At 35.8% G+C, this 144,179-nt stretch overlaps 5 protein-coding genes across 5 annotated transcripts; 4 read left to right on the top strand and 1 right to left on the bottom strand.

Annotated features, from left to right (window-relative positions):
- Positions 1-18,765: 18,765 nt before the first annotated feature.
- On the top strand, positions 18,766-19,460 carry LOC131147898 (histone H3.2). Its single transcript, XM_058097539.1, has one exon. It carries the CDS (start codon positions 18,878-18,880, stop codon positions 19,286-19,288), a length of 411 nt encoding a protein of 136 aa, XP_057953522.1. The 5' UTR covers positions 18,766-18,877; the 3' UTR covers positions 19,289-19,460.
- A 13,696-nt stretch (positions 19,461-33,156) lies between these two features.
- On the top strand, positions 33,157-33,875 carry LOC131147900 (histone H3.2). The gene has a single exon (XM_058097541.1). It carries the CDS (start codon positions 33,282-33,284, stop codon positions 33,690-33,692), a length of 411 nt encoding a protein of 136 aa, XP_057953524.1. The 5' UTR covers positions 33,157-33,281; the 3' UTR covers positions 33,693-33,875.
- Positions 33,876-42,863: 8,988 nt separating this feature from the next.
- LOC131147899 (histone H3.2) lies at positions 42,864-43,547 on the top strand. Its single transcript, XM_058097540.1, has one exon. It carries the CDS (start codon positions 42,968-42,970, stop codon positions 43,376-43,378), a length of 411 nt encoding a protein of 136 aa, XP_057953523.1. The 5' UTR covers positions 42,864-42,967; the 3' UTR covers positions 43,379-43,547.
- An 840-nt stretch (positions 43,548-44,387) lies between these two features.
- LOC131147897 (uncharacterized) lies at positions 44,388-122,093 on the top strand. The gene is made up of 18 exons (XM_058097538.1): positions 44,388-44,596; positions 44,691-44,787; positions 44,899-44,952; positions 45,042-45,094; positions 57,415-57,448; positions 58,468-58,558; positions 59,950-60,041; positions 63,287-63,361; positions 64,793-64,884; positions 69,824-69,953; positions 78,510-78,599; positions 101,958-102,023; positions 107,793-107,884; positions 109,786-109,851; positions 109,948-110,014; positions 120,006-120,094; positions 120,566-120,692; positions 121,604-122,093. The coding sequence occupies exons 1-18, from the start codon at positions 44,538-44,540 to the stop codon at positions 121,685-121,687; spliced, it is 1,458 nt and encodes a 485-aa protein (XP_057953521.1). The 5' UTR covers positions 44,388-44,537; the 3' UTR covers positions 121,688-122,093.
- A 14,811-nt stretch (positions 122,094-136,904) lies between these two features.
- LOC131147896 (histone H3.2) lies at positions 136,905-137,619 on the bottom strand. Its single transcript, XM_058097537.1, has one exon. It carries the CDS (start codon positions 137,475-137,477, stop codon positions 137,067-137,069), a length of 411 nt encoding a protein of 136 aa, XP_057953520.1. The 5' UTR covers positions 137,478-137,619; the 3' UTR covers positions 136,905-137,066.
- Positions 137,620-144,179: the final 6,560 nt, after the last annotated feature.

Raw genomic sequence — 144,179 nt, 5'->3', positions numbered from 1 at the left:
TGCCTACTAAGATCTCTAAATCAATGCTCACGGTGTTTGAAATTTAAAATCCTGAAATCATATTTTCCCAATTTAATCAGCTCAACCTCAAAATTACAATTATCTTATTATCTTAATATTCTTAAACTCACACGCTCCCATTAACCAGTTAAATTTTAAAAAAACATGGGTATGAACCACTTCTCATATTTAAATTTAATTTCTAATATTTTTAAAAACATCAATATGATCAAATCCCCGCAGTTTAATCTAATTTCAAAATATTCCAAAAAATTTGATTTAATTAAATCCCTGCAGTTTAACTTAATTTTAAAATATTCTCAAAAATTTAATTTAATCAAATACTACAATTTAATAAATAATCCATAATTTGTATACCCGTAAAATTACTCATAAAATCATATACAATATTTCAGTAATTATATACCATGATTTAACCTGGTGAATTCATAAAATAACTAACATAATTTGTACTCCTTACCTTAATCTTAGAGTGGTGTCTAATATCTCCAAATCAAAAAATTTGTTCTGATTAAAATGACGAGAATCGAAACTAAGATCCTGTGATGGTGTTCGTTTTTTGATTTGATCGGAAACGAGGGAGAAATCTAGAGAGAGGAAGAAGCGGAGGAGAGAGAAAGTTGAGAGAGTCACACTGAGAGAGAGCACAAGGAGGCGCTGGAGATTCTCCTAAATCAATTTGGTTTGGGAATGCTTACTAAGGAAGCATCCTAATACTTTAATAAATATATATATATTCTTTTATATAATATTATATTATTATATGCATATATATATATATATATATATATATAATCATAACTTAATTAACTCAATTTAATAATTAATTAATTAATTATTAAATATTTCTTTTTTAACTTTTCCATATCAGAGTCGTTATGATTCATAAAAAAATTAAAAGCCAATAATAGAAGGTTGTAGAAATTATGCAACTTGTCTTGTTTTTATTTTAATGTTTTAGTTTGAATATTTTGATTTAACTTTTTTTTATTTTTCTTACAAAACAGTGAAATAAAAACATGTACAATAATTTAAAAATATATATATTACTATAATAGAAAATACAGAGAAAATAACTTAAATATTATTATCAAAAGTTATGCTTTGTGTCATGAATCCATAATGACACGAGCAGGATCTCATTGAGTATAGCAGTGTAGGCCCCATACTGTTGTACTCAGTGAGGTCCTGCTATGTGGGCTTGTACTATCACAATCTCGTGACAATAAATATTTTCATATTATTAAAATGAATACGAACATGAAGATGTGATAAATCTTTAAAAATAAAAAGATATTAGTTACGATATTCCAATGTAAAATATGAGGATAAAACCTTTTGGATTTTATTTATTTTTACTTTGTCATGTTGGTAGGTTTGATGAATTTAATGGATCTTTTAGCCTATGTCCAACAACACATTTTATATAGCAACTGTTTGTACCCAAAATGAGTATGGGATTAAATGCTATGGGAAAAGATATACGATCATCTTTCAATTTAATTTCCTTATCTTAACGGTGCTAATTTTCATAGCTCACATTCGATTCAAATCACTTTACATCTTTTTTTACCCTTCAAAGACTTGAACTCTATTCATTTAATTTGAGTTTGTCTCCCGCACTAACAAAGAACTTTAGTAATTTTAATATGTGTTTGATTCAATAATTAGATTTGACTAGATTAGGTTAAGGACGATCAGTCCATATTTGGTGTAACCCACTAGTGGGATAAGAGGTTAATGAGAAGAGGAGATCTGAAAACCTAGCTAATTTGCTAGTTTTCCATCCTTCACACATAAATGAAGAGAGCATTTGGATCGTTCATATCATTTTCCTCCTATTATCCTTTTCTATGTAATAAATAACACATAGCTATATATAATCCAGTTACTGCAATACAATCCAATTGAATTCAATCTTATCTTATAAAAACTTTAGCCACTAAAACAAACACATACTTTCATCCAGTTATAATAGTGCCTCACAATAAAATTTCAAGATCTTCCATTTAAATTTGTAAGATCAAAATAAAACAATTATCTTTTTGAGAATTTGTATTTACACGCAGTTTAGGTCCGTGATCGTATAAATCGCTAGAAAAAAGTTAAGGTAGACAATCTCACCTAGTATAACGTAAGGCTTAGTTTATTGTTGTTTGTTATTTGATTTTGAATTTAGATCAAATACACAATAAATATAAATAAAAAATAAAAAATAAATCCAAGAAGTTCAAATTTGGGAGTGTAAGTGAGTTAACCTTATTCGCGAACTACTTGGGCTCGACTCGACTCGATCCTACTTGAGTTTGGCTACTCGAGTATTTTAATGAGTAGAGTTTGAGCCTAATCGATCTATTTAATTTTATTATTATTATATTATATATGTCACGTACATTATATATGTTTATATATATATATATATATATATATAATATTAATTTATTAACTAAGTCAAACTTAATCAAATCAAACTCGAGTTTTATGAACTTGTAGCCAAACCGAGTTCAAGTTTAACAATTATGAAATCGAATGACTTTGAGTCGAATTTCCAGCTTAACATTTTCGAGCCAAGTCGGGTGCGAATATTTTATTGTGTTGACTCCAATATATCAGAATACCCACAAATCCAAAATTTTCTGACCCTCATTTGTATGAAAAAAGTCATAAATCTTGGTAGTGACAATGGCTTAGGTGCTTATTAAACCGTCGGCATTGTATGATTGAATCTTAGATTCAAATTTATACTTTTTTTCTCTGTTTTTTCTTATTCTTTAAATACTGTCAACATTAAAAGTTTGTAAGCATGCGTATCTCTCTCGAATCCTTAAATATGGAAAACACATTAATTTAAACAACACACATGGTAAATATAAATTCATGTTTTGAAAAGCTCTTTTAATATTTTCAAACAAAACCTTATGCAAACTTTGGATTGATTCGTCTCCTTAAAACACTAGACAATATACATAAATAATTGGCATTATTGGAGCTAGCTTGGCGAGTAGGCCTCTGTTTTTTAGTAAAGTGATGTCCTTTTCATTTCAGCAGAGAATGAAAGAAACAAGAAATAAAGATAAGTTGCATTATTTGTCTTCTTCTTCTTTTCTTCTTTTGTATAGTGGATGGGAACAGAGCACCAAAGAGTATAAAGATACAAATACATCCAGCCTGCACCTATGCTCCCCTGTTCTTCCCAATAAAGCACATTGTGGTAAAATATATATATATTTAAAAAAAGAAAAATAAAGCACATTCCCATACCAAATAATTATACATGTAGTCTTGAAATCCTAAAATATAATATATAATTTAACTCATGCTTGTCCTGTTTTGATTGTTTGACACCACTAAAGCAGATTCTGATTATCTTCTTCTGTTGAATGAATACAAAATAAACTAGTGTAGCTAGGTCTAAAAGTTATAATTATAATTATAATTATAATAAAGTTTAGGTTTAATTGGGTTTGCACATTTCGAAGTTTAGGTTTAACTGGATTTGCTCATATAATAAGGGCAAAGTTGGACATTTACAATCCCAAGGTCTTAGGTTTGATTCCTCAATTGTGATTTACCTAGTGAATTACTAAGGATGCATTAATAAACGGGCAGCAATGTTTTCATCCTCTCGCTTTGGGGCTGTTTGGATGGGCCCGAGAGGTTTGTCCAAATTAAAATTCCAATCATCAAAAAATAATAAATAAAAAAGATCGATGTTTTAAGTCTAGTATTCCTCTTGTCATACAACCTTTTAAAAAAACATTGGTACCATTTCTTACTAAATTCTTAGTGAACCTTGAAATTAGTAAAATAATTTCACAATGGATTTGGTATGTGATCTGAACACTGGGACTTAGATTGGCCACCACGACTCCTGTCTCGATCATTTATACGACATTTGACTTGAATTATCTTTGAAATTTTTAAATGTATGAATGAAAGTTTGGAAACTTATAAGAATTCTATTTGATGAGTATTTAATTTTTTTTTGAAGATACAAGATATTCTCAAATTATAACTTAAATCATCTTGAGGTCTCATCGAAATCAAAGTGTAGGGCCCCCACGACATGGCGCAGTAGAAAGGCATCAACAAGTAAAAAGGAGTATCGAGGGTTCAATTTCAGGTAAATACACTCATGGAACCAGCGGTTCCTGTGGATGGTGAGAGTTTACTCTGTGAGCTAGCGGAGGCCGTGGATGGTGAAAGTTCGTTCTGTGAGCCAATGGAGACCGTGGATGGTGAGAGTTCTCTGTGAGCCAGCGGGGACCATGGATGGTAATGGAGATGTGTTCTGAGAGTTGGATTGGCCGAACGTCCAATTAATGCACATAAGCCGCGTTCACATCTGGACTTTACCCTAATCAGCGAGACCTGGGGGCGGATGACGTTGATTTGTAAGTTTGGTGCTGCACCAAGGGGTCCCAAGGGCTCGCTAGTGGCTGAAGTTCCTATGTAATAAAAAATAAATAAAAAAATCAAAGTGTAAGTGACAAAATATCTTCACCTTCTTTTGGAAGCTACCTCTCTTGTTCATTATTGTTGTTGTTTGTTAGCATACATATTATTAAAACCAAAACTATTATTATTCCTCTATTATATTTCTTACTATTAAAATGTATTATTAGACAAGTTTGCAATCATTAGCATATATACATATTTACATTTCAGTAAGGTTCAATAGATAATAGGGATGTTGTATTGATTTAATAAAGTAGCATTAGAATACATTGTTATTTAAATCATTTATATTCATGTGAAACCAAAGGAATGAAATAAACAAAAATATTAAAGTGAGATAGTGATAACTCATTTTAGGAAACAATATACCCAATAAGTGATTTTAGGAGGGAATTTAAGATAACTCGAAAGCATTCTCAAACTACTTAGGATAAAATAAAATAAATTTCTATTGTCTTATTTTTGTTAGTATTTTTCTTTTTAGTTGAATCACTACAAAAAAAAAAAAAAAAAACTTTTAGTGACGGTTTTAAACCACCACTGATAAAAACCGTTACTATTAATTTTTAGTGATGCTTAAAGATTGGTGATTATAATGACCGTCTCAACTTACTATTAGTGATAGTTTTTGAAACTGTTACTAATAATTAATTATTAGTTACAGAGACGAACCGTTACTAAATGTGTAATACCGTCACTATAACTGATACTATTTTGGGCTAAAAATTGTCACGAAAAACCTACTATTAGTGACGGTTTCCAAATCTTCACTATTGTTAACTTTAAGCAATGGTTCGCAATTATCACTATTGTCCTACTTTTAGTGACAATTAGCAATTGTCATTATTGACACACTTTTAGTGAAAATTATAGAGTGGTCACTACCACTTAACTTTTAGTGATGACTATACAATCATAACTAAAAGTTTATAATATATATATATATATATATATATATATATATATATATATTTTACAAAACCACACATTCTTATGAAAACCCTGTAATTAAATTTCATTACACATCATACTGAACCATAATTGTACATTAACTATTGTAATTGTTAACAAAATGAAAATATATATACATAAAAAAAATTTTGAATGTACATAAATATCATATATATATATATACATGGTCTGTCCACATAACAAAAAATATATAAAAAAAAAAAATTGCATCATTGTCATCGTGGTCGTTGTCGTCATCATCATCATTCAACAAATCACGGACCTTACAAAATTACAATTATATAAAAGTTAGTATAAAACTTTTGAATACTATAAGTACAAATGATTTGATAGCAAGAATGATTATACATATTTAAATAACAAATGATACAATTTTAAATATCTAACTTTTGATAAGTTGGGGAGGAGTTTTTGGGCACTGTCAGTTCCAGTACGTCCACCTCAATGTCACGAACGTGTCGAAACTGACCGCACTCAGTTTGGACCTCACTCAATTTGGACCTTATATGCTCAACTTGTACACCTGAGTGTAGTGATCAATTAAGTATAGATCGAAGACATGTATGCTAAGTTTGCTTTTAAGAGTCTAACTTTTAGTTGGGAGGAGTATTTGGGCACCATTAGTTCCAACACGACTACCTTAATGTTACGAATGTGTCGGAACTGACCCCACTTGATTTGAACATCATATGCCCAACTTTGACACTTTAGTGCTGAAATCAACTAAGTATAGCTATAAGTCGTGTATTTTAAGTTTACTTCTAAGTACCTATGTAACGCCCCAACCCTTAATACGACCCCAGAGTGCTACTATACATACATATCCTACACAAATCCTGAAAAAAACCATACATAACTACCCACCCTAAACATGGACATACAAGTATTTCATAATGATTTGTACTCACATATATTGCGAAAAACATAAACATTCATATGGATTCTAATAGACATATCAAAGTATTTAACTGTTCATTATCTACATTCATCCGTACGTAAAACATAAATTGTATTACATTCCCAAAAAGAAAAATCATCCTAGTTGAACAACCCATAACTCATACAAGACTTACGTCAACTAACTGAACGCTACTCTCCAAAGTCTTTCTAGAAAACTAGGACCGATTTCCGACTTGGCCATCACCACCCTGATCCCTTTTGATCAGTGACCCTTCTCACCAATCCTACTACTAGGTACCTATACTGAAAAATAATTGCGTGTAGTTGCACTGTACTTGTAACGACCTGCTCCTTTTTCACATATTTTTTTTTTAAATAAATTATCATCACATTATACATCCCAGCTCAGCAGGTCACAATCCACCTGGGCCCGTGGGCACCAGGGATATAACAAAACATACAGCAGAAGCCTACGCAGCAGAAAGTATAAAATCATATACATCTCATCATATTGTGCATAACACATACCAGAGTCACTACAATTACTATCTCACAGTATATACATCTCAAAAATGAAATTTAGGGACAATCTCCCACAAAACCTAACTGTCCCTACCAAAAACTTACCCTTCCAAAGAGGGCAAACAACTGATCTAGATCAGCGGGGCTTTTCCCGCTCTCCTATCAGGGGCTCCTGAAAAATGTATAAGATTTAGGGGTGAGACACCTCTCAGTAAGGGAAATAAACTAATACCAGTGTGTGGCAACATGAGTATTCTGTGTTCTACATATACCATACATAACATATTCAATACTGTTTATCAAATATGGGAAAACATATACATATCAACACATAGTAGAATATACTGCATTTTCATAAACATATCTCATCTCATACACTAATAATAACATAAAACAATCCTGGTAGGTTAGCTGGCTGTTGTCATGTATTACCCCCACATGACTGGGTTGTGTGGCCCGAAGGCGGGATCTGACAATGGTTGGCCGACCACTGCCAAGTCAAACAGTAGTCTGTAGGTCCGATGGGTCTACCCAGACTGGTCCGTACACCAGGGGCAATAACAGCACACTTCTTGAAAATAACCACATCGACCATCCAATCTCACACCACTCCGTACAGCGGCGTTAACACAGATATCATGATCACGAAGACCCTGGACACATAGCAACGGTACCGTGCAAGTGCTAGCCTAGACCAAGCCAACCAGGTTCTGATATCATATACATATACTAAAACCGTGATACATAAATATCTCATATCATTTATTTTCACATCAATCATATCATTTCACATATATACGTGTATCATGAAAATCATCGGCCCGTACGCCGGTATTACACATTTTAACATAGCACGGCCCGTACGCCGGCAAATCACATAGCACAGCCCGTACGCTGGCAAACCACATAGCACGGCCCGTACGCCGGCAAATCACATAGCACATCCCGTACGCTGGCAAATCACATAGCACAGCCCGTACGCTGGCAAATCACATAGCACGGCCCGTACGCTGCAAATCTCATCCACATAGCACGGCCCATACGCCGGCAAATCACATATACATATAAAAATATCTCGGCCCGTACGCCGGTTTTCCATCATAGAAATCCATATCGTCCCCATTCCAAAAAAAACAGTATTTCACAACATTTTTATACTCATGCCACACTAAACAAATTTTCTACGTATTCAACATATCATCATTTAAATAGTATTTTCCAAATATAAATCATATATATAAATATATTTATTTTTCCTGAAACCAGATGCTATATATATATACATTTTCTCAAAACAAAACTAGCTTAGTTTATCCCCTTACCTGATTCCTGAAAAGCCCCTAAGAAAATTTTTCCCGTACCCACAAGGTTCTCAACTCAATACCCTGAAAATGAAAACTCGCAGAATTAAAGTTTAGTATTTTCGTACGTACAATATTTTCTATAACTACCACTAAGTCAAATTCGACTTAAAAAGTCTTACCTCAACTTAGGGATGATTCCTAACGTTCCCAATCAATACCCTGGAACTGAAAATTTCCAGTATTAAAGTTCAGTATTTTTACGCGTATATTACTTTCTTCAACTGTCAAAAATCCAAATATTGAATATAAAGCCTTACCTTGGATTTGGGATGAAATCCAACTTCGTTTTCCTGACGATCCGTTCCGGCAGACTTGTAGAGAACTTCGCCAGGAGCGTCGTGGTGGCTTCGGTTTGTCGATCCAGCGTAAAACTAGCCCGGAATCGAAGAGAGAGAGAGTCGTAGGAGAGAGGGAGAAGAGAGAGAGAGAGAGAGAAAGCACTTCCAAAAAAAATATAAGCAAGCTTCTTGAAGAAACTTGTGTTATTTTATATATAATAGTAAACCTTAATTAAAGTATAGCTTCTTGAAGAAGCTTTCATACTTTATATATATATATATATATATATATATATATATATATATATACACACACACACACACATGCTTTAATATTTTTATATATATATATTTGTTCCTATTCATTTTACTTGTTAATTTAATTAATTAATTTTATTTTATTATTTTATTATTATTATTATTATTATTTTTAAATTAAAATTTATTATTATTATTATTTTTTTCCCGGTTACTACATTCCTCCCCCCTTAAAATAATTTCGTCCTCGAAATTTACTGTTTCCGTACTCGCCATCCTTTAATCAGGAAAAATGGTCTACTCATTTTATTACCTATCCTCACTTATGGCGGAGGAATACCGTGGTTACATCTCGAGTCTTGGAAGATTACATATACAAAAGAAAACCATTCTCCCAAAACTAAAGTACTACACTATTCAACCATTACATGTACCTGCAACAGAAAACTACTTAACTATTTACATTTATTCACTCAGACTTCTTAAAATAAATGCGGATACCTCTGCTTCATCTGCTCCTCAGACTCCCAAGAAGCCTCTTCTACTGCATGATTCCTCCACAAGACTTTTACTTGAGGAATCATCCTGTTACGTAGCTCTTGCACTTTCCTATCCAGAATCTGTATTGGTACCTCCTCATATCCCAGTGAATCACTAAGCTCTAACTCATCATAATTGATGACATGAGAAGGGTCTGGGACGTATTTCCTCAACATAGCAACATGAAATACGTTGTGAATCCTGGACAATACAGGTGGCAAAGCTAGCCTGTAGGCTACCGGTCCCACTTTATCTAGAATCTCAAATGGACCGATAAACCTAGGACTAAGTTTACCCTTCCTCCCAAATCGCATAATCCCTTTCATCGGAGCTATCTTCAAAAATACGTGATCACCTACATCAAACTCTAAATTCCTGAGGCGATGGTCGGCATAACTCTTCTGTCGGCTCTGAGCTGCACTGATCCTATCCCTGATAAGACGAACTCTATCACACGCCTGCTGAACCAGCTCTGGTCCCACTACTCGCCGCTCACCCACTTCATCCCAAAACAAAGGAGAACGACATCTCCTACCGTACAGAGCCTCAAATGGTGCCATGCCAATGCTAGACTGATAACTGTTATTATACGCAAATTCTACTAATGGCATGAACTGAGTCCAACTACCCCCAAAGTCTAGTACACACGCTCTGAGCATGTCCTCTAATATCTGTATCGTCCTCTCAGTCTGCCCGTCTGACTGAGGATGGAATGCCGTACTAAACGATAACTGAGACCCCAGAGCCTCCTGCAAACTCCTCCAAAATCGTGATGTGAATCGTGGGTCTCGATCCGACACAATAGATACAGGCACCCCATGAGAACGTACTATCTCCTGAATGTAAATCTCCGCTAAACGGTTGAGGGAGTAGCTGATCTTGATGGGAATAAAGTGGGCGGTCTTCGTCAATCGATCAACAATCACCCAGATGGCATTATGACCATGTAACGCCGTCTGCAGTCCTGACACGAAGTCCATCGATATGTGATCCCACTTCCACTCCAGGATGATTAACGGCTGCAACTGCCCTGCCGGTCTCTGGTGCTCAGCCTTTACCTGCTGGCACGTCAAACACTGCGCTACATACTCAGCAATCTCTCTCTTCATACCACTCCACCAGTATGACTCTCGCAGATCTCTGTACATCTTTGTACTACCGCGATGAACTGTATACAAAGATCTGTGAGCCTCCTCTAGAATAGTCTTCCTGATCTCAGTATCGGCGATCTCAGTATCGGCAGGAACACATAATCTGGAACGGAACTGCAAAGCTCCGTCATCTACGATACTGAACTCCTCCCCCTGCCCACTCTGTACTCTGTCTATCACCTTCACTAGCTCTGGATCTTCCTTCTGGGCAGCTTTAATTCTCTCCTGCAGGGTAGGCTGTACCACTAGGCTGGCAATACATACTGGGAGATCACTCTCCACCAACTCTATGCCGAGTCTCTCCAGATCCATTATGATCGGATGCTGGATCCCCATAGCCGCCAACACTGGCTCCCTGGATTTCCTGCTCAACGCATCAGCTACCACGTTTGCTTTCCCTGGGTGATAACTGATGGTACAATCAAAATCCTTAATCAGCTCCAACCACCTTCTCTGCCTCATATTCAGTTCTTTCTGCGTAAAGAAATACTTCAAACTTTTATGGTCGGAGAAGATCTCACACTGCTCACCATACAGGTAATGCCTCCAAATCTTCAGTGCGTGTACCACTGCAGCCAACTCAAGATCATGGGTATGGTAGTTCTTCTCATATTCTTTCAATTGCCTGGATGCATACACCACTACCCTGCCATGCTGCATTAATACACAGCCAAGTCCCTTCAAGGACGCATCACTGTAAATGGTATACCCTTCACCCCCACATGGGATGATCAACACTGGTGCTGTGACTAGTCTCTGCTTCAGCTCCTGAAAACTCTGCTCACAACTATCGTCCCACTCAAATCTAACATTCTTCCTCGTCAGTCGTGTCAAGGGCCCTAACAAAGCTGAGAATCCCTCAACAAAACGACGGTAATAGCCTGCTAGCCCCAAGAAACTCCTGATCTCCTGGACATTTCTCGGTCTAGCCCAATTCACTACAGCCTCAATCTTGCTAGGATCCACAGAAATACCGCCTCCAGATACAACATGCCCCAAGAACACGACCTTCTCCAGCCAAAATTCACATTTACTGAACTTGGCGTACAACTTCTTTTCCCGAAGTGTCTGCAAAACCTGCCTCAAGTGTGTCTCATGCTCCTCATAGTTCCTAGAATAGACCAGTACATCATCAATAAAAACAACAACAAACTGGTCTAGGTATTGGTGGAAGACTCTATTCATCAAGTCCATAAATACCGCAGGAGCATTCGTCAAACCAAACGGCATCACTAGAAACTCGTAATGCCCATACCTAGTCCTGAAGGCCGTCTTTGAGACGTCTTCTGCTTTCACCTTCACCTGATGGTAGCCAGATCTGAGGTCAATCTTCGAATACACCCGTGTACCCTGGAGCTGGTCAAACAAATCATCGATACGGGGTAGAGGATACCTATTCTTGATTGTCACTTTATTTATCTCCCTATAGTCTATACACATCCTCATAGTCCCGTCTTTCTTTTTCACAAATAAAACTGGAGCTCCCCACGGAGATACACTGGGCCGTATGAAGCCCTTATCTAGCAAATCTTGCAACTGATTCTTCAATTCTGCTAACTCCACTTGCGCCATTCGATAAGGTACTTTAGAAATCGGCGCTATACCGGGAGGTAGATCAATAGAGAAATCCACCTCACGGTCGGGTGGCAAGCCTGGTAACTCATCTGGAAAAACATCCACAAACTCCTTCACTACAAGCGTGCTAGCAAGTTTCGACTCATTCTCTGACATCTCTTTCACAACCGCCACAAACCCCTGACAACCACTCAGCAGTAGTCTCCTGGCCTGAATAGCTGAAACTAGCTGAGGCGGGGATTGTACATGTGACCCTACAAACTTGAATTCTGCTTCCCCCGGGGGTCTAAATATCACCTCTCGTGCACGACAATCTATGCTGGCAAAATTAGCCGCTAGCCAATCCATGCCAAATATAACGTCAAACCCATGCATGTTTAACACTATCAAATCAACAGACAATGTTTTCCCCTGAATCTCTACTGGGCAGTTGCGGAGTACCCTACCACACCTCACTATCGACCCAGTCGGTGTAGATACCAACAATTCAACATCTAATGATTGTGTTTCAGCCTCAAATAATTTAATACACCCCAAGGACACAAACGAGTGTGTAGCTCCTGAATCAAATAATGCAATAACTTTAAAAGAAAGCATAATGACCATACCTGTCACCACGTCACCTGATGCCTCAGCCTCACCCGGCGTCAGAGTAAACACCCTGGCTGGAGCCGTATTCCTCTGCTGGCCTCCCCGTGGTGCCTGATAACCTCCCCGGTATGGTCTAGGAGCTGGAACTGCATCTGGTGGAGTAGGGCAGTCTCGTACCATGTGCCCCGATCTACCGCAGCGATAGCACACCGGAACTGCATCTGGCGGGGTAGGACAATCTCGCACTATATGTCCCGATCTACCGCAGCGGTAGCACACTACACCACCAGCTCGACACTCTCCCCAGTGTCTCCTACCACAAGTCTGACAAATTGGAGGACCCTGCCCTGTCTGCACCTGGCGTCCTCCTGTCTCCTGTCTCCGCCCTCTGCCATGATTACCTCTCCTCCACTGACCCGACCTGTGACCCTGCTGGTAGCTCGTAGATGCAGATCTCTTCCTTTGTCCCTGCTCATCCGCATCAAGACGCTCACCAATCTCTGCCAAGGCCGCCCTGTCGACCAACTCAGCGAAGTCCTGGATTCGCGCACCACCACCTGCCTAAATATACTCCGCCTCAAGCCTCTCCCAAACTGCCTCGCCTTCTTCACCTCATCAGGAACAATGTATGGGGCAAATCGAGAGAGCTCGATAAAACGTGCTGCATACTACTGGACGGATAACTGTCCCTGCTTCAAACTTAGGAACTCTTCTACCTTAGCCTCCCTCACAGTAGCTGGAAAATATCTGTCAAAGAACAGATCTTTAAACCGTTCCCATGTCATAGCTATTGGAGTCACCCTCTGCTGCTCTAATAGTCTCACCGCAGTCCACCATCTCTCAGCCTCTCCTGTCAATTTATAGGTGGCAAAGAGGATCCTCTGTTCCTCAGTACATTGTAGCACAGCCAAGATTTTCTCAATCTCCTGCATCCAGTTCTCAGCGGCTACTGGATCAACTCCACCTGTGAACGCCGGAGGATTCATCTTTGTAAATTTCTCTATAGTGCACCCATGGCCTGTAGATGGACCACTCTGCTCCCTCGAGCTCCTAGCAATCTCAGCCATAACATGCTGAGCCACGCTACGTAATACCGCATCAGAGTCGGTCCTAGCTGTACCTGATGGTCCTGCTCCATCACTGCCACTCGCATGAGCACTATTTCCTTCTGAATCCATCTTGGAAAATAGCAGTTGCAATTCAGTAATCCTATCCTCATAATTTACCCACCTATCCTTACCACTCATCTCAACATTTCTAACTCATTGTTAATCCCCAGTCCTACATTCTAGGAACACAACCCGACAATAGCTTACTATGGTTTTCCTGAAATCGTCACCCCAGGAAAAACACAGAAATTACCACGGAAGTCCTGCTTCTAGACTGTAGAACAAAACCTCAAATCATTTCCTAAACTCTGGTATTGTTCCTGCTGCACTCTAAAGTCTACAGAACCTAGCAACCTAGGCTCTGATACCAACTGTAACGACCTGCTCCTTTTTCACATATTTTTTTTTTTTATAAATTATCATCACATTATACATCCCAGCTCAGCAGGTCACAATCCACTTGGGCCCGTGGGCACCAGGGATATAACAAAACATACAGCAGAAGCCTACGCAGCAGAAAGTATAAAATCATATACATCTCATCATATTGTGCATAACACATACCAGAGTCACTACAATTACTATCTCACAGTATATACATCTCAAAAATGAAATCTAGGGACAATCTCCCACAAAACCTAACTGTCCCTACCAAAAACTTACCCTTCCAAAGAGGGCAAACAACTGATCTAGATCAGCGGGGCTTTTCCCGCTCTCCTATCAGGGGCTCCTGAAAAATGTATAAGATTTAGGGGTGAGACACCTCTCAGTAAGGGAAATAAACTAATACCAGTGTGTGGCAACATGAGTATTCTGTGTTCTACATATACCATACATAACATATTCAATACTGTTTATCAAATATGGGAAAACATATACATATCAACACATAGTAGAATATACTGCATTTTCATAAACATATCTCATCTCATACACTAATAATAACATAAAACAATCCTGGTAGGTTAGCTGGCTGTTGTCATGTATTACCCCCACATGACTGGGTTGTGTGGCTCGAAGGCGGGACCTGACAATGGTTGGCCGACCACTGCCAAGTCAAACAGTAGTCTGTAGGTCCGATGGGTCTACCCAGACTGGTCCGTACACCAGGGGCGATAACAGCACACTTCTTGAAAATAACCACATCGACCATCCAATCTCACACCACTCCGTACAGCGGCGTTAACACAGATATCATGATCACGAAGACCCTGGACACATAGCAACGGTACCGTGCAAGTGCTAGCCTAGACCAAGCCAACCAGGTTCTGATATCATATACATATACTAAAACCGTGATACATAAATATCTCATATCATTTATTTTCACATCAATCATATCATTTCACATATATACGTGTATCATGAAAATCATCGGCCCGTACGCCGGTATTACACATTTTAACATAGCACGGCCCGTACGCCGAAAAATCACATAGCACAGCCCGTACGCTGGCAAACCACATAGCACGGCCCGTACGCCGGCAAATCACATAGCACATCCCGTACGCTGGCAAATCACATAGCACAGCCCGTACGCTGGCAAATCACATAGCACGGCCCGTACGCTGCAAATCTCATCCACATAGCACGGCCCATACGCCGGCAAATCACATATACATATAAAAATATCTCGGCCCGTACGCCGGTTTTCCATCATAGAAATCCATATCGTCCCCATTCCAAAAAAACAGTATTTCACAACATTTTTATACTCATGCCACACTAAACAAATTTTCTACGTATTCAACATATCATCATTTAAATAGTATTTTCCAAATATAAATCATATATATAAATATATTTATTTTTCCTGAAACCAGATGCTATATATATATACATTTTCTCAAAACAAAACTAGCTTAGTTTATCCCCTTACCTGATTCCTGAAAAGCCCCTAAGAAAATTTTTCCCGTACCCACAAGGTTCTCAACTCAATACCCTGAAAATGAAAACTCGCAGAATTAAAGTTTAGTATTTTCGTACGTACAATATTTTCTATAACTACCACTAAGTCAAATTCGACTTAAAAAGTCTTACCTCAACTTAGGGATGATTCCTAACGTTCCCAATCAATACCCTGGAACTGAAAATTTCCAGTATTAAAGTTCAGTATTTTTACGCGTATATTACTTTCTTCAACTGTCAAAAATCCAAATATTGAATATAAAGCCTTACCTTGGATTTGGGATGAAATCCAACTTCGTTTTCCTGACGATCCGTTCCGGCAGACTTGTAGAGAACTTCGCCAGGAGCGTCGTGGTGGCTTCGGTTTGTCGATCCAGCGTAAAACTAGCCCGGAATCGAAGAGAGAGAGAGTCGTAGGAGAGAGGGAGAAGAGAGAGAGAGAGAGAGAAAGCACTTCCAAAAAAAATATAAGCAAGCTTCTTGAAGAAGCTTGTGTTATTTTATATATAATAGTAAACCTTAATTAAAGTATAGCTTCTTGAAGAAGCTTTCATACTTTATATATATATATATATATATATATACACACACACACACACATGCTTTAATATTTTTATATATATATATATTTGTTCCTATTCATTTTACTTGTTAATTTAATTAATTAATTTTATTTTATTATTTTATTATTATTATTATTATTTTTTTTTTCCCGGTTACTACAGTACTTTTGTTTTGGCAACAGTACCGAGCCTACATAATATAAGCTTTTTAAGGCTTCATATACTATCGAGACAAGTTGCGGTCTCAATATCATATATATAATTTACATTAAAACATAATCACCTGTGCAATTCCAATATTTTTCACAATCTCATTCATGCATACTTTCATTCATATTGTGATAAAAACCGGCTTGTAACCTCTCGATTTTACCCTTTTCTTATACTTGGCACAGTATCTAACCGGCATCTGTTTTCTGCTATTTCTGATAACAACTAGGAACTTTAACCTCCATAGTTCATATACATGCATCTTAAATTAGTATAAAATCAATTCATATCATACATCACACTTATTTGGTCAAATATACATTTCATATAGACTAATTCGTAAAATATCATTTATGCTGCTATTAAGAGTTTCAAGCATCTCCTACTTTAGTATTTGTGCAAATAAAGTAGTTTAAGAAAATTGGAAATCATTTGCTAAAAACCCAATTTTTTTTTGCCAAAACCATAAAATTGTGAAAAACCGCAAGAATCGACATTCATACCCAATAAAACTTTGCAAATAAATAGTCCATAAGTACCTATAAACATAAGCTACATATCTTGTGATTTATTTTTCTAAAAATATTGATGTAAACAAATCCCCATACCTTTTTCCCGAGAACTGAAACACGGGCTGATTGATCCAAAACTACGACACAGGATCCTTAAAACCTAAAAACCGAAAAACAATACTTCAATATTATTCAATCTACTACAGATCTACCCAAACGAAAACGAATTCATATCCTTACCTTGATTTTAGGGAAAATTTCAAAAATCTTCAAAACAATGATCTGATCTGCTATAACTGTAGAGTTTCCTCCCGTGATCCACGTAGATACTTCCGATCGTAGAAACAAATGACGAACGGTGAAGGATCGTAGAGAGAGAGAGAGAGAGAGAGAGAGAGAGAGCTTTTGGGTTTTCTTACCCCTTAAACAACCAAAGATGATATTTATAGAACCTTTGACCGAGTCAAATTTATCGATGAAGCGACGCCTTCGTCGACAAACCACCTGGACTGTTCGTGGATGAAGCTCTTCCTTCGTCGACGAACCCCATCGAGATATTTTCTTTGATTCGCTTGGTATTTCTTTGTCGACGACGCTTTGAATTTCGGAACTGAAGGGACTTCGTTGACAAATATACTGACTTCATCAACGAACCCTGCTGAAATCCCCTTTTTACATTTTTCTTATTTATTTTCCTTATTTACGGATTCAGGTCTCTATAACCTAACTTTTAGTTACGGATAAGTTTTTGGGCACTGTCAGTTCAGATCTCATTTGTCTGGCTTGGACACTTGAGTATTGAAATCAACTAAGTATAGATCTAAGACATGCATTTTAAATTTGTTTCTAAGCGTCTAACTTTTAATTGAGGATGAGTTTTTGGGCATTGTCAGTTTGGACACATCTGCCTCATTGTCATGGACGTGTCGGAACCGACCCCACGTAGTTTGGACCTCATATGTCCGATTTGGACATTTAAGTTCTGAAATCAACTAAGTATAGATCTAAGACATATATTATAAGTTTGTTTATAAATGCTTAATTTTCAGCTGGGAAAGAGTTTTTAGGCATTGTCAGTTCCGACACATCCACTTCAATGTCACAAATGTGTTGGAACTGACCTCATTCGGTTTGGACCTTGTATGTTCGACTTGAACACCTGAATATAGTGATCAATTAAGTATAGATTTAAGATATTGTAAACTTCTTAACAATACTCAAAGATTAAAATCAAACTAAAAATGAGAAATTTTCGTAATTTAAAAAAACTTTGATGAGTCAAATTTTATTTAATAATAAAAATTAGTCTACCTGCCATTGTGATTTCACTTATACCATCTCATTTTAAAATTTAAACTCAACAAATTCAATATCCCAACTCTCAAAATAAAAATACAAATTTTTTTATTATACTTTTAGACTCAAATTGCCAAAACTTTAACACAACAGTCCTAAAATTGTGTCAAATGGCACGAATATTATTTAAATTTGAATACATGTAAATAAATATTAATATAATTTTCTTAATATATTTTATTGAAATTAGTTAGCACTAAGTTCTAGTGTTGAAATTCATAATGACATAATCCCGTAACCCATTGGCATTGCTCTATGCCCCCATATTTTGTGTGGGCTCCACGGCCCAATTGCGAAAATTAGACAGATAAGCTTTTTGATTGGTCGATTCACGGAGCACACGGATAGCGATCCGTATCACCGAATTCAAATAATCTGGACCGTTAAGTCTTTTAGCGATCGTGCGGTGCACACGCACTCCAACCAAAATTTTCGAACGCGCAGAAATGACGAAGTTCCCGCGCCTCGATTCTTTTCTTACAAATACCCCGTAAACCCTAACGAATTCCCATCGCAATCTGAATTCATATCTCAAATCTCAGTACTCTCAGTTTCAGGCTAGCATCAATCCTTCAATTTTCTTCCGGAGATGGCCAGAACAAAGCAGACGGCGAGGAAATCGACCGGAGGGAAGGCTCCACGGAAGCAGCTAGCCACTAAGGCCGCTCGGAAGTCGGCTCCGGCCACTGGCGGCGTGAAGAAGCCCCACAGGTTTAGGCCGGGAACTGTGGCGCTGAGGGAGATCAGGAGGTACCAGAAGAGTACTGAGCTTTTGATCCGAAAGCTTCCGTTCCAGAGGCTGGTGCGAGAGATCGCTCAGGACTTCAAGACTGATCTCCGGTTCCAGAGCGGCGCTGTCGCGGCCCTCCAGGAAGCGGCCGAGGCCTACCTTGTCGGAGTCTTTGAGGACACCAATCTCTGCGCCATTCACGCCAAGCGAGTCACCATCATGCCCAAGGACATCCAGCTTGCGCGTAGAATCCGCGGCGAGAGGGCTTAGGAAATGAAAATCTGATGCTTCATTAAGTAGCTATGAAGCATGAATCTGGTGGATCCTTTGTTTCTATATTCCTCTCTGTTTGGATCTCTGTTTCTGTATGTTAATTAATTGCGATGTAAATCTATTGAAAATTCCACCAGTTCAATTGCAACATCTAGTTTTGATTTGGCAACCTTTCCCAATCTCTCTCTACTTTCCCTGATTGGGGGTGATCAGTATAATTTCATAGTTCCATTTAACAAAATTTGACTCTTATCTTGCCTATTCTACCCATTGAGCATTTGAGAACCGAGTTGATATGAAAAATGTTAAAACTAAACCTAACCAAACTGATTAAATTTACTTTGTTAATTCTATTTTAACTAAATTATGTTCATCCCTAAAGTAGGTACAGGAATGGTGATATAAGATTCTAAGGACTATTTTTGAAAATAATTGCTTGCTATTGACCTGCTTGTGTTATATGTTGGTGAAAAAATGTGAATGTATTTTGATAAAGTTGGTGGGAAATGAATTGGGTTTTGATAAATTTTTTTTAAATAATTCATAATTTGTTAATCTTACAAATTTATGTAAAAATCATTATGAAGGGATATAAATTTTAATTGTAATAGTATGAGTTAGAGTTATAAGTAATGATGTTCGCCTCAACAAATCCTAAACTCAAAATCAGTTGTGGATCTTGGACTTCTTGTTTGTGCCTTTGAATGAGACAACTCTTTAAATTTTATTTTTATTTTATAAAAATTAAGTTTTTATAATTATTTAATTTATAATCATAAACTATTACATTATTGCTTTTGACTTGGCATCAAAGTATTAATAAATAAATAAAAAGTCAATTTTACTACCTACAATTTAAAAAAAGATACACTTAACAATTGTCATCTATAAATTTGTATGTTTACAAATTACTCTTAACAAATATACTTGTAATGTTATGGAAAATCTTACTTAGTATAAGTGCAAAACAATTATTTATCTAAGAATTTTGAACTCTATAAGCATAAAATAGCAATTTTGGATTCATGTCGAATTAAAACTCATGATAAAATAACTTAAATAGTGTTTGGAAGCATGAATTTTGAATCTTAAATTTGGATTTAAGTGGATTTGGACAAATTTTAAAACAATTTTATACTACATTTTATCCAAATTTAATATAATTCCAAATTTCAAGTCCTCTCCAAACATAAGGTTAGGATTCTATTTTTCTTGCTTTTCTAATCTTCCCCTCTAATGTGGGCTGATCGGGCGCAGGAGGAGGAAACCTAAGAGAAGACACTCTTCTCTTAGGTTTTTTTATTCTTCTAATCCGGTTGCTTGAAGCTCTCTTCCCATGTTGATGAAGGGCTATGTGTCACGGACCCCCAAAATGGAACTCAAGTAAGGACTGTGTGGCACTCGTAAAGAGCTCTCCCTCGACAAGTCAGCCAACTCTCACATGTTCAAGCCTGCAAGCACAAGCACTAGGTGAGTCTCAATACTCAAGGAAAACAAGGAACAATAGGATTTCACATGAGCAATATATTCGTATACACCGAATAAGACTATAACAATCAAAGACATCACAATTCAAGGCAACAAAACACCACAATGAAAAGAACTACTTGTATTATTCATCTACAAAAGAATCACCATACAAGCGATAACACAAATATTCATATATTCATTCTAAATCTCTGAAGAATACAATTATAGCAGTATCTCACTCCCCCTTTTCCCCATTACATTGTCACACCCTAACATCCTCCCCCACTCATTTTATCAACGTCCTCGTCGATGTGTTGTAGAAGGCCTTCTCACTCTTCTGATGTTGAAGTAGATGTTGTTGACTACGAATTTCTGAAATCTTCAATCTTCTGTATGACATGCTGAAGGTTGTCTGTTGTTTCCCAACTATTCTTTTCTTCCCCCAGTCCTAACCACTGAACCAGAAATTGTTGTTGTTGACGACCTTCTAGATTGACAACTTTGTCTGCAATGATCTCCTTGATTTCTTTGGTGACAGGCTGCCTTCGGGAAATTGTTGATCTCCTTAATTTTTGTCGGTGCGGATCTGCTTCATTTGTGTGGAACGACTTTAAATTGCTTACATGAAACACGGGATGGACTAGATGTTTGTGGCTTTTCATCCACTCGGGTTGCTCAAGCCGATAAGATGCATGTCCCACCTTTTCGATTACTCTGATTGGACCTTCGTAACGGCATAACAGCCTTTTATCCTTGCCACGAAGAAAGCGAAATGTCTCCGGCGACACTTTTACAAGAACCAGATCTCCAGCTTCAAATTGTTGTGGTTGTCTCCCTTTGTCAGCCCATTTCTTCATGCGCTTTGATGCTTTTTCTAACTGAGCTCGGGTGACTTGGATGTTTTGCAACCACTTTTTTGTGAATTGGTATGCTTTTGGGCAATTTCCTTTGTATGGACAATCCAGAGTGTGTGAGAGAGTCGGTTATTGACCTGTCACAATCTCAAAAGGGCTTTTATTAGTCACAGAAGATTTCATAGATTTAAAATAGAATTGTGCCATGTCCAGTAAAGTAACCCAATTCTTTTGATTGGAGTGAACAAAATGTCGCAAGTATTCTTCCAGCATCCCATTAAAATGTTCGGTTTGACTGTCTGTCTGTGGGTGATAGCTCGTGGAAAGATTAAGGTTTGAACCCATCAAGCGAAAAAGTTCACCCCAAAATCCCCCCGTGAATCTAACATCCCTATCACTAATTAAACTTTCTGGAACACCCCAATATTTCACCACATGCTTGAAGAATAACTGAGCTGTCTTCTTTGCTGAACACGGCTTTGAGACTGGTACGAAAGTTGCATACTTTGAGAACCGGTCAATTACCACCAAAATTGTGCCAAACTCCTCTACTTTTGGCAACGAGGAAATGAAATCCAAAGAGACACTCTTCCATGGCCTGGCATGTGATGACCCAAAAATATATATATATATATATATATATATATATGATTAAAGTACAATAATAATAAAATAATAAAAATGGTCATTAAGTTAATATCAATACAGAAGTGTTTTTCTGTAGGATCCTTGATTCCATGTTTGATGTCTAAGAAAGATCTTGTCTAAGCGAGTGCTCAGAGACCATTGCGGCTCAGTCGCTCCCTCGAGGTCGGCCTAGTCAAAATGGAATTTCATAGGATAAACAGGATAGACACTGTTTGTACACGTAAATAAGTATATATACATAAAATAGTATTTTGACAGACATAATTTGTAGAAATACATAATAAGATAATAATAATATAGGTATCCTATGCGGGGCCCACAAGACTGTGTGGGGTCCACATGAGTCCCGAAGCCGTATGGAGGTTTACACGAGTCTCGAAACTGTGTAGGGCTCATAAAATTGTATGAGGATTATTGGAGTTACGTACGATCCATTTGGGTCTCGAAGTTGTGTGGAGCCCACAAGACTACGTGGGGCCCACAAGACCATGTGGGGCCCACATGAGTTTTTAAAATTTAAATTTAATTCTTGTTCAAAAATAAAATAAAATAAAATAAATACTAAAAGTAGTTTAAAATTAATAACAATGATAATAATAATGATAATAATGATTAATAAAAATAATAAAATAATAAAATAATTAGTTAGGTAATGGATTAATTAATTAGGTAAGTAATTAATTAAAATTTTATTTAGTGGGAATGGTGGCAAGCACTCCCAAATGGCCTCCACTCAAGTTTAAAATTAATAACAATGATAATAATGATTAAGAAAAATAATAAAATAATAAAATAATTAGTTAGGTAATGGATTAATTAATTAGGTAAGTAATTAATTAAAAATTTATTTAGTGGGAATGGTGGCAAGCACTCCCAAATAGCCTCCACTCAACCCATACCTTGCCCATTCTTTAATTTTTTTTTTTTTTTTAATTATAATTTCACCCATCTCCCCATACTTTCATAAATTTCATTTCTTCCCCAAAATTTTTCTATAAATAGGGAGCTCTCAACCTTCATTTTTCACAACAATTTTCCAAGGAAGAGAATAAGTAGTGAGTGAAAGAATTTGTGGTGGAGAGAGAATTTTTGAATAAGCTCTCACTCACCCACTCTTTCCGATCTCTTTTTTTTAAAGATAGTTATTGTGTTCGTAGCACACGGTAAAAGAAGAAGGTAAGTAAATTTTGATTATGTTAGTTTTTTTTTATTTAAAATTCATACCCGAGTTTATTTTATAAGTAAATTTCAATTATGTTAATTAATTCCACAAAATTTCCATGAGTTTATTTTTACACGTATTTAATTATACCAGTTCTATCTTTAATATACTTGTATCTATTTTTTTTGGTTAAGAAATGTTCTAATCCCCTCGGGTAAATTTTTAGCATTTATTTCTATTCAAAAATAAAATTATATATATTTTTAACACAAAAATTGTGTGGCATGAGTTTATTTTTACGTTACATTTTTTATGAAAATATGAGTAAAGATGAGATTTTCACGATATTATTTTAAATTACATAAATTATAATAAGATGATTTTAAAACCCCTTATGGCAACGAAAGTTCAAAGTTACAGATGCTCGGTACCGCAGCTTAAAGTTTATACGGATCAGAGTGCACCCACACTGTTTACAGAGTGGTTATTTATGTTAGTGGATTTCTCCTGAGTGCACACCTGGGTCCGGACCAAGACTTAATAAGGAAAATCTCACTTAAAGTTTACGTACGTTGATTTAGTTTGGTCGGCCAGCCGGCTAAGTCCAGTCTTCGGATCGCACAACCCAGTCATGGGGGTAAACATGACTTACGGCAAACAGGCCTAAGGGTGGTTTTTATAATATATGTTTATACATATTTAATTACGTGTACAAAGTTACTGATGATTTGAAGGAAAAATGTAAGTTTACGTGAAAAGGATCATTTTGGTGCTTGAATGACAATCTAAGGAAAACGTATAAGGAAAAGTATATGTATGTTTATCATTAAATATTTTTACAGTTTTAAAGTTAAAATTTTAATTTAGCAATTATAGTATATGATTGTAAAAATTTACTGTTGGAATTGATGACAAAAGTTTTATGCATAAATTTTTAAATCTATATTTATTCTAAAAGCAGTCTTGAAGTTATAGTATTAAATATTATTTTACGAAATTCTTTAAAAGCTCATTTTGGTCACACACTAATAATAATCTTATTTACTTACTGAGCGTCGTCTCACCCTAATCATATTTTTATTTCAGATAACTCTGAAGAGCATGTCGGAAATCAGGCTTAGCAAACATGCGGGTGGGGATTAGAAAAATAAAGATTAATTAGAAATATAGTATGATTTCAGATATTTACGTTTGTGTAATTTTCCTTCTTTTGAAATAAATGATTGTAATATGGAATATTAGTGCTCTGGTTTAATAAAAATTGAGTTTATTTGCTTCCGCTGTAAATTAGTAGTAAATAGTTAATATCCCAGGCCCCTCGGGGTCGGGGGGTGTTACATGGCAGGAACTAGCAATGGCTCCAATAAACCTGAGGTCTTCTTTCTTTCTACCTTGTCTTGTTGACAGATCAAACACGTTTTGGTATAACTCATCACATCATCTTGCATATTCGGCCAATAGTACCCCTGTGTAATCAAAGCATGAGTTATTCGCCATCCCGGATGACCAGCCCACAACATATCATGACACTCTGTCAGTAAGGTTTTCCTCAAGTTTCCAGCTTTGGGCACATAGACTCTCCTACCTTTAGTCATTATCAGTCCATCTTCTACACAGAATTGTCGTGTCTTCCCTTCTTCTATTAGTTTGCTTAGTGACTACACCTGCTGGTCTGTACTTAAATGTTCCTTGATAAGATTCTTCAAAGGTAGCACCACCCTACTTGTTGATAGATGACTGATGATTTTCAATGCTGCCAACTCAGTTTTTATACTTAAAGCATCGACCACTTCATTCGTCTTCCCCACTTTATATTCAAAAGCAAAATCGAATTCAGCTAGCTTCTCCTGCCAACGGGCTTGTTTTGACGTTAGTCCAGGTTGTGGCAAAAAATGAGTAACTGCTACATTATCGGTTTTTACCACAAATTTGAACCCCAAGAGATAGTGCCTCCACACCCGAAAACAGTGTACCACTGCAAGAAGCTCCGTTTCCTGTGCTGTATAGTTCCGTTCGGCACCCGATAATTTCCTACTTTCAAAAGCAACTGGATGCCCTTCCTACAAGAGAACCCCCCCTAATGCAAAGTCTGAGGCATCTACTTGCACTTCAAATGGCTTTGTCACATTAGGAAGGATTAGCACAGGATCTCTTACAATCTTTTCCTTTAATTCCACGAATGCAGATTGGCACTCTTCTGACCACCCCCATGGTACCCCCTTCCTCAGTAAATTTGTTAACAATATAACTCTTCTAGAGTACCCCTCTACAAACTTTCGATAGTAGTTGGCTAGGCCCAAGAAAGACCGCAATTCTCTAACGGATGTAGGTGCTCGCCACTCCTTGATGGTTTTTACTTTAGCGGAATCCATCCGTATCTGGCCCTCCTCAATGATATGCCCCAAGAATTTAATACATTTTTGAGCGAAAGCACACTTCTCCCCTTTTACATATAACTGATTTTCTTTAAGTTTTTGAAAAACCTTCCGAAGATGATCTTTATGTTCTTCTAAGGATGCGCTGAAAACCATTATGTCATCAAGGTAACAACCACAAACTGATCAAGGTAGTCTCGGAAAACCTGATTCATTAGAGAACAAAAGGTAGCGGGAGCATTTGTTAGCCCAAAAGGCATGACAAGGAATTCAAATGCTCCATACCGGTGACACAAGTTGTCTTTGGTTCATCTCTCTCTACAATGCGCACTTGATGATATCCCTATCACAAGTCCAGTTTAGTGAAATATCTAGCTGTACTTAACTGGTAAAAAATATCAGCAATCAGTGGAATGAGATACTTGTTATGAATCGTCACCTTATTAAGAGCACGATAATCTACACACAAGCACAAACTACCATCTTGTTTCTTCTAGAATAACACTGGGGCCCCAAAAGTTGCTTTTGAAGGACGGATGAACCCTGCTGCAATTAGATCATTCAGTTGCCTTCTAAGTTCAGCTAATTCCGGCGACGCCATTTGACAGGGGGCACGTGCTGGTGGCTTTACCCCTGGCAAAAGCTCAATTTCGTGGTTAATCTGTCGTCGAGGTGGTAAAACCCTAGGTAGCTGTTCCGGGATCACCTCCTTGAACTCTTATAAAACTTCCTTAATCTTAACTGGATATTTCCCTATCTCTGCATCTTCTGAGACTATTGGTAGAACCACAAAGGAAGATTCTCCCCTTTTTACTCCCTTTTTGAATTGGAGGGCTGAAAGCAACTGTCTCTCATCAAAATTGTTGTAGGCTGCGGGGATCGCACAAGGTGTACTTCCCATTATCACAAAACAATCCGCAGCTGGAATCAGCATTGAGCGTGTCACTTTAAGAAAATTTATACCCAATACCACATCAAAGTCGTCAAGGGGTACCACTATGAAATCAATTGTTCTAGACCATGACCCCCTTTGGTATGCCACTTTTGGTGCCACCCCCACCATGGTTAACGCTTGAGAATTCACCGCTTTTAACTTGCCCACCTCCTTATCTACTTGCACTTCTAATCGTTTAGCTTCAAAATCAGCAATGAAATTATGGGTGGCCCCTGTATCAATCATGGCCTTGATTTTTTTTCCATTCAAGAGTATATCAACATACATTAAACTCTTCTCCTGAGACTTATTGTTAACTACTTGGCGCTCTAATGCCCCCAAAAATCTCAATGCTCCCACCATATTCTGTTGTTCTTCTGGGGCTGTTTTCGGGGCTTCGGTTTCCCCTCGAAGGGCCTTTATAGCATTCAAAGCCTTACGTTTAGGGCACTCTGCCACTCGATGCCGACCCATGCAAAGAAAACATGAGATCGGCACTCGACGCTCTCCACCCCCCGTTCGTCCACCCCTCCACTCCCTATTCATGGGCGCTCTGTTATCTTTCCAAGAACTATTTGTCTCCCTATCCCTTCCCACCATTTGTGGGCTTATACACTTTGCTGGGACGGGAATCATTATTGGCGAATGTAGGGAAATTTTGCTTCCCAGAATTATCTGAAAAGTCATCCAATCGTTCAGCAGTAGCAAGGGCAGAAGAGAGATCACCAGCACCTTGCTGACGTATTTCATTTCTTAGCCATGTCTTCAAACCCCAAAGAAAATGAATCAGTTTATCCGATTCACTAATGTCTACAATGTCCAACATCAAGGCTTGGTATTCCCTTACATAACTCCCTAATGAGCCCGTCTGTTGCAATTCCATTACTTTGCACTTTGCTAAATACTCCACATTTTCTGGATAGAATTAGGCCTTCAACGCCTATTTCAACCCGTCCCATGTGTTAATGACACATCTATTGTGCTGAATATCATTCCATTTAGTTATCCACCACAATTTTGCATCCCCAACTAGGTATACCGTTGCCATATTGACCTGATCCACTTCTAAATCCACTTGGGAGCACGTGAAGTAGTGTTCCATATCAAAGAAGAAATTGTCCAGCTCCTTCGCATCTCGTGTACCCCCAAAACTTTTAGGTTTCGGTACCTTCCATCGAGAACTCTCATTTGGATCTACAACTGGCCATCGGGCTAACTGTGCCACTGCATTCACTTTCGCAGTGATCTCTTGTAAATCCCTCTGGACTTGGACCACCGCACTGTGGACATTGCCCATCTCCTTCAAATCTTCCTTCAAAGCAGTAATGAACACTTTCACATCTTCTGCAAGGAAATCAAGATTATCCGTTAGCTCCCGTAAGGAGGCCTTAAGCTCTGTTGGCTCTCCCTGTTGGGACGAAAGAGATGGCAATATGCCCTCAATATGTTCTAGCGTGCTCTCAAAGGCTTCCAACTGCTCGATACTCTTCTGGAAGGCCTCAAGCTCTCTTGGCCTTTTCTCCAGGGATTTCACACTTGGAATGAATTTTTCAAGTTCCTCAAGTCTCTCCACGACTTTTGATACCCCATAGAGATTTTCTCTAGGGTTTTCTTCGGCGACCTCAAGCTCTGTTGGCACACCTTTCTCTTTTATCAATGTTGCCACCAACCCTTGGAGGTCACTGCACGTTGTCTCCAGGGTTACAAGTTTTGTCTCAAGCGCCTCAATGCGCTTCACTCTTCTTGACTTATTTCTCATAATCCCACGCATGGTGCTCGCACACACTGTGCTCTGATACCAACTGTCACGGACCCCCAAAATGGGACTCAAGTAAGGGCCGTGTGGCACTCATTGAGAGCTCTCCCTCGACAAGTCAGCCAACTCTCACACGTTCAAGCCTGCAAGCACAAGCACCAAGTGAGTCTCAATACTCAAGGAAAACAAGGAACAATAGGATCTCACATGAGCAATATATTCTTATACACCGAATAAGACTATAACAATCAGAGACATCACAATCCAAGGCAACAAAACACCACAATGAAAAGAACTACTTGTATTATTCATCTACAAGAGAATCACCATACAAGCGATAACACAAATATTCATATATTCATTCTAAATCCCTAAAGAATACAATTATAGCAGTATATCACTCCCCCTTTTCCCCATTACATTGTCACACCCTAACACTATGCAAAATGGGCAAAGGTGTGCTTAAAGTGGAGGCGCCGTCTTAGCCTTCCTTGACCAGGATCGCTCCCACATATGCGCAGCTAATGTAGCGGCTTGTCGAGCATTTGACAAACTCACTTCATTAATTTCAAATGGGATATGTCCCACGGACACGAGCAATCCAACTCGTAGAATTTCCTTTTCGTTTTCCCATTCTTATCCTAGTTGGAGAGTCAACCTTTTCATACTACATACTTCATCTAATCCAATTCTCTCTAATGAGTCTCATTTTGTTTATGCCCTTTCTTTTTACTTGGAAATGAGATTCTACAATGTCATGCATTGTCACATTGATTAACCATTTTTTCTTTGGTAGTTTAAGGAATGTCGCCCCTCTAACAAGAAAAGGTATAAATAGTCCTTGTTAATAAGTAAGGCTATTTAAAGACCTAGAGTAAATAAAGCTATTAAGAGGTTGGGCTTGGCAGTTGGACTTTCTGTCCTAACTAACAAGTGAAAGGGACTCTTGCATATTGACCACAAATATCTTTTACTATATATAGTAAAGGTTCGCTACCATAGTACGTATCGTTGATATCACACCCTTCCAGTTTATTGATTGTTTTTTCACTTTTATTTTAATTCGTTGTGTAGTGATTCCAAAAAAATAAATAAATAATAAAAAATAAATAAATGAATTAATAAATAATTAAATTAATTTAATTTAATTTAATTTTAAAAAAATAAATATATTAAAATAATTAAATATTTTATTATTAATTAAATTATATAATATAATATATTAAGTTATATATATAATTTAACAATCCTTCCTACTCTTTAGGAAAGATTGAAAGTTTTAAATTTACAAAACACTCACACCCCCTGCAAATTTCCTGCAGCCAATAGTTCCCTCCGTCTCCGTCTCCGTCTCCGTCTCCTCTCAATTTCTCGATGGATTTGCGGTGGATCGGGAAATAGAAGGTACCATTGGATTTCTGGTTCTGCCACCTACGTTTTTACTGGAGCAAATTTGTCGTGAGAGTGGCGTAAACACCATTCTTGGGGTAAGACAATTTTTCCTTAATTTCTCAATTTCTTGTTAAATCTGCTGTTAAATTGATGATTTGGCACCACCATGTGGTCCTAATCATGATCATCGTCATTTTGACTTAAGTAAAGTTCCAATTGAGGTTTTTTAGGTCTCACTCCAAAGCGAGAGTGAGATTTGAGAAATTTGACAATTTGGTTATATTTGCGGGTATAACTATTAATTTGGAAATTATGACCCTAAGAAATATTTAAATAGTATTTTCTTTATGAATAATTTAATGGAATTAAGATTTTTGAACCAAGGTCCGGGTGAGTGCCGCAGGTATTTTTCGGGGTCCCTATTGACGTAGTTCAAGAAATCAGTTAAGGGAAAAAATATATATTAAATCATAATTTTTATGAATTAATGAAAAATAAATTGTACTATATGTACGTGTATATGTTTCGATATGGGTAAAATGTCAGTCATTTAAATTATATTTTTTTCGAGTTTAAAGTTGTTTATTAGATACGTATATGCGAAAATGAACTGATGAAAGTGAGAAATATTTTTAGGATAATTATGTAAGAAATGAAAGGTATTTTCAGTATATAAAGATTAAATGTTGGTTGACTTATTTTACAGGCATTGTATAAATTTTATTACTAAATTGTGTAGCATGAGTAAATATAAATTTTGTGCAAATATACGTTAAATATACTAGATGCAAGTTTAGTAAATAATGCATTATGAATGAAACATGATATCAACTATGTTGCTTGTGTATATTAATGCAACCATGCAAACAACTGAAAAAATATTGGATAAACAGCTGAAAAATGTTGGGTAAAATAGCTGAAAGATGTTGGGTAATGTATGACAGCTGAAAAATGTTAGGTAAAACAGCTGAAAGATGTTAGGTAAAACAGTTGAAAGATGTTGGATATGAAATGATAAGGGAAATAAATGAAATGGAAATGAAATGTGAACAAATGGGAAAGAATCACTTAAAATAAAATGAAATGCAATGTTTAAGCTATAAACATGAAGGAATATGTATGATTGAATAATGACAAAAAATAATTATGTATTATGATATTAGAAGTATTTATGTATGTAGAACATGTTACGTTTGGGTGGGCTGCACTCTTCGCCCGAAGGTTTGCTGAGTAAGGCGAGTGCACTAGTAGTTTCAGATGTGGTAATAGATGCATAACGTACTAGGGCAGAGGGAACCTATTTGTATGGATGAGTAATGTGAGTGCCCTGGTATGCTTTATTAGTGACCTTAGGGCTACCTAAATATCAGAGCAGAGGGGTGCTACTTGTATGAGCGGGTAATCACCCTTATCCTCGAGTAATCTCGTGAGTTAAATTTTTTGCATGTAATTGATTAGGTTTTGAAAATGATTTCAGAAATTATGTTAACGATTTTCAAATGTTAAATATTATGTTGTTATAAACTTATGTTGGCCACACACTATTTTAATATATTGTTTATTCCCTTACTGAGATGTGTTTCACCCGAATATGAACTAATCTTTTTGAGGACCTCCACGAGATCGAGCTTAGAGAGCTCGAGCTGTTATAACACTTTTGAGGAAAATGGTATAATTTTGATGTTTTTGGGAATGTAAATATTTTATGTATTATGTTTAAGTCTTTTGAGTGATAGATGGTTGTGAAACATACCGAAATCTGGGGATTATGTTTTGGAGACATGTATTTATGTGAATACAGGTGGATGTATGATGTATGTTAGAACGTAGATGGATGTAGAAAACTCTGGTGTTGTATTTGTTGAAAAATTTTAGTTATGTTTTCCGCTGCATAAATGATATTATAATATTGATTATTAGGTAAATGAATTGATTAGTAGCACTCCGGGCCCACTTAGGGGTTCGGGGCGTTAATGAGATTGGGTTTATGTTTAGTGCACTAAAGTACAAGATCTTAAATCAAATCATCTCGTTCACTTTTTATTCAAGTAAGATAGTTGATCAAGAAACCTCCACCCAAAGGTGTTTTTTAAAATCCGAGCCAAAAGAATGGGAAGTAAGGAGTCATAATTCAGTTGGCATTCTGTGAGAGAGGGAGCAGAGGTAGGCTCGACATCTGGCTCATTTGCAAAAATGAATTGAAAAGGGCTCTTCCCACACAGGGTAGGCTAGTTAAGCCAGAAATAGTTAAAAGAGAATCCTATTTAGAATCATTTACTACTCGAAACTCAACTTATATCAGAGCATGAAAAGAGGGATCAATGGAAAGAGTACAGGATAGAAAGCCTATGGTATGAAATGGTTTAACGGGATTCAGTCAATTGTCTTGATCGTGGGATATCATTGAGAAACAAGAATGTGTGTTATCAAAAGATTTCTCGCAATTATTTCTAACATGGAATGAATCAATCATCCACTTTGGTATCTTATTAAATAAAAATAAAATATTTTATGAAAATTTTAAAAGGATATTCATAGGAATCTATGAATCCAACATTGTTTATTTAAATTATCTCCAAATAAAAAAATCTAAAAAAATTAAAATAATCTTTCAAACCTTGTTTACTTGGTCTTAGATCTTTTATTGAATTGGTACAATTTTGTAAAATATGTTGTTTTAATCCTATAACATATGTATTATTAATATTTTTTTTTATGAATTGAGTCGAGGCTATAGTCCTTACGTTGTAGATTCTGGCCTACCAAATCAAAAGACACCTTGAAAAACTATAAAGGATTAATATCAAATTTTTCTTTAGAAAAATGCAAATGCAACAATGCAACTTTGACACAATTGCATCACTCGACGTTTGGATTCAAGATTTTAGATTTAAATTTATATAGATTTGAATAAAATATAATATATAATTATAGTAAATTTTTTCTAAATATTAAAGTATATCCTCCCAAACACTATCCTAAACTCTATTGAGCCAAATGGGTGCGAACAGTGGGCTTCCGTTCCATTCAAGCCCAACCCACGAAATTGTTAACGAGGTTGCGAGGGTATTAATCAGCACGGCTCGCTCACGTGCATTCACGTGACAGTACAAGGATGAACACATTGTGGCAATCCGTGTCACTCTCCGCGAACGAATCGCATCCGTCAATGTTTACGAAATCCAGCGGCTACAGTCCTCCAGACCAAATTCCAACCCCGCCCCCTCCCAAAGTTCAAAACTAACTGTTCCCGCCTCTAAACCTCTTTGACTATAAAACCCCCCCACAAAAGCCCTCCAACAAAACGCACTTCAAAAGCTTCGACATCAATCCATTTTCTAGTTTCATCTCATCTTGGTGTGTAATTACCCCTTCAACCAAGCAGTTTCGGGTTTCGAAATGGCTCGCACGAAGCAGACGGCAAGGAAATCCACCGGAGGGAAGGCCCCACGCAAGCAGCTGGCTACCAAGGCCGCAAGGAAGTCCGCTCCGGCGACCGGCGGAGTGAAGAAGCCCCACCGCTTCAGGCCGGGGACCGTGGCTCTTAGGGAGATCAGAAGGTACCAGAAGAGCACGGAGCTGTTGATCCGCAAACTCCCTTTCCAGAGGTTGGTTCGAGAGATCGCTCAGGACTTCAAGACGGATCTTCGGTTCCAAAGCGGGGCTGTTGCGGCGCTCCAGGAGGCCGCGGAGGCTTACCTTGTTGGAGTCTTCGAGGACACCAATCTCTGCGCGATTCACGCGAAGCGAGTCACTATCATGCCTAAGGACATCCAGCTAGCGCGTAGAATCCGCGGCGAGAGGGCCTAGAAACGGACCATGCCGCATATCTATCTTTGCTTTATATCTGTTTTTGGATCTGATTGTAGTTAGGGCTCTGTTTATCTCTGTATGTCGCACTCTTTGGATTTGGTATTACTGGAGATGTAAATCTGGAAATTTAGCGATGTTTAAGTTTGGATGGATTTTGAAATTTGACATACTTTTGGAGAATGCACTACTTCTCGTTGGTTTCAGATTGATTCAATCCTGTCTTCATTTGGATTGGTGAACGAATCATTGTCATATCCAATTTGCTAAGCAGCGTCCTGTAAATTGTTTGCCCCTAAACAATGGGAAAAGAACAATGAGATATTGAAAAACAGCTTTTTAAAAATCAGGGTCATGTCACTGTCAAATTTCAGAATGGATTGACTACAAAAAAATGTTTGAAATATGTTATTTATTAAGATTTTCAAGGGATCGGTATCCGAATGACTGTTAATATCATCATAAAAATAGTTTCATCATTAGAAACCATCAAAATAAAGATATTCAAAATTCAAATATAAAATTTGAAGTTTATGCTATCAAATACAGAGTTTGAGTAATACAATAATTTGGTCAGTTTGATTTTTATTGTAGTAAAAAAATTGGTTTTTTGTATGATAGGGATTGTTTAAGTTGGTTAATCAAATCAAATGATTATTTATACATATTAGTAGTTTTTATATATACATATATATAATATTTATATATTAATAATAAATATAAATTGATTGTTTGATTTAATTGTTAATTGGTTTGGGTAAGAGAATAATTTGGTTTGGTTTGCTTAATTTCTTAATTGGAACTTTTTAATTAATTTGTTTAATTGATTGGATTAACTATATCATATCAATTGAATGTTCTTGTCATTTAAATTAATGAGGTGAAATGGTCACTCTTATGTATTTGGCATTAGTAAAATTGTTGGATTATTACACATTGGTTGTTGAAACGGCTGGTGGTTAGTTACTAAGTGTGAGAGAAAGTCTTATTCCATGAATTAACTTTTGGGATTGAGAAAACCCTAAACCACCTACTATTGGTATCAAAGTTTTGGTTCAACATTCTTCCTAAGATGTTGGGTACGTGGGGCTATTGATTTAAAACCCGATGTGATAGAGGGGGATTGTTGGGGTTATATTCCACATCGGTTATGGAAGAGGCATATGGTCAATTATTAAATGTAAGAGAAAGTCTCATCCCACGAACTAACTTTTGGAGTTGAGAAAACTTTATAATCTGTACCAGCTAACAAAAATCAAACATGTTTTTTCCTAACTTATGTTTGAGTGCCACATATTTGGTGGGCATTAGTTTGAAAGTATATAGTTTTTTAGGCTTTTTCCATTCAATTTCTCAATTACTTAATGGAGACTCTTAAGAACACAAGGGAAACTCGTGGCCTACTTCATTGTTATCCTTAACTAACCTATGTATTAAGACTAAGGAAAAAAAAGTTTTTAAGTGATGCTTGTTCACTTTATTTTCTTATCTTCACCTTTTCATAACTTGAGTATGAAAGAGATTCTCAAAAGCTTTCCAAAATTCTCTTTAATAATGCAAGTGACAAATTATAGGCATAAATTGAGCTAGTCATAAGTAGCATTGAAATGATGCAATGTTGTATTTTGATGGCACTGTTTTGGTCTCTACACATTGTAAGGTATATATATATATATATATATGAGAAAGTATACTCTTGAAATTCCACGGTTGGTTAGGTGAAGGGTGGACTATTGACTTTCTTATTAGCTTTTAAAAATTTAAGAATGTAAAAGCCTAGTGGTTCATAATAATGATTTTAATACTTAAATTAGTTACTAACTTAGGGATAGTTTGGTATTACTAAACATGGTAAAATGGATACAAATCCGTTAATTCAAACATAATCCAACTTGTTTTAACCGACTTATAATCGATCTGCCTGTTAAATGAGTTGAATATAGTTATCCATTTTATATTTATCCCTTTAGCTAATCGGGTTAGGTTTATCCCGCGGATATCCTCCAATAGCTTAAAAGTCTATTAATTAATTAACCATAAAAGCCCAACACCCCTCCCCCCAAAGCCCCAACCCACCCAATCCACTACCTAGTGCCCACACCCCACGACGAGGCGCATGCATGCTGTCACACAAGATAGTGGGATACAACTCACAGTTTCATAGTGTTCACTGTTCAGTAATCAATGCCACATTGCTACTACCTACACTCATAGTGTTAACAATAAGTATTTATTTATATTTATATTGATATTGATAAAAAAATTTTGTATTGATTAAATATTGAAGCTACTGCTCAGAGCCTCACAATCTTAACAATAAGTATTTATTTTAATTGATATTGATATTGATAAAAAAAAAACTTGAATTGAATAAATATTGAAGCAATTTTTTTGTTGCGTCAATATATATATATATAAAATATAAATATTAGGAGTGATTGAGGGAGAGAATTTAAAAATAGAGATGTTGAAGATTATTGTACTGAACATGGAATATCACACAACTTCTTAGCTCCCCACACACCTCAACAAACTGGAGTTGTTGTGAGGAAAAAAGGGTCACTTTAGGAGATGGTCAGGACCATGCTAAACGAACATAACCTGCCTAAATATTTTTAGGCTGAAGCGGTAAACACCGCGTGTTATGTAATGAATAGAGTCTCACTTAGAACCAACTTAGAAAAGACTCCATATGAACTATAGAAAGGAAGAAAACCAAATATATCTTACTTCCATGTGTTTGGATGCAAGTGCTTTATTCTGAATGACAAAGATGTCCTAGGAAAATTTGATGCTAGATCAGATGAAGGTATCTTCCTAGGATATGCTGAAAATAGCAAAGCCTTTAGAGTTGATAATAAAAGATCTCTTTCAATTATAGAATCCATTCATGTTACACAAAATTATTTTTTCTGTGTCTCTACACAAAATTTTACCTAAAATGGGTTCGGTGGATCAAAGATGTTTCCGATAGATTTGTTTTGCTTGAGGAGCCACTAACCATTTTTCAATGTCATTTGCATCCTCTTTTCCAGAAGAAGAACCTTTGTTAGCCACATGTTGGTTTCTTGGCATTTTTCTAAAGAACTAACCGAAAAAATCCTTGAGAATGAGATGGAAATGAAAGATTGAAGGAGATCTTGAAGTTTAATTAGTTGAATCTTTGTGAAATCTGACTTAAAGACTAACAACAGAGAGTTCGGATGAGTGGAGGTATGTGGTCAGTTGACTGGAATGTGAAAATTTAGGGTTTTTATGCACAGTAAGTATATATACTGTAATGACCTCAAAAATCTTAATATAAAATGAAACATAATAAATAGAAAAGTCAACTTGAACCCATGGGTAATGGGGACACCTGTTAATCAAAGCGGAAACCTCAGCAGCAGTAAATATAAATCACATTTTCAAAATCATTGAATAAATAATACCAGAATTTACTACACCACCAAAATACTGTATTTATATACAACTTCCAAAACATCAAAATGACCCTAGGATCATACAACAAAAATCTCCTGATCCTATATCAATGTTTATCCTTCTAGTAGGAAAGTTCAACTCACTCAACGGTGGCCTTGACCCGCCGATCTCTCTGGGTTTCCTGAAAATCATTTAATGTTTGGGGGTGAGACACTTCCCAGTAAGAAAAAATAAACTAAATAAAATTGTGTGCCAACATGAATATTTATTGCAGTTATACATACTCAGTACATTTCATATATCTAAAAACATACATCATAACATGATGGAATAATCATATACTTTCATATTTTCTAATAATTCATTCTGATCATGAAATGTCTGTTATAGCTAATAATAGTGAAAACATACTTAGGATGAATAGTTAGATGATGTCATGTATTACCCCCCATGACGGGTTGTGCAGTCCGAAAGCGGGATCTGACAATGGTTGACCGACCATTGCCGAGTCAAAAATATTTGTAAGTACGATGGACCCGCCACACCCTCGTCTGGACTACTAGGTGGACTTCCACACTCTACTGAAAGCCACATCGACTATCCATCTCCCACCCCCTTGTGGGGTGGATCATAGATATCTGATCTATAAGCTACGGTACCGTGCTCCTGAACTGAACTAAACTAATATGCGGGTTCTAATAACATATAATACATGATATTATAGCATTTTTCATCATTCCATAATTATGACCTCGCGCCGAATATCATTTCATACGTACTGCCTTGCGCCGAACATTTCATAAATAGGGCCTCGGGCTGAAAATCATTTCATATATATACGGCCTTGCGCCGAAATCATTTCATATATTTATACGGCCTTGCACTGAAATCATTTCATATATATCATTCTGACAATAAATCAATTATCATGTATTTTCAACATCGTTTGTACTGTAACATTTCATATTCCTGAAACATGCTTCATTCGTAACAAAGTCATATCGTAATACATTTCACGTAAAGTAATATTCATGTCACACATTTGCTGTATAAAGTCATACATTGTATTCTAAAAATCATAATTTCTGACATCTCATACATATATATACATTTCAACATAATAGCAGTATTTTCCCAAACGTGCATTTCCTTTGTAATATACGTATATAATACATGCTTTCCTGAAAATAAATTTACTCATATATAATAATAATTTGCATGGAAAATAACTGTTTTAGTTTATTCCCTTACCTGGCTACTGAGAAAAGCCCTTATAAATTCTGGTCTCACACCCATATGATTTCCTAATCAATACCCTAAAAATGAAAACTCCTAGTACTAAACTTCAGTATTTTCATGTGTATATCATTTCGTATAACTACTGTAAGATCAAATTTGGCTTAAAAAGCTTTACCTCAACTCAGTGATGATTTTCAACAGAGTTCCACCGACGATTCGCTTCAGCAGATATGCAGAGAATTTCTCCAGGAGTGTCGTGGTGGTTTCAGATCCTTGAACCAGCGGAAATCCAACCTGAAATCGAAGGGAGAAGGGGAGGGAGCAGAATGGAGAGAGAGAGAGAGAGTGAGAGATTTCTTAATTATGAAGTTTAAATTCAGGTTTTTGATATTTATAGGACTAGATTCATCGATGAGACACGTCACCTCGTCGACGAGTCCTGTAGAAATTTCTTTGACAAACCTGCACCTTCGTTAATGAATTTCAGGCTTCCCCAAAACCCTTTTTCGGTATTTTCTTGTCGACGAGGTCCTCTTATACTCTCGTCGACGAATCCCTTGTGTTCGTCGACAAGACCCTGATAATTTCCCTCAGTTATTCCTTCCAAAGTGCAACATCGCGTTCGTCGATGAAGTCGACTTCCTCCTTCTGTTACCGTTTCCATTTCCCTTCCTCTTTATTATTTAAATCTCATTATTATTCGGATTGTCACATATATCGCCGCAAGTGAGTCGATTGTGCTCGAAGAGTTAGTCGCCTGACATGTGTGTTCCTTCAAATTTCACAAGTTAGTATCGAGTCAGTCAACTACGCTTCACTGAGTCACTCACCTGCCCTTCAGGCAAGTGACATATATATATTCTTTTAGCTCACCCACTTTAGTGTATCCTTCTTAATTCATCTCTCTACAATGTAATAGACCTAATTCTCATCATATTGAGATAAATCTATCCTCTAAAAAAGGTTTTGTGATAATGTCAGCCCATTGTTTATTTGTATTTATGAATTCAAGAATTATGTCTCCTTTTTGTATATGATCTCTAAAGAAATGATGACGAATATCAATATGCTTAGTCCTGGAGTGAGAGATAGGGTTCTTTAGGATATTTATGGCACTTGTGTTATCACATTTGATTGGTACCATTGAATATTCAAAATTGAAATCCTAAAGCTGTTGTTTCATGTATGGAGTTTGTGCACAACAACTGTCTGCTGCAACTTATTCAGCCTCAGTAATAGATAATGCCACAAAGTTTTGTATTTTGGAAAAACAAGATACTAGAGAACGTCCTAAAAGGTGGCAAGTACCACTTGTACTTTTTCTATTTATCTTACACCCGATATAATTTGCATCCAGATAGTTGATCATTTCAAATGTTGTGTATTTAGGATACCAAAGACCTAAGTCAATAGTACCTATCAAATATCTCAATATCCTCTTTATAGCTATTTGGTGAGATTCTTTAGGATCTGCTTGAAAACGAGCACAAATGCAGACACTGAACATAATGTGAGGTCTACTAGCCGTCAAATTGAGCAAACTTCTTATCATGCCTCAGTAGTATTTCACATCTACCAACTTTCCTTTCTCATATCTATTAAGACTCATAGAAGTGCTTATAGGGGTTTCCAATGGCTTTCTACCTTCTATGTCAAATTTCTTAAGCAAGTCTTTAATATATTTTGATTGGTTTATGAATGTGTCATTCTTAACTTGCTTGATCTGAAGACCAAAGAAGTATGTTAACTCACCCACCATGCTCATCTCAAACTCTTTTTACATGCATTTGGTGAATTCTTTGCATAAATCCTCATTCATAGTACCAAAGATAATGTCATCAACATAAATTTGTATGATAAGCATATCATTATCTTTAGAATTAATGAATAAGGTGCTATCCATTTTCCCTCTAGAAAAACCATTTTCTAATAGGAAGCCACTTAGTTATTCGTATCAAGCTCTAGGAGGTTGTTCTAATCCATATAATACTCTTGTTAGTCTAAATACATGATCTGGGAAATGAAAGTTTTCAAACCCTGGGGGTTGTGCAACATAAACTTTTTCATTTATGAAACCGTTTAGAAATGCACTCTTTATATCCATTTAATAAAGTTTGAAATTTTTGTGGGATGCATAGGCTAACAACATTCTTATTGCTTCCATTCTAGCTACTGGAGCAAAAGTCTCACCATAATCTATTCCTTTTTCCTGATTGTAACCTTGAGGTACTAGTCTAGTTTTGTTACGTACTACAATTCCGTTCTCATCCTTTTTATTTTTGAATACCCATTTAGTGCCAATTATAGAGTGATTTTTAGGTTTAGGGACTAGCTCCCTAACCTTATTCATTTCAAATTGATTTAACTCTTCTTGCATGGCAACTATCCATGATTCATCATTTTTTTTGGTTTCTCTTGAGATAGAAATGCACAATGATTGTAAAGATTCTTTAATGATGATCTGGTGGATACCCCTCGTGAAGGCTCACCAATAATTTGATCTTTGGGGTGATTCCTTATGAACTTCCACTTTTTAGGCAATTTAGCTTGACTTTGAGAGTTGTCGTTTATAGGTGTACTTATTTTATAACTCACATATTTTACTTCCTAAATTGCTAGATCTTCAAAACTCCTTCTTAATTCAACTTCATCAACTTCAGTGGGTTTAGAAGAAAATGGATTAGCCTAATCAAATGTAACATGAATGAATTCTATAATTGAAAGAGATCTTTTATTGTAGACTCTAAAGGCTTTGCTATTTTCAACATATTCTAGGAAGATACCTTCATCTGATTTAACATCAAACTTTCTTAGGACATCTTTGTCATTCAGAATAAAGCACTTGCATCAAAACACATGGAAGTAAGATATATTTGGTTTTCTTCCTTTTCAGAGTTCATATGGAGTCTTTTCTAAGTTGGTTATAAGTGAGACTTTATTCATTACATAACATGCGGTGTTTATCGTTTTAGCCCAAAAGTATTTAGGCAAGTTATGTTCGTTTAGTATGGTACTGGCCATCTCCTGAAGTGACCTATTTTTTCTCACAACAACTCCATTTTGTTGAGGTGTACGGGGAGCTGAGAAGTTGTGTGATATTCCTTCATGCTTTCCCTTAGTATGTGAGACATAATTCACAACAGTTATACAAAAAAATGAGAAAAAAAAAAACAAAAAATATACCAAATTTATAAACAAAATTTTGATTTTACATATAATTAACATTTAGTTTTTCTTAATTTTTAGTCATATTAAAATATTTTTTATTTTTAATTTTTATAGTATTTAATAGAGAAAAAAAATATAAGGGAAAATAAGTTTTTTCCTTATTTTCCTTTTTTTTTTTTTCAAGTAAAATTCTTGATCCAAACACATTCTTAATGTTTGGTTGCTAATGACTCACTTGTGTTACGTGTTGATGAAAAAAATGAAATGTATAATTTAGTAATGAAAGTGATAAGTAATTTGGCTTCAAAATTTAGAATAACTCTAATTTGTTTATGTTACAAATTAGAATATATACTTGGCCACGATTGTAAAAATAATTACAAAGATACAAAATTTTTACACATAACCGTATGAGTTAGGAATTGTAAATAGTTATAAACACCACAAGAAACTTTAACCCCAATCATAAGTCACTTCGGAAAAATATAGAAGAACAATATCAAGGGGTTATTTGGCTTCTTAGTTGTGGATAATAATTTTTATTTTTTATAAGTCATAAAAAAATAATTAATTTTTAATTTTTGCAACATTCGTATAGAATGAGTAAATAATAATAGACAGCGTTTGATACTATTTGCTTGTGAAAATATATATTTTATATTTTTAATTTTTTAAACAATTATAAAAATAATATCTTATTTTTTTAATTTATATTGAAAATTTAGAAAACATATATATTTTTTTCTAAATCTTTAACTTTCACTTTGCGCGTGGAAGTGTGTAATTTGGATCTTACACTTTAATTAGTGCAATAGGTTTCTTATAAATTTACACAAATTTACATTCAAACTCCAAAATTTATAATCCTAGATAATACCTTATATATATATATATATTTTAGAAAGCAAATTTTTTTTTTTTTGTGATTATTTTGATATTTAAAAATATAATATAAAAATTATTTCACACATTTAAACAAAATCTTTATTTATTAATTTTTCAATATGAATTTTTTAAAATTAAAAAAAGCTAATTTTTTAAATTTAAACTAAAGAATTGATTTCAACTAAATCAAACCTTTAAATATTCTCGAGAAAAATACTGCCGCAACAAGGAAACTGTCAGTGCGGCTCGCTCACGTGCATTCACGTGATACTACGAACAAATTTGAACACACCGTGGCAATCCGTGTGACTGTCCGTGAACAAATCGCATCCGTCAATGTTTTCGAAATCCAACGGCTACAGTCCTCTAAACCAAATTCCGATCCGCCCCTCCCAAAGTTCAAAACCAACTACTCCCGCCTCTAAACCTCTCCTACTATAAAACCCGCACAAAACCCTCCTCAAAGACTCACCTCAGAAGCTTCAATTTCAATCCATTTTCTAGTTTCATCTCATCTAGTTCGTAACTTTCCCTGTAACAAAGCAGTTTCGAGTTTTGAAATGGCTCGCACGAAGCAGACGGCGAGGAAATCCACCGGAGGGAAGGCCCCGCGCAAGCAACTGGCCACCAAGGCCGCCCGGAAGTCTGCTCCGGCCACCGGCGGCGTGAAGAAACCCCACCGCTTCAGGCCCGGGACGGTGGCGCTGAGGGAGATCAGGAGGTACCAGAAGAGTACGGAGTTGTTGATCCGCAAACTCCCGTTCCAGAGGCTAGTGCGAGAGATTGCTCAGGACTTCAAGACGGATCTCCGGTTCCAGAGCGGCGCCGTCGCGGCTCTCCAGGAGGCCGCAGAGGCCTACCTCGTCGGAGTATTCGAGGATACCAATCTCTGCGCAATTCACGCCAAGCGAGTCACTATCATGCCCAAGGACATCCAGCTCGCTCGTAGAATCCGCGGCGAGAGGGCTTAGAAACGAATTGTACCACATTGCCGTCATTGCTTTGTCTGTTTTTGGATCTGATTATATTTAGGACTCTGTTTTTCTCTGTATGACTCTCGGCCTGGATCTGATATTACTGGAGATGTAAATCTGGAAATTTAGAAATGCTCTGAGCTTGAATGGATTTTGAAATTTGACATGTTCTGGAGAACGCATTAGTTCTGATATGTTTAATTGATTCAGCCCCGTCCCCATTTGGATTGATGAACGATGCATTGGCATGACAAATCTTGTTAGCAGTGTGCTGTTGATTGTTTCGCTCTAAACAATGGAAAAAGCAATTTAACATTTGCGGAAAAAAAGCCTTCTAAAAATCAGATTCGACAGATGTTAAAATTCTATTAATGCTTTTTTATATGAATTAAAGTATTACTTATCTTGGTGGTTAATCTAATCTTATTGTGTTAGTGAATTTTTCTTCATAAAAATGATAATTATATACATAAATATTTGGGTGAGCTGTTAAATTTAGTACGAAAGATATTGAGATTTGAGATTTAGGGAAGAATGTAGATTTATCTAAAAATTTATTAGTTTATGTTATTGTTTATGTTTTGGTAAGAACATGAAAATTTTCTTTTAATTTCTAAAAATTTAATGGATTGCTTTTGAATCTTGATGAAAAAATAAATGTTGAAGTAAATGTATTATTACTATATAAATAAGAAGTTTACAAATATTATGTTTGGAGAATTCTTAAATATGGAGTTGTATTGTAATATAGAATTTTATTAAAAATTATTTATAATTATTCAAACTCTTAAATGTAGTATAAAAAAGTTAACCCTTTTTTGGATTTATGAGTTGGATGTTGAATACATAATTCAGTTTTGAATAAAATAAAATAAAAATTCAATGAAGTTTTATTTAATTTGTGCAAATTTAAGTCCAACACAAATAATTTTATTATTTTCTTATTTTTGGGGTACAAAAAAACATTGATTCTCGAAAAAAAAATGTAATTTCCGCGGGAGACCAATTTTATGTCACGCGAGGGCTCGGGGAGAGAAGGCGGGAAACGCATCAAGCCAAAACAAACTCCTGCCTTTCGATTCTCTACACTTCCCACTCTCTCTCTCTCTCTCTCTCTCTCTCTCTCTCTCTCTCTCTCTCTCTCTCTCTCTCCTTCATGGACAAGTACTTGGTTCCTCTTTCTCCGACATCTGAAGCTCCCAAGCCAAATCTAAGGTAAAACTCTCAATTCTCACTCGATTTGCTTTTCACCTCCTCTCGTCTTCTTCGATTTGTTCGACCGAACTCATCTCGTCTTGATCGATTCAAGGCCTCGATGGAAGAGGAGCCTCGTTGAACTGCACGGCAGGTTCCAATCCAAGTACCGCCACGAATTCTCCGGTTTATTGATGCAATCCTATTCCCAGGTGCATACATATCCCTCCATTTTCGTTAATTTCGAAGCTTGTAAATTAATTTTGCTTCTGTTGCGATTTGTAATCTCGTGAGTCGTGATGCGCTTATTTCTTTTTTGTAAGGTCGGATCGTATGCTCATTCGTATCATATTGGCGGAGTACCGTGCCAGACGCATGTATGACAATTCAATTCCCTGCTTATATTTTTATTTTTCGTACCTTTTGTCATTTAGATGAACTAAAATATTTGAAATTCTTCGGACAGGTAAATGGCATTGCTGATTTTGCTGATGTGCATCCCCGGCAGGCAATAAAAAAGTTAGTGTTTATATGTATATCCTTAGAAATGTCTTTTTTTTCTCATCTTTCTTATTGTGTGTGATCTAGAGACAATTTTGTTAGCAGATATCAATTGTGATTTGATGTTAATGAGAATATTGATTGACAATACTTGTTTGGGCAGAATTTCATGCCTAGAACATTAAAATGACAACTTGTTGAACATTATGATTTGGCGAGTCCAATTTGTTTGTGTCTGGACATGGTACAATTTTCCTCTTCTGCATGTATGTGATTCATGTATGTGTACTTGTAAAGTTATATTTGTCGAGTAAAACAGTTCAATTTCCTTTTTATGCAAGGAAGTCTATATGGTACCAACAAGCCATATCCAGTGGGAATGAAATTTATCTATAAGGGGAAGAGGTTATGGACTGTCACATGAAAAATTTTCTGGTTTAGTTGTTAGAAATAGGAGGAGAAGAAAGCTTTTCTACTATCTTATTCAATTAACCAATAGCCCTTTAAATAAGGAATACTTCAAGGAAAAAAAACTGAGAAATAGCAACTACTTTTGACCACTAACCCATGATCGGCAACACTAGAAACAAACTAATAACATGCCTAAAGACTAGGTCTACTCATCCTACATCTAAGGACCCACGTGAAAGACAAGTTTGACAAATACAAAACAAAACAAATTCATAACAAACCCTCCTTTAAAATGATGTCTTCAAACATTCAGTTTAATACACAATTCAGAAAAAAGAACAGCTTCAAAGTTCCTAAAAAATCCAGCATACAAACAACCAACAATTCTCTTAACTTCAGAAACGAAGGCAATTTGAGAGGCTTTGTGAATATATCTGCGAGTTGATCTTCACCCCTACAGTAGATGAGCTCAATTGTTTCAGCCTTTGTGAGATCTCTTAGGAAATGAAACTTCACATCTATGTGCTTACTTCTCCCTTGTAGAACAGGATTTTTGGAGAGTTTGATGGCTGAATTGTTGTCACAAAAAATTGCAGTAGGCTCTTGTCTCTTGAAATAAAGTTCTTCAAGAATACTCTTCAACCATATGGCTTGACATGTACGTGAAGTTGCAGCAACACACTCTCCAAAAACCCTGTTCTACATGGGAGAAGTGAGCACATAGATGTGAAGTTTCATTTCCTAAGAGATCTCACAAAGGCTGGAACAATTGAGCTCATCTACTGTAGGGGTGAAGATCAACTTGCAGATATATTCACAAGGCCTCTCAAATTGCCTTTGTTTATGAAGTTAAGATAATTGTTGGGTGTTTGTATGCTGGATTTTTGAGGGACTTCGAAGCTGTTCTTTTTCTGAATTGTGTATTAAACTGAATGTTTGAAGACATTAGTTTATGGGAGGGTTTGTTATGAATTTGTTTTGTTTTGAATTTGTCAAACTTGTCTTTCATGTGGGTCCTTAGATGTAGGATGAGTAGACCTAGTCTTTAGGCATGTTATTAGTTTGTTTTTAGTGTTGCAGATCATGGGTTAGTGATCAAAAGTTGTTGCTATTCTGCCCTTGCTGATCCTTGATACTTCTTCTTCATTGAATCCCAAATCTGCTTGGAGGTCTCTTTGCAAAGAATTGTCTCCAAGATAGAACGATCAATTGCCTGATAAAGGTAGTTTTTCGCCTTCAAATCTTTCAGTTTCAGCGCTTCTAATTCTGTCCTCTGCGCATCCGTCAACACTGTACCGGTTACTGGTTCTGTTACCTAAGAAACAATCACCTGCCAATACTCTTTAGAGCGCATGAAATTCTCCATTAGCATGCTCCAATGGTCATAGTGACCATCAAAGCGTGGAATAGATGGTTGCACAAAGTTTTCAGAGGCCATGACTAAATTGCTATGGCAATATATGGAGTTGCTTCTGCTGCACGCTCAAACTCTCCTGTTTTTTTTACTCTAGGTAGCTCTGATACCACTGTTAGAAATAGGAGGAAAAGAAAGCTTTTCTGTTATCTTATTCAATTAACCAATAGCCCTTGAAATAGGCAATATGTCAACGAAAAAAAAAATCTGAGAAATAGCAACAACTTTTGACCACTGACCCATGATCTGCAACACTAAAAGCAAACTAATAACATGCCTAAAGACTAGGTCTACTCATCCTACATCTGAGGACCCGCATGAAAGACAATTGACAAATTCAAAATAAAACAAATTCATAACAAACCCTTCCATAAACTGATGTCTTCACACGTTCAGTTTAATACACAATTCAGAATAAAGAACAGCTTTGAAGTTTATCAAAAATCCAGCATACAAACACCCAACAATTCTCTTAACTTCAGAAATGAAGGCAATTTGAGAGGCTTTGTGAATATATCTGCAAGTTGATCTTCATTCCTACAGTAGATGAGCTCAATTGTTCCAGCCTTTGCCAGATCTCTTAGGAAATGAAACTTCACATCTATGTGGTTACTTCTCTCTGTTGGGGTGGATCTAGGAGCAACAATCACATATGAGCAAAAATAAACAACAGAAATGGAACACCAGATTTACGTGGTTCAGCCGAATCGACCTACGTTCATAGAGCACACACCATTCACTATAATCGGGAGAATTACAAGGAGGAGGAGGAGGCTACTGCTTTCAACTCAACTCTCTCTCTCTCTCTCTCTCTCACAACACACTCTCTGCTTTGCGAGATGGAGTGAAAATTCCATTGAATTTACAAGCGAAAGATTTATCATATCTATATCATCTCTATGGGATTAAATCCTGGGTTATTTATTGCAAAGTAAAAAAAAAAACGATGAGATTATGGAAGTAAATATTCTCGCCTTTATTGCTACTGCACTGTTCATTCTAGTTCCTACTGCAAACTCGGTGTTGATTCTTCAGCAAATTCACTGATTAAGGTCAAGAAATGACCAATTGCTGTTGATACATGATCAGTTTTATAAAAGTGTAAGAAATCACAAAGTATCTTGGCTTTTTTTTTCATAACCCAATCAAAAAGTGGATTGATTTGAAATATTTTGATAAATCATTGATCCGTTTAGTGTTTAAATATATGATTCATATATTATTAGACTAGATAGAAAATTTATTTATGACTTTATAATCCAATGTCACATTCAGTAAAAATTTATGATACATGTATAGGATGCCGTCAAATCCCAGGGCTCAACCCTGGACAGGTGGTGGAAACTACCAAGCTGGAGTACGGTAGGGGCAGAGGGAATTTCCGGTGGAGCAGTGAAATGCGTAGAGATTGGAAAGAACACCAACAGCGAAAGCACTCTGTTGGGCCAACACTGACACTGAGAGACGAAAGCTAGGGGAGCAAATGGGATTAGATACCCTAGTAGTCCTAGCCGTAAATGATGGATACTAGGCGCTGTGCCTAATGACCCGGGTAGTGCTGTAGCTAACGTGTTAAGTATCCCGCCTGGGGAGTACGTTCGCAAGAATGAAACTCAAAGGAATTGATACGGGCCCGCACAAGCGGTGGAGCACACAACTCTACACAACACTGCAACTCATTCTGAATATATATATATATATATACACATACAGATGGGGGGTAAAATTCAAAGGAGGTGGCTGCAATTTCAGCATGGTCGGCAGGGTTGGTGGCCGCCGGTCTCCAACGTCAACGAACGCGGCTGGGTTGGTGCAGCTGCCGACGACTCCACACCTGCAATCTCAACAATCTCCCACTTAAAGATGGAGGCAGCATCTCAACCAGTGTATAGGCAAATGATGTGCTCATGTTTGTCTTCAAGCATAAAGACCAACTGAAGTTGAGCACAACTTCAGCTTCTCTGTAGTCACAACCTTCGTCAACATGTCTACTGGATTCTTGCTACCTTGAATCTTTTCAAGTGCCAGCACTCCATCTTTTAATAGAGATCTGATGAAGTAATAATGCAGTCCAATATGTTTGGTTTTGGAATGAAATGCAGAGTTCTTTGCCAGATGTATCGCATTCTGACTGTCACTGTACAAAACATTCCTCTCCGACTTTAATCCAAGCTTTGTCAACAAACCCTGAAGTCAAATCATCTCTTTGCTAGCTTTTGTCACTGCTACGTACTCAGCTTCTGTAGTGGATAGGCCAACAATCTTTTATATCTGCGATATCCAACTAACAACTGTTGTGCTAACAGTGAGTACATATCTGGTGGTGCTTCTGCGGTGATCAACTTCACCAGCAAAATCGACATCTACATACACTTTGATTTTCAAGTCTCCTTTGCTGAAACATAAGCACTTATCAACAGTACCTCTAAGGTACTTGAAGATCCACTTCATTCCTTCCAAGTGAGTCTTCCCTAGATTTGACATGAACCTGCTGATAGCTCCCACTGCTTGGCCAATGTCCGATCTGTTACAAACCATGGCGTACATGAGACTTTCAATGGCTGAGGTGTAAGGTACCTTAGCCATGAAGTCCTTTTCATCTGTTTGGGGAGCTTGATCCTTGGAGAGAAGAAAGTGTCCTGCCAATAGTGTATTTATTGCTTTGGCGTTGCTCATGTTAAAACTCTGCAAAACACGACTAATCTACTCCGACTGAGATAACTGTAACGTTCCTTGTCGCTTATTTCTGGAGATCCGCATTCTAAGTATTTGCTTCGCTGAGTCTAATCCTTCATGTCAAACTCCTTTATCAATTGCTGCTTCAATTTCTTGATCTCTTCTATATCTGGTCCTGCGATTAGCATATCATCCACATATAACAACAAAATGATATAGGTATATTGATACCTTTTGAAGTAGCAACAGTGGTCGGTGTTGCACTTTAGAAAATCAGTCCTGTGCATAAAGCCATCAAATTTCCAGTACCATTGTTTGGGAGCTTGTTTGAGACCGTACAAGCTCTTCTTCAACTTGCACACCAGATTCTATTACTTTTCTCTGAGAATCCTTTTGGCCGGTGCATGTTAATTTCCTCATCAAGATCATTGTGAAAAAATGCTGTCTTCACATTCAACTGCTCGAGATGTAGGCCCTTAAAGGCAACAATGCTCAAGATTGATCTGATGGTTGTCAGCTTTACAACTGGTGTAAAGATGTTGGTATAGTCAATTCCTTCCTTCTACTCGAAGCCTTTGACTACCAACCGAGCCTTGTACCTCCTAGAGCCATCATCCTCTTCTTTAATCCTGTACACTCGTTGTGAAGAGCCTTCTTACCTTTGGGCAACTCAGTTAGTTCCCACGTTTTGTTGGAGGTGAGGGACTTCATCTCATCTTTTATCGCAAGCTCCCACTTGCCCGTATCTGCCACCTGATATGCTTCATCATAGTATTCGGGCTCTCCTCCATCTGTAAGAAGTAAGTAATCTATATAACTTCTATTTGGTACAATGGGCCGAGTAGTTCTCCTAAACTCTGGAGTTGGAGTAGGAGGCGGTGGTGCGACGACTTGCTCCATTGGTTCCTCCGCCTGAGGATTCTCGACATTCTATTGTTGCGTCCCGACACCATCTAGGACATCATCCATATCTACATAGGTTGACTCTCTTTGAACTGGTTCGGTGGATTCTGCTGTGTGTCTATCTTTGTACATCACCTTTTCGTTGAAAATCACGTCTCTGCTTCTGATCAACTTCTTGTTTTCATCATCTCAAATGCGATACCCATATTCATCTTCACCAGAACCGACAAAGGTGCATTTTCTGGACTTAGGATCAAACTTGTTTCTGACATGATCACTGATATGTACATATGCAATACAACCAAAAACTTTCAAATATGAAAAGTCTCACCTTTTTTCCGCTCCATACCTCTTCTGGTATATGGTGGCCCAATGTTACTGATGAACCCCTGTTAATCAAGTATGCTGCTGTGCCGATTGCTTCTACCCAGAGTTGCAATGGTAAGCCTGATTGTATGCGCATGCTTCTGGCTTTTTCAGTCAACGTTCGGTTCATCTGCTTGGCTACGCCATTGTGCTGAGGCGTACCTCGCACAGTTCTTTTCATCTTGATACCGTGCTCATAGCAGAATTTCTTGAACCCGGTGTCTTCATACTCACCACCATTGTCCGTTATTAGCTTCTTGATTCTCAAACTGGTTTCATTTTCAACCATAGCTTTCCATACCCTGAAAGCATCAAAGACTTCCGCTTATACTTCAGAAGGTAAACTCATACCTTCTAAGAATGTTTGTCAATGAATGTGACAAAGTAATTCTGCCTATGGATGAGACGAGCGTCGGTCCCCATACACTTGAGTGGACTAGTTCTAGTCTCTCCTTCTTTGGGGCATAGGTGTTTGTCTGAAAACTGACTCTCTTCTGCTTCCTGAATATGCAATCCTTGCACATGTCAATCTCTATTGACCATAGACCATTCAATTTTCTCTATGAGTGCATCATCCTGAGTCCTTTCTTGCTCATGTGATCGAGTCGTTAGTGCCAGATGTTGCTGTTGTCATTTCCTGTAGCAACTGAAATAGACATGGAGACATTGGAGGTTAGATAAAGTGTTCCACTTTTCTTACCTTGCGCAATTGTTAGTACGCCCTTTGAAACCTTCCATTCATCGCCAGTGAATGTCATCATGTATCCCTCATTTGTCAGTTGGTCAACTGAGATCAAATTCTTTCTTATGTCTGGAATATATCTGACATCCTTTAGCTTCCATATTGACCCGTTTATCTTAATCTTTACAACTCCCTTGCTATCTATGTCGCAAGGTTGATCGTTGCCATGGTACACCTTACCGAAATTACCTGGTGTGTACTCCTCGAGGCAATCTCTGCTGCAAGTGGCATGAAATGAGGCTCCGGAGTCTAAGACCCAAGACTTCTTCTTGCTTTCCAAAGAGCATATCAATGCATCTTTCTCTCCTGAGACAGAGGCGAGATTTGTTTCTGTCTTCGCCTCAGATTTCTTTCTCGGACCTTTGCATTGATTTCTAAAATGCCCGGCTTTTCCATAGTTCTAGCACTCAACGTTCTTTGTGCCCTGGGAACCTCTGAGATTTCTAGATCTAGACCGCTTGATCCTAGATCTGCTGCGATTGTTTGATCGTCCATGCCAGCTTCCTTTCCTTTGGCTTTCCACGTTCAAGGTTGAACTTGAAGTGGCAGCATTGTTCGATTGCATTCTGATCTCTTCCGTCATGATCATGCTGATGACCTCGTTGTACTTTAGCTTCAATTTTCCTGCGGAGCTTCTGATCGCAGTAGCAATACCTTTCCAACTCTCAGGTAGTTGACTAAGAATCAGTAGGATACAGATCTCACTGTCAAATGTAATTCCAACCGAGGCGAGTTGATCCGATAGCTCGTTGAAATTATTCAGGTGTTTGCTAAAACTTTCACCTGCAGACATATTCATGGTAAACAACCTTTTCATTAGATGTACCTTATTTGCAGCTGATGACTGCTCATACATATTGGATAGCACATCCATAAGGGACTTGGTGATTGTCAAGTGCTTGATATTGAAGGCAACAGACTTTGCCAACGTCATTTTGATAGCTCCGAGAGCTTTTCGGTTAAGCAATTCCCACTCGCTCTCCTTTATGGATTCTGGCTTCTTCTTCAATGGTAAGTGCAACTCCTTACCAAACAAGTAGTCCTCAATCTGCATTTTCCAGAAATCGAAGTTGGTGCCGTCAAACATTTCGATCTGTGAGCTCTTTTCGTTTGACATCTCGATTCACCAATCTAGAGACGGAATTAGCTCAAACGGACAACACGGTTGGATTTGAAATGGCCGAAAACCTTAGAAATGGTTTGAGTCGTTCGGAAAACGGACCCGAAATGGCTTTGAAAAGCCCAGTCAAACTTCTGGTCAAACTTGGCCAAACTTCAGTAAACTTTAACAGAATATTCCCTCCGTTAACAGAATATACCTGACGCCGTTAATGGTCAATGACGTGGCACTGTGGGGCCCACATGTTGACGTGTCCTATGGGGCCCATTTGTGGGTCCAACTATTGACGTGGCAGCTAACGTGGTGTGGGTCCCTACTGACGTGGCTTGCTGACTTGGCACAAACGTGGCCGTGGACCTGAGGCTGACGTTGTAACGACCTCAAATTCCTTAACATAAAATGTAACACAATAAATAAGATGGTCAATCCAAACCCGTGGGTAACGGGGACACCTGTCAATCACAGTGGAAACCTAAGTAGTAGTAAACATAAAATCTAAATCATCCATCCATAGAGCATAATACCAGAGTTTACTACAACATCATAAAACTGTATTTATATACATTCTCATAAACATCAAAATAACTCTAGGATCAAACACAAAATAATTTTGACCCTAGTACAAAATCTTACCCTCCTAACGGGGTAATATCACTGACTCAATGGCGGCCACGACCCACCGGTCACTCAGGGTCTCCTGAAAAATATATTTAGTTCGGGGGTGAGACACTTCTCAGTAAGGGAAAATAAATTAAATACAGTTGTGTGGCAACATGAACATTTAAGGCAATTATACATATACAGTACATTTCATATATCGGTAAACATTCATCATAACATACTAAATTCTCATATACTTTCATATTTATTAATAAATCATCGTACATAAAACATCTATTATAATTGATAATACTGAAAACATACCTAGGATGAATAGTTAGCTAATGTCATGTATTACCCCCCATGACGGGTTGTGCAGCCCAAAGGCGGGACCCGACAATGGCTGGCCGACCACTGCCGAGTCAAATATGTCTGTAAGTGCAATGGACCCGCCACACCCTGGTCCGGACTGCCAGGTGGGCGTCCACAGTCTACTGAAAGCCACATCGACTATCCATCTCCCACCCCTTTGTGGAGTGGTTAGCACTAATCTGAACATAAATATCTGATCTATATATCTACGGTACTGAGCTCCTGAAACTGAACTAAACTAACATCCGGGTTCTGTTAACATATAATATGTGATATTATAGCATCTTTCATAATTACGGCCTTGTGCTGAACATTTCATAATTATAGCCTTGCGCCGAACATTTCATAAATACGACCTTGTGCCGAACATTTCATAAATATGGCCTTGCGCTGAAATCATACATAAATACGGCCTTGCGCCAAAATCATACATAAATACGGCCTCGCGCCGAAATCATACATAAATACGTCATTTTGAAAATAATCATTTTATCATGCATTTATCGGAATCATAATGTACTGTATACTTCCATAACTTCTCAAATCATACTGCATTCATATCATCATCATATCATAATATTTCTCCACGTAAAATAATATTCATGCCACACATTTGCTGTATAAAACTATACATTGTATTCTGAAAATCATGTTTTCTGGCATTTCATACATATATACACGTTTCTATATAATAATACTATTTTTCCCAAACGTGCATTAATTCCATAATATTCAAATATCGTACATATTTTCAGGAAATCAGTTTGCTCATAAATAATAGTAATATGCGTGAAAAATAATTGCTTTAGTTTATTTCCTTACCTGGCTACTGAGAAAGCCCCTAAAATATCCTGGTCTAACACTCGTAGAATTTCCTGATCAATACCCTGAAAATGAAAGCTCCCAGTACTAAACTTTAGTATTTCTACGTGTACATCATTTCATATAACTACCGTAAGATCAAATTTGGCTTAAGAAGCCTTACCTCAACTCAGGGATGATTTCCAACTTGCTTTCACCAACAATTTGCTCCGGCAGATTTGGAGAGAACTTTCCCAGGAGCGTCGTGGTGACTTCGGATTGTCGATCCGATGTAAATCCGACCCAAAATCGATGAGAGAGAGAGAGAGAGAGGGCCGAATGGCGGAGAGAGAGGATGAGTTTGCTTAACTATGAAGTTAAAGTACGGATTTCGATATTTATAGAATAGGGGATTCGTCGATGAGCCATGTCATTCGTCGACGAATCCTTTAATAATTTCGTCGATGAAAATCAGTCCTCGTCGACGAAATTCAGTCGGCTCAAAATCTCTCTTGGTATTTCCTCGTCGACGAAATTCAGTCTTCGTCGACGAATCCTGTCTTCGTCGACGAATCCTCTGATAATTTCCTTTCCTCTTAATTATTTAAATTCCATTTTATTCGGGTTGTCACAGATGTGGCGCTAACGGACCTGACGTGGATGCTGACGGGGCGCTGACTCAACGCTGACATGAACAGGTGACGTGGCACTGACGTCACGTTGTCTTCTTCCTTCAGCTCGCCGAGATTCGCCGGCGCGTGCGTGTACTCGCCAAACTCTGGGGGGTGCGTGGCAGCGTCGTTCAACTGTCGGTGGCGCGTGCGGGCGCGTGCATTGTCATGTAAGCTCCGTTTGAGCTTCGGTTACCACGGTTGGCTTCGTCTCAACGAGAGGAACGCGATGGTGACCTCAAAACTGAGTTTTGAACTACTGGACAAAGGCTCCAATCTGGAAATTTTGCTCCAATTTGGCAATTTTGCTCCAACCTCGCTAGGTGGATCTAGGAGCAACAATCACACACGAGCAAAAATAAACAATAGAAATGGCACACCAGATATACGTGGTTCGGCTGAATCGACCTACATCCATGGAGCACACATCAATTCACTGTAACCAGGAGAATTACAAGGAGGAGGAGGAGGCTATTGCTCTCAACTCAACTCTCTCTCTCTCTCTCACAACACTCTCTCTGCTCTGCACACACAGCTCTACACAACACTGAAACTCACTCCGCACATATATATATATATATATACACACACAGAGAAGGGGGGTAAAATTCAAAGGAGGTGGCTGCAATTTCAGCATGGTCGGCAGGGTTGGTGGCCGCCGGTCGTTAACATCAACAAACGCGGCTGGGTTGGTGTGGCTGCCGACGACTCCACACCTGCAATCTCAACACTCCCATGTAGAACAAGATTTTGGAGAGTTTGATTGCTGAATTGTTGTCACAAAAAATTGCAGTAGGCTCTTGTCTCTTGAAATGAAGTTCTTCAAGAATTCTCTTCAACCATATGGCTTGACATGTACATGAAGTTGCAGCAACAAACTCTCCAAAATTATACATAGGAGAAGTGAGCACATAGATGTGAAGTTTCATTTCCTAAGAGATCTCACACAGGCTCGAACAATTGAGCTCATCTACTATAGGAGTGAAGATCAACTTGCAGATATATTACGAAGCCTCTCAAATTGCCTTCATTTCTGAAGTTAAGAGAATTTTTGGGTGTTTGTATGCTGGAGTTTTGATTTTTGAGTGACTTCGAAGCTGTTCTTTTTATGAATTGTGTATTAAACTGAATGTTTGAAGACATCAGTTTATGGGAGGGTTTGTTGTGAATTTGTTTTGTTTTGAATTTGTCAAACTTGTCTTTCACGTGGGTCCTTAGATGCATGATGAGTAGACCTAGTCTTTAGGCATGTTATTAGTTTGCTTTTAGTGTTGCAGATCATGGGTTAGTGATCAAAAGCTGTTGCTATTTTGCCCTTGCTGATCCTTGATACTTCTTTCTTCATAGAATCCCAAATCTGCTTGGAGGTTCTTTGCAAAGAATTGTCTCCAAGATAGAACGATCAATTGCCTGAAAAAGGTAGTTTTTTGCCTTCAAATCTTTCAGCTTCAGCGCTTCTAACTCTGTCCTCTGTGCATCCGTCAACACTGTACCGGCTGCTGGTTCTGTTACCTCCAAAACAATCACCTGCCAATACTCTTTAGAGTGCGTGAAATTCTCCATTAGCATGCTCCAATGGACATAGTGACCATCAAAGCGTGAATAGATGGTTGCACAAAGTTTTCAGAGGCCATTACCAAATTGCTACGGAAATATATGGAGTTGCTGCTGCTGCACACTCAAACTCTGTTTTTTTTAACTCTAGGTGGCTCTGATACCATTGTTAGAAATAGGAGAAGAAAGGGTTTCTACTATCTTATTCAATTAACCAATAGCCCTTTAAATAGGTAATACATCAACGAAAAAAAACTGAAAAATAGCAACAACTTTTGACCACTAACCCATGATCTGCAACACTAAAAACAAACAAATAACATGCCTTAAGACTACGTCTACTCATCCTACATCTAAGGACCCACGTGAAAGACAAGTTTGACAAATTCAAAACAAAACAAATTCATAACATTAGTAACTGCAATAAATCTACAAATCTGGAGTGTGTGATGGCACAAGCATAGCTTTACCCCCTGGCCCATGCTGTCATCTTAATGCTTTGTGATGTATAGCATTTTTTTTTTCTGCTGTGTCTTCTATGTTTTCTTTCCATGATATGGCACTGTCACTTGCTTCCATTTTGAACTTTATTTTAACTTGCATTTTATTTGGTGACATGTTAGTTCTCTATATAGTTTGGTCTATTTTGTTTATCAGCCTTACTTCTATTTATCTTACAAAAGATTGCTCATCATAATTATCTTTCAGGCAGGGCATCTCTTCACTGGATTTTGACACCAAGGTGAGTTTCTGATCACTGTATCAGAAATAGATTTCTTCTTGGTGGGAAAACTATGTTTTCTCCCTATCATTGTTATTGAACATCTGTTTAGCCTTTCTGCTGGTACAAAGAAAATTTTTGAATCAATGTGCTTTCTTACTTTGTTGTTTAAATTTATGCAATTTCTTAGTTGTTTAAAATTATGTATCAACCACCCAGAATAGAATTTAAGAAAGTCCATCCATCAAATTATTTTTTTGCCTCAAGAGGCACCTCAACACAGATACAATGCAAAAATGGATCAAAATGGAATTCCATTAACTACTTGTTGGTTTGAAATTTGAATGATTTCCTCCCTCAAATAGCTTTGTATTTTCCATTTTTGTAATTTCTTTTGCTTTTAGGCTCCATTGGAAACTTGAAAATCATGAAAGAAAGAAAAAAATATGGAAAAAATTTAAAGATTTACTTTTTTTGTTTCATTAAAAATGATAATGAAAACAAAATATATAGCAAATGGGCAAGCAAAATTTTATTTTACGTGTCATTAACCTTTGATTTTTCCTAATTTTTGAATAAATTTTCATGCTTCATCACATTCGAGAGTTGAGATAGAGAGAAAACACAAAGGACAATTAATTTCTGTCTTATTTTCTTTTCCTTTCCTTTTTTCTTACAAAATCCTTGATCCCCTTAGAGAGTCCAATATTTTGTGCATGTGCTGTGTTTGATATGGTTGAATTGTTGTACAAGAGATCTAATACCAAGTTTACCTAATTGAGACATATTCACTTAAGCGACAGAGTTTTATTTACATTTTCAAAAGAATGCTGGTTTCTTTGCATCCATAAACTCATTTATGCACTTGTGACCTCAGGCAACTTGCTGATGGTTAAATATTTTTATACTGCAGTTTTATCTGCACTTTTCTCATTTTTCATGGTCCAGCAATAAGTTGATACTTTTGATATTTTCGCTTAGTTTCCTGTTCTTATATTCTGGATTATCTTGTCTTTTCATTTTTCATTTTTTTTTTCCAGGGAATTTACTTAGCATCAGTAACAAAATTGGGGTGCTTAACAGTGCATGACTTTGAAACTCTTCATTGCAATGGCTATGAACTCTCTCCATGTAAGCTTCTGTATTGGGTTTGTTCGCATATAGTAGTTTTGATAATTTCACATTCCGATCTACTTAGGCAATGGACAAATTTATAAAATAAGCGGGATGGTGCACATGTGTTTTCATCGGAATTTCTAATTTATCTAATAATGTGTCAATGCTAATGGATATAGAGAAATGCATAACAAAGATTTGCATGCATATGAGGGGCTTTCTTCGGTGAAAAGAGCAAAGAATGGTGCACGGTGGCACAGGCCCACTATTTTACATTGGTTACCTGGGATCATGGTTTTAAAAAGCGGTTAATGAAGCCATTTTGTAACGTCTGTTATTGAATGGTATTGGTGGCTTCCGAGACTGTTACAGGGCGATATCTTGGAAGTCCTCCGATGCACGACTGTAATGGGCGTTATGGCTATTAAGGACTGTTACCAGCTGTGCAGTGTCAGGATGGCTGTGAATGACTAAAATAGGTTTTTGAGCCCCTTTTTTATCACATTTTTTCTTCTAATTTCATTTTATTGAAGCTTAGAAACTCAATTTTAAGTTGGCTTATTTTAGTTAGGAATTTTTTTTTATAAAAAAATTCATTTTGGGTTTATTTTTCTTGAAATTTGATATGCATTTTTTAATAACTAGCATTCAAATAAACACAAATATTTCTCTCATTAAATTGTATGTGCATATATTCCAAGTTTTTTGAGTTTTATTTTATTTTATTTTTTGTGTTTTTCTTACATCCAATTTGGAGACAAAAATATGTTCCATTGCTCTGCATATTAGCTCTTGTTTGACATATGAACATTCTATATTCTATTCTTTAGATATCAAAAATTCCATTGAAGACGAAAGGCACAAAATATTGCATTCTATATTTTATATATCTTTATATTTATGATTTCGTAGTTTAAACTTCACTTATAATGAATAAAGTAGTGAAAAGTAGCAAATGCATGCTTCTCGCCAATAGCAACTAAAGCAATGAAGATGACATCCAATACTTGTATTATATCTTATTTATAAATTAATTAAAATTTAGTAAAAATCATTTAAAGCATTAAAATATAGGACTTTGGAATCAAAACATGTTAATCTATATGTTTCTAACAAGTTTGCTGATGCAAAAATGAATTCATGGATGTGGTTTCGGTTACTTTTTAAGTAATGTTTGCGATGGCTGCAACTGTTAGACTGCCGACCATTACTGTTATTTAAAACCATGCCTGTGATTGGAGCGAAAGATGTTATGTTTAATATGTTTTTTTTGTCTTGTTTTCAGATTCGGTGTAGTTGTTAACCTCTAAGCTTTACAGGAATTTAAGACTAGTTATAACTTTTTTCCACTTCGCCATCTACCAATATTGTCTATTCTTAGCTTGATGTGGTTCACATTTTTGTAGGCTTGAAGGAAGATGAAACTACACATTTGCTGCACCTTTCTACACATCAGCAACTTGACATTGTTCGGTGGAATATTGCTAACCAAGATGAGGTTTGAGTTTTTCATTTCACTTCCAATTTTGTTATGCATTTCAATTTGTCTATATGACTTTGAATGAGGGCTCTAGATGTGTTGCTGTCAATTGTGAATGATCTTAAAATTGAGTGTTAAAAAGATCTCTCTTTAATGTTCTGTTTCCTTGGAAGCCTGGACCCCAATGCCTCTAAAACTAAATTGTCTTCATGTTGCTCAATCACTCACACGCTGGTTGACTAAGGAAGTTCTAGAATCATCTAATGCAAGCAATTACATGTAAATAGATGCAAAAATGTTAGTTGCAGTGGCTGGAATGGTAGCTTCAAATAACCATAATTTTATCTTGGAATTCCTTCTTCTATCATTGGTATCAATGAAACCATGTCTCATTGAAATACGCTTCTTTCTAACACATTGTATCTTTCATTGGACACACTATAGCTTTGACTGCAATCATTATCTTGGTTGAGTAAATAAAGGTAGTGTTATGAATGAAATGTACAAACAGAGAGTTATAGAACAAAGGGATAAAAGATAACGAACATGCTAAAAACTTACACTGTTCACCCAATTATCCAAACAGGGCTACATCCACGGATAATAGAGATGTTGAGAAATGCTTGATCTGTCTCAAAGTCACACACCCACAAAAGATGTTATCCAAATTTCCTCCTCAATTCTACCACATTTCTGTATGCAGCTTCCTCTCATACTTTTAACTAATGGGTCATCCATACATTTATTTAGAATCTTAAGTATTTGGTGCTTAGTAGGACAAGGAAGGGAAACTAATGAGAAAACTTCCTACAATTCCTCAAGGAGTTTTCAAACAATATAGTTACTTAATGCAAATATACAACTGTGTAAATGTGACTGAACCATACAAGTAATTGACACAGTTCCTAACAGAGCATAGAAATCTTTTCTCTTCTTATCCTTAGCAAACTTCTTATTCACTTGTCTTATTAAGATGAGAAATTAGTAGTAGACCTCTTCATACTTAAATTACAGTTGTTGATGCAGATAAGGAAGCACACTTTCGTGTTTATTTTGGGATTTTTGATGGGATAGTTGTAAGGGGTATTGTTGTATTTTTATGTACTAGAATGGTTTGGTATTGAGGTTAATAGTCATGGTTATAAGATGTATCTTAATCGGATTTAGTTTGATCATGCTTCGAGTTCAAAAGATCATATTTGTTGGAAATTTCTTAATTTTAGATATATCTAATTTTGGTGGACTTTCTAATGAGAGCTTCATTTTTTAAAATTAAAAACTGTAGTTCTACTTCTGAGTTCAATTATTGGTCTTTTTTTTGGTTTGTAAGTCAGCCCATTTGAAGTTATTTTTTTTTAAAAATAATTTAATTCCTAATTGGTTTCTGTGATACTAATGTTTGTTTTCAGACGCTTTCGACTTGTTTGTTAGTTTTAAAGAATTCATAAATAATGTTCCTTGTACCAAAATGAAATTAGAGTTTGATTAATAAAACTTGTGTTTTTAGGTTGATTATTGAACTTATATTTGCCTATTTTTCTTATTCTTTCTCTCTTGCCTCAATTTAACTTCGTTTACTACTTTGTATGATAAAATAAGAAGGATGGTGGTAAGAGTATGAGTTAGCTAAATAAAGTGTTTGATTAATTATGATGCTAAGGTGTTGTCAAGGGATTTTTTGTTTTAGTAGTGGTAGATTTTTGGATTTAATTATTTTGCTTTGGTTTTAGAGATTTTTTTGAAGGGCTGCTTGTTTTCTTCTTGACTGTATTTCTTTCTTCTCTTTTGTAGTAATTTTATTTTTCTATTTTTAACAAATAAAGCTGTTTGATTTATGATTTCCCCTGTTCCCTTTATATCTCCATACCTAAAGCCCTATTTTTTATTTTTAGAATCACCTTTTATTTTCTTCATGACTGTGGCAAATTAAAAGGAAATTTTATAACACCTATGTTGTACGGATCAGAAAGTTGTGCAACTAGAAAATTGGTGGAGGACCATCTACATCCAGTAGGCTGGTCCATTTAGCGCACATATTTCATGCATAAGTTTAAGAAGGTTTAGGAAATAGTGTTTGTATGAGGATCTCTTTGTATTATTTAGTGACTTTAGTATTTTGAAATTATGTGTTTACCTGGGTTATTTTTGTAAATATGTGTTAGTAGTTGACTAGTTGTGGTTTAAGTGCTGGTCAAGCAAGTTGATGTACAGTTATTGATTTGAGTCAGATTGCTGCAGTTTCCCTCTCTCTGTTCTCTCTTCCCTTCTTCCTCTTTCTTCTTCTTCTCTCTCTCATCTCTGTTCTGTTCTGCCTCCATCTCTGTTCTTCTATTCTTCTGTCCTGCTGCTGCTTCTCTTCTTCTTCTTGTCCATTTCTTTTCTTCTAATTCTCTCCCCTAATTTTGTCAGTTCTCTCTCTATTTCTGAGTACCATTACTTTTCCTGCATCACTTGGGCTACCAACAAACAACATATCCAAAATGTAGCAGTTGTTGAAATGAGAATGCTAACGTAGATTAGTGAGAATGATAACACCCATGGCAGAGCACCTGTAGAATATAAGGTAAGGGAAGGGCATTTAACATGGTTTGGGCTTGTGCAATGTAATAATGTACAAGGAGTGAGCTTGTTAATGTTAGTGGTTGCAGGAGGGGATAGGATAGACCTTGAATCACTCGGACTGAGATAGTGGAATTTGACAACAGTCTCAACTTTTGGAGGATATTGCCTTGGATAATGTGGAATGTCTGAAGAGAATTCAGCTAGCTGATCCCACTCATTGGGACTAAAGGCTTGTTTTTGTTTTATTTTTATTTCCTTCGTGTTTCTAAATCTAAAATGCCTATTTCATAACCCTAAACAACACTTTTCCTTCATACTATCATCAGCCACTGAAAACTAATTAATTGCTCTCTAGAAAATTAACTTCTTTTCTGAAATTCCAACAGCCAACTATGTTAGAAACCTGCATTGAACTGAACGGTCAGATTTCTTTCACAAGCCTAAAATACTCTCCTTCGTCATTTGCACTATCTATGATTATTTTGGTTTACAAGTTTGTATTCATTTGGGCTATTATTGATGTTTTGGCATGCATGTCCTCAACGTTCTTTCTGTTCAAAGGCAAAGGAAATTATGGATGTTTTGGCATGCATGTTCTAAGTGTTTACAGTTTGGTGTGCTGGTTGCATTCACTAATTATGGCACTTGATTTCAAATTATTATATCTTGGGTTTAATGCTTTGACTTGTTTTCTTCTACAGATAGCATGTGCGTCTATGAAAAGCAATGAAGTGCTAATTTTTGATGTTGGTTATATCTCCTCAAGACCAGTTGAGGTCTGTGTATCTTTTTTCCATTTTTTGTATTTTACATGTTTTTAAGATAAGACACTCTTTAAAGTAATAGGTATTATTTGACTTCATTGAATGCTCAATTTTTTGTTGGCTTTATAATGTTGATTCAACATTTTTGAAGAACATGTGTGACAGTCACTCTAGAAGGATTAGATTCTAGTTTAATATATTTTTCAAATATTGGGTGTTTGTTGTTTGAGAAGCCTTAATGCAAACATGAAAGGCTTTTTGGCCTAATATTATTCTCATTGAGGCTTAGAAGAATAAGCGTGATGCCAGTGCTTTTGTTCTACCTAGTTGTTGTTAGGATTCTAACATCTGAGGATGTATTTAGTTGATTTGAGGAAATTAAATGTATTTGCTGCAATTCCTGTAGCATTGAATTCAATTTGATCATCTTGATTCGGACTATCATGAAAAATTTGGACCAATCAATGTAAGGTTTCCTATTAAAGTTCTGGTGGCCATTTGGGATGGTGAGAGATATGAACTCAAATTTTATTGCTCTTATTCATAAGAAAGAGAGGTTGAGGAGGGTGAAGGACTTAAGGTCTATTAGCTTGGTGGCCAGTGTTTAGAAGGTTTTAACCATGGTCTTGTCCAAAAGGCTTAGGGAGATTTTGGGGATACGGTCAAAGGTAGACAAATTTTTAGATGCAGTGATGGTGGTAAATGAGGTGGTTGAGGATGTGAGAGTGAGGGGTAAGAAGGGTCTTATCCTCCATATTTTGTACTTTTTTAGTCTTTAGTGGAATCTTTGTTATATTGGCGGAAAAGGATTCATATAGCCGACCCCACTTAGTGGGACTAGGGCTTGGTTTTGTTGTTGTTGTTGTAGTGGAATCTTTGTTATCTAAAACGATTAAGGAAGCACCTTAAGAATCATACACTGATGGATCCATTGTTTTGCTTGCAGTGTCTGCATTGTTTTGAATAACATATTTCATTTCAAAGATATTACTTCCAAAATTTAAATGTTTCCAATAGCCAAAACTTTGTTGTGAGTATTATGGAACTTTTTCTCTTAGGGATTTCAAGCTTTGCTGTATCAGCTATGGGCCATTACTCTATCAAATTATGAAATGTTTGTACATCAGAATGGAATGGAATTTGTCACTATATTTCTACATGTTCATTCCAATTCTTTGTTCCATCTCATTTGCACCCTATTTCATTCTGTGAATGAATTATAATGTGTATTTTACATATCTATCTACAATATTAGAAATCTTTTAGTATGATATTGTCACTTGTTTGGTGAATTTGGATTATAGGTATTTCCTTATTCCTATTCTCCACACATTAGTAATGAACACTTCCTTCGGCCTATGCTGCTCTTATAATGATTGGTTTGTTCAAAATTTCTGAGGTTTTGAGATGTATTATGAAAATTTTTGTGCATCATTAATGCAGGTGTTAAGAAAAAGGCATGCTATCACTGTACATGGGTGTGACATTCAAAAAGGTTTATCTGATATAGCGTTTATCTCAAATGATGAATCGAGGTTAGTAGAAACTACCTCATTCTATTAAGAAAAACAAATTTATTTAAAAAAATTCACTAAGGAATGGACTTGTTTAGGTCTATATGTGTAGCTCATTGCATGAATACTATCTTTGCGTCTCAAAATTGAAGCAAATTTGAACTTCAATATAGAAGTGAGAACAGCTGAGTGAAAATTGGGCTTGATTAGTTGGTCTGTGTATCTAATTGCATACTATTTATCCTAGAACATAAAACAAATGAAATTTACTGTTTGAGTTTCTTTTTAAGGTATGATAAATATTATTCATTATGCTATAGAATGTACATGCCCCATAGTTTCATAGTGTTGGCCCAATTATGACACTAGGGAGGGGGGTTTAGTTGGGTGTGAACATGATTATACTTGCACTTCTTACTGTAGCAATGAAGCGCAGTAGTAATCACACAAAGCAAGTAAACAAAATAACAGAGACAATCAAACACATAAGATTTACAGCATTCCAATCCCATGCAACCTACGTCCACTGCCAAAGAAATTCACTTGGGTATTCAACTAGTAAAACCTACTCGTACACGTGCACTTGGTGCAGGATCCTCAACCCAATACACCAAAACTGATGAACAACCCAAAGGATAATTAATCTTACCAAACAGATGAAATAATCTATCCAATCAAAGCAGTGAAACTAGTAACAATTATGATAAAACAATAAATCTCATTAGCAAAAATATACTATTATGAAGCTTGGGAGATTAGGTGTTAATCTTATACAGTATGGTTGATCAGAACTCTGAAGCAGAGGCTTAATGTCTGATCCGTTGCTGCATAAATCGAGTTATTAAGTTGTTGATGCACAGGATGAGCCAATTGATGAGGCTGCTTATGTCCCAGACTTAACCTGTTCAGGCTCTTGGAAACTAATTCTCAGCAACTCACTTGCAAAGTAACTCAAGGACTATTCTTTTATATGAATAATGCACAAAGTAAATTGGGCTCAATGATTTAAAAATCCATTTTTTTTTTCCCAAACCAAAGTGTGAGTCAAAATAACCCTTCACATAAGCTTTTGATTTGTACAACAACATTTCTTTGTCATGTCTCATAGGCTGCACTAAAAGCACAATATATAGGGGCTAGGTTATAGCCATTTGGGAGATTAGGGTTACCCACTATGGATGTACCTTTTCTGTGGGCAGCTTTATTCTCCCTATTCTGTAATTCTTCTTTCATTTTCCTAAAAGCTGCATTGTTTTATCTTGTATTACCAAAATAATGAGTGAAGATTCTTTTTTGTAAATTTATTTTCTAAAATCACTCAATTACCTAAATCATTTTTGATCCTAGGGTTGCAGATGTTGTAGCTGAGGAACAATTCAATTGAAGATTTTAACACTTATTGTTCTAGATGCTCAACTAGGATGACTAAAGATTTATGTGTTAGGAATTTTTGTTGGTGGACCACAACAAAAAATTAAATCTTATTAATTGATGGGGACAAAGGAGGCGGCCAACACCTTACACTTGGAGTCACAATGAAACATGCACACCCAAACTGAAAATACTCACATATACCCAAGTATATTCCACAATTACAATGTATCCTACACTTACACTAATCTTGCACTGTGCGCAACACCCATCACTCACTTTCTCTCAGAACTTGGCACACACCCACACTTCTTTCTTGCTCACTACCACAATGTAGCCTTGAGCTCCTTAGATAGGAACTCAAAAAATTCTAAAGAGTTCCCATATCAAGATGCCTTGAATTTTTTAGAGAGGAACAGAGGGACAATTCTAGAGAAAGTGAATTTCTAGTGAGAGAAAGAACTTTCTAAAGAGTGGGAGAGGGAGAAATTTTTAGAGAGAGAAATTTCATGGAAGAGAGAGGGAAGGACCATTCTAGAGAGAGAGAGAGAGTCAGTGTTCTCTCTTCACACCCACTCAATGACTACTCTCTCCCAATATCATTCTAGAAGTCCTACTAGCTTGCTTTTTGTATCCTCTAAACTTAGCACCACTTAGTACTTTAGTAAGTAGGTCTGCAACAGGGTTTTCAGTCTTGTGTGCTCTTGTACTCCATTTTTTTCAGTTATAGCTACATTAGCACATTTGAGATTTTCCTTTCGTTGTCTAATTGACTACAAAGTTGAGGCTGAGGAGCTTCTTTTTCTTCCAACTCGTCTAATTGACTTGGTCTATCTTCTTTTGTAGCCTTGTGGTAAATTCTTGATTGGACTTCTTGCGTTTTATGGTGACTTAGCTCCAGTTTCTTCTCTAGCTTGACTTTCCAAGGGTTCAGCTTCCTAAACTTGCTCTTGCCTTGGCTGGTCATTGAATCTAAGTCTGGTCCTGTATTTTGTCTTGCAACTTTTCCCTAATTTCCTTTATATCTGGAAGTAGTTTTGCCTGTGATGACCACCATGATGTCTCATCAAACACTACAATCCTGGACAAGTGGATATATAGCATTTACTTAGGGGATCAAAATATCTCTGTCCCTTTTCTAGTTGTCATAGCCCAGGACTTTGCAAAAAAATGCCTTTTTGTCAAACTTGCTGTGTAAATGATCATATAAGAATGACCAAATACTCGAAAATTGATCACTATAGGTTTGATGTTCCAGAGTTTCTTAAAGGGTGAAATTAATCCCACCTTTGCTTGAGGTAGCCTATTAATCATGCATGTAATCATGCATGCTGCTATTTTCATGCACTTGGACCAAAACAAGCTGGCATAGTCTTGGCATGTAGCATACTTCTACATTTTTTTGCAAGATGTCAATTCTTTCTTTTAGCTACTCCATTTTGTTGCGGTGTCTGGACAAGTTAATTGTCGACATACTTTACATTCCTACATATAGTTTGAGAAATATTTCAATGTATACTCTCCCCCACTATTTGCGCGTAGACATCGTATCTTCCGCCCTATTTCTTTTTTCACTATCTTCTTGAATTCCTTTCTTAAATTTGTTTAATGCCTCTGATTTTTGTTTCATAGAGTCAACCCATACCTAGTGAAGTCATCTATGAATGTTATCATGGAGCGAAATCTGGTAATGGACGGTTGTTTTACCCTCCTAAATACATCCAAGTGAATTAGTTCAAGAAGCTTCTTAGCTTTACACCTTCAATCTTGGCGTGGTAACTAGTTTGCTTTTCTATACTGGGTCTAATAGCAAAATATAGATTGTTATGAATACCACATTAATATTACTGGCTTCTTTATTATTAATGATTGGTAAAATTCATATATGTCAAAAATAAAGAAAAAAAGGGAAAAAAGAATTCTTGTTGTGGTAAAGAACTCATTTATTTAAGCCATTTTGAAAGAAGAAAAAGAAGAAAACAGGGGATCCATCGAATTTCAAGTATTCAGTTTTTCGAATAAGATACAAAGACTGACTTTGTATTTGGAATTACATAGAGATGACTATTTATCTCAAAGAGGTCTACTGAATCACAATGTCTTCTTGAGCATCTATTTGGGGGAGGCTTTTGTGCTTGTGATAACTTATATGTCCAAGTCTTGCATGCCACATATCTGTTGTCTCATTATTTCTTGTCTTATCTTGATCTGACATTACGTAGATAGACTTCAATCTCTGTCCCTTCATGATTGGTGTACCCACAAGTTGGCGTTCAGGTCGAACCATGTAATTCCTTGAAACATTGAGCTTTGATACTGATAGAAAATTTTTCTTCATTCTAGAAACATGCAAAACATTTTGCAATTGCACTCATTGTGGGCTAAACCTTGGTACAATCATTATTTTGCCAATATGAGTCATTGGCAGTTTAGAGCTGTTTGCGGCTACTGCTACTCAACCCCCTCTATATTTGGACCTACTTTCTAATTTATTTTTGTCTCTAGTCATGTGATTCGAGCATTTGGACTCTACTATCCAATCACTACATAGTTAGTTTCTCATTCACCATAATGAGTGCCGATTCTTTTTCCGGTTCAGAGACGTTGAGAGTAGCTGCATACTCTTCGTTAGACTTGTCTTTTGTTACTGCAAAGGATTCTTCGAGGTCTCATATTTCTTCACTATCATTTTGATTATGGATGGATGTTGCAACACACTCTTATGCTTGTTTGTGCTCCCCAAATTTGAGCGAAGTGTCTTCTTTTGCCACAGTTTTAACATTGGCTATTTTGCCTCTGATATTTCTTATCTTCATTTTGTTCTTTGTCACATTTTGTTGAGCTCCCCCTCATTGAAATTTCCTCCTATTTGGTCTCTTTCACATGTCTTGTTGCATCCTTCTTGATTGTGTTCTAATAGCTAAGTTGCCCTTTTTTAAAAGCTCTGCTCATTAAAGAGAGCCTTTTCCTCTTTATTGAGACTTGAGACTTTTGTTTGTACCAAGCCTTTTGATTGGTTAATATATTTTACAACTTTATTAGAGTTGGTTCTTTGGCCCATCCACAAGTGGCATTGATGATATCATTTTATTCTAGCTTAAGACTGTGAGTAGTAATTTTTCTAATTCTTGTCTTTGAAAATTAATTTTCTAGGCCTAATTTTGAAAATTTTCTCGACATATATTTGGGTTTTGTTAGATATTGATCTACCGTTGCATTTTGTTGTGAGATCGATAAAAGCTCATTTTCAAACCATTGGAGCTTTGCGTCATTTGGCGAATAGAGTTGCTAGGGTGTCCCATGTGTCCTTGGGTGTTTTTGCGTCCTTGATATGTTGTAATAGCTTATCTTTAAGGACTGTTTTTAACTGCATATAAGTGAATCACATCTAGTGCAATTTACTAGACCCTAATTACTTGTTCAAATCAGTCAATGACTAAGAAAAATTAGTGGACAAATATGGCTACCCAAAGTAAATAGTCAATTGTTTTTTTGTGTATGGTGTGAACTTTGCATATTTTCACATGCCAAAATTGCTTATGGCATTTATTTTGTAATTTCATTATTATTTTCTATTTCATTTTAACAGGTTACTTGCTTCTGATATCTATGGGGCAATCAATCTTTGGGATAGAAGGATGAGCGATCTTCCATGTCTTGAGCTAAGAACTAATTCCGGTGGCACTCTTAACAGCATTCAATTAGATGTAGAAAATCAGGTTGGTAATCAGGGTACAACCTTATATATTTGAACTGAAAAATGTTCACTTACTTGAATTTTCCATGGATGGTTTTTTGTTTTGTTTTTTTTTTTTTTTTCTGCATCATTTCTTTGATGTGATGAACATCCAAATTTTATTCTGTTCCATACTTCTTTTCACATTCTTTATTTGTGCCTATTGTTGAATTTAATTGAAACATTCATCTATAAAATAATATTTTCTATGCTTATGCCAAGGATTGTTCTATTAAGACTTGCATCATAAATGACTTAAATTGATTTCCTAGTCAAGATTTTATTGTGGAAAGAGTGCAATTTTGAGGATTTAGATGTTATTATGGGGACGGATGCCTTGGAAATTAAATAAACTAGTTTTTTCATTATGTTTGGTGCTAGTGGTTGTAAATTCTTTTTTGGATTGGGTGATATATCTAAATGAATAATGTGTCTAGGTAATAGGCCACATTAAATACATTAATTGTAACTAATAGCTACATCTATACGGCTCTATGTAAAGCCTACTAATAGCTATGTAAATCCATTTTCATCAAGCGGAATCGAAGTTTCAAAGTGTTCCATACTTTCTCCATTCCTCTCCACCTATCTTGAATTCTCTATTTTCCAACAAAGTGGTATTAGAGCTAAGTGCGTGTATAGTATTTCAGATGATGGCAAGTCCATTTCAAATTTGATAATTGGAGTATTTGAATGAGTGCCTTGCTTGGATCTCAAGATGTTTGGGAGATTGTTGAAAAATGCTATACAAAATTGCAAGATGAGGGTACCTTGAATCAAGCATACAAGGATGCCTTAAAATATTTTAGAAGGAAGCATCAGGAGGCTCTCACACTCATATATCAAACATGGGACAGGTAGAAATCATAAAAAGGAATCAATAAATTAGTGGAAGTTCGTCTCCAAACACTTAGGGGTGAGTTTGAAACACTACAAATGAAAGGTTTTGAGTTAGCTTCTAATTATTTTTTTAGAGTTTTGGATATTGTTAACTAATTGAAAAGATGTAGTGAAGATTTATAAAAATGTTCCTAAGATAGGGAAATACATCCAGACATTGAACCCAAAATTCAATTATGTTGTTGTAGCAATTAAAAAATCTAATGATTTGGAGTCTATGATGATTGATCAACTTATGGGTCTTTGCAAGCCTTTGAAGTTAAAAAAGCAAGAACTATTGGAGCAGGCTCTTCAAACCAAACTATCTTTTGAGGACAAAGGAGAAAGTTATGAAAGAAGGGGTTGTGGATATAGTCGTGGTCAAGGTCATGGAAGAGGAAGAAGAATTGATTCCAACTCATCCAATAATGATGAGAGGAACCAAAATTTTCAATTCACTAGAGGACATGGAATAGATTGAATTCAAAAAGGCAAACGTATGACAAATCTCAAATTGGATGTTACAATTGCAATAATTATAGTCATTATTCATATGAGTGTTGAATTCCAAAAAATGTTAAAGAAATGAGCAATTGTGTTGAAGAAGAAAAAGAAGAGGTGGAACATACATTGTTGCTAGCATACAAGGGAGATGGAGGAAAGAAAAGAACACGTGGTATCTTGTCATTGAGTAAGCAACCATATGTGTGGAAACCAAAATTTATTTGTGTAGCTTGATGAATTGTGTTCGACAATTTACATTTGGAAACTTGTCCAATATTCCACCAAGGGGGAAAGATAAAATCTTGTTCGTATACAAAATGAAACGCATCAATTCATTTCTAATGTATATTGTGTGCCAAATATGAAGAATAACATTTGAAGATTGGGACAACTCTTAGAAAAAGATATAATATCCACATGAAAAATCATAACCTTTTGACTAGAGATTCTAAAATTTGTTTGGTGGCAAAATTGATGATGACAAAAAATTGGATGTTTAAATTAGACATTCAAATAGGTGTTGCCAAAATGTTTAGAGGCTTGCCTAAAAGATTTCTCTAAGCTTTAGCATCTAAGGTATGGCCATTTTAATTTTTAATAGTTTGAAATTGATGAAGAAGAAAAAGATAGTGAAAGATTTGCATTTGATTGAGCATCTCCGCCATATTATGTGAAGGATGTGTATTTGGTAATTTGTCAAGTTCTCCAAAAAAAGCAAATCCAAGGGGGAAGAAGCTACTTGAGTTTTTCAATTGCTGATGTATGTGGGTCAATATATCCCCCATCATTTGGTACTTTAGTAGGAAAAATTGGGTCTATTTTCTAAAACAAATATTAGAGGTGTTTGACACTTTCAAAAACCTTTAAGATCCTTGTTGAAAAAGAAATAGGTTGTGTAGTTAAAGCTATGTGGACAGTGGGGGAGAATTCACATCAAATGAATTCAAACAATATTATGAAAAACAATGGTATTCGCCATCCTTTGATGGTTCTCAGATCCCCTCAACAAATGAAATTGTGGAGTGAAAAAATCAAACACTCCTTATTATGGCAAGAAGTACGTTGAAGAGCAAGAAAATTCCTAAAGAATTTTGAGCCGAAGCAGTTGATTAAGTTGTATACTTGTTTAACTAGTGTGCTACTAGGGGTGTGTGAAATCAAACCCTACTAGAATCTTGGAGTGGAAAGAAGCCAAGTTTCTCTTGTTTGGAAGTATTCAGGAGCATAACATATGCACATGTAGCAGATCAAAAGTATTCCAAGTTGGATGACAATAGTGTAAAGTGTCTCTTTCATAAGATATGATTTAAATTCTAAGGGGAACAAATTGTACAGTCTAAGTAGTGTAAAAGTGATCATAAATTGAGATGTCAAATTTGATTGGACATGCACATGAGATAAGAACATTCAAGAGGAGAAGTACAACATCTTTCCTCTGTTTCAAGAAAATGAGGAACAGGAAGATAAATTTATTGAAGTACCTACTACTTTATCACCATCATCGCCATCACTTACTAGTGGAAATTCATCATCAACATGATTTGAAAGAAGACCACCTCGGATAAGAAGCCTTGAAGAAAACTATGAGGTAATTAAAATATGAACAACCTACCCATTTTTTCTGTCTTTTTGATGATTTTGAACGCTAGATTTGATTAGGAGGTGCAAAACAAGAAGTGGAGAATTGCAATGGATGAAGAAATTGCAAGAATTGAGAAGAATGTTATAATGGAAGTTAACCACTCTACCAAAGGGACGTAAACAATTGGATTCAAATGGTTCTACATAGTGATGAAAATGCTAACGGAGAAGTTAAAAGTATAAGGCGATATTGGTGGTGAAAGGATACAATCGAAGATCGAGAATCAATTTTGGGGAGGTATTTGCACCCGTTTAAAAACAATTGAATTCGCGATGCAGGGGCAGCATCAAGGATCTATAACCATGGGAGAGATTAGGAGAAATTAAGGAGAGGAAGGGGAAGGGAGGGGAGAGGGGATACAAGGGGAACTTATGTTCACTTCAATTCAAATTCAACAATAATTGCTTACAACATGGCTTCCAAAAATTATTTATAAGAAAACTTTTAAACACATGAAATTACACGTACCCCTAAAATTACATTACATTATGAACATGCCCCTAAAATACACAAGTACTACAAACAAGCCCCCTAGCATACATAATCTTAATACAAGCAAACTATAGACACACTTAAAAAACTAAGTAACTAAACACATTTGGGTTTTGGACCCAATAAACTATTGACCCTATTCTTCGCCATATACCTCCAAATTGGGTTGAAGTGATCCATCCAAATACCTTCTTATCATCCTACATCAATTCCCTCCTTCTGAAAAGAACTTGACTCCGTCAAGATGGGGAAAGTACCAAGGAGCCCATCACCATGAATAGAATTATATTGTTTCATAAGAAAGGAACTAGCGATACAATTTAGCTTGATGAGTGGTTGAATTCGTGATGGCATCAACTTATACTTCTTGTTGTCAATGAAGAGGGAATAAGAATCCTCATATCCATCATGCTTCACTTTCCTATCAAATAACCATAGTCAGCCCAAAAGGATACGACAAATTTTGAGAGGAAGGATATCACTTTGCACTTTCTCCACAATGGAACCAATCTTGGAAGTAAGCAATGGTCATTGTCCTTCAAGTTGGTATTATTCACCCAAGCAATTTTGTATGGTTCGGGATGAGGCTCAACTTTCAAATTTAACTTCTGCATAGCTTCTTTATAAACTACATTTGTGCAACTACTAGGATCAATAACCAAAGTACAAAGCTGCTTTTGGCATATCACCTGTGACCTGAGTTTGAAAGATGTTGGTTCACCTCTGATCTTCTTTTTCTTTAACCTTGTGGGAAGAGAGCATGTGTCAAAACACTAAACAGGTTTTCTCATTGCCATCATCATCTAAGTCACTTAAGATTTTTGTTTCAGCTTCAACTACTTGAATGCCATCATCATCATCATCTCCTTTTTCCGCAACAGCCATGACTTGGTTAGGACATTGTGCAGCTCAATGCCCTAAACCTTGACATTTAAAGCATTTAAGTGACGGTTGGGCCTTAGAAGTTGTTTTGGAAAGCTCAAGAGTCTTCCAAGGGATATTAGTCTGAATTCCTTTACCAATTACTCCACTATCTTCTCTCATAAAAATACACTAGTATTCTTCTCAATTCGAAGGCTTGATGCAGCTCTAGGAGGATTACGTTGCATATCCTCTCAATATGAGTGGCAACTTGTACTGCATCCCTAACTACAATGAGACGACATGCAATAAGTTTGGAGGCAATAGATGGCATCAACCCTTTTTTGTACAAAGTTATCATCATATCCTCTTTCCATTCTATGTCAGCACGAATAGCCAAATGATAGAATCTGCTAGTGTACTCCGTAACAGTCTTTTCTTCTTGCTTCAAATCAAAGAGTTGGAGATGAACTCGCTGCTGATAGTTGGGAGGCAGAAATTGCTCCTGCATGGCTCACTTCGTCTCTTCTATGTTGTAATCTCACGAAATCTCCTTCTTCTAAAGATCTCCAGTTATTTAATCCACCAAATTGGAGCAGTTCCCTTCAAGTTTGATTCAACCAAGTACACAACTCAATAGTATGAGGGAAGGCAGCTATTCCACCATCTTGTTTGGTAGGAAATTCCATGGGCCTTTTACCTAAGGCTGCAACTTCGGTTGTTAGCTTATTCAAAGCATTGGTAATAGTCTCCAAGGCATTTTACATGTTTTGTACCCTACCAAATAACAATTCCACCTTTGCAGACAATTCAACATTGGTCATCATGGTGCAATTATATAAAGCAAATCACAAACTTCACTCTCAATTATTTAAGAGCAATCTTCAAGTCACCTTTAATCTTGAGTATCATGTACAAATGAAACAAATCCAGTCAGAAAACTCACATATGCAGCAAAAAAAACCTGATTTCTAATGCTGACAGCAGCAATTACTAGGGTTTCGGGTCAATTTATTGCGCTCTCTTGCAATATATTGTATCCATAATCAAAATATCTCCTTGCAGGTCAAAATATCGTGGAGAAAACCCAAAATATCATGGTTGGGCAATTTCTCATGAGACTAGAAACAGGAGGGCAGTCTGGTAGATACTCTCACTTGCAGTTGTCGGGGCATTGGACGTGTGTGCTTCCGGCTAGGCCCCTCTGGCAATAAACTCCAGCTACTGGTTGATCAGGGGCTTGTGAGTCTAGTGGTGGTGGTGGCGTGTTTCAAAAATCATTAGAGGTTAGGGATTTAAGAGGGCTGCTGACTGGAATTCTTCTGGCCAGCATGTGGAGGCCCCCCAGTGGTTGGACAGCAAAGAACATTCAGGGGCTAGGGTTTTGAGGTGGTCTGATTTCAATGGGGTGGGTGTTGTTGCACAATGGTGTCCGAAAAGTGGTGTTCAAACAAATGGGGATATGGATGGAATTTCAGAAAGTTCAGAACTGTTTTTGTTTTTTTGTTTTTACTGAAATTTCAGGGTGGAGAAGAATTTGGAGAGAGAATGAAGGAAGAGAAAAAGAGTGAGAAGAAGACAAGAATGAAGAATAGGGGACAATAAAAAGAAGAAGAAGGAAGACGAAGCAGCAGAGAGGGAAGGGATGTCACGAAATTGTGGGGAGAATGAAGAAGAGGGGAGAGATACGGGGGTGAACTCACGTTCACTTCAATTCAAATTCAACAATAACTGCACACAACACGGATTTCACACACTATTTATAGGAAAGCCTCTAAACACATGAAATTGCACATATACCCTTAAGACTACATTACATTATAAACATATCCCCATAATACACAAGTACAACAAACAAGTCCCCAACATACATAATCCTAATACAAGCAAACTACATACACATACTTAAACAACTAACTAAGCACACTTGGGTTTTGGACCCAATAAACTATTGACTCTATTCTACGACATAGGTCTCCAAATTGGCTCGAAATAATCCATCCAAATACCCTCTTCTTGCCCTAAATCAATTCATTATCTCCTTAGTAGCTCAAAATAGATGAAAGATTTGTCAAATGGACGTCAAATCATGAATTTTTTATGGATTACTTGAGGAGGTGTATGTGGAACAACTTTTGGGATACCAAGTGAAAGGGCATGAAAAGAAATTGCTAAGAGCAAAAGAAGCACTTCACCTTGTGCTTGGTAATTGGTATAGTAGAGTCGACAAATATTTCAAGAAAATAATTTTGAAAAGTGACCTGCGAACATGCTCTTTAATTAATTCAAAGAAATGGAGATATTTTACTTGTATGTTTGTATGTTGATGTTGATGACTTAATATTCATAAGAAATAATCCACGTATGTTTTGTAAATTTCAGAATGGTAATAGAGTAAGAGTTTGAAATGTCCGTTATTGTTCTCATGTCATATTATCTTGGGATAGAAGTAATGCAAAAGGAAGAAAGAATCTTCATCTCTCAAGAAAGGTATGCAAAAGAAGTTCTCAAAAAATTTTAGATGAATGACTGTAAGCTGATTAGCATCCCCATGGGGTATGGAGTTAGTTATTGAAGAATGATGAAAATAAGGTTGATCCGATCTATTTTCCATGTCTTGTTTCAGTATTTGAGCACAAGACCAGATATTCTTTTTGGAGTAGCAGTGGTGTGTTGATACATGGAAGCATAAACTACAACTCACTTGACGGCGGCCAAAAGGATTCTCTGTTATATCCAAGATACACTTGATTTTGGGATGTTATTCATTTTGTAATTTTTCATATGTGTAGAATATAGTGATAATGAAGGGCCGTAGAATTGGATGATTGGAATAATGCACAAGATTTGAATTTTTCGTTGGATAGGCAATGTTTACATGAGACTCAAAGAAACAATCCATAGTTACTCTCTCAATCTATGGAGTGGAGTATGTTGCAAACGCATCATGCCTATTTCATGCAATTTGGCTCAGAAATTTGTTGAAGAAGTTGAAGATGGTGTAAGAATTAAGAAGACTATATAGAAATATATGTGGATAACGAATCAGTGATTGTGCAAAAAATCTGGCAATTCGTAAGTGCAACTCAAGTTTGTTAAGTCTCAGACCAGGTTGTAGATATCTTCAGGGTCTCCCAAGTTTAATAACTTCAAAAAATTTAAAAGTCTTCTTATGATGAAGAAAAAATCAAGTTTGGGGGGGTGGGGGAGAGGGGGTTTTGTTAATTAAATTAAACTTGTTTGTTCCTTGTGTTTGGTACAAGTAGTTGGAAATTCTTTTCATATTGGATGATATGTCTAATGAATTCATGTATCTAGGTAAATTAGCCACAATAAATACATTAATTGTAACTAATATTGGTACATGTGTAAGACTCCATGTAAAGCCTATAAATAGCTATATATTCAAGCCAATAATCAAAGTTTCAAAGTGTTCCGTACTTTCTCCACTCCTCTCCATTTATCCTGAATTCCCTAATTTCCAACACTATGTTTTCTACCATGTATATCCTTTGCTCAATAAACTTGTCAAATAAAATAAGATAGGAAAATGTTCCCTAGTTTGCTACTTTTTTTTCCCCCCTATAATGCAATTTCAGTTTGTTCCTTTGCTGCATTGGAAATATCAAAACAAGTGAGGTACCCAGGCTGTGCATTGGACAATTCACTTGCATCCAATCTGCTCATATCGAGGATTGGACAAATATTTCATCTTGATGAACCACCTAAACTTGAACTCATAGTTAAATGTACAGCAAAGTCCATGATGTGGTTCTGAAATGCTCCAAGGGACATGTTTACTATTGGAGATCTCTCGTGAGCTTGAGCACGAGTGAGCAAAGTCACTGAGAATATATATATTGCACACCCGAATATCCTTGAGCTATATTTCCAATTCAACCCTTTTTCTGAGAACTTGTCACCATTTTAGTTAGGCATGGGAATTTTTTTACAAAAAAGTATTGATTTTATGATTATATCTTTCTTGTCACGATCCTAAATACGTTGAATACACTTTTGTCAGCTAGTTGGAACTTTTATGATTTAAAAGGAAATCTTTAGTTGTATTTGCAGACTGTTGTAAGATGATAAGCATAAACTATTATTTGTAAATTTCAGTGTTTTAAGAAGCCATAATTTATATTTTTTCATTTGTTGTAGATCATTTTTGGGGCTGGTAAACATGGGAATATATATATGTGGGATCTTCGGGGAGGAAGAACATCAGCTGCTTTTCAAAGCCATAAAGAGGTGAAGTGTCTGCGCTCTCAGATTCTTTCCATTTTTCTTATTCTGCACTTGAATTTGTAAGATAGTAATTGTAATTGGTTCATGTTAAAGTAGCTCCAATGCTGCCAGATTTTCAGCCACATCTGCTTTTGTCTCTGTATGTTTAACAGCATGAACATCCATTTCTCCATAAATTTTTGAGGTTGCATTGCCAGAAACCTGTGCTCCTATTAGCATCCTAGTTACTTTGTGAACAGACTAATTTTCATTTATATTAGAAGTTATTTAATGAGGGCGAGCCTTGAATCGATGGCAAGGGTGTTACTTTCCAAATTTGAAGCTCACAAGTTCAAATCAGGGAAACCATCTGTATATGCTAGGAGGTAAGACTGCATAGATCTTGCCCTACCCAACTCACCCATCACCCTCCTTCCCCTCCTCCCCCCCCCCCCCCACCCTGCGGGGGACCCTTGATGGCATGGGAGTGTTGTGCATATATTTTGATTTCAACTAAAATTTTGAGGCACACTAATAAGGGTGCGCTAGTTTTGGTGGATAAGGTTTGTGGGACTGGATTGGATTGAATGGTACTGGACTAGACTCGCTATGAATATGATATGTATCCTCTTCCATGTTTGGAATCCCATGTATAAAGGACATGCTAATTATTTAAAAGACTAGAATACCTTTAATGAAGGGAATATGACAAGGAAAAAAAGAAGAAGAAAAATGCAAAGGTCATTCTAGTTCTTTTATTGCTTAGCCACTCCTAGCCCATGGGGAGGGGCTGGCCAGCCTAATAATATGTAAATGGGTGAAGATCTTTTCTTTTGGCCTGTCCTATCCCACACCTTTGTTGCACCAAACATAGGCTAAGCTATCCTAGCGAAGCCACTAAAATAAACTCACCCCAAGAAGTATGAAAATTTCAATGGAAATTAATAATTTTGATTTTAAAATTATGGAAATTAGTAGCAAAGCATGGAATTTTTTTTATGGAACTTTAGAAATTGTAGTTACCATAATAATGCAAGATTTAGATTTTTAGAGCTAAAATATTATAAATAAAATATGTCAATGACATGTGTGTGGTGTAAAGGTGTAATAATTATTTTTAAAGATTAAAAAAAAATCCAATAAAGTGCAATAATTGTTATATACTAATCATATTAAACATATTCAAATATTCAATTAATATAAATGAAATCCATAAATTAGTTATATATTATTGATTACAAAAATATAGATAATTTAGACATAGATGGTCAAATAAAATGTTGTTTCATACAATTTTGAAAATCTGAAATATATCCTCCTTGTAATACTCTTTAATTTGAGTAAAAAGGAAGATTTATTAAAAGAGAAATTTCAATTCAGTTCTTTGAATTTCAAGGAAATTTTATCGTTGAAAATTTGATGATTTTGTTGAAATTTCAATATTTTGATAAATTTGGGATGATTTGTGGAAATTTCAAAGGAAATTAACTGCCATTTCGATTTTGAGGGTGGTGAAAAATAGAAATTTTGATGGAAATTTTGACAATTTGGTGATATGTGTGTGTGTGTATTATAAGATCAATAATTTATTGAATTGGTATGCATGTACTATTTACATTTAGTGAGAGAAATTCTTTACTAAATATTTTAGAATATCCATTACATTGAATTGTGATGTTTCAATTTGGGATTTGAATTCAATTTGTAATTTCAAGGAAATTATATTTTATAGTTACAATTTTGACAAAATTTTAGATTTCAATAAAATTGTATGATTTGTGGATATTTCAACATAAATTGACTACCATTTTGATTTTTTGGGTGTTGACAAACAAAAATTTCAACGGAAACTTTGACAAATTTTGTGGAAATTTAAGGAATAAGACCCTGCATGAATATACACACACATTTTCACACACACGCACTAGAAGTTATTTATTGAACCTTTTAAAATGGATTTTGAAAAGGTTTTTTATAGGGTTTGTGGAACTTTTTGGGTAAGATCTTTGTTAGGAAGGGCGGTTTGGTGAGATGTGGTAGTCTTCGATGAGGGTGGTAGAAATATAGAAATTTTGATGGAAATTTTGACAAAATTGTGGAAATTTAAGACCATGCATGCATGCGTGTGTGTGTGTTTGAAGTTATTTACTGAATCTTTTAGGATATCCATTATATTAAATTTTAATGTTTTATAGCATAGTTGTCAAATTGCAAATCGTGAATCGAATTTCCACTTTTGGGAATCAAGAATCTTGAATCAAATTGAATCATAAGATTCGGTACAAATTTCCAAAATCAATTCTAAATGACATGCATATATTGATACACAAACAACAAGCAAAATAGTAAAATGCATTTAAATTTTGACAATTAAACTATCATATTTCATGTGTATGCTTTCCCTAAACAAATGAAAAGTACGAGAATGAGTTAGGAAATATTAAAAAATGAACTTTATGTTGTTTAAGGGAAGGAATCAAGAAAAAAGTAATAAAAAGTTGCACTTTTGGTGTTCATCAACAATTAAAAACATAACAATATTTCGTGCATATTCTTTTTTGAATAAAAAGAAAAAAAACAATTAACCTAAAAAATGATAATAATTGAACAAACTACTAAAAAAACCAACTTTTGGATCTTAACAATGCAAAGAAACAAGAGTACCACCATAGTTAGTGTTTTGCCACTTCTTCTCACTGGAAGAACACTATACTCCTAGAGTGAAGAATGATTTTGTGAAGACAACATAAGACCTAAAATTCTATTTTCTCCTCTTTTTTAATAAAAACTGAGATAGACAAGGAATGGAAGGTAATTTTGTAAAACTAAAAACCAATAAAAATAAGAAAGAAATGTTATTTTGGGTGTTTCAAACTACTTGGGCTTGTCAGGATATGAAAGGTCCAAAATTGTGCGAATTGATAGATTTAGATTAAATGGATAGATTCACCAGGTGAACTGATAGACTTGGAAATGATTCAATTGTTTTTAGGTTCGCTAGTAAGATTCGAATTGATTTGGTGTTGAAGTGATTCAAATCGTATGAATCAAATCGTGAATAGTAAGATTCTACATGTTATAGAGTTTTTCCACTGGGTAGGCAAATTGTAGATGCTATTTTGTAGGTAATGAGGTCGTGCTGGGTGTTTGTCGGAGGAAAGAAAAGGGGGTCATTTTTAAATTGGATTTTGAAAAGGTTTATGATAGGGTTTGTTGGAGTCCCTTGGGTAAGATCTTCTTTAGGATGGGGTTTGGTGAGATATCGTGGTGTGGATGAGGGGTTGCTTGTGTAGTGTGTGTGTGTTTTTTTTTGTTCATGCAACTATTTATTGAGAACTAAGTTGTTTAGGTCTTTGAGGGGTTTTAGACAAGGGATCCGCAATTATTGTTTGTTCTTAATGTTGATGTCTTGAGTAGATTGTTAGATAGGTTTGGGGGTATGGGGTTTGTGAGAATGGCCATGGTGGGTAGTAAGGGATAATTTGTGTCTCACCTTCAATATTATTCTTTTCTCAGGTGATTATCAAAAGTGTTGGCCCTAGAGTCGTGTCTGGAGAGGGGGGGGGGGGGAGGGTGAATAGACTCTTTTGCAGATTAGATACAAGCAATCAAATCACAATATAAGAAAAATGAATGACACAATAAATATAAGAAGTATAAGGGAGAAAAGCTGAACACTGAAGTTTAACGTGGTTCGGCATCTTGCCTACGTCCACGCCTTGAGACACACTGAAGGATTCCAAAATCCACTAATTAATCTCCTTCAAGGACGGAGAAGCCTTTACAATCAAGGAACCAATCCCCTTACGCTCACCAAGAGCCTATCGACAAGGTTCACCAAGAACCCCTTTAATCCGGTTCACTGAGAACCCTAGGTTCACCAAGAACCCTTTTACAATCAAACAAAAGAGGAGAAAATGTAGTAGATACAAGAGATGCTCCTTTTTGAGTTGATTACAATACAAAGCTTCACACTAATCTCTTTAGTAATGAATCTTCACAAGAATAAAGATCAAGAGAGATTTGAGCAATGAATAATGAACTAAATGCTTGCAATAAATATTCAATAACTATCAAAGGTGTTTATTAAATGCTAGTGGCTTGTTTTTATAGGCAAATGGACGAACTAGCCATTATATGACTGTTGGGCATTTAAAAACAATTAAATACTTTGAAAACTAGCCGTTTTATGGCCGTTGGGGTCTGAATTCGGACGCAAATCGTCGACGGTTTTCCCCAAACCGTCGACGGTTTACTCCAGGCCAAAATCCATTTAGCTTATTGTCTGAAACCGTCGAAGCACGTGGCCAAACCGTCAATGGTTTGCCCTGTTTCTTTCCTTTGGGTGCTTAATCTTGGTTTAAACTAATTTGAGACTAAGTATATGAAAGATTATAATACTAACATAGTTTAAAACTTGTCCTTCATGAAAATGCATTTGATTATAGGATATTCTGCATTTGAAAACTCATTAAGTTTTGTTCTAATGAATTTGTTGATATCCTATATACTAGTATGCATATGCAATTGCTCAACTCTTGCTAAAAAAACTTGCTCGAATTAGAACTACAAGAGTTACAAATCATTCCTACCTCAAACACTTCTCATTTACTTATGTGACTTTACATTTGCTTTAGTTTGTTGTGCTTGGGTTCTTCTGAGTGAGCTTTTGATCTTTGCTTCTTGAATGTTCACTTGATCTTGCGTTTGATCCAGTATCTTCATGTTGTTCCTGTACTAACTTGATCTGCAAAGATTAGGTACACTTCGAATCACTAATGGGTTGTTATCATCAAAATATGACAATTAGAATTATGTAGCAACTAAGGCTAACAAAAAGACTTTCTTAAATGTTCCTACAATCCTTGAAGTTTTTGAGTGACCTTCCTAGGATAACTACTATTAACCTCCGTTGTTTTAGATCTTTAGAGTTGACTTCTATAGCTGGGTGTTGTAATTTCAAGGGCCCACTTATTTAGAGGTTCCTTCTTGTGGTAATCTGTTGGGATCCATTGGTGGAGAGGGAGTCCGAGCACCTCGATTGTTGCAAGGGTGCTTTATTTTCTCTACATGGTTGCATCACCCTTGTAAAGGCTTGTCTTTCTAATAGTCCGCTTTATTTTTTGTCTTCCTTTAGAAGTCTTGACTTCTAAGTTCGCTTTAGAAGTCTTGCATCCCACATATTCACCTCCTAATAACCCCAGCTCTGATACCATGTTAGATTATCACATTACCTAGAAGCTTAAGCTATTAGGTTGTGGACCAATAATTTATATCAAGCTTTAACAACTTTGCATGCAAAATTCATTTTAAATAACTTCATGCCAAAGTACTCCATGGGAATAATCATAAACATTTACCCATTCACGTGCAGCCCGACAGCACGTGGAGAGAAACAAATGATAAATAATACCACAAAATAAAAGCAGGCGAGTGTTAAAGCTTCCACACCCTGGTGAACATGGTATCAGAGCTGGGGTAATCTAACCTCAGTTGGTCCATCACCCTGGTATTATTTATCATTTGTTTGTCTCTCCACGTGCTGTCCGGCTGCATGTGCGGGGGAGTGTTAAAGCTTGATATACATTGTTAGCCCACAACCTAACAGCTTAAGCTTTAAGGTAATGTGGTAATCTAACAAAAGTGAATGTGTGGGATGCAAATTTGGGAACAAGACATTCTTTTGAGTCATTGGATGTTTATTTCACAGATCTACTCTCGTCATTCCTTATATCAAATTTGTTTTGGGAAGTGGTTCTTGAATTTGCTTTTGGGAAGATATTTTGCTTGGGTAGTGCTGCCTTGTTCATCTCTTTCCCTTGTATTTATTACCTGTCCTCGGTGCATAATGATGTCATTTCTTCCATCTTTAACTCCGATGGTTATAGTACCTTTTTTTTTGTGGGGATTTTTCATTTTGTAGATCTCTTAATAATTGGGTGGGTGGGGGGGGGGGGGGGTGGCGGGGGCGGAGGAACTCTTTTCTTTATTGATGTTTTTGGGAGATTGTCATCCTTCCAATAACAAGGATGGATGATTGTGGGTTTTGGATTCTTTTGGCACTTGTTCTTGTGAATCTTTTTTGATAGTTAATGTCTTTTTTGCTCAATCATAGTTGGAAGACAAAATTTTGCTAGGTCCAACGCAATTTTTTTTAAAAAGGGCCAAAGTTTTATTTTTATTTTTATTATTTTTTTAAGCTCATTTCTGGAAGCCCATTAAGGTTGACCATTTATAAGAATGATGCACGACTAGAGAGAATTTGAGGTGAGGCAGATTAATGCGCCAGTTTTGAAATAGAGAGGGGCTGCATAACTTCAGTTAGAGCAGTTTTGATCAAGTGGTCGATTGGAGAGTCATTTGTGGTCCAATTTTTCTGAAATTTTGACAATGTGTTAAGGACTTGTTGACCTTCAATCTTAGTGGTGGAGAACTGTTTTGGATCTCTAGAGACCTAGGTTTTGTGCAAACCCTGCATTTACCTATTTTTGCTATTGAAAAACTCGAATCCAAGACTGATGAGGAATGGGATTTTTAGCATAAGAAAGTTTGCGGTTTTACTTGGCATTTTGGAGCGTGTTTATAATCATATTCAACATGACACATGCGCACGAAATTTGTGGGAGAAACTTGAAAATTCGTATGCTTCAAAGACTGACAATAATATATTGTTTTTGCTTAAAAAGATGATGCAATTGAAATATAAAGAAGGAAGTTCTGTGGCTGATCATTTAAATGAATTTCAAGGAGTTATTGATCAATAGTCGGGTATGGGCATATAATGAGATTATTGAACTTTGAATACTTACTACTTTACCTGATTCTTGGGAAACTTTTCGGGTTTCACTTGTTAATTTTGCTCCTAATGGTACCGTGACTCTGGAACTTGTCAAGAGTAGTGTTTTGAATGAAGAAATGAGAAGAAGATCTCAGGGTTCATCCCAATCTGAGGTGCTTGTTACAGAAAGTAGGGGGAGAAGTAACACAAAAATAAAAATGGTAGAGATAAGCAAGTCAAGGTCAAGATTTAAAAATTTTGAGTGTCATTATTGTGGTAATGACACTCAATAATGATAATGTGATCCTTCTTCTCTTGGTTATCACCGCCACTCTTATTTTCTCTCTTCCATTTATAGCAATAACTTGTTCTTCTCTATGATGATAATGTGATTAATATTGCTTGTCATGAGACAAGTTGGGTGGTTGATAGCGGTGCTTTTTTTCATGTAATTTCAAGGAAGGATTTCTGCACATCTTATACTCCTGATGATTTTGGGGTCCTGAAGATGGGAAATGATTCAATGGTGCCGGCAGTAGGCTTTAGGGCTGTTTGCTTAGAGACCAACATTGGAACAAGGTTGGTACTTAATGATGCCAAGCATACACCTAGTGTTCGTCTGCATTTTATCTTTACTGGAAGACTTTATGATGATGGCTATTGTAATTTCTTTGGCAATCATGGTTTTAAATAACGGCCGTTACGTAACGGAAAATGAGGGGGCCGAAATTGATACGGACCGATATTGCAAGGAGAAAAAAAATTCACGGTCGTAATGGCCATTACACCACTGTAACGGTCTGTAACGGATGTTACGCCTCGTTACACCTTGTAACATTGGCCAACAGCCTGACATTCTGATTCTCGGCCATTGTGCTTGTCTTCTTTGAATCCACCCACGATTCGTTGCTTTCCCCCTCTCCCAACCACTTATCCTTGGTAGATTTACCATTCCAAAGACTGAAATAAAAAAATCATACCTTTGATTTATTGTTGGAACTTGGAAGCTAAAGAATAAGAAGGATTGTTCTTTGCAGTCGGCCTTCACCTCCTCTATTTCTCCGATTTCGATCTCCAAAGCCTAACATGTGATGACCTGATTTTTCAACCATTTTTTTTTTTTTTAACAATGAACAATAATAATCAATCATCATCTATCAACTAACTCTGATACCATATATTACACATAACCTGACCCTAAGGGGGGTACCGAGTATTTAGTCCATCCAAACATACTATCCACGCAGCGGAATACATACTGTGTCTGGGTCCAAAATACAATACAATACTAGAGTGCTAAGAACTCTACACACATATATACACCCCCAGAAATCCATAAAATAGTCTAGGGGTTACACAAAACACATCCCATACTCAACCACTTTCCCTGAATACTAGGGTACTACGGTCTCCTCTACCTCAGAGCTCTCTCTGCTCGTTTGTTCTTATTTCCTGAAATGTTTAGATTCTGGGTGAGACACCTCTCTGTAAGACGAAATAAATTATTGACAGTGTGCGACACATGAGTTTAAATATATTAACACGTCCACTTAAATAATTATAACAACTGAGAAAATATACCGATATGTACTCATAATCATATATAAAACATAGTGTCATAAACTTTCATACCATTTTCATAATCATATACATACTTATTCATTTCTTATATCATATACGTACTCTGTCATTTCTCATATTCATAATCATATTCTAGCCCATGGGTATCCACCAGCATATAGCACAATGCGTCTGTAACCCATGGTTGTTCATTTCTCATATCATTTTTTTTTCATTTTCATAGTCTAGCTCATGAGTATCCACCAGTATAGAATACACTACATGTCTGTAACTCATGGTTGTTCATTTCACTTTTCACCTTTCATAAACATTTTCTAGCTCATGAGCATCCCCCAGTATAAAATACACTACGCGTCTGTAACTCATGGTTGCTTATTATCATGTCTGTAGTGAGAAACCATCCTGAGGATAATCACTTCGTCATGTATTCACCCCACATGACCGGGTTGTGCGGCTCGAAGGCTGGACCTAACTGCTGTTGGCCTACCCAGTTAGATCAAAATAGGGAATGCGTCTGAAGTATGATTGGCCTACCCAATCCTGGTCCGGTCCCTAGGGGGTAACACAACCCTTCATAGGCCCAATCGACTGTCTCGCCACACTCTATACTAAACGTGTGGTTGCACAAAAACAATGCTAGCGGTACCGTGCTCTCAGAATAACTCTGGTCCAACAGGGTTCTCATTTCCACATTTCAGTATTCATATTTCATTATATCTATATAATTCTCATCACATCTATATATATATATATATATATATATATATATATATATATATATATCTCATCAATTCTGTATAATTCTCTGTTCAACATTTCTGTACAAAACATCTTTAAGTATTTCACATATCATCATTTCAGTATAAAACACATCTGTGTATTTCTCATTTTATCATTTCTGTAATTCTCATTATTTCTGTATAATTCTCATCTCATTTCATCATTTTTGTGTAAAACATATCTGTATATTTCATATATCATCAATTCTCAATAAAAAAATATCTGTATATCGCATTTCATCATTTTGTTATAAAAATATTTCTGGGTTTCTCGGATTTTCATATCTGCATAAAATATAGCAGTATATCAAAATTTCTCAGTACAAATCATATATTTCAGTATCATTCACATTCCCAATATAAAGCTGTTATTTCTTATTCCTCATGCCACACAATTTTAAATGGTTATTCACAATATAATAATCATAAGGAAATAATTCATATCATAAGTTTCCAATACTATATACCATATTCTCATTTTCACATACTTTAATCAATCAATTAATTTCCCAAAAATATCTATTATAATTTATTCCCCTTACTTGCTTACTGAGAGAAATCCTACGAAGATTCTAAAACCCAAGCCTACGGTGTTTTGGAGTTCAAAACCCTGAAGTCACATTTCCCCAATTCAATCAATTCAACCCCAAAATTACAATTATTTTAATATTTCCTAGGCCCACACACTCCCAATAACTAATTAAACTTTAAAAATAATTAACGGATATGATTTCATTATCCTTACCCTAGCCTTGGAGTGGTGCCTAGGAAACCCAAATTAAAAATTTGCTCCAATTAAAACGACGAGAATTGAAGCTAGGACTCCGTGGTGGTGTTCGATCGTTGATTTGGCTAAAGATTTGAGGAAAAAATTAGGAGAGAGAGAGAGAGTTTACCTTATCCCAGGAGTGGTGCCTACGACGCCCTAATCACGAATCCGCTCCGGTTAAAATATTGGTGGCTGAAAATGGAACCCAGTGGTATTTCCCGTTCTTCAATCGGCTGAGAATCAGGAAAGAAATTGAGGAGAGAGTGGTTGAGGAGAGAGAAAGATGAGAGAGAGAGTGAGATGGCGAGAAGTATTTGTCGAGGTAAGGAGGGAGGAGAGCAGGAGACAAGTAATGTTGAGGCCCCAAGGAGATCGTATTGGGTCGGACCTGTCCGTCCAAAATTTGAGTACAAATGGGAATGGGCCGAATCCCAATGGGCCTAACGTCTCGGCCCTTTTATCAAAAGGCCCTGCGGGATCCGGATAAAGATCACAAAAAGGTAAAATATGGTGCGAGCACTGTCGAAAGCCAGGTCATTCAAAAGATACTTGCTAGGAAATTCATGGAAAGCCTGTAGATTGGAAGCCGAGACAATATCAAAAAAATCGTGGCTATCATGCTATTACTGACAGTTCAACTGAAAAATCACAAGGTGAAAAAACCAATAATGCCACTACAAGTGGTGTATTCAATCCTGAGCAATTGGATCAACTATACAAAATGTTTTCCTCAATTCAAACATTAGGTCAGTCTTCTACTGGTTCTCTAGCTCACCGAGGTAATTTTTTGTCAGCCCTAAATACTATATATCCCATTACACATCACCATGGATAATTGACTCGGGTGCATCTGATCATATGACTGACTCTTATTAATTGTTCTTATCCTATTCACCATATACTGGAAATCTAAAAGTAAAAATTGCTGATGGATCTCTATCACCTGTTACTGGCAAAAGAAGTATTCGCATATCTGATTCTATAACTTTAAAATCTGCCCTACATGTTCCTAAGCTATCTTGTAACTTGTTATCCATTAGCCAATTGACAAAAGATTCCAATTGCTCTGCTAAATTTGTTTAATCTCATTGTGTCTTCCAGAACCTATCATCGGGGAAGACGATTGACAGTGCTAAGGCATGTGAGGGACTCTACTACTTTGAGGAGGCAAATACGAGTGAACAATGTAATGTTGTAATTTGTGATTATGCATCTATTTCTAGAGATAGGGTACTTTTGTTATGGGATTTTAGGATGGGTCACCCAAATTTTCAAAATTTAAGACGTTTATTTCCTTTTATTTGTTTCAAATAAAACGTCTTTTGATTTCCAATGTGAAGTTTGTGAGCTTGCAAAACACCAGCGTAATTCTTTCCCAAAATCCACATACAAACCATCCCGCCCATTCGCTATGATTCATAGTGATTTGTGGGGACCTTCACCCTCCCCCGAATCGCACTCATACAAAATGGTTTGTTACCTTTATTGATGATCATACTTGTATTTGTTGGGTCTACTTGTTGAAAGATAAAACTGAAGTACGGTCTATTTTTGTCAGTTTTCACTCCATGATTCAAACACAATTTCAAACTCGCATTCCAATTCTACGTACTGATAATGGTACATAATATTTTAATGATATTCTAGGAAATTATCTTCAAGAAAGTGGAATTGTACATCAGAGTTCTTGTGTGTATACCCCTCAACAAAATGGGGTCGCTGAACGAAAAAACAAACATATGCATTGATGTTCACTACAAATATGAAGAACTATTTTTGGGGCGATGCTCTCTTAATAGCTACACATCTCATTAATTGAATGCTGAGTCGAGTTCTTTCCTTTACAACTCCTCTTTAGAAATTCTAGGAATATTTTCCTACCTCTTGACTCCACTCTAGTCTTCCTCTGAAAATCTTTGGATGTACTGCATTTGTTCATGTTCATGCTCACAACCGAGATAAATTGGAACCTCGTGCCGTTAAATGCGTCTTTATTGGTTACTCTCCCACCCAGAAAGGCTACAAATGTTATGACCCAGTCTCCAAAAAAAAAAATTATTAGCCTTGATGTCACTTTTTTTGAAATCACTCCTTATTTCCAAAAGCCCTCTCTTCAGGGGGAGAAGTCGAGTGAAGATCGGTTCTTTGATTTCTTTACTACTGAATCTATGCCATCTAATGAGTCTTCCATTGCTTCATTCCCTTACCCATCTATTGCGTCTCCCATTGCATGTCCTGACCTACCATATACAAATGATCACTTAAACTCAGGGGGAGATGCAGAAAAACAAAAGGAAATACTTGTTTACTCCAGAAAGCCAAAAACAAAGCACAGGGAGAATCTTATACCTGAGGCACCAAAAGAGTTGGAACTGGTGATAGCTCCAAGCAACCATGAGTTGACGCCCAGTCCTGATCAGGAAATCAATGATCATGAGCTTTCTTCTGATAAGTCTACACTTGATGACATAAATTTACCCATTGCAGTAAGAAAACAAACTAGGTCATGTACTCAATATCCCTGGTCAAAATACATGTCCTATAAAACTCTATCTACAGGGTATCGTACTTTTACCTCTAACCTTGACAAGATAAAAATTCCAAAAGATATTTAGGAAGCTCTGGAAAGTCCTAAATGGAGGGAAGCCGTTATGGAAGAAATGTGGGCTCTCGAAAAAAATGAAACTTGGAATGTTACGAACCTGCCGAGTGGAAAGAAACCAGTTGGCTGCAAATGAGTTTTCACAATGAAATATAGAGCTAATGGGACAGTTGAGCAATATAAAGCCAGACTTGTTGCAAAAGGATTTACACAGACTTATGACTACACGGAGACATTTGTACCAGTGGCAAAACTAAACATAGTTCGGGTACTCCTGTCATTAGTAGCTAACTTAGATTGGCCACTATAGCAACTAGACATTAAGAATGCATGTCTAAATGGTGAGCTAGAAGAAGAAGTCTACATGACTATACCACCAGGATTCAGTAAGAAAGGTGAAGAAAACAAAGTATGCAAACTCAAGAAGTCCTTATATGGACTCGAGCAATCCCCTAGAGCATGGTTTGATAGATTTGCAAAGGTAATTAAAAATCAGGGATATCGACAAGGGCAATTAGATCACACTATGTTCTTCAAACAGTCTAAAAATGGTAAGAAAACAATTTTGATAGTATATGTTGATGATATAATTCTAATTGGAGATAATACAGTGGAGATGGAAAGATTAAAGAAAGTCGTAGCTGCTGAATTTGAAGCTAAAGACTTGGGACAAATGCGATACATCTTGGGAATTGAAATTGCTAGATCAAAGAAAGGTGTCAATGTCTCCCAACGAAAGTATATCCTTGATCTTCTAACCGAAACTGACATGCTTGGATGCAAACCTAGTGAAACCCCGATTGAAGCAGTAAAGAGGGTCGAAGAATGTGGAATACTAGTTGAAAGAGAAAGGTATCAGAGATTAGTTGATAAACTAATTTACTTATCACACACTAGACCCGACATTGCATTTGCAGTAAGTGTTGTAAGTCAACACATGCATTCACCGAAAAAGACTCATCTAGATGTTGTGTATAAGATCCTCAGGTACCTCAAGGGTTCTCCAAGCAAGGGACTCTTCTTTAAAAAATGTGAAAGCAAGGAAATGGAAATCTTCACAGATGCGGATTGGGCAGGATCGGCAGAAGACAGAAGGTCAACCACTAGATATTGCACCTTTGTATGGGGAAATTTGGTAACTTGGAGGAGTAAAAAATATAATGTGGTGGCTCGAAGTAGCGCTAAAGCTGAATTCAGAGCAGTTGCACAGGGGATATGTGAAGGACTATGGTTACGGAAACTCTTGGAAAAGCTACAGGTTTCGGTGAAATTTCCTATCAAACTCTATTGTGACAACAAAGCAGCCATTAGTATCTCTCTCAATCTAATTCAACATGACAGGACTAAACATGTGGAAGTGGATCGACATTTTATCAAAGAGAAGGTTGAAGAAGGAATCATTTGTATGACTTATGTACCTACTAAGGAACAAACTGTAGATATCTTTACTAAAGGGTTAGCACAATAGAACTTTGACGATTTCATTGGCAAGTTGGATATGATTAATATCTATGATCCAACTTGAGGGGGAGTGTTGGAATCCCGAGTATCCTTGACAATATTGAGTAAATTAGGAAAGTGAGTAAATGTAGAAAAATGTGTATTATTCTGTAGGGAGATTGTTTCCTTGTTTAGAATCTTTTTTTTTTTTTTGGATTACGCACCGGGTATCCATGCGTTCGTTTACGGTCCACGTGACTAATCCTGCGCCCCTTGAAGTTGACCCCACAACTCCAAAGGGAGGGTAAATTTAGGAGTCCAAGGGCAGAAACGAGCCCGGGAGGGTTTGAACACCTGACCTCGTGAGAGGCACTCCCACAACCCGCACTACCACCTGAACCACACCCTGGGGGTCCTTGTTTAGAGTCTTTGTTTGTATTATATATTGTAAGATTGGGATGTACATATTTTAAGAATTCAAGAATATTTCAGAATCATCTTTTTTTAGTTGTTGCTTTATTGAGATAGGTAGGAGACATTTGGAACCCCGTTGACTCAAAGGGCAGTGAAACAAACAAATTATGATAAATATAGCTAAATAATGGATGAATGGATCTATTTTCTCTCTTTATGTTCAAATTTGACTTTTGAAAAATACGCTATACTGACATAAAACACTCTTTAATTATTCATACGCTATACCCCCATTGAAGTAATGCAAACTATAAAAACAATATGCCTTTTTTTTTTTTTTTTTTTGTAAACAACGTACTAAAATTAATATAAAAATCATATTGCCTATTAAAAAGCATTTGTAGGTTGAATAAAAGCCGTCAAAATTCATTAAAAATCATGTGTTAATGGATTTCATGCTTATTTTTCAATTTTGGCATGGTTGTGCATGTATGAAAAAAGTTCACGACCGTTACACCTGCTTCCCGTTACGTAACACCAGCGTCTCCTGCGTCCTGTGACACCTGTGATCGTTACGCAACGTTACCTGCGATTGTGATTTAAAACCATGTTGGCAATGGACAATGGACACTTACTAGAGGCAATCTGGCTCGAGGTAATAAATTTTCTAATTTATATTTGATGAATGCTTCTATTTCTATAAATTCCGTGAATACGGTTGAGAGTGATAGTTCATCAGAACTATGGAGTGAGAAAGGACTTGACTGTTTGGCCAAGAAGAATTTGCTATTGGGGTTGAAATGTTCGAGGCTGAAAAGATGTGTTCATTGCTTGGTTGGGAAGCATAAAAGGGTTTCTTTCAAGAACCATATTCTTCTAGAAAGATAGAGTTAATTGAATTGATACACTCAGATGTTTGCGGTCTAATGAAGGTAAGGACACATGGTGGTGCACTTTATTTAGTTACTTTTATTGATGAGCATTCAAGGAAACTTTGGGTTTATGCTTTAAAGTCCAATGATTCGGTGCTTGATGTCTTTAAAGTTTTCAGGCTTCAATTGAGAGAGAAACAGAAAAGAAGTTGAAATGTATTTCGCACTAATAATGGTGGTGAATATTGTGGCCTATTTGATGTGTATTGCAGATAGCAAGGCATTAGACATCATAAGACACCTCTTAAAACTTCTCAGTTTAATGGTTTGACAGAAAGGATGAACAAAACATTGGCAGAGAGAGAGTCAGATGCTTGCTTTTAGAAGCAAAACTACCTAGATCATTCTGGGGTGAGGCATTATATATTGTTGCACATGTGATTAATCTATCTTCCACTGTTGCATTGTAAACTGATGTTCTTGATAGAGTTTGGTATGGGAAGGATGTTTCCTATGACCACTTGTGTGTATTTGACTGCAAAGATTTTGTACATGTGCCTAAGGATGAGAGTTCTAAGTTAGATGTCAAGACAAGGCAATGTATCTTCATTGGGTATGGTCAAGATGAATTTGGCTACAGGTTTAATGATCTAGTAGAGAAGAAACTTGTTAGAAGTTGTGACGTTGTCTTCATGGAGGATTAAATCATTGAAGATATTGACAAGATAGAGAATTTAGAGTCTCTGGGTGGTGATGGCCTGATTGAATTGGACCCACCTCTTACTATAGATTTATCTAATGCAGTTGAGATTGGTAATCAGGATGATGTGGAGGCAAATGTTAGAATGATCATGTTGAGGAAGATCATGAAGTTGTAAATAGGGAAGATGCTCCTATGCATGAGATCGCTGATGATCAATTAGAACCAACTGCTGAACAATTTACAGCTCCAATTAGAAGGTCCTCCAGAGATAGAACACACTTTACTAGGCAGCCATCTAGTGTGTATGTACTTTTGATTGATGGGGGAGAACTTGATTGCTATGAAGAGGCCATGGAAAGTGAATAGAAAGAAGAAGGGCTTGAAGCAATGAAAGATGAAATGAAGTCTCTACATGACAAGGCCAGAAAAGCATTGAAGAATCGATGGGTTTATAGGGTAAAACATGAATAAAATACTTCACAACCATGATACAAAGCTAGATTTGTTGTCAAAGGCTTTCGTTAGAAAAAAAGGGACTGATTTTGAGATCTTCTCACCGATAGTGAAAATGTCTTCAATTCGTGTTGTTTTGGACTTGGCAGCTAGTCTTGATTTAGAGGTTAAGCAAATGGATGTGAAGATTGCTTTCCTCCATGGTGATTTGGAGGAGGAAATTTATATCGAGCAGCTCGTGGGTTTTAAGGTGGAAGGAAAAGAGAATTATGTTTGTAGAATGAAGAAGAGCTTGTATGACCTGAACAAGCTCCTAGACAATGGTACAAGAAGTTCGAGTCCTATTATGATTCAACAAGGATTCAAGAAGACTACCTCTGAATCTCTGATCATTATGTATTTGTTAAAAAATTCTCAGATGTTGACTTTATTATTTGGTTGCTTTATGTTAATGATATGCTTATTGTTGGCCACAGTTCTTTCCGGATTGACAGGTTGAAGAAGGAGCTTTCTAAATCTTTTGCAATGAAAGATTTAGGACCAAAAAATCAAATCCTTGGAATTAGGATTACTCATGACAGAAAGAAGAAGAAATTGCGGTTGTCTCAGGAGATGTATATTGAGAAGGTACTTCAGCGGTTTAGCATGGAAAAAGCTAAAGTGGTAAGCACACCTCTTGCTACACACTTTAGGTTAAGCAGTAAACAATTTTCTTGTAGTAATGAAGAGAAGAGAGACATGTAAAGTGTTCCTTATGCATTTGTAGTTGGAAGCTTAATGTATGCTATGGTTTGCACAAGGCTAGATTTAGCTCATGCAATTGGTACAGTTAGTCGGTTTCTCTTTACTTCTGGAAGAGAGCATTGGAATGTTGTGAAGTGGATTATGAAATACATCTGTGGCACTACTGATTTGAAACTTTGTTTTGGGTTTGGAAAACCTATGCTTGTTGACTATATAGATTTAGACATGGCTGGGGATTTGGACTCAAGGAAATCTACTTCAAGCTATTTGATTACTTTTGCAGGGGGAGTTGTGGCTTGGCAATCCAAGTTTCAGAAATGTGTTGCTTTGTCTACCACAAAAGCTGAGTTCATTGCAGTTATTGAGGCATGCAAAGAGTTATTGTGGATGAAGAAGTTTGTGCATGAACTTGGGTTCACTTAGAAGAGGCATGTGTTATTTTGTGATAATCAAAGTGCTATTCATCTTGGTAGGAATCCAACTTTTCATGGTAGATCGAAGCATATTGATGTGAGGTATCATTGGATTCAAGATGTTTTGAACTCTAAGTTTCTTGAACTTGAAAAATTCACACAGATAAAAATGCTGCTAATATGATGACAATGATAGTGCCTTGTGAGAAACTTGAGTTGTGTGCTGGGATGGCTGGCATCAATTTTTAGTGATAAGCTTGTTAAAGTGTCTCCTTCCTCTCATGAACTAGAGGGGGTGATTTGTTAGGTCCAGCCCAATTTCTTTTAAAAGGGCGGCCCAATTTTTTTTTTTTTTTTTTTAAATCCCGTTATTGGAAGCTCATTAGGGATGACCATTTATAAGAATGATGCACGACTGGAGAGAATTTGAGGAGAGGCAGAATAGTGTGGCAGTTTTGAAATAGAGAGGAGCTGTAGAATTTCAGTTAGAGCAGTTTTGATCAAGCGGTCGATCGGAGAGTCATTTTTGGTCTAATTTTGCTGAAGACAGCACGTTTAGGACTCATCGACCTTCAACATGAATGGTGGAATATGTTTTGGAGCTTTGGAGACCCAGATTTTGTTGCCAAGACAATTGCTGCGTTTTTGGTGATCTCTTGCAAACTCCTTGCTATTTATTAGTGATTCTTATATATATATATATATATTGGGAATCTGTTTTGCTCTAAGTTTGTTAGCATTTTGTGGTGTTTGAGCTGATGTAAACTTCCCGTAACTTATAGTTGAGTTTTTTATTGGGTCTTATAGGCCCTTTGGTTTTAACCCTTCACATTAAAGGGGTTTTCCACATTAAAATCGTCTCTGTTGGGTGTGAATCGTGTGCTTTTGGTAGATTCTCAGTTGATTTTTTGCTGAGATTATTGGTTGTCATAGTTGGATATTTTGCTTGTCACTGGTTTATTGGCAGGGAAAGATTTGTCCATTGTGTTGGTTTTGTTTGTTACCTTGTTCTTTCCCAACAACTCTCCTCCAAATTTAAGGCTTTTATTTATTTGATTGTTCTTAATAGAGTCAATATTGATGCAATGTAGGATGCCTTTGAAGGCATTGTCTACATGTGTGTGGTCTTTATGTTTTGATAGTTTAGAAACAGCTTTTGATATGTTTTCGCATTGTTCTTTTGGTTGGAGGGTTTGGAATAAGATTGTTTGTTTTTTTTTTTTGTTTTTTGTTTTTGTTTTGTTTTTTTGGGAAGAGAACTAGGTTGTCTAGGGTAAAGGACTTGTTGATTATTTCTTTATACGTTTGGATAGGAGTAAAAATGCTTTAGCATTGTGGAGATGTGCGGTTTTTGTGGCGTTGTAGGGAATTCTGGTTGAACTATATGCGTGCTTATTTATGGGGAAAGATGCCTTGTTTTCATTTTGGGATAGGATTTATTATTTGGCCTTGCTTTGGTATTTTGCAGCTGGTTTCTTTAAAGGAGAGTGTTGATAGGCATAGTGATGGATCCAAGAATTTTTTTCTTTATTTTTTTGGGGGTGGGAGGGGGAGGGGGAATATATTTAATCTAAAAAAAAAAAATTATATCTAATGTTTTATATTGTTCTCACATTTCATTGTGATTTGATAACTTAATTCAGTTAGACTAAATCATAATTTTTTTGTATTAAAAATTTAACCTTAAATTTTATTTAACAAACAACAACAACAAAACCAAGCCTTAGTCCCACTAGGTGGGGTCGGCTATATGAATTATTTTCTGCCAATTTATGCGATCATGGACCATTTCTTTTGATAGATTCAAGGATATTAAATCCTTACTCACTATCTCTTCCCAAGTTATTTTAGGTCTACCCCTACCCCTTCTATTACCCCCCACAGTAACTAAGTCATTCTTTCTCATAGGTGTACTATGTGGCCTACGTTGCAAGTGTCCATACTATCTGAGTCGTCTCTCCCTTATCTTATCTTCTATAGGAGCTACAGCTAACTTACCACGAATATGTTCATTTGTTAATTTATCTTTCAATGTTTTACCACTCATCCATCTAAGCATTCTCACCTCAGCAACTTTTACTTTTTGGATATTATGTTTCTTCGTTGCCCAACATTCCAATTCATATAACATTGTTGGTCTTATAGCTGTCCTATAAAACTTCCCTTTCAATTTTAAGGATATTCTATGATCACAGAGCACACTTGAAGCACTTCTCCATTTTACCTAACCTGCTATAACTCTATGCATTACATCATCTTCGATTTCTCCTTCAACTTGCTTAATAGATCCAAGGTATCGAAATCTACAAGTGCTATTTATTTCTTCATCATCAAGTTTAACTTTGTCTCCAATATTCCGCCTATCATTACTAAAATTACATTTCATATATTCTGTCTTATTCTACTTATCCTAAAGCCTCTAGATTCCAAAGTTTCTCTCCATAATTCTAACTCAGCCTCTACTCCGTCCCTAGTTTCGTCAATTAATACAATATCATCTGCAAACAACATACACCATGGGACCTCCTTTTGAATACTCTTAGTCAATTGGTCCATCACTAAAGCAAAAAGATAAGGGCTTAAATGAGATCCTTGATGTACAGCTATGGTGATTGGAAATTCTCTAGTTTCTCCATCTATAGTCCTTACACTAGTCATTACTCCATCCTACATATGTTTAATGACATCGGTATACCTACTACATGCACTTTTTTTTTCTAAAACCCACCATAGAACTTCCCTAGGTATCCTATCATATGCTTTCTCAAGGTCAATAAATATCATATGCAAGTCCCTCTTCTTTTCCCTAAACTTTTCCATTAATCTTCTTAAAAGATAAATAGCTTCTGTGGTAGATCTCCTAGGCATAAAACCAAATTGATTTTCTGCGATCTTCGTTTCTAACCTTAATCTTTATTCAACTATCCTTTTCCATTGTTTCATCGTATGATTCATAAGTTTAATTCCACGATAGTTATTACAATTTTGAATACCTCCTTTATTTTTGTATATAGGTATTAAAGTACTTTTCCTCCATTCATTTGGTATTTTCTTAATTTTTACAATTGTATTAAATAAATAAGTTAACTATATAATTCCGTTATCACCTAAGCATTTCCAAACTTCAATTGGGATGTTATCTGGTCCCATAGCTTTCCCATTTTTCATCTTTTTGTAGCGCAAACTTAACTTCGTTAACTCTAATTTTGCGAATAAATCTCATATTTTTAGTCTTTTCCTCATTTGACAATTCGAAGTTTAAGTGTTCTATTTGATTTTCATTAAACAACTTACTAAAGTAACTTCGCCATCTTTCTTTAATGTCTTCGTCCTTAACCATATCATCCTCACTTTTTATACATTTTACCTTTCTTAAGTCCTTACTCTTCCTTTCTCTTGCTTTAGCAAGTTTGAACATATCTCTTTCCCCTTCTTTTGTACCTAATCTATCATACAAACTATTAAATGATCTATATTTAGCTTCACTAATGGCTTTTTTTTGCATTTTTCTCTCCTCCTTATATTTTTCAAAGTTATCTCTCTTTCTACATTTTTGCCACGTTTTATACCAAATTCTTTTTGTCTTTATGATTATTTGTACATCTTTATCCCACCACTAACTCTCTTTTCTATTCGAGAATTTTCTCCTTGATCACTTAAAATCTCTTTTGCTATCTTTCTAATAAAGCTAGCTAATCTATTCTAAAGAGTATTTGTATCTATCCCATCCTCTATGGTCCAATCCCCATCTTTCATCATTTTATCTTTAAATTTTATTATATTTTCTCGTTTTAGGTTCCACCATCTAGTTCTCTTACACTGGTTTATTTAATCATTTTTCTTCCATTTTTTTTATACATATATCTAACACTAAGATTCTATGTTGTGTGGTTAGGCTTTCACCTGGAATAACTTTACAATCCTTGCATGATAAATGATCAACCCTCCTAGTTAGAAAAAAATCTATTTGACTTCTATTTTGTCCACTTTTAAAGGTTATTAAGTGTTATTCTCTCTTCTTAAAGCAAGTATTCATTATATTAAAATCATATGACATAGCGAAGTCTAAGATCATCTCCCCAGACTCATTTTTGTCTCCTTATCCATATCCTCTATGTATCCTCTCATAAATTTTATTATCTCTTCCAATGTATCCATTCAGATCTCCTCCTATAAATATTTTCTCAATCCCTGGTATGCCTTGTATAATACTATCCATATCTTCCCAAAATTGTCTCTTAAGATTTTCTGCTAAGCCGACTTGAGGAGCATAAGCACTAATGATATTTATTATCTCTTGTCCTAATATCATCTTGATTTTTATAATTTTATCCCCTACTCTAGTTACATTCACAACGCTATCTTTTAAGTTTTTATCTATAAAAATGCCTATTCCATTCTTATGTTTTTCTTTTCTAGTGTACCAAAGTTTTAATCCTGATTTATCAATTTCTCTAGCTTTCTCCCCCATCCACTTAGTTTCTTGAAGACAAATTATATTAATTCTTCTTCTGAGCATTGTATCCACAATTTCCATGCTTTTAATCGTAAGTGTCCCTATATTCCAAGTTACTAATCTAATCTTAGTTTCCTGAACTAACGTCTTTACCTGCCCACGTCCAGAATGATGCAGGAACCCTCGCATATTTGACTCCGTACCCAGGCGCCAACATGGCGCGTCGCTTCAGGGCAACGACCTAGCTCACTTTTCGCTACACTTGGGCAGTTCAAGTGCAATGCGTCGCTCATAGGGGATACCCTAGCAAATATTCAGTAAGGATTCATATCATAGTGATCTAACAAATTTTACGCTGACTGTCAGCTATCTAACGCAACCCTCCTCCTATACCTGTGCTTGGGACCGGCTGTGTGTGATAAATAATCTTAACGATAGTGTTCTATTTTTCAAAAAATATTTTTGAGACACTATATCCTTGCAAATTCATTGATTTAATCCATAATTAAAAAAAAGTTATAATATCTAACAAAGAGATATGAACATGTGTATTATATACACAAAAATGCACCTATATACAACAACAATAACAAGCCTTAAGTCCCACTATATGGGACCGACTATATGAATCTTTTTTTCGACTAAAGAGCTACTAAATCCTTCTTCACAACCTCATTCCAAGTTATTTTAGGTCTATCCCTTCCTCTTCTAGTACCATTTGCAATAAATGTTATTTTGTTTGACTTAATGTAATTTTATATGTTATCATTATAGTGCATTTGGAAAATTTTGTTAAAAGATCTGGTGAAGGAGAAGTTGAAGTGAACTATATTTTTGAGGTTTGGATGAGGATTTGAATTTTACTGTTTCATATAACAAAAAAGAGTAAAAGACTATTTAGACACTTTTTGTGAGATATATTAGTTATATTTTTATTTTATAACTTTGTGGAATATAATTTGTTCTTAACGATCAAGAAGAACACCAAACATATATATTGATCACGAGAGATGTTACATTCAATATAGAGAGATTTTATAAATATAAAGAAGATAGAATTATCACATTGTGATGCCCAATCTCAATAGTCATCTAAATAAGTTCCCAAAAAAATTAAGTATTATAACCTAATATTAATGAAAATTATTAAATACTATTTTAAAAAAAATTTAGAGGTCAGCCTCACTTTTGGATCTGCCATTGGATTGGCAGGCATTGCTCTTTTGATTGTTCTTTTTTGTTAACTTTATTCTCTCTCTCTTAATTATTTTTTTGTACATTCTTTTTTAATGTATTCTTTTCTTTTTATCAAAAAAAATGTACCATATTTCTAACCTTGTAATGTCATATTTCTAATACATATTGTGTGGGCCTTCAGGTTCATCATCATCCTTTAACATCTATCAAATTGGCATCAGTGCTGGAGAAAATTGGGTCTTTGAAGGTATGTGCGGTTGTTCTTACGCTGTTCAACATTTGCAATCATGTATTTAATCAAAGCCTTATCTGTTGGTTTATCAAAAGTTTTTAACTTTTTGAAGGATTTTGGTTTGTATTACCATATTGTTTTTTAGATAAATGATATTTAAATCCTTGTTATATATTATCTTCTCCATAATAAATTTCTAGTAACTGCTTCTCAGAGGGTTGCTTTCCAAGGAACTGGAACTTAAATATTTGCCATAGAAAGTCTACGGATTTTTTTTTTTTTTTGTGGATAGAAAAAGAAACTTTATTGGCAAGCAGAAGAAGAAATAGTTATAGAAAAGGAGAACAAGAAGTCCTAACTTGAGAAAAAAGAGAACAAAACTATATCATCTTAATAAAGCATTCCAATCTCAGATGACATCAACCTTAAGACAGCCTGCACTATAAGCCCAAAGAGATGCCAAGTACCAAATTTCTTCCCGAAGAAATCCAACTAATAATCTCCTATGAGAAAAAAATTCTAGCATTTCTTTCCAATCAAATTCCCCATAACACTACACAGCACACTTCTACAACCGTTTAACATCCCTACCTTTCCTAAACCAGCTAAAGAAATAGTCAACATGTCTTCCACTGACTTTGGACATATCCATGACTCACCAATCATCCCAAAAGGAGTATACCACAAGTTCCGTGCAAAAGAAAAATGATAGGCATTTTAATTTTTGGATGCTCCCCCTATCAATTTAAGTTTAGGCTTAGATGTAATAAGCTGCTTATACCAATTGAAGACCATTTTCAATATGCTTAGTAGTATAAGCCGTTTATTTTAAAATCTTTAAACCAACCATATATATTAATGATTTATTAACAATGTTTTGATTAGTATGGTCGTCCCTATAGGCAACAAAACATCGGAGAATATGTATTAAGGCATTCTATAACACTTATTACCAAGAGCAATCCATGTCTCACATAGAACCATGAAATCTGGATATTATGCTCAGGGTTTCCAGAAGAGCCTCAATATTTCAAAAAGTAAAGCATGATGCATATGAAGCCATTAAGCTCTTTTCTCTAAGGATGGAGCTTAGTTCCTCTAAACATTTTTGATGATTATGTAAGGATGAAATTTAATATTCAATTAGTTTTCACTCATCCTTTCAAAAATATTTTAACTTTTATTTTATTATAAATGGTGGAGAAAAGTATTTTATCACCTTCATTGATGATTTTTCACGTTATGGTTATGTTTATTTGTTGCATGAAAAGTCTTAGGCAATAGATGCTTTAAAAACATATATTGCTGAAGTTGAGCGACAATTAGATAGGAAGGTGAAAATTATTAGATTTGATAGAGGTGGTGAGTATTATGGTAGGTATGATGGAATTAGACAATGTCCAGGTCCATTAGCTAAATTCCTAGAAGAGCATGGTATTTGTGCGCAATACACAATGCCTGGTACGCCTCAGCAGAATGGTGTAGTTGAAAGGTGTAATCGTACTCTTATGGAAATAGTTAGGAGTATATTAAGTAATTCCTCAGTACCCATCTCATTATGGATGGAGGCCCTTAAAACAACTGTTTATGTGCTTAGTCAGGTTCATAGTAAGGTAGTTCAGGATACTCCTTTTGAATTGTGGATAGGGAGGAAACCGAGTTTAAGACACTTTCATATTTGGGGTTGTCCAGCAAAGGTTAGAATCTATAATCCACACGAAAAGAAATTGGATTCTACAACTGTGAGTGGGTACTTTATTGGATACCCAGAAAAATCTAAAGGGTATAAGTTTTATTGTCCTAACCGCAGTGTGAGAATTGTTGAAACCAGTAATGCCAAGTTCCTTCAAAATGGTGAAATTAGTGGGAGTGATGTATCACGTAATGTGGTCATTAAAGAAATTCGGGTTCCTATCTTGATATCTAGACCTTTAACAGATATTGTTGTTCCTCCAGTTATTGAACGGTATGATAACATTGAACAACAATCTGGTCGTCTGTCATTTGTAATGAAAATGTCACCATTGAACCAATTGCAAAACAATCACAGGAAATAGCATTAAGGAGATCTCAAAGAGTAAGGAGATAAGCTATTTCAGATGATTATTTGGTATATCTGTAGGAATTTGATTATAATTTAGGAACTAGTAAAGATCCGGTTACTTTTTCACAAGCTATTGAAAGTAATGATTCTAAAAAGTGGATCAATGCCATAAATGATGAAATCCATGGAACAGAATAAAGTTTGGGACATCGTTGATTTGCCTGAAGGTTTTAAAACAGTTGGGTGTAAATGGGTATTTAAGACCAAACACGACTGTAATGGCAATATTGAACGATATAAAGCTAGACTTGTAGCAAAGGGTTTCACTCAAAAGGAAGGTATTGATTACAAAGAGACGTTCTCTCCTGTATCTAAAAAGGGCTCTCTTAGAATCATAATGGCTTTGATGGCTCATTTTGATTTAGAGTTACACCAAATGGATGTGAAAACTACTTTTTTGAATGGGAATTTAGATGAAGAGGTGTATATGGATCTTCCTGAAGGTTTATGATTGAAGGAAAAGAGCATATGGTTTGCAAATTAAAGAAGTCAATATATGGACTTAACAAAGCTTCTAGAAAATGGTATTTTAAGTTCCATGATACCAACACGACCTTTGGATTTAAGGAAAATGCCGTTGATCGGTGTATTTATCTAAAGGTCAGTGGGAGCAAGTTTATCTTTCTGATTCTATATGTTGATGATATTTTGCTTGCCAGTAAAGATCTTGGTTTGTTGATTGACACCAATAGATTTCTTTCTATGAACTTTGAAATGAAAGATATGGGGGAGGCAACTTATGTGATAGCGATTGAAATATTCCGTGATAGATCACGTGAATTGTTAGGGTTGTCTCAGAAGGGATATATCAATAAAGTTCCAGAAAGATTTCATATGGCTGAATGTAAGGCCACTCCTACTCCTATTTGTAAAGGGACAAGTTTAGTGCAAAGGATTGTCCACAGAATGAATTAGAAAAGAAAGAATGGAAAATATTCCTTATGCAATTGTAGTTGGAAGTCTGATGTATGTGTAGACTTGTACGAGATCAGATATTAGTTTTGCAGTTGGGATGCTCGGGAGATACCAAAGTAATCTCGGAATGGAGCATTGGAAAGCTACAAAGAAAGTTTTGAGATATTTGAAAGGAACGAGACACTGTATGCTCACATATCAAAGATCAGATCAGTTGGAGGTGATTGGTTACTCTGACTCAGATTTTGCTGGATGTGTTGATAGTTGAAAGTCAACTTATGGTTATTTGTTCCTATTAGCTGGAAGAGCAATATCATGGAAGAGCGCCAAACAGACTATCATAGCAGCATCTACTATGGAAGCTGAATTTGTGGCATGCTTTGAGGCCACAATTCATTTTTTTTTCTTGTGGAATTTATCTCAGGACTTGAAATTGTTGACAGTATAGTCAAGCCGCTGAGAATTTATTGTGATAATTCCGCAGCAGTCTTTTTCTCCAAAAACGACAAATATTCTAATGGCGCTAAGCATATGGAGCTCAAATGTTTAGTCATTAAGGAGGAAGTTTGGAAACAAACAGTGCTTATATAATATATAAGGACTGAGCTCATGATAGCAGATCCTTTAACTAAGGGGTTGACACCAAAGACATTTAAAGAACATGCTGATCGCATGAGTCTTTGTTGTAATTCCTGATGTATAATTGTGGATCTTTATGTTTTGTTCTATAACATGTATAATGATATCACTAATGTTGTTTCTGAACATTAGTCCTTTTTTTTTTTGGAAAAAGAGGGCGGCACCTCCAATCTTTATTAGAAAACCCCTCGCTTATGGTAGAGGAATACCGTGGTTCCAACCTTGAGACTTGGGGAAAACAAAATCAAACCCCAAGAATTTAAAACTGACTTAACCAACTTATTCAAAACCAATTAACCAATGAACAACAACCAGACAAATAAATGAGAACTAAACAACTATAAGTGGAAAACAAACAAAACTCCAAAAGATCTCGAGAAATAAACCAACATCTACAACCTTCACAAACACCAGCACAAAGCATCATGAGTGGAAGGAAGGAAATCCCAACAAATTCAATCGAATCATTCCCCTGACTTTCTTTGGAAGCTCATCCTGGCAACTATATCTTCGAGATATACTAGATTCACCCTGCTTGGCAAAGAATTCCGCACTTTGATTCGCCTCCCTGTAAACATGTTCCACTTTGTAATGTATGTCCCTCAATGCTAACACAAGCTCTTCCCACAATTCCCATAAGTTCCAAGCCGAACACTTCCCAGAATTAATCCACTGAACCAACAAAGCAAAGTCACAAGCAATCTCCACTTGATCAAATCCAAGATCTTTGCACAGATTAATCCTTATAATAATCGCTTTCAATTCAGCCATATTATTGGTTCCTTCTGAACATTATTCCTGTTTACCATCAATTACGTAATTATGGAGATGGATCATTGTTAACAGGAGTGGTCTTTGACAAAGACATTAGAGGGACATTATGGTTACTTCCTATTATGATTTGTAGTTAAATGATTTGTTAGCATTTGTAGTACATGGAAGGGAAGATGTTGCTTTGATGATATTTACCGCCATGACTCGTGTTAGTGATTTATTTAATTATGAGATTATGGTAATCTCACTAAAAGTATGCATAAGCTAATAATTGTGCACATATTATGGCTATATCGTTAATCCAAATTAATGTCATTCATATGGGCCAAGTGGGAGAAAATGTTGGATATATTCCAAAGAATATGTTCCACATGAATGACATGGGTCCCATATGAAGGGTATGTGTCCTATATGATAAGGAAAATGAAATGACTTATGATAAGGGTAATGAAAGGTCTTATCTATGGATTAACTAAAGGGATTAGCTTAAATAATGTGGGATTTTGATGGCTGGAAGTTTAAAAAGATATATATATATATATATATATATATATATATATATATATATATTAGCTACTATTATGGGGAGTAGCTGTAAAGAAGAAAATCTGAGTGAATTTTCTATAAGGATAAAAGGAAGAAATGAATATAGGATGGACTGTCCTCTCTCTACCTTAAGTCTCTGTTCATCAGCCATACTCCCATAAAATCTGGTGAAGGATAGAAAAGAGATTGGGGTGAAGCGAGAGAAACGATTCTTAAAGTGTTCTTACGGTTTGTATACACCATGAACAATCCTGGTATGTTTACGTTATGGTTTCTTTTATTGTTTCCGCATCAAAGATGTCATGCATATGTGAAAAACATGATAATTAAAATCCTATTTACAGCATAATAATGGTACAAATTCTAACAAGATGATGATGTAGCATATCTTAATAATAACTGTATTAAAATTTTAGCAATTGGAAGGGAGGATAGATTTTTCTAATTGGATCTTATTATAGAGTCTCACATCAGATAAGGTGGGGTAGTTCTTGGGGTATATAAGGTGGTAATACAAAAGATTGGCATGTTAAGTAATTTAATACACAGTAAAAATAAATTCCACTATTATCATGTCTGAAGATGCATTTTCCTTTTCATACCAGGTAGTTATGTAGTCCACTGAAGCAAAAGGCATTTGATCTCTTGAACAAATTCTATACTGCAATTACATATGCTTACAACTTTGCACTGATTCTTCTTGTACCAATATATTAAGTTTTCAAAATTAACATATTAATTGCAAAGATCACCTTTTGCATATCGTTTTTTTTCACTCTCAACCCCAGAGTGTCATTATGCTGCAGGCACAATCTGACATCATTCCAAAGGAGGTACACTCAATCAATCTTGATCCATCTTGTCCATATCAATTGGCATTTCATCTTGATGATGGGTGGTAGGTTGGAAAACAAATGCTTTGCAATATATTTCTTTGTGCCTTGATTATCTTACACATCTCAGTAGCACATTCAACTCATAATTCTTTTATTGGTTTCTAGTAATCCCGAATTATCTACCAAATGCATCCACACTGTCATGAATGATTCTCTCAGTTCATTGAATGTTCTTGGGTAAACTAATGGCAAACTGTTCTCTATAAAGTTTTCTCATGAGAAAGAAAATATGTAAAATGCTGATTTAACTAAACTGTGGTTGGTAGTACAGTTGTAAGGAGTTATCTTTACTTTGTCCCAGCGATTATTTAAAATGTCCTGAGAATGCTAACAGGCTTAGGGATTTACTATTCTTATAAAGTGAAAAGGACCTTTTTTTTTTTTTCGAAAAAAGAAGAATGGTAATGAAATACTGAGCAAACCTGACATTGAAAATAATCAGCAGTTTTTCAGAGCTTTAACAGATCGCTGGAGAAAATGAAGTCTGTTCTTTCTTTATGTTACTTTTGATATGATTGAAATTTAAAAAGCTATCATATTGAAAAATATTATGCCTTTATTTTTTCTGCTTGCGCTTTCAATTTGTAAGGATTTTGCCATTCTCTTATTAATCATCTTTGTTGATGTCAGCCACTCAGTGCATCCCATGCTCTATTGTATAGCTTGATGAGTGATCAAGAAACAAATCATATATAACATTTGTGTCTTAAATTGTGGTAGCACACTACCTGTCGATGTTTTAAAAAGCCGCAATTGAGGCTCTCCTCAAGACAAGGCAAGCTAAAATGCCCCAAGGATGAGTCTGAAATACTGAACTCCTGAAAGGCGAACACATAATATAGCAATGCTTACACTTTTGTACAAAATGTGTACTTGTAATTTTTAGGCTGAGGCTTACACATTTTAGGTTTGTAAATTTTAATTCAGCTTTGTTTAGTAAATTAGGACTATCAAAATTTAGGCAGGTTTGTATATGAAAAGAACAAGGCATCTTCTAATGTGAGGGAATCTCTCAACTCTTGAAGCTAAACCTTTCGAAAACAGTTAAGAGACTTGAGAGTTGCATCTTGGATCATGGGCACAATTTGAGCTGTGTAAAATTATGATTATTGTATAGCTTTGTTTAGTTTAGTAAATTTAAGTTTGTGTGCTTAGAAAAGCTAATAAATAGTTCATAAATTGTCTTAATTTTTTTTTCATATTTCGTTTACAATTTTCCTAATTTTCCTATTTCTAATATATGTACTAGTTATATATTCTTTGTAAAAATAAAATTCCCAAAGGCTTGTGCCTTAATGCGTCGAGGCTTACACCCTGTGCTTCATTAGGGCTAAAACACCTTTGCTTTTTAAAACATTACTACCTGTGAAGTTTGAACTCCTAGAGAAAACAATGAGGTGAGATAAAGATGGCACATGAGCATCTTGGGTACAGATTGCCTTCAGTGTGCTAATGATAAATGACTACCAGCCATTTGTAAATGGGAAAAATTGGCATATTGGCTAAAATTGACATACAAAACCTTGTTAGAAATAAATATATTCATAAGAACTTATAGGTAGCAGTAATGAATGATAGATGATTATTATATTTTTTATTAGTGAATATGCTTGGCAAGAGACTTGACTCACATTCAACTTCCAAATTACCCTTACCCATTCCTTTGAAAAGGGCATATCTTCAGTGTTCATGTACATATCTAAAACAGGAAGACAGTTAAATGACTAGGTCATCATTAATAATTAATATGGATTAGTAACTGCAAGTTGCAACTAAAAAGTGGTGTGGTGTAAGTCAGTTGCAGTTGTCATACGACTTTGTAACGATGACTTGGGATGATTTGCTTCTGCCAGACTAATTTTTGTAACTTGGTTTACCTTATTTATGGATCTTAACTTTGTAGGTCAGGCGTTTTGGATATACATAATTTTCAAGTGACCCACATTCATTGCCCTCCCCCAGCTTGGCTGTAAGTGAATTAAACATCCCTGTGAGGCTTTTTCTTGGAATCACTAGCAAATAGTGATCAGCACTACTTATTTTCGTTCTTGTTTTGAGCGACCAGGAATGGCTCAAATTTATCTTCTGATCTATCGTACTTGAGAAAACCATCATGGCTACCAACATCTTCTGTAAGTCAAACACTGGTTTTACCTTGTTCCAGTTAGTTTCATTATTTGTTACCTGACTATTTATATTTATTGTAAAACAGCTGAACTTCTGAAGACACAGAATATGATTGACTAGTTGCAGTAATTAGTTTTACCTTGTTTTAGTTAGCTCCACTACATTATAACCTAATTATTGATGAATAGCTTTCCAAATATGTATGCATTGGTGCTGTTAAGCAGTTGAACTAGTGAAGACTTCATTTGATTTGTTCATACATTGTCTGGTCTATTCTAATTTCTTTACATCTAAAAATGCCCCAATGACCTCCTTTTGTTTCATACTTTCATGCCAGTGGATTAAGGATTAGTAGCTAGACAAGTAAAAGAATGAATATTTAAGTTTGATGGCCTCATTTTATGTGACTGAGCTTTGGTGGGGGAGGAGGGCTCTACCTTCCTATTAAAGCTCTACCACTTCCTGATTCCTTCCATAATTCAATGGGGCCCTTTCTCCACTGTTCGATCTTCTACCCACTAGTTTGGTCTTAAATTTGTCCTTACAATTTAATTAAATTTATTATAATTAACACAAAATTTTGTTTGAAGCCTGGACGAAGTCCATGTGGGCTTTGGCAATGATTGAGCCCCCATTGGGCCTTGTATTTAACTAAAATATTTAATTTTTTTGGCCAAAAACTGATAAATAAATAAACTGAACTTGATAAAATGCCAGTTGGTTCTTTTCAAAAAATATCAGGCATGGATTTGGGATAGATTTTAAATTTAAAAACTGATGGATTTGGTTCAGTGTTCTGTTTAGACCAGAATCAAACTGATTACATTATTATCTGGCAAACCTGCTGGAATAAATTTATATCAGTTATATATCTATATTATTCTCTAATCATATCAATATTTTTATTGTGTCCTGACTAGCAAATTTGTGAATGTGCCTCAAAATTCATCTTGAATAAAAAAAGTGTGGAGTTTTTTTTTTATGCTATGTAATATTTCCCAGTAGAAGCTCTGAGCCTGTGGATGTTGGGTTTGGGTATCCCTCCTATGTGGAGAAACCCATTCAACTCTTTAGCCCATTTTCTTTGGATTCTTTGTTAGGTTTTTTTAGAGACCTTTTTTACACCTCATTTAAGCAAAGGAAATTAGGGTTGATAGTGTAGAATCCCATCAGTAAAGTGAGAGAGTGTGCAGCAAAAAGAGGGAGAACCACGTTGAGAAAATCTGAGTTTTTTCAATAGTGTGCAGTTTTTTATCAACCGACGATTGGATGGTCGCCCGTGGTCCGATCAAGCTGATTTTTGGTCAGTAGATAGAGGACTCATAGATGCTGATTCTGAACGGTTGGATTGGTCATCCAAGCACTGTAGCATCATTTGAACAGTAACCACGTTGAGGAAATATGGGTGCAGTTTTGATCAACCGGCGATTAGAGGGTCATCTGTGGTCCGATCAGGCTGATTTTTGGTCAGTAGATAGAGGACTCATAGACGTTGATTTTGAACGGTCGGATTGGTCGTCCAAGCATTGTAGCGTCAAATATGGGGTTTGAACAATAACTGCATTTTTGGTGAAATTCTCAACTTACCCTCTTTGATTTTTAAGATTTCATGTTGTTAGCTAAAAATAGAGTTATGTATTCATTGTGATAGCTGAAAATTGAGATCTTGTACCCACACTTTTAAATAGTGAAGTTTTTGAGTGAACTCTTAAGTCTTGTGGTTTTTACCCTTTGATTTGAAGGGGTTTTTCGCGTAAAATTGTGTGTCTCGTGTGATTGATATTTGTGATTATTTTTGGGCTGATTTTGTGCTGATGAAAAAATATTTTTTTGTGCTATATATCATAAGAACTGATTTTAATAATTGGGAGAGAAAGAACTTCCGATTGTACTTCTGCGATTTTTTGGTAAGTCTCGTTTCTTCCCAACACATTGGTATCAGAGCAAGGTTCGGTGTTCTTGTGTAATTATGGATGTTAGCACAAGTAGAATCATTCTTTTGAATGGCACAAATTATCAACTGTGGCAGTATAAAAGGAAAGACCTTTTATTTGTCAAGGCTTTGCATCTTCTTGTTTTTGCTACTCAAAACCTAAATATAAGAATAATGAGGAATAGGAGTTTGAGCATCGGCAAGTGTGTGGTTTTATTCGATAGTTCATTGAGGAAAATGTTTACAATCACATTGATCAAGAGACACATGTACGTATTATGTGGAACAAACTTGAAAACTTATATGCTTAAAAGACTGGAAATAATAAGTTATTTTTGCTTAAAAGGATGATGCAACTAAAATATAAAGAAGGAGCATCTGTGGCTGATCATCTAAATGAATTTCCAGGAGTTATGAATCGGTTACTTGGTATGAGCATTAATTTTGATGATGAAATTATAGGGCTTTGGTCGCTTGCTACCGTACCAGATTCTAGGGAAACATTTTGGGTTTCACTTATCAATTATGCTCTCAATGGTGTTGTGACTATGGAATTTGCCAAGAATGGTGTGTTGAATGAAGATGTGAGAAGGAGGTCTCAGGGTTCTTCATCACCGTGTGAGGTTCTAGTTATTGAAAATAGGGGGAGAAGTAAATACATAAGCGAAAAGGGTAGAGATAAAAGCCGAAGTAAGTTGAGATCAAGATACAAAAATCTTGAGTGTCATCATTGTGGCAAGATGGGTCATATCAAGAAATACTATTACAAGTGGAGGAGAGAGAACAAAGGTGGTGGTGTTAAACAGGAGAAGAAAGATCTCGAAAGTACTGATCATGTTGCTATTGCTACCTCTGATGATTTGGTGGTTGTTTATGATGAGATATGATCAACCTAGCATGTGATTAGACAAGTTGGGTGATAGATACTGGTGCTTCCCTTCATGTCACTTCACTAAAGGAATTCTTCACATCTTATACGCCTGGTAATTTTAGAGTACTGAAGATGGGTAATGACGGCTTGTCACAAGTTGTTGACATAGGAGATGTCAATTTGGAAACTAACAATGGAACAAAGTTGAAGCTCAAAAATGTTAGGCATGCACTAGATATCCCTTTGAATTTGATTTCAGTAGGAAAGCTCGATGATGAGGGATTTTGTAACACCTTTAGTTAGGGTTAGTGGAAATTGATTAAAGGCTCCTTGGTTATAGCTCGAGGAAAGAAGTGTTCAAATCTGTATTTGATGCAAGCTTCAATTTCTAGAGGCATTGTTAAGGTGCCAAAAAATGAAAACTCAATTGAGTTATAGAATAAACATCTTAATCAAATGAGTGAAAAGGGGCTTAACTGTTTAGTGAGGAAGAATCAACTTTTTGGTTTGAAGAGTGCTACATTGAAGAACTGTGCTCATTGCTTGGCTGGAAAACAAAAAAGAGTCTCATTCAAGAGTCACCCTCCTTCAAGAAAATTAGATTTTCAAGAGTTGGTACATTCCAATGTTTGTGGTCCTTGGAATGTAAGGTCGTATAGTGGTGCACTTTATTTTGTGACTTTTATAGATGATCATTCAAGAAAACTTTGGGTCTATGCCTTGAAAACAAAAGACCAAGTACTTGATGCGTTTAAATAGTTTCAAGCCTCAGTTGAGAGGCAAACAGGGAAGAAATTGAAATGCACTCGTTCTGATAATGACGGTGAATATAATAGACCATTTGATGAGTATTGTCGACTGCAGGGAATCATACATCAGAAGACACCTCCTAAGACACCACAATTGAATGGCCTGGCTAAAAGAATGAACAAGACATTGATTGAGAGGGTCAGATGTTTGCTTTTAGATGCAAAGTTGCCTAGATCATTTTGGGCTGAAGCCTTATATACAATGGCACATGTGATTAATCTGTCTCCTAGTGTTCCTTTACAGAGTGATGTTCCAGATAAAGTTTGGTCTAGCAAGGACGTCTCTTATGATCACCTACATGTGTTCAGTTGCAAGGCATTTGTACATGTTCCAAAGGATGAGAGGTCGAAGTTTGATGCCATGACTTGTCAATGTGTCTTTCTTGGTTATGGTTAAGATGAATTTGGGTACAAATTATATGATCCAGTTGAAAAGAAGCTTGTCTGAAGCAGAGATGTAGTTTTCATTGAGGATCAGACCATTGAAGACATTGATAAGGGAAAAAGGATAGTTCCACGGAGCAGTGATAACTTGACCGGTATGGATCCAATTCCTTTAACTCCTTTTCCAAACCCAATTGAGAATGATATGCAAGAAGATGTTGATGATCTCAAACAGGGTATAGGTGAACTTAATGCTCCCATGGATGATGTTGTGGATGATCAACCCCAAACACCTATGAATCCACCAATAGTTCCACTTTGGAGGTCTACTAGAGACTGGCAGCCTTCGACGAGGTATTCTTCTGACCAATATATTCTTTTAACTGATGGAGGAGAACCAGAGTGTTATGAAGAAGTTATGGAAAGTGACTACAAGGATTAGTGGGTCGATGCTATGAAAGATGAACTTAAATCTTTGCATGACAACCATACATTTGAGCTGGTGAAACTACCTAAGGGTAAAAGAGTTTTGAAAAATTGGTGGGTTTACAGGTTGAAGCAAGATGAGAATTCTTTAAGTCCACGATACAAAGCCAGATTGGTCATTAAGGGTTTTAGTCAGAAAAAAGGAGATTGATTTTGAGGAAATATTCTCGCCAGTTGTAAAAATGTCCTCTATTAGAACTATATTGAGTTCAATAGCCTACTATAATTTAGAGATTGAACAAATGAATGTGAAGACTGCTTTTTCTTCATGGTGACTCGGAAGAAGAGCTTTACATGGAGCAGCTAGAGGGTTTTAGTGCAGAAGGAAAAAAGGACTATGTGTGCAAATTGAAGAAGAGTTGGTATAGATTGAAGCAGGCTCTGAGACAATGGTATAAGAAGTTTGAGTCTATTATGGAGGAACATGGCTATAAGAAGACTACTTCTGATCATTTTGTTTTTGTTCAGAAATTCTCTAATGGTGATTTTATTATTTTGTTGCTCTATGTTGATGATATGCTTGTTGTTGGTTGTAATGCTTCTATTGAAGCAAGAATTGAGTAAGTCCTTTGCGATGAAGGAATTGGGACCAGCAAAGCAAATCCTTGGTATAAAGATAACACATGATAGAAAGGCCAAGAAGTTATGGTTATCACAGAAAAGTACATTGAAAAACTACTTCAAAGGTTCAATATGGAAGCACTTCTCTTGCTACACACTTTAGACTGAGTGTCAAGCAAAATCCTTCCACAGAAAAAGAGAAGGAAGACATGCAGAAAATTCCTTATGCTTCAGCCGTGGGTAGTTATGTAATGCAATAGTATGCACAAGACCTGACTTAGCCTATTATGTTGGTACAGTCAGTCAGCTTCTTTCTAACCCAAGCAGAGAGCATTGGAATGTAGTGAAGTAGATTATGAGATATCTTCGGGGTACCTCCAACTTGAAACTTTGTTTTGGTAATGAGAAACCTATTCTAGTTGGTTATACAGATCCTAATATGACTGGAGATTTTGACTCCAAAAAATCTACTTCGAGTTACTTGATTAATTCTGCAGGGCGAGATGTGACTTGGCAATCTAGATTGCAAAAATGTGTTGCATTGTCCGCTACTGAATCATCATTTATTGCAATGACCGAAGTGTGCAAAGAGTTGATTTTTTTTTTTTTGGAAAAAGAGGGCTGCACCTCCTATCTTTATTAGAACTTGGCTTTACACAGGAGAGATACGTGCTATTTTGTGATAGCCAAAGTGTTGTTCATCTTGGCAAGAATTCGACCTTTCATGCTAGGTCTTAACATATTGATGTAAGGTATCATTGGATACGGGATGTTTTAGATGCTAAACTGCTACAACTCGAGAAAATTCATAATGATGATAATGGTGTTGATATGTTGACTAAATCCTTACCAAGAGGAAAGTTTGAAACTTGTTTCTTGATTGCAGGGATGGTAAGCACCCCCACATAGTTGGGAGGGGGAGTTTTGTTGGGTTTGGGTATCCCTCCTATGTGGAGAAAACTATTCAACCCTTTAGCCCATTTTCTTTGGGCTCTTTGTAAGGATTTTTTTAGAAGCCATTTTTACACCTCATTTGAGTAAAGAAAATTAGGGTTGGCAGTATACAGTCCCATCAGAAAAGTGAGTGAGAGTGTATGGAAAAAAGAGGGAGAACCACGTTGAGAAAATCTAGGTCCAATTGAGCTGATTTTTTTGTTAGTAGATATAGGACTCATAGACGCTGATTTTGAACGGTTGGATTGGTCATCCAAGTACTTTAGCGTCAGATATCGGCTTTTGAACAATAACCACGTTGAGAAAATATGAATTTTTGCAATAGTGTGCGGTTTTTATCAACCGACGATTGGAGGGTCATCTGTGGTTCGACCGAACTGATTTTTTGTCAGTAGATAGAGGACTCATAGATGCTGATTTTGAACGGTCGGATTGGTCATCCAAACATTGTAGCGTCAGATATCGGGTTTGAACAATAACCACATTTTTGGTAAAATTCTCAACTTTCCCTCTTTGATTTTTAATCTCTTGTTGTTTGCTAAAAATAGAGTTATGTACTCATTGTGATAGCTGAAAATTAAGATCTTGTATCCCCACTTTTATCATAGTAAAGTTTTTGAGTGGACTCTTAAGTCCTGTGGTTTTTACCCTTTGATTTGAAGGGGTTTTTCACGTAAAATTGTGCCTCGTGTGATTGATATTTGTGATTATTTTTGCGCTGATTTTGTGCTGCTGAAAATATATATTTTTGTGCTATTGTCATATCATAAGAACTAATTTTATTAATTGGGAGGGAAAGAACTTCTAGTTGTGCTTCTACGATTTTTTGGTAAGTCTCGTTTCTTCCCAACAGTGGATGCTCCTATGTTGCATGTGTGTGTGTCTCTCAGTATCTCTTTTCTTCATGGTTCTAGTTTCCCGAAAATGACTTGGCGATTCTACCTGGCAAATTGTTTGCCTTATGACCTTAGTAGCACATCCTGGCAGAATGATGCACTGTGCAACATTGGGGTTAAAAAAAGAAAAGCCTGCAAGTGTTCAAATACTAAGTAATATTCCAGATTCAATACAAGAAAGCCAAACCTTACCTTGTCCTGATAACTCAAGGTGCATTGCTAGTTGCAGCAGATGATGATATGAACATTGATTTTAATTTAGTATGCATAACCTGAAATTTGAAATATGCTTCTTGAATGAGAGAAAGGGTGCTCTAAAGTTTTATTACATATATGGTTGTCTCTAGAATATCTAGATCAACATGTGGGTCAATATTTATATTCCATAGCAGTCTGTTCCTCACATAACTTCTTTATACTGGGATAATAACATCCTGTCTAAATGTGACTATTCTAGATTGAATATGGTTTTTTTTTGGTAAAAATCAATAAATAAAGTAAAATCGTCAAGGCTTATGTCTCACTTGGTGAGGTCGGCTATATGAATCCTTCTTTGCCATTTTGCATGATCTAGAACAGTGTCATTGTAGAGTTGAATGCTCTCAAATCTTTACTTGCGACCTCGGTCTTCACCCTGGAATGTAATGTAGTCCACAATGGGAGTGCTTAGTCCATCTTAGCCACCATTTCCTTATTTTCCATTGGAGTTTTTGTAAAATAATAAAAAGCAAAAAAAAAAAACATAGGGAAGAAAGTGAAAAACAAAAAAAACAAAAAAAGACCAAAAAAAGAAAGTAAAATCCAAAATCAAATACCAAAATTTGCATCCAAATTTCAAATTTGAAAAGATAGTGTATGCTCGAGTGACCAAGGACACAATAGAAGAGCTAGGCCACATGTTTAATTGTGGCATGGACTGGTATTAGGTTTCCAGTAGGTGTTGTGGCCAAGTACTAAAGCAATGTGCAGTCCTCTATGTAATTAGTATGTTACAGGTTTCTTTAATGTGGAGTGGACTGATATATAGATACCTAGTCAAGTTTTGACCATTCTTTGTTATTGGACACTAATGGTCGGTAATCTAGGGATATGTATGTGTTAGAACAGAGTGCTGTGGCGAGGTTAAGGACAAAGGAAGAGTACAAGGTTGTGGTTCATCCAGCATGTGTGAGATGCGAGTGTGATCTTTTGTCAAAGAGTAATTTCAAGTAATGCTCACATGGGAATATATTGTGATAACAAGGCATCAATAAAAATTATTGGTGACCTGTGTTTTACAATGGACAAAGCATATTGAAGTAGTCTATCACATTATTTACAATGCAAGGTATATGGAAATATAGAAACATATTACAGACCAGTGTTACCCCTCTCCCATAATGCTGTGACTATCACCTAGCATCTTTCTCAACATTGACTATATTTGCAGAGTTTCCTTCAGTTATTGATTCCCAGGCGGAGTTGGCTTCAAGAGGAGCTTTCACTGGTAAGCCCAAATTTGTAGATGGGAGAGCTTCCACCTAGATCCAAGGTCTAAAGTCACCGGATGTGCTCCTAGCCAAAGCATCTTAAAGTTTTTAAAATCTCAATTGTGTATGTAAAGCTTTGCAGTGCAAGAGTAGCAGTGAATTAAAGGTGTATGATGCCAGTATACTTTGGTTTTGGGGAAAAAATTTTGAGTGGACATACCATGTCTTCTAATTGTTTCTTATCCAAATATCAACTTGCAGAATAGAGAGCAAACAGTGAGATTTGCTGATGGGTGACCGCCAATGGGGAACTTTAGATGCTTATATAGTTGAAGTTTTATTTTTGTTTGAAATTTTTTGATTATTTTAGAACTTTAGTTATTTTAAAGTTATTTTTTGTATTTTTAGTATTTTGGGGATATTTTTTAATTGTTTGAAATGTTGGGCGTATAAGCACTTTGTGTATTTTATTAGACACTTTTGTATTTTGAACCCAGAACTGGTTTTCCCTCTCTCCCTCTATCGTGCAGTCTTCTCCTCTCTCTCGTCTCTTCTCCTTTCTTCTCTTCTTCTCCTTCCTTTCTCCCCCTTAATTCCCTCTCTTTCTCTGTTTCTATTCCTGTCTTGCATCATTTACCCTATTGTTTTCCAAAACCTTCATCTCTTTAAGTTCGCTTTACCAATAACACACTGATTGGTCAGATATTCCCTTTTGTGCTGTCACTCCAGAGGATTTGTCTGTGGCCATATTATCAGTGCAGGTTTGTTTGAACTCACAAGGCAATATAAGTTATCAGTTATTACTACAGCCTACAGGGCATTTTTGAGCAAGCACAAAACTGCTGAGATTGTAATTTAATAATTTAAGGCTCAAAGGTTGAACTGCTGTTTTTCTTAATAGTAAATTTGTAAAATATAGAATTATTGTTTAAAATGTATAAATTTTTTTTTAGAATATAAACATGTAATAGAAAACCAAAATTGTGAAGTAAATTATTGAATACCTGATGAGAAATGCTATCAGATGAAAAGATATGGAACGATTGGAGGTTGGAAGCTCAAATTGATAGATAGAAGAGTTAGGAATTTACATTTAATGTTGGTGAAGTTGTATTAAAAGATATAAAATACCCTCATTCTGTCTAAGAAAAAAAAATTATAACTTTGAAGGCAGTTTAACCATTATGCAAGAAGTTTTCTGGTTCACTGTGAATCATGCAGTTGCATGTTTTGAGAAAAAAGTCCGTAGGGTTAGTTGCAGTTTACACCTTTTCCAATTCAGTTTTTCAATGGTAGCTTACCATGTTTTGTGTGAACTAGTTGAATCACCAGTTCAGTACAGTTCTGGTCATTATGGCCCAGTGGTTTCGTGTTAGCTAGTATCAGCTTCTAAATATTGCAGAATTTTCTGGTAGGTTTGCATTTTGATAGAATGGTAATCTGAGGGAATACAATGCATGTATGAGTATTGGATTCTTCTTTGATTGTCAGTTATGATCGCCTAATCTGCACTTTTGATTACTTTGCTTGGTAGTCGACAGAATATTGGTTTAAATGCTAGTTTCCAGGGTTCTAGAAGTATGCAGGCACAAGCATTACCTAAAAAAGTTTTACTTGATTTCTTGAGCTGCAGATCTATGCAATTGGGTCATCATCTGATGCTGGAATTCATCTTCTAGATTTCTATCCAGATCCCAGCTCTCCTTGCCATGTAGACTATGAGTAAGACCCCCTTAATTCATGACAATAAACTTTTATTGCATGGCTTACTGGTTCTTCGGTATTGGAATTGGATGTATGAACTGTTCTGATTCTCAGTCCCTCACCTGATAACTTAAGCTGGTTCCTCGATTGTTTTACTGATCTAAAATCCTATCCATTGTGGGGACCTGAGAATGAAAAAAAATGTTTGTTTACTAGTCCCGGTTAGATAGCAATGCCAACATAAGAGGTTTTCTGCTTTTTTTGTTTTTTGGTTTCTGAAAAAATCTATTGCAAATTCAATCCTTGTTTACTTTGGAAGTTGTGGGAAGTAGTTCTCTCAGCTGGTTATAATTTTTAACCTGTTTGTGGAAACCTCCATGCTGTACATCAGTGCAAAACCTAAAAAAGGTTCATGCTGTTTTCTTCTCCATTTTTCTTTGTCCATATTCTGTATCAAATCATTGCTGCTGATACCTCCTTTTGCTTTAGTGAGAATATGCAGATCATTTTTGGAATAAAGAACAGACATAGGCAGAATAGCTTTGTTCCATTGACAGAAATTGTTACTGTGTGCGCCACGCATCCCCTCGATGGCTCTATAGTGGCTGGAACCAAGGTCAGTATTTTCTTCAAGACCAACTTCCTTTCCTCTTTTAGAAAACAAATATGAGTTCTTTGCTTTTTCTCACCCTGATATGATGTTCCAAAGTACTTTTGAAATATGCTTCTTTTTTAATCTACTCGGCATATATTGCAAATTACCAAAAGGCACAAAAGTTTGCAGTGGCTTGTATCATTTTTCAATTATCAATTTCTGAGTGTTCTTGCTCTAACCCACCAGAAAAAGTATAGCACTTCCCCAGGTCCCCTACTTAGTTGTTTCCAAAATTCCATCTAGGCAGTGCCTTATTATGATATCCAGATAACCTTGCGTTCTTTGTTTCTACTCTGAAGATGTGTTTCTTCAGAGTGTTCTGTCCATTATCCTAGTCTGTTCACTGTTCCATCCCACTAATCTACCGCTCCAAATATTCGTAAGAGGACCCTGAACATGCCCTGGGGCATTCACTTGACAGAGCTGTGTTTGTTGACCTTGAATTTAAATTTGGGTGAAATTTCAATACAATTTTATGTTATATATTATTTAAATCCAACACAAATCTAAATTCAAGACCTCTCCCAAACATAAGAGCTACCTATGCTTGGGAGAGGTCTTGAATTTGAACAAAATATAATGCAAAATTGTATTACATTGTTCAAATCCAAGTAAATCTAAATGTAAGGCCTGAACCTTCTAAACATAGCATTATTGTTCAAACTACATATCTTGGTAAAACTAACTCCAAAATGAAGAGCATCTTATGATAAATTGTTTTTTCAATGATAGGCCCAGCCCGTAAACACCTCATTCATGATTCCCTTAAGATGATGATGCAGCAACCTTCATATATTAATTTTGTAGATTTTTTTTTTTTTTTTTTTTGTTAACGCATCCTCTAATCCGATTCTGATGGATGTTGGTTTCAGCAATCATCTTTGCTGGTGATTTCTCAGAGGCATCAGTCATGTAAAGGATGTGAAGATTTTCCGAGCATTAAACCAGAGAGGTAGAAGCTGAAAAGAAAAACTTCAGTTCCGGATCTTTCATTTTAATCCGTGTGAAGCCGATATGTCCAGGGCTAAAGAAAAACACCAGGGTAATCATCGGAGGTTTGACACGTGTACAGGTGAATCAGAATGTGAACGCAACGGGAAGTGCTTGGCAATCAGATGGGCAATGCCTGGCACTGATAAGGTGGTGTTTGGCAACATTTATATTGATTATTGGAGTATCACTTCTCGAACAAGTGTTCTATATTAATTAACCAGTACAAAATGCCTTTATATATATATTTATGTAAAATCAAAACTCAGTATTATAAATCCCGATCAAACTATGGGCTGCTTTATGTATTTATATGGAGCATTATGTCAAATATTTTTGTCATAAAAAGCTGCTTTGCCTACAAGGCCCAAACGGCGTAATCCTATTATGTATTTTCCCTTTGATTTTATGTGGACTTCCAACCCTACAGAGTTGCCAAAAAAAAGTGGGAAACCCAATGGCGTAATCCATGATTGTTCAAGAGTATGTGTTGCATGAAAAAAGAGGCAAATTCAGATTCCATGTTCAATCTTGTACTACTTACTAGGGAACTAGAGAGAGAGAGAGAGAGAGAGAGAGAGAGGGGGGCAGGCTTCTTAGAACGAGCATTATTTTATGGAGCACATGAAAGGCCCAAGAGGGCTAGCTTTTTCCCTTTTATAATTAAAGGGTAACTAAATCATGAGTTTTAGGAATAGTAGAAAAGTGCAAGGAAATGAAGATAACTATTTTAAAAATCAAATTTGTAAATACTTCAACCTAGGTTTAAATGGTTAACTTATTAATTTGTCAAAATATATCACGTTGTTTGATAAAAAATTAAATACCTTTTAAGGAATGTTGTCAATTTAGATAGCTAGATGGTGGATTAATAGTAAATAGACTCTTTATATTAACTCTTATTAGAATTGTAATGATAGTGACAAAATTGTATAAATCATAATAATTATAGAAGGAGAAATAAGAGAGGGAGATGAAAAAATTTAAAATATAAGATGAAGGAGAGATAAAGAGGGAAGAGACTAAGAGAAAAAGAAAGTGAGATAAAGAGATATTAGGGATGAAAGGCAATTAGAAGTGTAAGGATAATGATAAAGTCGTGGAAGAGAAAAGAGGGAGGTGAAAAGATTTAAATTAGAAGAAGTAAAAAAAGATAAAGAGGGAAGAGACTAAGGGAAGAAGAAAGTGAGAAAGAAAGAGATAAAGAGATATGAGGTAATGGGACATGTTTAGTGTTAAGCTACTGCATGATGTTTGTTAAGTTGAGTTGGAGATCCCTTTACAATAACCATTATACATTTATATGTCTTTTTGGGGTCAAACCTACATTAATTTTATAGTTACAAGCATAAATTCAAAATAATAAATTTTAATAACAGAGAAAATTTGTAAAACATTTAAAACCTCATCAAAAATTGGGATCATTTTATAGCATTAAAGGTCCAAACTATTATAATTGACATGTTTGCCTAATGCTTATCCACCTTATTGCTTAATGATGGGCCACATTCGCATGATGAGTTAGGCGATCATTGTTACCAAATATTTTTGGTGAACTTCAGCTAGTGACATATGCGGCCACTATCACCTGATGACTTATACGACAATTGTCGCTTGGTGTCTCAGTGTTCTTTGTTATCTGAGTGATAACAATTTCATCCCTTAGGCAATTTGTGTCTCGCCTTTAGTGTTTGACTTACATATTTTCTAAGTGATTCTCCACTTAGTCACTTTACTGATTAGGCAATGCATGATTCACTTACCTAGGCAAGCTCTTTTCATGGCAACTATCTTAATTGAACAATCACTACCACATTCCGAAGAGTTACACAAGGATGACACAATCAATGCCTCCTAAAGTTGATAAATTTAGTTACTTATAACTTTTATAAATGAGTAGCCATAAATCATGACCTTAATTTAGCTGATCAAAAAGTCTTATACCCTTCCTTTCTTGAGTAATCCATACTAGAAATATTTTGTCTTGTTGTGAAAATAAGGATCTCTTCGAACAATGCGCAACAAAATGACGATATTGTTGTAAATTATCACACATACACTTGCAACAATATCAAATGGTGAAATACAGAATCATTCCACAACCATAGCAATTTAAAGAGAGTAAAGATAAGAACAACAACACCAGGAATTACGTGGTTTAGCAAAACCTACATCCACGGGAGCAATCGATAAGAGATTTCACTATGAAAATCAAAGATACACACTCAATGATCTTCTCTCCTTCTCTCACCCCTTTCTTACTCTCTTACATATCAAAATATGCCCAGAAGAGCATATATAACAAGCCCTTGGAGGCTTCCCCATGAATCCCCAACCATCACACCGTTTACATGTGATGCTCTGATCCTTTATACGAACTCAGAGTGCTACTACACATACTCTGTTATGCCTGTATCTAATAAACATATATAAATAACCCGCCCTAAACAAGGACAAATGGGTGTAACTTAGACATACCTGTAATCATGCACAGCGGAAAACATAAACATTCCCAGTCAGGGTTCTATTAGACATATACCAGAGTTCTATCTATATTCCTCAGTACAAAAGATCCATGTTTAACACATAAACATGTTACACCCTCTTACATTCTACCAAGCTAACAATCCAGTACTGATACAAAAACTTGAGTCTACTAGTAAGACTATACGCGGCAAAGTCCTTCTAGAAGAACTAGGACCGACGTCCTGTAGTACCTTAAACAAAGGTTGTAAGATTGGGGTGACACTTCTCAGTAAGGTGGAAGATATTACATCAGCTTGTGACTACATGAGTTTATTCTAGTTAAAAACAGTTGCACAGTATTAAATACACAGTACAGTACTATCAGAGATATATAAACATAATATGACATCATTACAAGCGAGAATGCTTGAGGTTAGGGTAGGGTATAGGCCCATACATTGTACAATTCCCTCCACACGGTACTCAACCCTGTGACTTTGCCCATTTCAGCTTTTAAATCATATATATGAAAACTTAGGAGAGTGACGGGCTTTGGAACTTTCAGAATATGCCTAATTACCCCGTGGTACGGGTTGTGCACTAATAACTCTGGCAGAGCCCTATTCGTGCGGGCACTGTCAAGCATCACAGATATAGTCCGGCTGCCCCACCTGGTCTATTATTTCACTAGTGGCCCCATACACTCCTACAAGCCGACTATCTCGATACCCACACTGATTCACATGTGTGGTTGCACTGCACCTCAGTCAGTAATGGAACTGCGCCTCTAGCTATTTAAAACCTCAGATAACCTGGAGTATATTTCAACTCCTTCGAAGTGTCTTTCAACTCCTTTAGTAACAAGTTGTGGTCTCAATCAATCATATATATAATTTACAATAAAGCATAACAACCTGTGTAGTTCCAGTATTTTCACAACTGTAATCATGCAATCTTTCATGCACTTTTCTTTTCTGTCAGTCAGTGGTGTTAACGGCCACAAACGCTCTCGGTTCAACCCTTTTTACATTTTAAAGCTTGGTGATTATCCGACACCTATTTTCCACATTTTCAGATAAAATAAAGGATTATAGTTTTTATAGTTCATTCACAAATATAATAGTTCAATATGTTCCGGTTCATATCACATGTCACGCTCGTTTCGTCAAAAACCGCTATAAGTAGTATATAATTCGAAAAAACACCATTTGGACCGCAAACATGGGTATCAAGTTGTTCCTACCTTAGTTTTAAAGCAATTAAAATAGTTTTGGAAAGTTTGGAGTTCATATGTCAAAACCCCTATTTTTGCCAAAAATCATAAAATTGTAAGAAACAACATTTATACCCGGTAAAATTTTACAGATAAGCAATCAAAATATACATAAAGGCATAAGCCAACTTTCTACACAGTTCAGTTCCAGTATAGTTCTCAACACACACATGATCAATCAACCTAGTTGTCGCGACGTCCCGGCGAGCGCGTGTGCCACGGGCGACGAAATTAAAAATCATTATTTTTTCAAGGAAAATCATGGAAAAGGTCGGAGTCGCCACTAACCTTTAGTGCGGTTAGAACACATGATTACTACCCCGTTAGGGGTAGAATCGGTCTACATTACCAGAGTTGGGGCCGGGAGTTCGGTTACGCGAGGGGAAGGTACGAGCACCCCCTACGCGCCCGTTCTTACGAACGATACTTAATTAATTTGAAATTATCCCTAAGTTAATCTTAATAATTCTTTAAATTATTCCTTTTTATGAATTTATAAATACATGTAAAAAATAAATAAATAAATAAATATATACATATATATATATTCCCTCAGAGCTTAGGGTACGTGAGGCCCAAAGGCTAATACCCCCCGCAATTAAATCATAGGGATTAAAAATCAAAAATACTTTATCAAATACACTCTCAAATTTTAGAAATTTTATGGGCTTTCCTAAGTAAGAAAATACTAGTTTGGGAGGTTTTGGATAATAGATATAATAATTTAAACTTAATAACAAAAATAAAAAAAATAAAAAAAAATAGTACTACTAGAATATTAAGATACTGCAATACGAAATATAAACATAAGATGTAGTGAAAAATTCCAAAAATATGTGATAATAATAGCCCTAATATATTATAATGATAATACATGACCTATAATAACAATACTACTATAATAATAACACATGTATATCTCACAGTATTAATAACACATAATACCAATACAATATTATAATACCACTTTAATATTTATCTATACCATAACACCTAAATATTATACCATAATAATAATACTAGACTAATAATACATATACAACATAATTTAAATAACTATACAATATAATAATAACATATCCTAACAAATACAGGCAAAAGCCCTAATTATAAATAATCAAGATTTTGACATAACACTAACAATACTCTAATATTAACAATAAAGGAAATATGACAATAGGTCAAACCCTAAAAGTTGAATATAAACAAACATGGAAACAAATAAGACGAATAGCATTTAGACAAACCTAAAAATAAATATACAATGACATGGAAATAATCAAATCCTAAAAAGTTAAACGTGCAATAAAATGGAAATAAATCAAAAATCCTAAAAAATATGTACTAATAATTTGGAAACGTAACAATTCCTAAAACTAATACATAAGTTATATGGAAACAATTAATCCCTAAAATTAATAGACAATAACAATATAGAGACAAATAAAACACCACTCAAAACCCTAATAACGTAAAATAGTCAAAACCCTAACATAAAACAATAACCAAAACCTTAAATGATAATATCGTGAAAATAATGTAAATAATCAAGAATCATGAACATACATAAATATTACAATCCTAAATAATAAACAATAATACACAAAATCCTTAAATATCCCATAAACAATAATCATGATAAATATCCTAAATACATCAAAAAGCCTAAATAATAAAAAAAACACCCTAAATAATATGTAACAATAAAAATGATTACAAAAAAAATACAACAATAATATAAGTACTTTAAACAAATATACAACAATAGATATATAATAAAGATAAAATATTAAATAATAATCCAAACCCTACAACAATAACATTTAACTTTAAACATTAAAACAAATTCCTACAATATAAATTCCACAAAAAAAAAAAAAGTAAAAAAAAGTATGCATATGAATATTAATGGAACAATCATCACAAAAAAAAACTTCCTATAATAATCATAAAAAAAAAAAAAAAATCATGCATTGTGCAGGCACAGTATGAGTGTGTGCAGGGGAACTTACAGAGGGAGGTCGCTGGGGCTGCTATAGTTGGCTGTTGTTGGAGCGCTCACGGTAAGGCAGCGGAGCAGTGGTGGCTCGGAGTTGATGGTCGGCCGGAGTTGCAGAAGGCCGATGGCTGGTTCTCGGCAGAGGACTTGGAGGATGGCTGGACTGCGGGTGTGCTCGGGACCAACTGGTATGGCCGCTCGGTGGTGCTCGGAGGGATATGAACGCTGGAACGAAGGCTGGGCTGGAAGCTCTCGGGTTGGTGGAGAGTTGCTGAAGGAGGAGTTGCCGAAGAAGACTGGGATGGTGCTCGGCTGTTGCTGGAGGTTCTGGAGAGGAGGAGAATGGTTCGCCGGTGAGATGGAGATGAGAGGAGTGGGTCGTGCTCTCCGGGAAGAGGATGGGGTTGTCGGATTGGCAGCAGAGGGCTGGAATGGTGGCCTCAGTTGTGACTGTGGCGAAGGCGGCGGTGGTGTTTGCTGAGAAGAGGATGGATGGCCTTGCTGGGGCGTGAGGGAGATGGGAGGATGTGAGAGTGCCAAGGAGACTTGCCGGAGAGAGCGAGAGCCAGAGAGAGAGACAGTGAGGTTTTTTTTTTTGGTTTGTTTTTCTTTTTGGCCTCCCCCTCCTGTTCACCCCGTGAACATGCCTTTAAATAGGCATCTCCTCGAAAAACCCTAATGAACTTTCCTTTTTCTGATTTTCTTTTTATTATTATTATTTTTTTTTTTACTTTTATTCTTATGGTAATAATGAAAATAGAAATAATAATAATAATAATAATAATTATAGTAATAACATCAATAAGGTAATAATAGTAATAATAATAATAATAATAATACTACTAATAGTAAATAATAATAAATAATTATAGTAAAAATAAAAATAAAGATACTATCGATAAAATAATAATAATAATATTAATAAAAATAAAGTAATAATATTAATATTAACAGTAATAAATAATAATAATAATAATAATAATAATAATAATAATAATAATAATAATAATAATAATGATTACCAAAACTAACAAAAATAATAATGGCCAAAATAAGATACTAATGCTAATAATAATAATAATAATAATAATAATAATAATAATAATAATAATGATATATCAAAAACAACAAAATAAATGAAAAATAAAAATAAAAATAAGTATATAGTAAAAATAAAATAAAGATAATAAAAGTACTAGTAATAAAAAATGAAAAATAATAATAATAATGATAATAAAAATACTAACAAAATAATAGTAAAGTACTAATAATATAGGAAAATAATAATAATAATAATAATAATAATAATAAAATAAGAGGGGACCCCTTGTTTTATTTGGCTAGGGCAAAAATAGGGTGTCTACACTAGTGTCATCACACTCTTCGACACGAAGTCGGTCCGCATTACACGGCGTTTCCAACACATGGCATAGCCCCAGGCTCCCATGACATCGTACCGATACATCTGGTGGATCCACACCCTTCGGTGATCAGCCGATAAGAGGCGATATTTCACGCCCTCGGATATAGAGTCGAACACTCTTGCCACTGGCAGGTGGTATTTCACACCCTTTGATATAAAGTCGGACACTCTTTCACAACCTAGAACAATTCGAAACTCACGTTCCTATATCTCAATTCAGCAAATCACAACTCAATACATATTCATATAACAGTTCATTCCACACTTATTTGGTAATCACAAAATCATGATTTTCAAAATATAGTTTAAAACAAGTCAAGGCACGGCCATCTCCATAACACAATATATAACACAACATATCCACGATTTTCCAAAGAAACCAGAGATGCAACCCGATGCCCCCTTTTTCCAAAAACTGTCATATGAAAACCCCGTAATTTTACCTGTTAGATTTCTCCAAATAAGTAATCAAAACACACACGGGATTGTGAATCACAGTTCTACCGAATCCGATTTTAAAAATAACCGATATAAACAGAATCCCCTTACCTTTCCCTGAAAATCCAAACATGAACTCTACGGCTCCTAAACACCGAACCAAGTTCCCAAAACCTATAAATCACAATACAATAATTACTTACAATCTTACTCTCTACAGATCTACAGAAACAGAAATGAAAACCGAGTCTTACCTCAATTTTTTGGTCAAAACCCAAAGACCTAAAAACGAAGATCCGTTCCATAGAGCACGTAGAGATTCCTTCTCTGATCCTCGCAGTAATGTTGGTTCATCGATTTTAACAACAAAGAAATCTAGAGAGAGAGAGAGTGGAGCTTCAAGTTCTAGAGAGAGAGAGAGAGAGAGAGAGAGAAATTTGGATATCTTAGCTTCTAAGCAACCCAAAATGATATTTATAGCACCTTTGACTCGGCCAACTTCGTCGACGAGGCGGCATCTTTGTCAACGAGCCAGCAAAGGAAATTCGTCGATGTAGTGGTGGTCTTGTCGACGAGCCTGAGATTTCAGGATTTCCCAAACCTCTCGACTTCTCTTCGTAGAAGAATCTCTGCATTCGCCACCGAACAGTAGAAGGGCCTTCGTCTACGAAACTATGGCTTCATCGACGAAGCTTGCTCAATTTACTATTTTACCCTTTTCTTATTTATTTATTTCATATCTCACAGGTCGGGTTCTTACAACTGCTCCCTCAGTCTCTTTCCACTACATTTTTAGATTTTGATGGACCCTGTTGATTTCAACATTCCCCTTCTTCCACCCCAACATTCTAGTCTACCAATTTTACGGTAGCTAAAACACTTTATGACCTTTCTTTTCTTGGAATGCAACCGAGATCCGCTCCAAGACTTACTTCCTATACGTTCTTAATTACTCTTCACTACAAGCCCTTCACCATGTGAAAATTTATTGCTGGTCATTTTTCTTTGATGAAAACCGAGCAATGCGCTTGTTATCTCTTCCAAATTCAGACTTTCTTTACCCCATGTAAGAGTTATAACTAAGTTCTCATACGTGTGAGATGCTGGCAAAGAATTTAATAGCATAAGTGTCTTGTCTTCCTTCTTGAACTTTACATCAACACGCATCAAATAACTCACAATTTGATTGAATGCGTTGATATGTTGGTTCAAATCCGAACCCTCCATGATATTAAGCCAATACAGCCTTTATTTAAGAAATAATTTGTTTGATAAAGACTTAGACATATACCGACTTTCCAGTTTACGCCAAACTGTTTTCGAAGAATCCTCATCCATGACATGATACAACACGTCATCAGACAAACATAGTCGGATGGTTGATACTACCTTTGCCTCCAATTCATTCCAACTTGCTTGGTCCATGCTTTCCAATTGAATTCCATATAAGGCCTTCACCATGCCTTGCTTCACTAAGAGATTCTTCACCTCTCTCTGCCACAAACCAAAATTTCTAATTCCATCAAACTTGACAACGTCAAATTTTGCAGATGAAGATCCAAAGGCCATTACAAAAAGGCTCTAATACCAATTTGTTATGAAAAATGAATTGCACAGTGAAATATATTTGTATATAGGATCAAACACACAATGCAGTAATTAGTGATGAATATACATAACAATCCACAACCACATCAAGTATATAAAAATAATAATAATATAAAGAATTACGTGATTCAGCAATGCCCTACATTCACGGGAGCAAACAACAAAGATTCATTATTTTCTTGTCCAAATTACATGAACAATACATCAACGCTTTCAACCATTTACAACCATCCTCTAAAAATACATCTAATATGAAATATAAATAGACTTCTTTTTTTTTTTTTGGTAAAAGAGGGCGGCACCTCCTAACTTTATTAGAAAACCCCTCACTTATGACGGAGGAAAACCGTGGTTACAATCTTGAGACTTTGGGACAACAAAAGCAAACTCCAAGACCCTAAAACTAATTTAACCAACATAAACCAAACCAAAAAACCAAGTACCAGCAAAAAACTAAGAAACTAAACCACTAAAAGTGTAATAACACAAAACATCATGAGCGCAAAGAAGGAAAACCCAACAAATCTAATAGAATCATTCCCCTGATTTGCTGAGGAAGATCATCCTGGCAACTATATGATCGAGAAATACCAGATTCACCCTATATGACAAAGAAATCTGCACTTTTATTCGCCTCCCTATAAACATGTTCCACTTTGAACTGTATGCCTCTTAATGCTAGCATAAGTTCTTCCCACAATTCCCATAAGTTCCAAACCAAGTACTTCCCAAAATTTATCCATTGAACCAACAAAGCGGAGTCACATGCAATCTCCACTTGATCAAATCTGAGATCTTTGCACAAATTAATCCCTGAATTAATCGCCTTCAATTCAACTATGTTATTTGTTCCATAACCCAATAATAAGGAAAAAGCTGCTTTAAATAAACCTTTTTCATCTCTTATCACCCCTCCACCACCACTATTCCCTGGGTTACCTCTATAGCTCCCATCCACATTCAACTTAACCCAACCTATCCCAGGTTTACACCATCTGACTACACGAGGAAGACGAACCCCCACATTTTTTACTTGAATATCCAAAGCACAAAGGACTGCAATATCCATGCAAGAAGCAGGTGCACATTTATTTAACTTGTCTGAAATGAATCTCAGCCAATATTTAATATCAAGTCACACAGTTCTCACTGAATCATGAATTGATTCCATCCTGACTCTACATCGACGAGTCCAAAGTCTCCAAATGATGAGACTAGGTATAAGACCTACCAAAATACCTAACTGTGAGGCTTGTCTTGCATAACTAAACCAGACATTAACTCTGCCTTTCTAAGTACTCGTTGCCATACAACTAACACCCAACGCCATTGCTACTTTTTTCCATACCTCCTGAGCAAAAGATCCAGTGCAAAATACATGATCTAGAGATTCAATCTTGGCATTTGAATAACAATCACATCAAGAGGCCATCTGGACACCTACTTCTTTAATACGAGTATCAACCAAAAGACAAGCGAACCAAGACTTCCACATACAAATTGACACCCTTTTTGGCAACATAGGATGTCAGATCCATTTTGCAACTGAGAATTCCTCTTTATGCTCCCTTATAATTTCCCAAGCACTTGCCGTGGTGAATTTCCCATCTGTTGAAGGTTCCCAAATTACTGTATCTGGACCCTCCTTGCAAGAAATAGTAGAGTTCATTACTTCCTCAACCTGATCTTCACCCAACAGATCCATTAATAAATCAACATTCCACCCATCTCTATCCCAACAATCTCGAGTTCGTAGCTTATGGTTACTGATTTCCTGAACCTTAGCACAAAGGGGGCCGAAGGCTAACCAACGATCAAACCAGAAAGAAGCCGACCCTTCTTTAATTCTAACATGGACATGCTCTAAAACTTCAGGAATCACACGAACAATCAATCTCCAAAATCTAGTTCCTTTCTCTAGTTTCATTTCTCTCAAGTGGTTCTTATACAAATACTTGGCTTTAAAGAATTGAGTCCACAGATTATCCATAGTTAACAATCTCCACACAAACTTCATATGCAATGATTTTTTTACCTCCTCCAAATCCCTAACACCCAAACCACCCTCACAAATAGGCTTACATATATTAGACCAGGAACACCAATTCCTTTTCCTTTTGTCATTTACTCCACTCCAAAAAAATTTCGATAACATAGAATTTATCTTTTTGAAGACAGTATTAGGAATGTCCAATACCGCCAATTGATGAACTGTCATTGATGATAATACATGCTTAATTAAAATTAGGCGGCCCCCCTGAGATAAAAGCTTAAATTTCCAACCCGCTATTTTTTTCCTCAATTTATCAACTAGGGGCTCTAAAATACAGGCCGTAAAACGACCCGATACCAAAGGAACACCCAAATATGTAGCAGGAAAACCTCCTTTCGCAAAGCCAATCGTCCTTAATAGAGATCTCTTCCGAGCAAAAGCAATTCTCTTTGACAAAAAAAATACTTGACTTTTCTTTATTTATCAATTGACCAGACCAATCCTCATACTTCTTCAAAGTCTTAATAAGCATTCAAATGGAACTTCTCTTACCATTGGAAAAAATAAGAATGTCATCCGCATAAAGAAGGTGAGATACCAAAGGCGCCCCACGAGGATGATAGTAAGCCCCTATCTTATTCTCCATAAAATTTTTATTTAGAAGCCGAGAGAGAACTTCCTGTAAAATAATAAATAGATAAGGAGATAAAGGATCTCCTTGGCGAAGCCCTCAAGAAGGTTTAAAGAAACCTTTATAAATGTCATTCATCATAATGGAGAACCAAAGAGAGGAAACACATTCCGCCACTAAACCACAGAATCTTCGTGAGAAACCAAAGCTTTCCGAAACCAAGTTTAAAAAATCCCAATCGACCCTATCATATGCCTTAGCCATGTCCACTTTGATCATTATATTTCCACCATTAGACTTCTTATACAGAGAATGAACCATTTCTTTTGCCAAAGAAATATTTTCAAATATATTTCTACTAGGAATGAAAGCTCCCTGTTCTGGAGAAATCAAAGCAAACAATAAACTTGTCATCCTTGCAACAATAATTTTTGAAAAAAATTTGTAGATAATACTACAAAGACTAATAGGCCTAAACTTGTCAAAACTCTGAGGATTCTGAACTTTTGGGATTAGAACAATGTAAGATGCAGAATAAAATCTAGGAAGAGGGGACCCAGCAAAAAAATCTCTAGCTGCATCGATCACGTCTTCTTTTACAATATCCTAGCAATCCTGGAAAAAAGCCAAACCAAAACCATCCAGACCTGGGCTACTATTTCTCGGGATAGAAAGAATAGCATCCCTTACCTCCACCTCAGACAGTTTACGACAAAGATCAATATTCTCCTCTTCAAAAACCATAGGAGATATTATATCAACAAGGTTAGCTGTTCGATTGGGTCCTACACCTGTTAAGAAAGTTCGAAAATACCTTACTGCACCCTCATGAACAGCTTCCATAGAATCCAACACTTCTCCATTTGGAAGTTTCAATGAATGAATCATAGTCTTCTTCCTCATTTGGTTCAAAAATGCATGAAAGAACTTTGTATTGTTATCCCTCGCCTCTAACAATTTCTTTTTGGCTAGCTGAGAAATATGAATCTCCTTCCTCTTTTCCCATGCTTCCAACTCGAGTTTAATAAGGAAAAAATCTTCCTCCATTTCTGGCAAATACCCTTCCTGAAGCTAAGCCTCTAGAGTCTCCATACTTTCCTCCAATTTTTTAATGTTATGTTATACATGTCTAAAAACCTGTTTGTTCCAGTTTCGAATTGCAACTTTCGTATGTTTCAATTTACGAGCAAGTCTAACTAAATCCGAACCATAAGACTCCTCCCTCCAGGCTTCCTCCACGCAAGACTTAAAAGACTGGTGCGTGCTCCACATATTCTGATACCTGAAGGGAGAAGGCGAAGCTACTTTTCATTTCTTCACACGAGGCGAAGCTACCTCTACAATCCACTTCTTTACATAAGGCGAAGCTGCCTCTCCAGACGATACCCCACGCCTGACCCAATTCTACACCCAAACCGTAAAATACAATGGAAAAGAAAAAATAATTTTTCGTGCAAGAGATGCTTCTCAATAAGCTGATTTGTATAATGAAAATTATTTCTAATATACACTCAAATGATTGTAAATTTGAAACTCATTAGAGTTTGTGATAGGAATGATTTTCTCAAAAATGATCTTTGAAATACCAAGAGTAGTAATGCTTTGATAGAATAAAAATAAGTGTGATTATACTCAAAGCTTTCAAGAATAAGGAGCCTTTCAAGCAATTATATATTAAGTGAAATATACGATCAAAGATACTTTATAAAATTCAAAATATTTTCTCCAAAAAAAATTTCAAAATGAAGAGTAGGAGAACAATATTTCTTCAAAATTGACCTTTCAAAAAATCAAATTGCAAGAAGGCTTTTCAAGCAAAATATATGAATATGAATATATGCTCAAGCCTTGCAAGTATAACCCAAAAGAAATTTCCTAAAAATATTTCAAAAAGAGAAGAGTAGGAGAAATATGACCTTGATCTTCAAAATAGAGTATAAAATATGTTTGGGAATAAAAAATAAGCAAGTATGCTCCCAATCCCTTTTTCTAACATTTTACAAGTTGTTTAAGCTTGTATTTTTAGGCCAAAACCCTTTATAACTGTTATGTAGCCATTAGGGGAAAAAATATTATTTTACTTTAAAAACTAACCATTTTATAGTTGTTGGCATTCAATTCCCGACATGGCTCGTCAACGAGTGCTCTCCATTCATCAACGAGTGGCCTTCAATCATCGACGAGTCACCTTGTCTTGTCAACAAATCACTTGAGCTTAAAAACATATTTGGCTACTAGATTCTCTCACCTAGTTAATATCACTCATTGACAAATCAATCCCTTTCATCAACAAGTTCACACCTTTCATCAACGAGTGACCTAAGCACAAACTCGATAAGGCTACTAACTACCATTTGTCCACTAGTTTCCTATGCTTTTCATGCCAATTAAACTTCTTAAAGTCTTGGACTAACTTTGGACACAAGTATATGAAAGATTTTTAAGCCTAATGAAGATAAACACTTGTCCAAATGATTTAAAAATCATTTTAAACCTTTTGTGAAGATTACATTATAAATAAAAGGTTTTTCATCTAAATTTGATCCTAAGATCAATCTAAAATCATAACCTTTTGAGAGCTTTAATTTCAAACCAAATGATCATATACATGCACACATAAAAAGATTACTTCTTTAGAAAAAAATAAAATTGAATTGAAAATTAAACTTAAAATAATAATAATAATAATAATAATAATAATAATAATAATAATAATAATAATAATAATCTCCTAAACCTCCTTGGTCAAGGTAAAATTCAATTCATTATAGTATCAAATTGACATAGAATGGGGGGAGCCTCCTCTCCTAATACCCCAGCTCAGTTGTTTACTTCTAAACAGGCACTTCTCAACAGAAGCAATTTAAACTCAATCGTTGCTTCCACCGAAAACGAAACTCTCCTAAGCCTGCAACTCCTTCAAATTCAGTTTGAAGAACCCAATAAACATTTAAGAAGAGATGATGATCAACGCCTTCAACTGCACAACCCCACAGAAAAGTATGAAAACTCAACAGATGTCTACGCGCAGATTATGAAAGTGATTACAGGAATAACCTGGGACAGCTTATATGGATTCCTATGAATCAAAGCTTCCACCTCAACAAGAGCCCATGCATAATCATGTAAATCTGCACTCACAGCGTTACCATGCCAGGATTCCATATTTCTACCCATTTCCCAATCAGATCATCGAACATTCCTACCTTTGCTCGACCAAAATTGGCATTGATTCCCCAATACTCACCAATATCACACTTCTCGGAGACCTAGAAGTTGCTGTTTAACCGGCAACAGGTCCCTTAAAATCAAATCAAAACTATAAATCATTCCCATGAAGTTTTCCAGATCGTAACAAGAAATACCGGACGAACGATGAGATAGATGAAGATGAAATTCCACCTTTTTTACATCTCACTTTCACAACGTACATAACAATAGGTTTGGATAAACAAAAAAACACCCGACAGAAAAACATCTAGTAGCTAACCAGTACATTTCAGATTTTCATTTTCTAAGCCCTCTCGCCTCGGATTCTACGCGCAAGCTGGATGTCCTTGGGCATGATGGTGACCCGCTTGGCATGAATCGCGCAGAGATTGGTATCTTCGAAGACTCCGACGAGGTAGGCCTCGGCGGCCTCCTGGAGAGCAGCAACGGCGCCGCTCTGGAACCGAAGATCGGTCTTGAAATCCTGAGCAATTTCTCGAACCAGTCTCTGGAACGGGAGCTTCCTAATCAACAGCTCCGTGCTCTTCTGGTACCTTCTGATCTCCCTCAGCGCTACTGTCCCCGGCCTGAAGCGGTGGGGTTTTTTCACCCCGCCAGTAGCCGGAGCAGACTTCCGGGCAGCCTTGGTGGCCAGCTGCTTGCGCGGGGCTTTGCCTCCCGTCGATTTTCTCGCCGTCTGCTTAGTTCGCGCCATTTTGGAGCTTGATTAGGGAAGATTACAAACTGGGGAGCGGATGAAATTGGAAAACTGGATTGGAGCTTGTTGCAGAATTTTGAATCGTGAAGTGAGAAGGAAGATTTTGGTGAAGAATTTATAGGAGAAGACTGGGAGGGATTTGGATTTGATTTTTGAACCTTCAGCGGAAGTTTTGTTTAGCGCGGGATTCTGGTCGTTCGATTTGGTTGAAAATGGACGGATGAGATTTGCCGATTGAGAGTGACACGGATTGCAGTCCGTGTGTTAGGGATCCTTCGGAACAGCAGGACTGTCTTTCAAAATAAAGTATTGAATTTAGTAAGAAGGAAAAAATGTTAAAAGTTATAAATGTTATTTTTTTTTTTTTTTTTTTTTTTTTTTGGATTACGCATCGGGTATCCACGTGTCCGTTTTACGGTCCATGTGACTAATCCTACGCCCCTTGAAGTTGACCCCACAACTCCAAAGGGAGGATAAATTCAGGAGTTCAGGGGCGGAAATGAGCTCAGGAGGGTTTGAACACCTGACCTCATGAGAGGCACTCCCACAGCCCACACTACCACCTGAACCACACCCTGGGGGTTATAAATGTTATTTAGTTGTATTTAAACTAAGTGGTATTTAAATATTTATTTTTAAATTATAAATATTAATATTTTTAATTAATAATTTTATTAATAATTATTTTAATTATTTTTAATTAAAATTTAAATATTTACTATAAAAAAATAATATAAGATTATTTTTTAATTAATAATAATTTTAATATTGATGTATATTTATAGCATATTACTAGCATATGAAATTATGATACAAATAATATTATTAAATAAATTTAAAATTTTAATTTATTAGAATTGAATTATAATAAATAATATGTATTTCAAATCTATTTTAAATAAAAATATTAATATTTATAGAATTTAAATTTTAAATGATAATTACATCAATTTTATAATTAAAATTTAAACATTTTCTATTAACTAAAACAAATATAATATTATTTATTAATTAATTATTATTTTATTATTAATGTATATTTATAACATATGATTATCATGTTAATTTATGTTGGAAATAATATGAATGACTAAATTAAACATTTTAATTTATATAATATTAATTTAAATTTATAGGTGGTTCTTTTATTCAATCTAAAATTTTATTATATATTATTAATAATTAATAAGTTAAAATGCATAATAGAATAATATATAACTAATTTTTAATTAATAATTTAATTAATGATTCCGTTAACTATTATTTTTAATTAAAATTTAAACGTTTTTATAAGTAAAAATAATATAATATTATTTTTTTATTAACAATATTCTTGTTCTTAATTTATATTTATAACATATGATTATCATATTAATTTGTGTTAACATAATATTATTAATTAAATTAATATTTTAAATTTTAATATTAGTTTAAACTAATAAATGGTTTTTCTTCTTCATTTTAGAAATGAATTATGTTTCATTAATAATTAATATATAAATTGACTCTATCTTTAAATTGTGTCGCTTAAACATGACCAAAAAGTTATCCTAGATTGCTTATCAAATTTACTTAAATAGTTATTTAAAAAGTGATTCTAAAAATAACAGTTATTGCAATAAATATTTATTGTAATATTTTAAATTATATGTTATGAAAAATAGGATTATGGGAAAAGTGGATGTCACTCCATCTTCCACCACTTTAGTTTCCACTCTAATAAATGTAATGTTATCCATATTACCCTATAAAAGGGCACCCTACTCCTCACAATTGTAACATATATCATTGCATGCTTGAATACTCACTTGCATGCTTGAAGTAGGGTATATAGAAAGAAGATTAGAGACAAGGAAAAGGTAGAGATATCTTGTATAAGGCGATATCTTGTATAAGGCTGCTTCCATATCATATTATAATTCCTCTCGTAATAGTGAAGTTTTGATCTCAACAACTTGTGTAGTAAGCATAGTCGAACCACATAAATTTTTATCTCGTCTCTATTTTTTTATTTTTTTATATTTATTTTTTACATCTTTTATAACACATATTGTAACGACCTGCTACTTAAATGGGTTTTTTTATATATATATATACTATGACATTTAACATGCTCTGATACCATACTGGATTAAACTCAATCATCAACTTAAGTAGCAAGACGCAGAAATCAAATAAACATATACATACGTAGTTATATACAATACCAGAGTGCTAACAGGTTTCCCAAAATATACATATATGACTGTTTCCCAAATATCTTCAACTGGTGAGGGCTATAAAATAATACTCCTAAAAATATACTCACTCTCTACTGACAGGGCAGTACTGTGGCCCCACTATCTACGAGCCTGGTCTGCTCGCCTACCTAGATCACTTGAAAAATGTTAAAGTAATTGGGATGAGCCAACGCTTAATAAGACGAAATATGTTATTACTAGTGTGTGGCAGATGAGTTACAATATTATGAAAATTTGTTTCTATAATATCATGTATAACTGGATCTATAAATGTAGTACAAGTAATAGAAACCGCCATCATTTCCATGTTACTCAACATATCAATATTTTAGGTTACTATTTAAAATACTTCTAATGTACATAAGTATATTCTCTATCTCTACAAATCCGTATATACATAATAATAACTGAAAATTTTCCTGTGGATAACTGTGTGTCATGATTTAACCCCTCATGACAGGGTTGTGCGGCCCGGCCTGTAGGTGGGATCTACTCTGGCTAGCCGACCAGGGTAAACCACTATACTCCCTTAGTCATATCAGCCGCTCCTCAACCCATATCTGATGGGGATTCTGTCCACGTCTGAGCACGATCGACCTACTACCACGTATTATCTAAATAGGTGGTTGCACTCTGAACTGAAATATCTGTAGCTACAGTACCGTGCTCTGTAACTGTATGGTCCAACAGGATCTGATACTATATAATATATCTTTATATATAAAACTATCTGATTTTCCTTGATTCTGAAATAACTGCATTAACCATGACAATAAAATAACTTGTAACTGTGTCAAATGTATTTCTGAACTGAACTGTAATATGTAAGTCATGGTACTGGAAACTGTATAATCATGGTGCTGAAAACTATATAATCATTGTATTCTGTAATTACAATAAAAACATAACCTCTTGCTGTATATTTTGTAAAACATATCCTGAAAATACTGTAAAACATGTTTCCTTACTATACCCATATTCTCAAGCCACACAGTAATTTTAGACATATTATACATAAATGATAAACTATATAAATTTCTATCGTGAATAATCATCTGATAAAAATGCATAGTTTATACTGAAACATAGTAAAATTGTCTAGCATAGCATATTCCCCTTACCTGATTTCTGCTAAAAGCCCCCTACTGTAACGGGTCCTATACCCGTAGGGTTCTCCACTCAATACCCCGAAAACCACATTTGTTAAAACAGAATATCAATATTTCTTGGCGTACATCATTTCCTACAATTGCCAGAAGGCCAAAAACTAAATAAAAGACCCTATCCTGGATTTGGGATGAATTCCAACTTCGTCACACCGACGATCTGCTCCGGCAGACTTACAAAGAAGTCCACTAGGAGCGTCGTGGTGGCCTCAGATCGTCGATCCGACTACTGACGGGGCCAAAATCGAAGGAAGAAGATGGAGGAGCCGTAGGGGTAAAGAAAGACTGCGGCAAATTTTTGTGATTAAAATTAGTTTATGACTATTTATACTGCGGGCTTCATCGACGAGCCACATCATCTCGTCGACGAGTCCTTAAGTAATTTCGTCAACGAACCCCGGTATTCGTCGACAAGGCCTGGAAATTTCTTGAAATTGTTATTACCTCCAAAATGCGATGTCGTCGACGAAGTCTACTGCCTCTTTCTGTTCCTGTTTCCATTTTCCTCCCTCTTTATTGTTAAAATACTATTATTCTTCGGGTCACTACATGTTATTAGCACAAGACTTTAACCAACTGACATATTTCTTTAATTCTTATTTAATTCACGAGACTCTCACCGACTAATATATTTCTATATATTTATATCGCCTTAATGGACAGTTTTATTTCTATTTATACCACATTAATGGTCGGTTATATTTTTGTACTACCTATATATATATATATATATATATATATATATATTTTTAAACTACCAATCTACAGAGGAGATGGTATAATAGTCCTCCAGAAGATGCTATATATTTAAATCTTCTGTATATATATATATCTCCCGATGAGATAGTCCTCCTAAAGAGGCAATATATTTAAATATCTCACTTACATATTTAAATCTCCCGAAGAGATAGTCCTCCTAAAGAGGCAATACATTTAAATTTCTCGTCTATATTATTAACCTCCTGAAGAGATGTTAAATTCGATCTCTTGAAGAGGTGAAACATTTATTCTCCATATGAAATAGTATAGTTAACCTACGAAAGAAGTGTTAAATTATTACTCAATTTAATATTGTAAATTGAAATCATACTTCTAAAGAGTACAAATTGAGAAAAATAAAATAATATTATTGAAGAAACATATTTAAGTACCCCAAAAGGGTAGAAATATTATTATATTATTATCTCAGTTTTATTTTAGTTTTTACATTTTATTTTCTAAATTGCTTTATTATTGTTAATTTATTCAGATGTCGAACCTAAGTAAAGTTGAATTTGTTCCCCTTGATATCAAAGGCAACAATTATTTATCATGGATTCTTGATGTTGATATTCATCTAAATGTAATGAACTTGGGAGATACTATTTTAGATGGAAATATCGTATCTCTACAGGATCGCGCAAAAGCTATGATCTTCCTGTGTTATCATTTAGATGAAGAATTAAAGATTGAATACCTCACTATTAAAGACACACTTATCCTATGGAAAAATTTAAAGGATAGATTTGACCACCAAAAAACTGTGATTTTACCAAAAACTCGATATGAATGGTTGCACCTGAGGTTGCAAGACTTAAAACAGTCGATGAGTATAACTCAGCTCTACATAAGATTAGCTCGAAGCTAAAATTATGTTGTGAAAAATATTACTAATGAAAACATGTTAGAAAAAACTTTTATTGTTTTTCATCCCACTAATGTGCTCCTGCAGCAGCAATATAAGAAAAGGAAATTTACTAAATTTTTTGAACTTATATCATATCTTCTTGTCGCTAAGCAAAATAATGAGCTTTTGATGAAAAATCATCAAACTCATCCAACTGGTTCGAACCCATTCCCTTAAGTGAATATGAATACATCTCGTGATCGAGGACGAGGCTACAGGCATGGTCGTGGTCGAAATAATCACTAACATTAACGTGAGATTACAATCCCCCAGAAGAGGGATAAACCCCCAGAAGCGGGTAAATGATCAAAATCAGCAACTTAAGCAGCATGAAACTAAATGTTACAAATGCAAAAAAAAAAGGTCATTGGTCGCATGCCTGTCGTACGCCCAGGCACTTGGTAGATCTATACCAAGCATTTGTAAAAGAAAAGGAAAAGACTAAAGAGGTTGAAACAAATTTTACTAATAATGTTGTTCCAATAGATGTTGGACTATCTAATTCTGTTTATCTTGATGTTGCTAATTACCTTGTAAATCTAGATGAAAATAATGATGTAATATTTTATGATATATAGTAAGTAATATTGTATTTTGATAAATTGCTGCTATGATCAATTATAGTAATGAGTTTTTAAAATATTTTTTTGTAGTGTGAATTGTCTTAAAGCTTTGATCGATTCTAAGATGTCTTTGGAAGAAGTTTGTTTAACTAATAGCGCTACAACACACATAATTCTTCGAGATAGGAAATATTTCTATTACTTGACTATATCTTCAATAAATGTTAATACAATATCTTGTTCTTCAAATTTGATTGAAGGCTATGGAAGAGCTAATATAAAGTCACCAAATGGTACTTTATTACAAATTGATGAAGCTTTATATTCTAGTAGATCCAGAAGAAATCTATTAAGTTTTAAAGACTTAAGACTTAATGGAAACCACATTGAAACTACAAATGAAGGCAGTAAAAAATTCTTTTATATTACTTCTATTGTTTCTGGAAAAAAACAAATTTTAGAAAAGTTTTCATCTTTATCTTCTTGATTGTATTATACAAAGATTAGAGCAGTTGAATCATATAATGTCTTGCACCAGAAGTGCAATGACCCAAAGTTATTTACACTTTTGCATGATCGTCTTGGACATCCTAGAGATGTAATGATGCGTAGAATCATTGAGAATTCACATGGTCATCCACTAAATAATTAGAATATTCTTTTATCAAGTGATTTCATGTGTAATGCTTGTTCTCAAGGGAAATTAATTGTCAAACCATTTATTTCAAAAGTAAGTCTTGAATCACCCAGTTTCTTACAAAGAATTCATGGTGATATATGCGGACTAATACATCCACTATATGGACCATTTAGATATTTTATGGTTTTAATTGATGTATCTACTTGATGGCAATGTAACGCCCCGAACCCGCCACATGGGGCCTGGAGTGTTAATCTCTATAGTATACAATAGTCTCTAATACCACAATTATCAATAAAAGCAGCGGAAACCATTTGAAACTCAAATATATATATCATAGTTCTATACTATCACCAACATAAGCATCTCTAGATAGCGTTATTACAGTCCAACGATTTAAAAAAAAAAAACATGAAAGCTCCAT

Source organism: Malania oleifera, chromosome 2 (assembly GCF_029873635.1).
Source record: "Malania oleifera isolate guangnan ecotype guangnan chromosome 2, ASM2987363v1, whole genome shotgun sequence".
Classification (NCBI taxonomy): Eukaryota; Viridiplantae; Streptophyta; class Magnoliopsida; order Santalales; family Ximeniaceae; genus Malania; species Malania oleifera.
The sequence above is the reverse complement of the archived record's forward strand: the minus strand, read 5'-3'. Positions and strand labels throughout refer to the sequence as shown.

What these genes read in the sequence shown, in the direction of transcription:
- LOC131147899 (XM_058097540.1), top strand. Translation starts at nt 42,968, where the DNA reads ATGGCTCGCACGAAGCAGACGGCGAGGAAATCCACCGGAGGGAAGGCC.
- LOC131147898 (XM_058097539.1), top strand. Translation starts at nt 18,878, where the DNA reads ATGGCCAGAACAAAGCAGACGGCGAGGAAATCGACCGGAGGGAAGGCT.
- LOC131147897 (XM_058097538.1), top strand. Translation starts at nt 44,538, where the DNA reads ATGGACAAGTACTTGGTTCCTCTTTCTCCGACATCTGAAGCTCCCAAG. An exon ending in ATCTCAAATGATGAATCGAG is followed by an intron (nt 64,885 to 69,823) that starts GTTAGTAGAAAC and finishes TCATTTTAACAG; the next exon opens with GTTACTTGCTTCTGATATCT. An exon ending in CTATAGTGGCTGGAACCAAG is followed by an intron (nt 120,693 to 121,603) that starts GTCAGTATTTTC and finishes TGTTGGTTTCAG; the next exon opens with CAATCATCTTTGCTGGTGAT.
- LOC131147900 (XM_058097541.1), top strand. Translation starts at nt 33,282, where the DNA reads ATGGCTCGCACGAAGCAGACGGCAAGGAAATCCACCGGAGGGAAGGCC.
- LOC131147896 (XM_058097537.1), bottom strand. Translation starts at nt 137,477, where the DNA reads ATGGCGCGAACTAAGCAGACGGCGAGAAAATCGACGGGAGGCAAAGCC.